Source organism: Halichoerus grypus, chromosome 9 (assembly GCF_964656455.1).
Source record: "Halichoerus grypus chromosome 9, mHalGry1.hap1.1, whole genome shotgun sequence".
Classification (NCBI taxonomy): domain Eukaryota; kingdom Metazoa; phylum Chordata; class Mammalia; order Carnivora; family Phocidae; genus Halichoerus; species Halichoerus grypus.
The window spans coordinates 76,241,332-76,385,510 of NC_135720.1; the positions used below are offsets into that span (position 1 = coordinate 76,241,332).

Sequence of the window (144,179 nt, forward strand, 5' to 3'; positions counted from 1 at the left end):
TTTTCACCTTACTCCCAAAGATCAGAGCACTTTGGCTTAGTCCTAGTTAAGTTTTGTCATTTCCAAGCTATATATTCTAGAGCGCAATAAAAATGCATCTTGATCATAGTGATAATGATCATCCACTTGAGTATTTTTATAACAACAAATAATTTTTATAAAGGTAGCTCATATTTTTATGGAATGCTAGGTATTTCACAGTTCCTCCATGTGATCATGTTATCCTATAAGAAGAGGTAAGACATTTGGCAGATAAGGAAACAAATTTGTTGAATTAGCCAAGGACAAGCAATTACTGAATGATAAAATTGGGTTGAAAACTGACATCTCTGGATTGCTAGTCCAAGCCAACTCACTGAACCATACCAGACCACCTCCTTTCTGGCACCTTTTCCCAATCTTTGAGTCAATTCAACAAGCTCAAATGTCATCCATACCCCCTTTACCAAAAAATCTAAAAACAATGAGCTTCATTAAGCTGTATTACCATGAAGCATTAGACAGTGAAATCTGGGGGATTAAATTCTTTTAAAGTAAAAGACGCTGTTTTCCTTTAAGTTTTCAAACTTTGCTTTATTAGTGTCTTTAATGAAATGAATGCCAACACTGGTTAGTTTGTTTCTCTCTTAGATGTTCTTACAAAACACTCAGTGGTGTGTTCTTCTCAAGCTGTAATGCTGTTCTTTCCATGAGTTGCACAACCCAACTACCCAGCCAGAAGACAGACAAGGTGTCCCCCATAGAGGTCCAGTTACCCTGCCAGTTTAGGCCTCCAGCACAAGGAATGACCACATTGTAATAAAAACTAATTCCCTACAGGATAGAAATAGACAACAAGGGAAAAAAAGACTTCCACAAGATAGTTAGATTGTTTGTTCCTCCCTTGAGGAGGCAAATATTAAGGTTATTTCTGTTGTTGATCAGTTATACAGACACACACATGCATACACACATACACATATCCAATCTACTCCTCATAAAAATAATCTCATTAACCTCAGTCAGGAGAATCTCTGTATGAATTTTTTTTCCCCAAGGTTTATGGAAGATATTACAGCACAGCAGAATGATTCAAACAACTCCATGTGGTGTTTTGAAATTCATCCCAATTGTAGTCTGAGTGACCTGCAGGTTGAACAGACTGCCAAAGTCTAAGAGTTTCAACAGGCCCTTAGTGTCAGGATCCACTTCAGTGATCTCGTGATCCAGGGCTGAGACCTCAGGAACATAATTATCTCTTCTCTCTCTGTCCTCCTGCAGTTTGATGCAGATACTTCCCACCAGACCTCTCTGATCCCACCCCATCAGATCTGTGACGTAGCCTGCTGTCTTGCTGCAGAGCTTCTTGCTGGGAATAATGGCAATCTCCCCACACACAGGGTTGTTGGTATGGAAGTCTTTGCTCAGGTGAGTGTAGTACTTCTCAGTGATGACCTACGCCACCTTCCTCACGGTTTTGGTACAAACATAGCCAAGGTTGGTGCGTCCCTGGTAAAAGAGCTCCATATGACTTGTTTTTAGAGATCAGCTCAAATAACTCAGGTGGATATAACTCTACCTAAAGTCAAGAATTACAAGAATGATAAAGATGTCCACCATGCCATGATATCTGGAAATTCCCAATGTTTGTGTTACATTTTGTTGGTGTAAGAGTTTATACATCCCCAACACAAAAGAAACTACATGAATGATATTATTTATAATTATATTCTCTTAAAAATGAAATGCCCTATAATGCTTCTTTTTCCTTTTGATATTCTTCAGCAGATGAATAAAGTGATTCATATTAAATTCATATTAGCTTTGCATTATCACAGATTTTTCTTTTTGCTTCTTCATCTTTGTGACTGTACTTTAATATAACCTCATTAAAGGGGCACCTGGGTGGCTCAGTTGGTTCAGCGTCAGACTCTTGATTTCAGCTCAGGTTATGATCTCAGGGTTGTGGGATCCAGCTATACTTCACACTTCAGACTCCCTGCTCAGCAGGGAGCCTGCTTCTCTACTTCTCCCTCTCCCCTTCCCCTTCCCCTCAGCTCATGCGTGCTCTCTAAAATAAAATAAATCTTTAAAAAAAATTTAAAAAAAATATATATATATATCTTCATTAAATTCAAGGGACAGTTTGGGTATAAGATCTTATACATCCAAAGAACTCATCCAAAGAATGCAAGTAATTGAACTCATCCAAAGAATGCAAGTAATGACATTCTTAAAGCTTTTGCAGTGGACACTGTAAACCACACACAGGTCTTTGGCCATCTTCATGATTATACTTAACAGAATTATCTAAACCAAAATATCCAGGATAATGAGAAACTCTTTTGATCTATAATGTTTTAAAAGATATTTTATATGGGAATATAGAAATATATATAGTATATATACACGATTCACACACACACACACACACACACATATAAAAGAATATAAATGATTCTTTTCAAAAGAACTTTCTCTTTGTTATTTCCTGGTCATATAAAAAATACAACTTTACTATGAATGTAGTATAACCTCCATTAGAATATGTGTGAAAATCTCTCAAAATATTTTAAATAATACAGAACACAGCAGAGATTCATTAATACCATTTATCCTAATAACTAGAAAGCTATTTTTTTATTCATTCAAAATCTCTTTGCCCTAATTCCTGAGCTACCTAGATAGAGTTTTGAAGGCCTAAAATTTTAGTCCTGGTTTTTCACCCAGTAGCTTTTGAGGTTTTCATGGGACTCAAGATTGAAGAAAGAAATTGTGCAAGTAGAATCTCTTAGAACTGACTTCACAGGCATGTGGTGATTATACAGCAGAATTTCTGCCTAGGGATTAGGGGGAATATATATTAAAAATATAGCCTAGCTCTAGACAGCAACCATAGTAGAAAGTCCCCAAGCAGAAACAGGAACACTTAAATATCTCTTTTGCTCCCTCTGCTGGTTGGTTTCATAAAATAAAGAATGGGTGCTTTGATCTCTTTCCAGAAATGCTGATGTATTTTCATTTTACCAGACTTTCAAAATTTGGGCATCAAGAATTGTCTAATTTGGTTTGCTATGACTGAGTTTGCTGAGTTTTTGCTTGTTCAATTATAAATGAGTGTGAAATATTAGGTGGAAAGAGATACCATGAAAATGGCAGTTCTATTAGATTAACAGACCAGAGGTTATTGAGCATGACACAAAAGGGAATATATGACATCCTCGTCTAAAAATAAAATGACCTCAAAGAGGGTAAAAACACATACGTAAAATTACTTAAGAATAAGGCAGACTACAATTAAAAACTAAATCTACATGTTGTAGACTTCAGAGAGTGGGAAAATTTCATAAACAAGGGACAGGAGTTGCATGAAGACTTAACAATGAGTGATATAGAACACAAGCTAGAAAGTGATAGGAGTGGTTGTTGAGAGAGCAAGAGAAACTAGCATCAAAATGCAATCTTTGACTTCTCCACCCAAGCACAACCTTCTTCCTATACATACTATTGTAAACAATAGCAATAACAACAACAGCATTCTCATACCTGGCATAAAGAAAATATCTATATTCCAAATTAAAACATGGGCATCCTCTACTCAAAAGTGAATACCCACAGTCATTCAGTCACCATAGCTGTTTCTGAGAAATAGTCAGTCCTTCTCTATCTAGTTCTGTCACAAGCCAGTTTTGATATGCGGCTACCTATGGATCAAACAATAAAGTTAGTCATCAGTAATACATTTTCTATAAAAATACTAGAGAAAGACTAGGAAGAAGATATACTTGAGACTATTACAGGGTCCTTCCTCACCAAGACAAATCTTTCCTTTCATTTAAGGAGCTCTGAGTCTATGATCTGATTCAGGTTAGGCAAGTGTGGGAGGGACCATAAATTTCCAATGTGGTGGGCCACCCATGACACTGCCAAACTTAGAGAGTTTTTAAGTAGGACCTTAGTGCGATAGCAACAATTTCAGTTCTGGAATCCCCAGGATCAATTAAGCACTTCCAAAGGTTTCTGTATGTTAAACTTTATTATCATCACTCTCACCCTGCTAATTACCTTGGGAACCACACCACCTTGCTTTCAAGTGAGTGCTGCTATTTGGCCTCAGTCAATATGGGATGCCAATGTATGTGGTGGTATCATCCCACCCTAGAAATGACAGTCACTGCAGTCTTTTTCAAGGACGTTGCACTCCCCTCACTAGTGAATTTCTTAATGTCTAATGAAGACTGTGTTTCCTTTATCCTCTTGAGGAACAAAGCTAGGAGATATGAAACCTCCCTAAATTCTTTGGATTTCTCATTCTAAGAGATACCATTTCTGGCATTTTAACTTCATTTGGCACAGTCCATTGATGAGTCCAGGTTTGAGGCAATCAGGCAAATAATCAGAACCATTTCTAGGTGCTTAAGCTAGGATGTTGGATCTATTTACTTCTATATTTACTAACGCATTCAACAAATAGTTATCCAGTTTTCACTAGGTATCTGACAATATTTTAGGTACTAGAAATACAGCGCGAGTAGAGCAAACAGAACTCCCTGGCTTCCTGGAGTCTACATTTGATGGAGTCTCCAATAAACAAATAGGTTAAGATAATATAGTACATTGGAAGATGACTAGCTTACCATGGTAGAAAGAAACAGAGCAGGTTAAAGGAAATTAGGGGCACTGTACTACGTAATTTTAAGTAGGAGGGATCAAATTAAACAACTCTGAGAAAATGGCATTGAGCAAAGTGAAGAAGTGAAGTAAATATCCAAGGGAAGAGTATGCCAGGGAGATGGCACAGCAAATGCAAACTTCAGGCTTGTGTAAGATCAGCGAGCAGGCCAGTGGTGCTAGAACAGAGCGAGCAAGTGGAAGAATGATTGTTAGCTCTATATTTTAGATAAACTCATAGTTCGGGAAATAAAAGAGAATATGAGTCCCATTTTCCTTTCTCTCAAAACTCAGTTTCAGATTTGTTAGTAAGATGTGCTAAAACTTATCATATTGTAGTAGTAAATACTTCATGGCAACCAGCTTATCGCTAGCTTTTTAAAATACATGGGTTAAATTAATGAGAATAATTCAAAGCTGTTATTTCCACCTTAGTCAACTCATAACAAACTTATCAATTGTCTATTATGATTCTCCCTAATCACCACAAGCTATGAGGGAATTATCACCATGAGATGAGTACGTATTACCGAGTAGGAATATAATGCTAAGACTTAAGGGCCATGATCAAGGGTAATTAAGGTTTCTTTTCAAATAAAGCAATATTTTCAAAGAGCTTGTTAAAAAGCCTGGCAACATCTTCTAACTTGTCAATAAACATATATTTTTTATAGTTTGGCTTTTCTATTTTTAACTGACATGCTTTAAGAGAAACATCCAAGTCATAGTTTTTGAATGGGGAAATTAATTATTGATTGGCCTCTAGGCAAATAACTTAATTAAAGCTATATGCTGAGTGCCTGGTTAGTTTAAGAAATTGAATATAGAAAGTCATTTCTTGTTAAAAAATTTGTGGTTCACCTCAGTTATTAAAATAGATTATATTTTGTGGAAACAATAAGTTATAATATGGAATAAGCATTCATTAATAGTCAATAATATCAATAGCTCCATTTTTATGTAGCAAAGCCTCATCGAATAAGCCAGAGCTGCAACCTTATGTTAATGGATGATGTGACAGAGAAATGACTTTTTCAATAAAGGTTTTCCAAAGGTAATCTGCTGATCTAGAACTAATCATTTATATAGAGAGATCAAGTAAATCAAGATGGAAATGACAGAACTTCTTAAATCCCATTTCAGTGGAAAGGTTAATTTTCACTTTATTAGTTGAACCTATTGTATGTTTGCTATGTACCTGTCCCTGGCATTGTATTAAATTATTTACAAACATAATCTGGTATCATCATCATAACAATACTATCAGGCAGGTATTATTATCCCCATTTTACAGATGAGGAAATCATACCTATAGAACTCTGATCCTACTACTTTACCAGCAGGAGCATTTCCTTCAATGCCTTTATCATTTTCCCTTATTACCTTCCTACAAAGTTTCTTACATTTTTTTTCAGGTTACTATTAAGAAATCCATTCAGAACAGGAAACTATTCTGTTATGTTGTAAGCATCAAATTGGCCTACACTATGTTAAGGAATAAAACAAATGAGCAACTGCACAGTCATACTCAAGATTTAAACAGTGAAATTTTCTTCATAATCATGTTTGCTTTTAACAGAGCATAAAGCATACAATGATTCATACAGGTATATGAGAAGCAATTTTTTTGCTTCAAATACTGAAGAAAACTCCCGTGTATATAGTGTATATGTTCATGTACAAAATATCATGAAACATAATATTAATGTTTTGAATACAATAAATACCTAGGAGATTCTGATGCAATTTTCTCATGGTTTTCTTTTCTTAAAGATTTTATTTTTTTGTTTGAGAGAGAGAGAGAGAGACCACGCAGTCAGGAGAGGGAGAAGCAGGCTCCCTTCTGAGCAGAGAGCCCCACATGAGGCTCGACCCCAGGGTCCTGGGATCATGATCTGAGCCCAAGGCAGATGCTTAAATGAATGAGCCACCCAGGTGTCCCACAATTTTCTCATGCTTATTGTAATAATTATATTACAACTAGTGCTATTCTTGAAGAGAAGATCTCTTAGTCTTCAAGTACTATTATTCTTATTAGAAATATTATTATTAAAATTTAGACATGATTTAGATATGTTGTTTATGTAAGTTTTACATAACTAACTTTCAAATAATATTTATATTGGTTAATTATTTTTAAAAGGTCTACCTTAATTAGCAAGCCCTTAATGTATAATATGGATACATTAATTAATTTCAAACTTCCCAAATCTTAAAACTATAATTTCACATAGTCCTATAATTTTCTCACATGCCAAGGAAACCTATTCTGGTAACCTCATCTCATTCCAGGAAAATTTATCACTAAAAAATACACTTCCATAAAAGACAATCCACACAAAAACAGTTCTATTCCTTTTACACCTGGAAATCAGTTTCTCTCCAAAAACAAAACCAAATGGAAAACCACTTTTTAGGTAAAAAATAATACATTTTTTAAAATTTAGTCAAAAATTTTAATCTTTACATTAAATGTTTTCCACTGTCTCTTTGTAAAATCTTTAACCAGATCTCAGAATAGGACTTGCCTCCTGGTTTAATTATCCTGTTTAGAATCTTCAAATTTGGGGCGCCTGTGTGGCTCAATCAGCTAAACGTCTGCCTTCAGTTCAGGTCATGACCTTAGGGTCCTGGGATCGAGCCCCACATCAAGGCTCAGCCGTCTGCCTCTCCCCCCTGCTCATGCTCTCTCTCTCCCTCTCTCTCAAATAAATAAATAAAAATATTTTTAAAAAGAATCTTCAAATTTCCCTCATGGGTGAATATAAAAGGTACAAATTAAGGGCAGAACCTCCTGAGCTTCCTCATAGAGTTTTATCAGTCTCCTTCGGTTCTGTCTGTAAAGGACTCAGGATAAAAATAGACTAAACTGATGAATAAGGAAAATGCACCTGGAGGCCAGCAGCTGCACATGAGCCAGGATTAGGCAGGTGTTAAAAAGCAAGCTCACTATTGTGTTCACAACAATGTCTTTTATGTATCCAGCACTGCATGTGTTTTCTCATTTAAGCTTCCTAAGAAGTCTAAAAATTAGGCAGAGCAAGTGTTTTCATCCCCATTCCCCATGAGGAAACTGAGGCTTAAAGTGATTTGAGTGACTTGTCTGATGTTACCAACAGTACCACAGCTTAATGCCAGGTCTCTAATTCCTGGTAGACTCTGTGCCAGTGTACTAGATGCCTTCTATGAGAGAATAAATAAAAAGATAAACAGGTATATATCAAATAATCCTTTTCCTGTCTGGGTAACAGTATTGTACTCCACAGAGGCATGAGCCCAGGTGATAGTGATGGTTAAATTAGCACTAATATTACAGAACTACTAGAAGAAGGAGCCTATGAAAGGAGGAACAGTAAGGACTTCTGTGAAATTTTGAAGGTGTGCTATTAGGTGCATACTCAAGATACAATTGTGATACCTTCATGATGAATTGATGGTTTTATGACTATAAAACATTCAGTTTCATCTATGATCTCTCATTGCCTTCATCTATTTACTTGGAAATATATATTGTTTGGTAGTAATATAGTCACACTAGTTTTCTATGATTTATGTTAACATGGTATATTTTTTCCACCCCTTTATTTTCAATTTAGCTGTGGCCTTATATTTAAGATGTGCCTCTTATAAATCACGTGTATTTGGATCTTATTTTGATACACTATCTCCTTTTCTCTGCCTTTTAATTGGATCATTTAGCCCATTTACATTTAATGTAATTACTAAGATAATTGAGTTTAAACCTACCATCTTTCCATTTGCTTCCTATTTGCCTTATCAGAGTTTTTTTCTTTATGCTTTCCTGACATCCTTTGAGTGAAATGTTTCCAATATTTCTGTTTTGCATTACACTTCATATTTTCTATTAACTTTTTTTTAGCTATGTCACTCTGCATTATTCTTTAGGTAATTTCTGTAGTGATTATAATATGCATCCTTAATTTATCACAGGACACCTTGAATTAATATTATATCACTTCATAAATAATGTAACAACTTTACAACAGTATGATTCCATTTACCTTAGTCCATCATTTGTGACATTATCCTCATACATTTTGCATCTAAATAAATTATTAACCTTACAGTTCTTTGTAATTACATTTGCTTCAGATAATCAATAGTCTTTTAAGGAAATATTTTAGGTAGTCTTCTTTATTTACCATATATTTATTTTTCCAGTATACTTTATTCCTTATTATAGATATCTGACTTCTACTTGAGACTTTTTTTTTCTGGCATAAAAAACTTCCTTTAGTATTACAGTTGACCCTTGAACAACACAGGTTTGAACTGCTTGGATCAACTTATATGCAAATTTTTTACAGTACTATAAATGTACTTTTCCTTGTGATTTTCTTAATAACATTTTCTTTTCTCTAGCTTACTTTATTGTAAGAATACAGTATATAATACATATAATATACACAAGATGGGTTAATCGACTGCTTATGCTATTGGTAAGGCTTCCAGTCAACAGTAGGCCATTAGTAGTTAAAGTTTTTGGGGAATCAAAAGTTTTACACTGATATTTTTGACTATGCAAGGGGTCAGTGCCCTAACCCCCATATTGTTCAAGGGCCAACTGTATGTACCGTTTGAACTGCTGGTGGTAGTTTCTCTCAGCTTTTGTATGTCTGGAAAGTCTTAAATTAACCCTCATTTTTGAAGACTATTTCTGCTGGGTATAGAATTCTAAGTTATAGTAGGTTTTTTTCTTTTTCACCATTTTAAAGATGTCCTTCCATTATTTTCTGGCTTCTGTTGTTTCTGACTATGAGTTTCTTTATTCTTATCTTGTTCATCTGAATGTATTGTGTCTTTTTCTTCTGGTTACTTTATAATTTTCCCCTTTATCTTTGGTTTTCAGCAAGGTCACTATGATATGTCTCTGTGTGGATCTTTGTATTTACCCTGCTTGTGGCTCACTGAGCTTTTTGGGTTTTGTTTTGTTTAGTTTTGTTTTTAAAGGTTTTATTTATTTACTTGACAGACAGAGAGAGAGCATGAGCACAAGCAGGGGGAGCCACAGGCGAAGGGAGAAGCAGGCTTCCCGCTGAGCAGGGAGCCCAGTTCAGGGCTCAATCCCAGGATCCTGGGATCATGACCTGAGCCAAAGGCAGATGCTTAACCAACTGAGCCAGGCACCCTCACTGGGCTTTTTGAATCTATGAAATAGTAGTTTTAATCAATTTGAAAACCCTTGGCCATTATTTCTCAAACATGTGTCTCACTTTCTCCTCTCATTCTGGAACTCTAATTTCATGAATGACCATTTGATTTTGTCCCAGTGATCTGATACTCTCTTCTGTTGTTTTTTAAATTCTTTTTTCTTTCTGTACTTCAGTTTGGATAATTTCTACTGACATATTGTCTAGTTCACTAATTCTTTGTTTTGTTCTGTCCGATCTGCTGTTAAACCCACTGAATATTTTTGATTTCAAATATTGTAGTTTTCAGTTCAAAACTTACATTTGGTTCTTTTTTTAAAGTTTCCTTTTCTCTGTTGACATCCTTCATCTTTTCATCCATTTTGGCCACCTTTTTTTCTAAATTTTAAACACATTTAAAATGTTATTTCTAAGTCCTTTTCTACTAATTCAACTTCTCTGTGAGTGCTCTTCTGTTTTTTATTTTTATTATGAACCATATTTTCCTACTTCTTTTCATGTTTCTTAGTTTTTATTTCTTCATCTGTTGTTGTGTAAGAAACAATAGTCAAGACTGAAATAGATGATATTTTCCACAGAAACAGCTCCCCTTTTCTTTGGCAGACATCTAAAGGGGCTGATCTTTTTGACCTAATAAGAAGTTGAACACCATTGGGGCTGGTTTTCTACTTGGACTGGTTTTAGTTCACTTCTAGTTTCAAGCGTCTTAAGGGTAGAATTAAGTGTATCTTTCCACAGGGATTTGGGATCTAAGTACCTCATGAAATCTCTTGTTCTCCAGCCTAGCTCCTAAGTTTCCATGCAGTTGTTTATTCAGCAGAAATCCTGTAGAAGAGTATTGGAAGGTGGGGTGGATAAGCTCTGTGTTTGTATCTCCATGGGATTCCAATCTGCCATGATACCACACTCATAATCATTGAAAATTCAATGGCATTCATAGCTCTTTTATGGCTTTAAAGAAAATACGTTTCTTTTTAGTTTACTCAATTTAGTTTTCTCCTCATTGTTATGTCATAAGCAGTAATCTTTTGTGAACCCCCCTGCATTTTAACTGAAAGCAGAACCAACTATAAGAAATGTAAAAGACATTCAGCCAGGCCTGAGTCAGTTGTAAAGGATTTACAACTTAAGCAGTAATTGTTACATAAATAGGAGTATACACTTTTTCTTTTAAGTGGATTGATTGGAGAGAAACCTAGACTACACATAAATAATATCTTACATGGCATTACCGAAAGAGGTCATAACTATTCTGTTCTTAAATTATGCAAAGAGAAATATTCCTTTTGGTCTTGAATCATCCATATATTCCATTGTTTCGAAACAGGGATGGATGAGGTGGCCAATTAAGGTCTTTTTGGGTCCCATGGTTCTAGAATTGATGAATCTCTTTCATCAAAAGCCCTAATAAATGGTACATGAATAAAAAGAGTGTCAAAAAAGCAGTCAGAAAAGTAAAGATTAAAAGAATTACTAATTATTTTTAAATAACAGAGGAGGAAAAATAGGATGATAATAGCCATCTTAATACATACATTTATGAATAGTTACTGTACAGAGGGAACTGTGTATGCTTTACAAATATATTTATTTTACAGAGTAGGAAATAGAGGTTCAAAGGAATTAAGTAATGTGCCCAAAGTTATACAGATAAAGAGTGACCAAGTCAGAATTTGAACTGAAGCCTGTCTAATGCCAGAATATATGCTTTTACCACTATAATGTACTGTCTTCCTAAAATGTTAATAAACACTTACAGATATCCTTAGCTCTGGCAGTTACAGTCAATGGTATAGATTTAGAGGATGACATCACTTCAGTAAAGCAAAGATCCTGATATCTGGTACATCTATTTATACCAGCTTTATAATATTAGATTATATTTTTGTATTTTGTAAAAACTACTGTCTTAAGACTTAGTAACAGTTTGTTTCATTATTTTTTTTCTTAATATCTAAACTTTTAAAGGAAATCTTGTTCCCAATGGTTCAGAGCTTTGTGAAGAAAACATAACCTAGAATATTAAATTTCACATGCAAATGGAGGAGAAAAAATAGAACAGAAAATATCTATATTTCAGAGTCTAAACATCCAGGGGGGAAAAATCCCTTAAAAAGTCAACCTACACTGTTAATGACACTAGCGACCAGTTTAGGTCAATGACATGCAACTTAGGCAAGAGAACCTCTTTTTTCTCTCCTTATCCTCCACCTCCACCTTCATGCATGATAATTCCTTGGCATCTCACCCTCCTTGCACTCTCTCTCTCTCTCTCTCTCTCTGCCTGGTAACAATATTTCTTAAGTCTGATACCTTTCCTTATCTATTTTTCACTTCAAGTTCATTATTCTTTGCATGACTTTCCAGTTTCCTAAGCCTCCTCCAAGTCATACTCACTCTTTGTTCAGGCCTTCCATCTTGTAGATGTTCATCTGGGCCTCACTGTGCTTGGCAATATTCAGCTTTTAGTCATTAAACATGACTTAGTAACCATACACAGTTTGAAACCTGCACAAGCAATCAGATGAATTGGGGAAAGAAAGAAACACATGTGTAGAAATATGGGAGGCGGTATAACCCTTGGGAAAATAAAATTTTCATACGCCAATCTGTTACTCATAGCAACTTCTCCACACAACCTATAAATTATTGTCAAAGGATTTTACTTTATTTTCCTTGGAGATAACAGTTTCTAAATTGTTCAGAGGTGATTTAGGTTACTCATAATTTTTATCTGAATATATTAGATGACAAACTAATGAGTCAAATCATCATTATTATTTTCTCTCCATCAAGTAAAAGCTGGTAGTTTCCTGGATAAGAGGGTGGAGAATAGGAACAAAATGCCAGGTGGTATTTATGTAGGATAAAACAAAATAGCTTTACTATAAATAATAATACTTAAAACAGTTTCCCTAAATCAATTATTAGCCAAAACTGGCTATACTGACATCACTGACTGTACATGGCAAAGAGACAGTAAAACAAGGTAACCAAGATAAACAGTAGTACTTATATAAATGATTGATTTACATCTGAGTAAGGAAGAATAAAAGGCATTCATACCCTCTTTTATAATGGCAATTATAAGTAAGCACAAAGATAGGAAAACACGTTAATCTAAGCCAAAGTAACATTTATCACAACTCAGATGCATCTTGTGGGGTGGGAGTGTTAAAAGGTAAGAACAGCTCTTCTATTAGATCTGGCAAGTGTGCTATTAATTTAAGAGTGCAACCCAGAATCTATAATTGCTTTTGCAAAGGACAGGTAGTAGAGTACATTAACTGTCAACAAACATCTGCTAAAAGAGGTAATTAACATCAGGCTCATGGAACTCAAAATAGACATAAGATCAGCCATGTAGCAACACAGTGTATGTTTTGCTGGGACATCAGACCATCTTAGCCTTGTCTGAGAATTTCCTTAAACTCTGCTGGTTTATAATCTAAATTATCTGCTTCATAAAAGGGTGAGGTGTCAAAAGTCCACACAAATGGGATGATTTTAAAAACCAAGGTCATTGGTGTATTTGCAATCAAATACCAGGTGTCATGTATCCAAAAATAACCTAGTAACAGAAAGGGAGAAATAACTAAACAGTCAAAACAGTCATCACAGAATCCATCTTCTAAAGCCCTAAAGTAATCTTATAAAGGAAACCACTTAGCAACTAATGGCTATTATTTTAAACACCTTTTCAACAGATTTTTAGAATAGAGCTTCAAGGCCCATATTTGAAAGTGAACAGTTACACTCAACAGAAAGAAAAGTCAGGTGACCATTGACAGCCAGTCAGGAATAGGAGAAAGAAAAACACTAAGAATACAAGCATGGGAGTTGGAGTCCACTTAGTTCAAGCAGCAAACTAGACTACTAATCCTGACTCCTTTGTTCTTGTTGCAATTGTAACACATTGGATGACATTCACTTTAACATGTAGATAAAAGCAGTAAGATTCTTTTAAGAGAGTGAATTTAGAAAGAAGAAAACTGGAGAAACCAGGGACACCAGATGTTTAAAAATCTCATGAGGAGGAGAAATGGGGCACTAGAGAGAAGAAAAAAACAGTTCATAATTGGGAGGTTAGAGATAATGAAAGCAATCAACCATTTTACTTTTTACACCTCGGACTCTTCTTGCATTTAACATTCAGATGGCTTCTAACAATTCCTGAAAGATTTTTTTCTCCTCAGAAACAGCTCAGGTGTGTGTCATAGTCAGCTGAGAATCCCAGATAGTAAGGCCCACTTCAGTCTTCTGTGAGACTATTTTCATATGTCCCTATACATACAAGTAATTGGAGATCTAAAGGAAATATACACATGAATGTTACAGATTTAAAATTGCAGCATGTTGACATGATGGTTTCATCATAATGTTAACTTATATATACTGTTTGAATTTTCTGTGCAATTGCGTCTGTTGTTTCATTTTGCATAAAGGTGTAGATTAAAAAATAGTATATACTCATCATCATTCCAGTTATTATGGAAGTACAAATCAAAACCACAATGAGATACTGTCCAGGATGGCTAGAATTTAAAGAAAAAGGGAAAGAACAAATGTTGGGGAGATTGTGGAGAAATTGGAATCCTCATACATTTCTGGTGGGAATGAAAAATGGTATTTGGTCACTGTGGAATTTGACAGTTCTTCAAAAAGTTAGTTACCATACGAACCAGCAATTCTACTCCTAGGTACATACCTAAGAAAGTTGAAAACGTGTTCACACCAAAACTTGTACATGAATATTCATGCTGACATTATTCATAATATAAAAAGTGTAAACAACTCGAGTGTCCATCAATCGGTGAATGAATAAACAAAATGTGGTACATATAGCAGAATATTATTCAGTTATAAGTAATGAAATACTGACACATGCTGCAACATGGATATTTGGTAATACTGTTAAGTGAAAGAAGCCAGACACAAAATGCTATATATTGTATGATTGCACTTATGGAATGCTCAAATTAGGCAAATCCATAGAAACAAAAAGTAAATTTGTGGTTGCTAGAGGATGAGAGAGAGAAGAATCGGGTATAGGGTTTATTTCTTTAGGGACAAAAATATTCTAGAGGGGCGCCTGGGTGGCTCAGTTGGTTAAGCATCCAACTCTTGATTTCAGCTCAGGTCATAATCTCAGGGTCATGAGATCAAGCCCCATGTCAGGCTCCAGGCTCAGCAGAGTCTGCTTCTCTCTCTCTCTCTCTTCCTCTCCCTCGGCCCCTCCTCCCTGTTCAAGCTCTCTCTCTCTTTAAAATAAATAAATAAATCTTAAAAAAAGAAATGTTCTAGAATTAGTGATGATAGTTGCACACTATTACGAATATATTAAAAGCCATGGAAATGTATACTTAAATGCAGTTAAAATGGCGAATGTTATGTGAATTTCATTTCAATAAAAAAGAAGAAATCACTATATGTACATTGTTTCCATGCTGTAGTTTACTAAGTCCACTGTGCTTAAATGTTCCCACAAATAAATACATTCAATAAGTGAATGAATTAATGTGCAACTCTCTGATCTGACCAGCAGGATTCCTCTGAACACTTCACAAGGTTTCAATTCCCAGATGAATACATTTTACTTTACTCCACCTGATACAAAATTTAAAGGAATGTAACACTTTAATGTAGAACATTTTACCCACATGATAATAATCTACCATCCACTTAGATTCCTTTTAGCAGAGGGCAAACTTTTTCTCTCATATTCCATGAAGTCTTAGAAACTGAGGAATAAAAGGTAAAACTCATAGCCTGATTTCATATAGGTCTAGTATAGTCGGTCAATATTTATTGCCCCATCTATGCAATATATTTCAAAAGAGAGCATCTCAGAGTAGTTGAGTATTTTCTAAGCAGGACCCTCCAGTTCCCCTTCTTTAAACAGGTACTTTATTTTCTTTAAATTTTAAATTGTCGTTGAATTTTTTTTAAAAAGGGGACTCTACTATTGGGTTTTCTATATCTTACTGAGACAAAGAATTAAACATTAAAATGTTATCTTAGGGTCAAATGGATATAGTATTTAATAAGAGTTTAACTTTTAGTAAAACAATAATGGTGATCAGTTAACAACTCATTAACAATAGCCAAAAAACATTACCCTAGTTTGTGAGGTTTTTTAAAGATTTTATTTATTTATTTGAGAGAGAAAGAGAGAGAGCACGAGCTGGGGGGGGGGGGGGCAGAGGGAGAGGGAGAAGCAGACTCCCTGCTGAGCAGGGAGCCCAATGCAATGCTGGACTTGATCCCAGGACCCTGGGATCATGACTCAAACCGACGGCAGATGCTTAACCGATTAAGCCACCCAGGTACCTCTTAGTGACTTTTGAAAGTCACAGATGGTTAGAGTTATTCATTTTGTCAAATGACTAGAAGTCCAGTGTTGCGATTTTGTCTGCATGCCCATAGCATTTTTTCAGCTTCTTGAGGATCGTCAGGCTAAGTCACAAAGCAAGATATCCCAATACTGGAGCATAACCTGCCTACATTACCCACTGGTAAACTGGGGATACACTGTGTCCCCATCTCCTAAGTAATGTCTGTATGCAGAACACTTCTCTGAAGCCCATATTTCACTCTACAAAATAAGGAGTTGAGCTTAGAGACATTTTTTTCCAACTCAAAAATTCAACAGCTTTATGAATGAAAGAGAATTGAGTGGGAAGATAGGAGTGTAGCGTTCGGCAGGGATCTGCTTTGCTGATACAACTTCAGAGGACTTGGAGGACATTTTTCAAAAGAATTGTGGGCTTTTTAGCACTGTAGCCCTCTCCTACTGAGAGGGCTCAGCTATCAACCGACCTGCTGAAAGCTGCTGCCAAAGAGAGCTTTGGCTAACAGGACCAGCTGCCACGGTCCAGGGCCATATCCATGCTGACTGAAGTAGGCCAGTAAGGGTCGCCGCCTCAGACCTGTGCTGGGGTCCTGCCAACAGCTGCCATCTGTAGACACGTGTGAGCCTGTGGTTACCTTATGGCTCTGAGGTGTCCAGCCCTTGCCATCTTAGTATGAATCACTCCTTAAAATCTGAGTGAGAAAAGAGAGTGCCAGGTTTTGCATGTATTTCTTGAGTAGAATGAACAGAGGTTTCCTACCAGTAAACATTGTGGGGTTTATACCCAGAAGATGTGTACAAGGGAAAGTAGAGGGATCTGTGAAAATCTCCCCAAGCCCTTGGACCCTAGTATGTTGCACCCAGGTGTTTCTTTTCAAGTGGCTCACAATGTGGAACCAGAAACAACTATGCCACAGTAGCACAGACAAAAACAAAGGTAGGAAGCTATCACACGTCCCAAAGAAGAGCCTATGGAAATGAAAGTTGAAGTTGTCCCAGAAATAATGAGCCAACTTGCTCCAACAAATAGTATTGGTCTCAAGGCACTCCTAATTCTAGAAAATGTGAAACAAAATAGAATGATGATTCAGGCCACCATCTTATGTTCTGCTGACCATGTGGTTGGAGAAACTGCAGAATGAAGAGATGTTTTTGAAACTAAGACTTCCCAAGCTAACTGGGACCTCTAAAAAAAAGTAGAAATCAAGAAAAGGATATAGTAAGTTTTGGAAATTTCTCCTGTATTTCCTCTCTCCTGGTTTTAAATTACACCAAAGCCCCAACAGGTAACACCAAGAAGCAGAAGGCTCATTTACAAGACAAAGATATAACAGTGTTTGTTCTCAAAGTATACTGTGAGGATACATTGAGACCAGAATAGCCCTACTTGAAGCTTGTCAGTGACTATCCAATCAGGTTGAGAAGAACTAAACTGCACACAGATAGACAAGAAATAGTTAAATAGCAAACAATAAAGAAGAACATGGATAGATCGTTATCTCATCTTTATTCCCAGCTACTAAAAATGAGTAAGAAGGAATAAAAGAGATGGATATTTGAAAGCATAACATATACATCAATGCTAAGGGATTTCTAAATTTTGAAGGGAAAGCTTCTAGATGTCAGTCATCCCGGATGTTACATTTTACTACCTAAATTCAAATTACAGGAGTTCGTTCAAATTGAAGCAGCGTAGGAAAAAAGGTATTTTGCTGTAAACAATAACCAGAGTGCTTTCTCATGGAAGCATAGTAAATCCCCTTCATCGGATGGACGTGGGTAGTCCATTCTGAAACTGAAAATAGCTAAAGCATCATTTTGAAAACTATGTTCTATATAAGTTAGGTCATTGAGATATTAATAGGTATTTCACAAACAGCCCTTCTGTGATCAAATAATTTGAAGATACTCATTTCATGGAGATGTTCAATGCATATTACCATTTCAAAAACTCTGGCAGGCTTGCTTTCAAACAGCTTATTCATCATTATATAAGCTAGTGTTTCTAAAAATTATTTGGCCATGGGACCACTTTTTCATATAAAAATTATTTAAATCTTTCGGAATAGTTTTCCAAAGAATATAAATTAGGAAACATATACCTACAGAAATTAATGAAGTTTATCTAAAGTCTAAATTTTTAACAACTATAGACATGGAAAGATCTTTTTCAATTTGTCCATGATACTAAATACAAGAAAATTACAAGTTCAGTCTGAGCTTCAGTGAATTAGTTTGGAGTATGGAGCCACTTAAGAAGCAAAGTTCTCATTCTGTTTCAGCCACTCATTGGCTTTGTTATTAGACAACTTAACCTCGATGAATCTTAGTCTTGAAGACTGAGAAAATCATTAAGTAAGATATGTGTGTAAATCATTTAGCACCAGATCCAGCATACAGTAAGTACTCAAAATGGTAACTATTACAATAAGAAAATCAGTGGGTAACAAAGAATTGGTTCTGTAAATAAAGACCTAGACAGAACTAGAACAGAATTTCTCTAAGAAAGCCCATTTCACCAGTGCCTGAATAAAGGATACCTATGTATTGTTGCTGTGTGCTACTTAAATAGGCCAAGTTTTATTTTGACTTAAAGTCTTCATAGTCTAGTGACAACATGGGTGGACCCCGAGGACATCACGTTAAGTGGGATAAATCAGAGAAAGACAAATACTTTATGATATTACCTATATGTGGTATCTAAAAAAGCCAAACTTGTAAAAACAAGGTGTAAAATCTGGTTACCAGGGTATAGGAGGTGAGGTACAGAACGGATGTTCTTGAAGGGTACAACTTGCAACGAGTAGCATGTAAATAAGTTCTAGAGATCTCATGCACAGTATCGTAAATATAGACAGCAATATTGCATTATAATCATCAAACTTGCCAAGAGACTAGAACTTAATTATTCCAAGCACCGAAAAGAAATGCTAATTATATAACACGATAGAGGTGCTAATTATTGCTACAGTGACAATCATATTACAATATATAAATGTATCAAAGTTTTTAAAAACTCTTCATCCTCACTTCCCTGTGTGTGGAATGTTTTCTCCCAGCTGTGCATTGAGTTTGTCTCCTCAGTTCTGCTAGAACTCTCATCTGCAAGGTGCCTAACCATGAGGTCCTCCATGATTCCCTTACATAAAATGGCAACAATCACCACCACCCACCCAGAAGAGGAATCTCTGCTGTTCTTCTCTATAAGCACCTAACGCCATCTGACCTACTACAAATGTACTTGCTATTTGTTTATTATCTGTTTCCCCTCCCAGAATATAAGGTCTATGAGACCTTGTCTGTTTTTTTCATTCCTATGGCTTCATCCCCTTGAATAGGATCTGACCCACAGTAGGTATTTATAAATATCTGAATAAGGTAAGCACTTCAAAGGTAAGTATCTTCTTTTCACTCCCTCTCATTAGTCTTCTAGGGACAAAGTAAACACTAGATGCCATTTTTAAAGTCGCCATTATGATTCTTATGTCGCCTTTTTTCTAAAAATATTCTAGAGAGTCAAGATGAAATTTAAAACCTTAACCAAAAAATTCAAACCTACAAACATTAATAAAGGTATTTATCCCTTATAAATCACAAATTTATCCTTCATGCTCTTTCTTCAAAAATTGCACAAAGCACACACTGTTGATTAACTCAAAAAGAGTTGCCAAGATTACATATAGTTAGCCTCACAAATCCCCCTAAATTCCTCAAATTTTAAACAGAATAGTAATATACGGCTTTGTCTTTAAAATCATTAAGCTCTTCTTCACCCCATATAAAGCCCTAACCATGTGGGCCAAGCAGATAAATGTCTGTAAAGAAACTGCCCAATGAACATATTTTATTATACACTCCCCCTAATCTATAGAACAGTTTTGTCTTTGCCCTGGCTAACATCTCCAACCCTTCTATCCAGCCATTTTTGGGCTACATCACCCTTGGAATTTCCCTTTTATTTTTTTTAAAGACTTATTTATTTACTTTAGAGAGAGACTGAGCAAGAGAGAGTGGGGGCGGGGGCAGAAGGAGAGAGTCTCCAAGCAGACTCCCCACTGAGCGTGGAGCCCAATGCAGGGCTCAAATCCATGACCCTGAGATCACGACCTGAGGCGAAACTAAGAGTCAGACGCTTAACCAACGGAGCCACCCAGGTGCCTTAAGCCCCCTTTATATTTTTATGTCCCTTACTCACAAAACCCAATAGTGCAAGTGTGGCGTGTGTGTGTGTGTGTATGTGTGTCTGTGTGTGTGACAAATGAATTCTTAAAATAGCTTTAGCCTTCTTGACATTTGTAACACCCACCTCTTCCGGTCCTGAGGATCAACCTCTGTGGTCTATACATCCATGTGATCAATGACTTCAATGGTTACTTTTATTAACAGAACATTTTTGTTTTCATATTAATCAAGAGTGGGTTTTAAGGTTTGCTTTAATTGCAGCAATAAAGAGTTATATCCAGCGGGACTCAGAGAAATGCAAATGCTGGATCAATTTCTGCTCATAATTTTGTTTAATATATATTTATTGAGCATACATTATTCACATGTAGAACACAGCAAAATACTCATTTCTGGTGCATGAAAATTTCTATATTCATCTACATAATCCTGCTATTAAATCATTTTATTGTTCTTTATGACCCATTAATAAAATGTGTGAAGGATAAAAGCTTGGGTATATGTGGCTCTTGTGATAGTAAGAGATATTAGAAATGCCCCTCTGCCATGGCTGAAAGGTGAATGTATAACACAGGAAATTCAAACACAATGATTGTAATTGGTATGAATCCTTAGTTATCTGTTCCATAGCCAATCCCTGCTCCTAAGTCAGAATGCATAAGAAATGACAGAAATTCTTCCCAGCCACTCTGCAGCTCAAAGTGTCCATGAGACAAAATTCTGAAAAATACTATGTAAAAAAAGAAATCTGAATCGGGAAATATTTTGGTCTTAAAAACAGAGACATGCCCATGAAGTAATCCCATCTGCCTGTCTGCTCTCTCTTTCTGTTCTAGATGCCATCACATTAGGACAGATGTCAGGAGCTATAGCAGCCCTTTGTGACATAAATGAGGCAAAGGACAAGGCCAACATCTGGAGCAAAAACTAAGGTGTCTGGGTCTTTGCGGGTATCACCTAGCTAGTGAACTACCCCTTTACTGTCTACCCCTGGGCTTCTTATCCATCAAATTAAACATCCTAATGGTTTAAGACACCTTGATTTTCTGTTACCTGTGGTCAAAAGCAGTCTCTCTGATTTATTGGGCATCCATTTTCAGCTTGCATCTCAGACATGAATCATTTTTACCACCAAAGAAAATGAATTATAAACCCTACCTTCACACAGTAACCTACAGGAAGCAGACAACAAAAAGTATATTGACATAGATACATAAATCAAGAATTTTTTGGAGAAGTACCAGGTCAAGTAAATACACAAAAATGATTCATCAGTTTAAGCACTCAGGTTTTCTGCAGAGTATATAGCAGTGAAACAAAGTGCCTATATAAAACAATTGACAAAGACTATAATTTAATGAAGGTTAAAGAACGACCAAAAAATAAAAACAGAATAAAGAAAACGGAAACTGAAAAGGAACAAGCCCAGAGTAGGTTCCCATGGGACTCTCAGGATAAAGTCAGTAGAACCAGGACAACACAAAGAAAATGACAGTCCTATCTGATTAGAACACTCTCCTGCTTGACCCCTGTAGCTAAAGGTTATCTCCAGTCGCTAGTAAATACCATTGGTCCATGGAGAAGAATTTATATGAAAAAATATTTTATGTTTAAGTTCATTTACAATAAAATTAATGTAGTTATTACTCAGTTTTAAGATTTAAGCATACTAAATAAATCCCTTAACTAATCCCAAATTCAAGAACCACTGGTTACTGTCTAATGTTGCATGGACAGAATTCTACCTAACAGAGACTGCTCAGGTTTTGCTGACTGTAGCAAAAATCTCACCTCTACCCAAATTAATATATAAATATTAAATTTATATTTATGTTATAAATATATTTAAAATATGTAAGTAAGGCGGGCGCCTGGGCGGCTCAGTTGCTTAAGAGTCCGCCTTCAGCTCAGGTCACGATCCCAGCGTCCTGGGATCAAGTCCCGATTTGGGCTCCGAGCTCAGCGGGGAGCCTGCTTCTCCCCGTCCCTCTGCCCTTCCCCCTGCTCATGCTCTCTCGCATGCACGTGCTCTCTCTCAAATAAATAAAACCTTTAAAATACATACATATGTATATATATATACACATATATATGTATATGTATGTAAGGCTATGTCTCTTACATATATCCATTCAGAATATCTCTACCTGGACCAAGGGGCAGGCTGCAGGTCTCATGATAACTAGCAGGTTACTTCATGAAATGTCTATGAAGTAAAGTATGAGGTACTTCTCTCAGCCCCTAAAAATGTAGTTCCAGTCCTCTACCACAGGATTCAGAAAAAATGAACAAGACATTTTAGAAACACTCCATGTGATGAAGGAAGAACTGCTAATATGTGATGATCTAGCCTGTAGTGAGTGTGTCTACCTTCTCAGTGCACTGAAACCTTAATAAAGATAGCTCCTGGGTTTTATAAAAGGAAGCTAGCTTAGCTTTTCTGTGGCATCATGCTGTACGCCAATGTCCCCAGTGTCCACTCACTCTCCTTCCCCCTGCATCTCGGAGCTTGAATTTTCACATGGCAAAGTCCAGTACACAGAATCACTGGGTGCACATTGAAGAATATTAGAGAACCAGAAAAGGTCTGACTTCTTCTAAGATATATTACTGACATTTTTCTAACTGAATAGAGACTATTCAATATCCTTCCCTGGGCATAATGAGCTGATTTATAACACACACCAGCCTGGCCCAGTAATAGAGAAAAAAGAGTAATGACAAATTTTCATCCTTTCAGAGACTGAGAATTTTTCCATGCCAAATGCAAAGTATCCCTTACGTTCAGGGCATTTGCATTTTATATATCCTCAATTTCAATATGTAATTTAGAAATCTAAAAATAAGGCTAGGGCCTTTTTTCCTGACTCTTTTGTGCTCAAAGTAATTCATGAATTGAAGTCATATTTGCCATTACTTGGTGGATTTTCTATTGATAAAGGCTGGTTATTTTTCCCTTCTCTAGGATCTCCTGGACTACAATTAATGTATTAAGGAAATAAAATATCAGTATTTTTACTAGAAAGCATGCTCAAAGCTGAGTTCTGAATATGTAAGTTTGGAAGTACTAGATTGAATGGCAAACAATTGTACATGGATACTAAGGACATCAGCAATAAACAGCATGTATTGTAAACCGACTATATGCCAGGCACTTGCCAGGCCACTTGACATAAGATGAAATTATGCTTTGGGGCGTCTGGATGGCTCAGTCAGTTAAGCAGCCAACTCTTGATTTTGGCACAAGTCATGATCTCAGTGTCCTGGGATTGAGCCCTGCCTTGGGCTCTCCACTCAGTGAGGAGTCTGCTTCAGGATTTCTCTCCCTCTCCCTTTGCCCCTCCCCCTGGCTCACATGCATGCTCTCTCCGCCCCCCTCTCTTTTTCTCTCTCTCTCTCTCCAAAATAAAAAATAAATCTTTAAAAAAAAAGATAAACTTATACTTTATACAGGGCCTTTCTCTCCAGACTTTTCTACCATTTCCATTTGTATTTCCACATGATAAATGAAAGGCAGTATTACCTCCATTTCATTTACATATAGAAAAATTGTGACAAAGTTTAGGTTTTCTTTATGCAAAAAAAAATAACAGTTTAATATTTCAAGAAAGTCAAGGGGCAGAATGAAGTTCAGTGTCTTTATTCTTCTAAATGCTTCTGTCTAAATACTTTATTCTATCTAAATGCTTCTAATTTTTCCTCATAAAATATTTTCTCTGGATTGACAATATATTTTTTGACCATTAGAGTTCTCAAGTGCTTTTTTACACAGTATTTCATTTGAACCTCACAATCACCCTATGATGTGTGTACATGCATGTTTTTCACATGGGACACTAATATTTTGGCTCATCTTCCAAAGTAAACATAGCTTCACCTTTAAGAGAAAAAGCAGATACTAAAAAATATTAAAATGACTGATCCAAGTTCACATAGCCTCAACTCGCCTTCCGGGAAGTATCATAACTCTTTATAGCACACTACAACAAAAACTTGACTCTTCCCTTTTCTATAAAAATGTAAATAGATGTTGCTCTCATATCTTAAAATCACCAATGGATTTTCACTATACACCAATATCCCTCTACTTCTCTCTCTGTGTAAGTTAAAACAATAAACACCATGAGACTGGCATTGTAGCCAACATACCCGGACTCATTCTCAAGTTATTCTTCAAAGCAGTCAGCTTGAGGATCTTTAGCCCTATTACAAGCATACCTCACTGACTGAAATATGTTTAAAATGCTCCAGGAACTATTTTGAAAACCAGATGATAAGCCACAAAAGAATATCACTTTCTTTACTTAATAGTAACACCTCATTTTTCTTTAATTAGTAACAGTTTAATCACTCACTTTCTTTACCAGATGAGACTGTGATTTCTCTGGACCTTTCCCAAATATAATATTTTGACTCAAAGGATGAAATTTTTCACTATTAAATATAATTTTTAAAGTCTGCCATGGTCTTGTGGGACAATTCCTCAAGAGAAATTCTAAGAATGATTTGTCCAAAGGCAGCATCCCTGAAATGAGTATGGAGTCTGCTAAGGTGATACCTTTGATGGGACTAACTTTCCCTTAGTTTTCAAATTGTATTAAAAAATAAGTTTTACATCTTATAGCCACACATCCTGTATATGTGAATTTGTATACACACTGCCTAAGAAGAGGTTTTTATACTGATGTTGCCTAAAAAGGGGAGGCTTTCACCATGGCTGCCAAAATGAAGTCCTCTAAAGACGGTGATTTTCTGAACTGGCAAAGGTTCAATTGCCAAATGACTTCTGTTTCTTACAATTTAGCAAATCTCAGTTCAATCTACCAATTTTCCCATTATGCCACTTTTAAGAGAAAGGATCATTTTAACCCCAGTAAAGCATTACAATAAATTGCCCACTATAGAAATGCTAAGGATGTGTTATAACACCTCTTTCCTTCCACAGAAATAATACCTTTCTGAAATTTTGACAAGTTAATGAAGCATCTCTTTCCCATCTGAGAAAATCAGTTGGCATTCCTTCATCGAGCGAGTAAGCTTCCAAGTGTTTCTTCATTTGACCTTCAAAACACCTTTTAACACTTTTCTTATGAGTGATGTCAACTGGTATGCAAGCCACTTGGTACATTCCCAGACCCTTTAAAAATAATTCCATCATCTGGCTAATCCTAGGGGGTCTCTCCAGAGCTAAGTGCACTTGTAAAACTATTCATAAAAAGGGTCTCCTATTTCTGTCTCTACTTCCTTTAACACCCTGGTTATATTTTACTTGGACTAAGAAACACATCAAATCTCAAAGCTTAGATTATTGGTCCATTTTTCAACTGCTTCAAGGAGTCTGTTCCTTGTACCCTCCTCTTTCTTACTAATAAATTTGACTAAGGCAAATTCCCCTTTGTGAAACCAGAAACCAAATTTTTCTGCTATGCTCCCAATGCTTGCATTTGGCTTCAGTCTCCATTAATTAACCACTTGGATCTTTAAAAGTCCTCACCTCTTCTTCCTAGCATGTATATCTTCTTCAAAATTCTCTCAGCAGTCAGTTGAAATGTTTAGTCTTGCTTGAAATTAATTTTCCACTTTTATTGTTGCAATTATTTGGCAGGTTTTATGGCTTTATAATAATTCCCCAGAACGCTTTGAATCTGTTATGCTTTCGATGTTTGTGCTTGATATGTTTCCTTAGCAACATATTGATTGTGCCAACACTGTTCCCTAAGATTTAGGGAGTGAACATGTCTGAGATATGAATATGAAAATGACTGTCATAGGTTTTAATGTTTTGATGATCCTCAATATGGTTTTTAAATTATGACAATCAGAAAATACATCTTTTACCTCAACCTTTTTTTTTTTCAACCAATGTGCTTCCTTTATTTCTTTGATTCATTTCTACTTACTTTACTAAAACAAGTTTTCAAGACTGGGTTAATTAATGAGATCATGGAAATATTACAATAGAAAGATATAATCAATTTCAGAAAAACCAACAGTTCCTACAAATCCCACTAATTTAGTCAACAAGCTTTTTACAAATGTGAATTAATCACACTAAAACCTCATAATATTATCATTTGACTCCAGAAATACTATGCATCCATTAATTTATTCAACAAATATTAATATAGCAGTGTTGAATATAGATTTTTGAAATTACAGAGTAGGCATTACTAAAAATTTGCCATGGCTTCTTGTACATCTTTAGACTATGCTAATATTTCTAGCTCCTTTAGAATGAGGTTCCCAACAGAAATAAATGGGGTTGGATTTCTGGGAAGATGGCAGAGTAGGAGGATCCTAAGCTCCCCTCATCCCATGCATACAACTAGATAATACCTACAGTGTAAATAACCCAGAAAATGACCAAAGACGGGTAGAACAGACTCTCCACAACTAAAGGTAAAGAAGCCACATAGAAGAGGGTAGGAGAGGCAGAGACACAGCCAGGAACCAAATGGTAAGGAGCCAGAGGGTAGGAGAAGCAGAGACACACTCAGGAGCAGGACTGTCCATGGGAGGGAGGGGTGCCTTTGGTGCGGAGAAGGGAGAGGGGCAGTTCCCCAAGCCAAGCACCCGAGGCATGCAGGACCCGCACAGGGAATTTAGTGCTTTTAGAAAGGGTTCAAACTTAAGTGACCATCAACTTAATATAGACTGCTCTATGCAGAAGATGTTATATATAAACCTAATGGTAACCACAAATCAAAAATTGGTAATAAATATGTAAAAAATAAAAAGAAAGAAATACAAGTATATCACTAAAGAAAGCCACCACACCATGGGAGAAAGCAGCAAGAGAAGAAAGGAAAAGAGAAGAACTAAAAAAACAACCATAAAACAAGTAACAAAATGGCAATAAGTGCATACCTATCATTAATTACTTTGAATGTAAATGGACTACATGCTCCAATCAAAAGACATAAAGTGATGGAATGGATAAAAAAGCAAGACCCATCTATATGCTGCCTAGAAGAGACTCATTTCAGATCCAAAGACACATGCAGATTGAAAGTGAAAGGATGGGAAAACATTTATCATGTAAATAGAAGTGAAAAGAAAGCCAGGGTGGCAATATTTACATGGGACAAAATAGTCTTTAAAAGAAAGACTAACAAGAGACAAAGAAGGACACTATATAATCATAAAGGGAACAATCCAAGAAGATATAACAATTGTAAATATTAATGCACTCAACATGGGAGCACCCAAATTCATAAAGAAGCTAATAACAAACATTAAGGAAGTAATTGATAATGATGCAATAATAGTAGGGGATTTTAACACCCCACTCACCTCAATGGGTAGATCATCCAAACAGAAAATCAACAAGGAAACATTGGCTTTAGAATGACATTGGGCCAGAAGGACCTAACAGATATATTCAAAACATTCCATCCTCGAACAGCAGAATACACATTCTTTTCAAGTGCACATGGACCATTCTCCAGAATAGATCACATATTAGGCCAAAAACAAGCATTACCAAATTAAAAAAGACTGAAGTGATACCATGCATCTTTTCTGACCACAACTCTAGGAAACTAGAAATCAAACACAAGAAAATATAGAAAAAACACAAATACATGGAAGTTAAACAACATGCTACTAAACAATGAATGAGTTAACCAAGAAATCAAAAAGAAAGTCAAAAAATACATGAAGACAAATGAAAATAAAAACACAACACTCCAAAATCGATGGGATGCAGCAAAAGCTCTTCTTTTAAGAGGGAAGAAGGATATTTACAGCAATATAGGCCTACCTGAAGAAGCAAAAAAAAAAAAAAAAAAAAAAACTCAAATAAACAACCTAACCTTACACTTAAAAAAGCTAAAAAAAAAAAAAAAAAAACAGAAACAGTAGAAAGAAGGAGATAATAAAGATTAAAGCAGAAATAAACAAAACAGAAATTAAAAAAACAATAGAACAATGAGATACCACCTCACACCAGTCAGAATGGCTAAAATTAACAAGTCAGGAAATGACAGATGTTGGTGAGGATGCAGAGAAAGGGGAACCATCCTACACTGTTGGTGGGAATGCAAGCTGGTGCAGTCACTCCGGAAAACAGTATGGAGGTTCCTCAAAAAGTTGAAAATAGAGCTACCCTATGACCCAGCAATTGCGCTACTGGGTATTTACCCCAAAGATACAAATGTAGTGATCTGAAGGGGTACGTGCACCCCAATGTTCATTGCAGCAATGTCCACAATAGCTAAACTATGGAAAGAGCCAAGATATCCATCAACAGATGAATGGATAAAGAAGATGTGCTATATATATATATATACACACACACACACACACACACACACACACACACACACACACACAACGGAATATTATGCAGCCATCAAAAAAACTGAAATCTTGCCATTTACAATGACGTGGATAGAACTAGAGGGTATTATGCTAAGCGAAATAAGTCAATCAGAGAAAGACGTGTATCATATGATCTCACTGATACGAGGAATTCTTAATCTCAGGAAACAAACTGAGGGTTGCTGGAGTGGTGGGGGGTGGGAGGGATGGGGTGGCTGGGTGACAGACATTGGGGAGGGTATGTGCTATGGTGAGTGCTATGAACTGTGTAAGACTGATGAATCACAGACCTGTACCTCTGAAACAAATAATACATTATATGTTTAAAAAAAAAAAAGAAGATAGTAGGAAGGGGAAAATGAAGGGGGGGAAATTGGAGAGGGAGACGAACCATGAGAGACTATCGAATCTGAGAAACAAACTGAGGGTTCTAGAGGGGAGGGGGCTGGGGGGATGGGTTAGCCTGGTGATGGGTATTAAAGAGGGCATGTATTGAATGGAGCACTGGGTGTTATATGCAAACAATAAATCATGGAACACTATATCAAAAAAAATTAATTAACTAAAAAAATTTTAAAAACAATAGAATGGATCAATGAAACCAGGAGCTGGTTCTTTCAAAAGACCAACAAAATTGATAAACCTTTAGTCAGACTCATTAAAAAAAGAGAGAGAGAGAGAAAAATAGGATTCAAATAAACAAAATCAGAAATGAAAGAGAAGAAATAACAACCAACACCACAGAAATACAAAGGATTGTAAGAGACTATCATGAAAAGTTATATGCCAATAGATGGGACAACCTAGGAAAAATGGAAAAATTCCTAGAAATTTATAATCTCCCAAAACTGAACCAAGATGAAATAGAAAATTTGAACAGACCTATTACCAGCAATGAAATTGAATCTGTAATCAAAAAACTCCCAATAAACAAAAGTCCAGGATGAGATGGCTTCACAGGTGAATTCTACCACACATTTAAAGAAGAGTTAATATATATTCTTTTCAAATTACTCACAAAAAATAGAAGAGGAAGGAAAACTTCCAAATTCATCCTATGAGGCCAGCATTGCCCTGATATCAAAGCTAGATAAAGACACAACAAAAAAAAGATGACTACAAGCCAATGTCTCTGATGAACAAAGATGCAAAAATCCTCATCAAAATATTAGCAAACCAAATCCAACAATACATAAAAAAAAAAAAAAAAATTCACCATGATCAAGTGGGATTTATTCAGGTGGGGTGCAAGGGTGGTTCAATATTCTGAAATCAATCATCATGATACATCACATCAATAGATGCAGAGAAAAAAAAAAAAACATTTGACAAAGAACAATATCCATTCATGATAAAAACCTTCAACAAAGTAGGTATAGAAGGAACATACCTCAAAGTAATAAAGACCATATATGAAAAAATCCACAGCTAACATCATACATAATGGTGAAAAAATTGAGAGCTTTTCCCCTAAGATAAGGAATAAGACAAGGATGTCTACTCTAACCACTTTTACTCAACATAGTATTGGAAGTCCTAGCCATAGCAATCAGACAAGAAAAAGGAATTAAAGGCATCCAAATTGGTAAGGAAGAAGTAAAACTTTCCCTATTTGCAGATGACATATATACAGAAAACTATCTAAAGACTCCACTGAAAAACTACTAGAACTGAAAAATGAATTTAGTAAGGTCACAGGATACAAAATCAATGTACAGAAATTCATTGCATTTCTATACACCAATAATGAAGCAGCAGAAAAAGAAATTAAGAGAATAATCCCGTTTATAATTACACCAAAAAGAATAAAATACCTAGAAATAAACTTAACCAAGGAGGTGAAAGACCTGTACTCTGAAAACTATAAAACTTTGATGAAAGAAATTGAAGACTACACAAACAAATGGAAAGATATTCCATGCTCATGGATTGGAAGAAGAAATATTGTTAAAATGTCTATAGTACTGAAAACAATCAACAAATTTAGAGCAGGGACACCTGGGTGGCTCAGTCGTTAAGCGTCTGCCTTCCGCTCAGGTCATGATCCCAGGATCCTGGGATCGAGTCCCACATCGGGCTCCTTGCTCAGCAGGGAGCCTCCTTCTCACTCTGCTTGCCACTACCCTTGCTTGTGCTCTCTCTCTCTCTGACAAATAAATAAAAAAAAAATTTAAAAAAAATAAAAATAAATAAAAAATAAAAAAAACAAATTTAGAGCAATCCCTATCAAAATACCAACAGCATTCTTCACAAAACTAGAACAAATAATCCTAAAATTTGCATGGAACCACAAAAGACTCTGAATAGCCAAAACAATCTTGAAAAAGAAAAACAAAACTGGAGGTATCACAATTCCAAATTTCAAGTTATACTACAAAGTGGTAGTAATCAAAACAATATGGTACTGGCACAAAAATAGACACAGAAATCAATGGAACAGGATAGAAAGCCCCAGAAACAAACCCATGATTATATGGTCAATTAATCTGTGACAAAAGAGGCAAGAATATGCAATGGGAAAATACAGTCTGTTCAACAAATGGTGTTGGGAAAACTATATCAACTAAAAAGAAGATATTATATATATATATATAGGAATATTACTCAACCATAAAAAAAGATTGAAATCTTGCCATTTGCAACAACATGGTTGGATCTAAAGGGTATAATGCTAAGTGAAATAGAGAAAGACAAATAACCATATGATTTCACTCACATATGGACTTTAAGAAACAAAATAACTGGACAAAGAAAAAAAGAAACAAACCAAGAAACAGAATCTTAACTATAGAGAACAAACTGATTGTCACCAGAGGGGAAGTGGATGGAGGGATGGGTGAAATAGGTGAAGGGGACCCAGAGTATAGACTTGTTGAATCACTATATTATATGCCTAAAACTAATATAACAGTGTATATTAACTATACTGGATTTAAAATTTTTAAACTACTTTTAGTAGTTCTCTAAAACAAAAACAGTTAATCAAAAAATGGCTTTCGCTTTCTTTGCAACCTCCTGCTAATTCAGAGGATGACTATCCACTTACATTGAGACTCAAACCAGAGTCAGTTTAAAAAAAAAAAAAAATTACTGTCATACCTCAGAGATCTTGTGAGTTTGGTTCCTGACCGCTGCAACAAAGCAAATATTGCAATCAAGTGAGTCAAATGAATTTTTTGGTTTCCCAGTGCATATAAAAGTTATATTTATACTATATTGTAGTCTACTAACTGTGCAATAGCATTCTGTCTAAAAAACAATGTATGTATCTTAATTTAAAAATCCTTTATTGCTAAAAATTGCTAACCATCACCTAAGCTTTCAGCAAGTTGGAATCTTTGCTGGTGGAGGGTTTTGCTTTGATGTTGATGGCTGCTGACTGATCAGGGTAGTCATTGCTAAAGGTGGGGGTGGCTATGGCAATTTCTTGAAGTAAGACAACAATGAAGTTTGCCACATCGATTGACTCTTCCCTTCATGAATGATTTCCTTGCAGCATCTGATGGTGTTTATCGTATTTTACCCACAGGAGAACTTCTTTCAAAATTGGAGTCAAGTGTCTCAAACCTTGTTGCTCTTTTATCAACTAAGTTCATGTGGTATTCTAAATCCATTGTTTTCATTTCAACAGCCTTCATGGCATCTTTACCAGGAGGAGATTCCTTCTCGCGAAACCATTTTCTTTGCTCAGCCATAAGAAGCAACTGCTCATCCCCTGATGCTCAGTCCCATCTTCAGGCTTTACTTCTAATTCTAATTCCTGTGCTACTTACACCACACCTGAGTTTCTTCTTCCACTGATGTCTTGAACCTCTCAAAGTCATCCATAAATGTTGGAATCAACTTTCCAAACTCCTGTTAAAGTTGATATTTTGCACTCTTCCCACCAGTCATGAATGGCATCTAAATGGCATCTAAAATGGCAAATCCTTTCCAGAAGGTTTTCAATTTTCAATCTACTTTGCCCAGATCCATCAGAGCAATCATTGCCTATGGCAGCTATAGCCTCACAAAATGTATTTCTTAAATAAGAAAACTTTAAAGTTGAAAATACTCCTTGATCCATGGGTTGCAGAAAGGGTATTGTGTCAGCAGGCATGAAAACAGCATGAAGATCATTATACATCTTCGTCAGAGCTCCTGGATGACCAGGTGCATTATCAACGAGCAGCAGTATTTTGAAAAAAATTTTTCTGAGCAGTAGACTTCAACAGTGGGCTTAAAATTCTCAGTAAACCATGTTGTAAACAGATGTCCTGTCATCCAGGCTTTGTTGTTCCATTTATGGGGCACAGACAAAGTAGAGTTAGCCTAATTCTTAAGGATCCCAGGATTTTCAGAGTGGTAAATGAGCACTGCTTCACCTTAAAGTCACCAGCTGCAATAGCCCCTAACAAGAGAGTCAGCTTTCCTTCAAGAACTTTTCCTTTGCATTTATGACTTGGCTGTTTGGCACAAGAGGCCTAGCTTTCAGCCTATCTCACCTTTCAGCATGCCTTCTCACTAAGCTTAATTCTAGCTTTTGATTTAAAGTGAGACTTGTGACTTTCTCTTTCTCATGAACGCTTAGAGGCCATTGTAGAGTAACATGAGGAGAGGAAGAGAGGCGGGGGAGCAGCTGGTCGGTGGAGAAGTCAGAACTCACACACATTTATCATTTAAGTTTGCCATCTTATATGAGCGTGGTTCATGAAGCCCGAAAACAATGACAATGGTAACATCAAAGATTACTGACCACAGATTATCATAACAAGTATAATAATGAAAAAGTTTGAAATATTCTGAGAATTGTCAAAATGTGACACAGAGACACAAAGTGAGCAAACGCTTTGGAAAAATGGTGTCAATAGACTTGCTTGACATAGGAGTGTCACCAACCTTCAATTTGTAACAAAAAAATGCAATATCTGCAAAGGATAATAAACTAAGTGCAATAAAATGAGGTATGTCTATATTTCAGGCCATTAGGTGGTAGAAAGATCATGGACTTAGTGGCAAACAGGCCACTTGACTGTGTTCCTTACAATGCAAATTGTGCAAGTATGTAATCTCATTGATTCCCAGTTTCTTTATGTGCAAAACAGTTTAATATGTTGATTAAATAACATACATAAAGTGCTCTGCATGGAGTTGGTATTTGAGTAAATATTTTAACTAATACTCTTTAATATATTATGTTAGAAACTGGAGTTTTATCTTCACAAAACAGTACATGTGTTAATAGTGTAAATACTATACAGTAAACCTTTTTCATCCATGGGTTTTAGATCCTTAAGAATTCCAATAGAAAACTGCTGTTGAGGAACTTAAAAGCTTACAACAAAAAAAGTATTCAGTTCTGTCAGTTTTTGCTGTATTTTGTTTTTTTAATTTAATTTAATTTTATTATTATTATGTTCAATTAACCAGCATATAGTTTTGCTGTATTTTGAAGCCAAGGTGTTCCATATTTTTTATGGAACTGTGATTATTATGTCCTTTTGATAAATCAATCCCATTATCAATATGCAATCTCTCTCTTTATTCCTGGTAATATTTCTTGTTCCGAAGTCTACTTTGTCTGATACTAAAATAAAGTCCCCTGATTTCTTGTGACTGCTGTTTGCATGATACATCATTTCCCATCCTTTTATTTTTAACTCATCTGCAACTTTAAAGTGGGCCTCTTACAAACAGAGTCTATAGTTGGGTCTTGCTTTTCAGTCAGTCTGACAATCTGCTTTTTACATGTGATATAATTAAGCGTACATTTATATATTAAAATATAAATATCAATATGATTTAGTTAAAAACTTACCATCTTTCTAATAGTATTCTAGGTCCCATCTGTTCTTTGCACCTTGTTCTTCCTTTCCTGACTAATTTTGGATTAGATATTTTTTTATATTCCATTTTATCTTTACTATTGGTTTATTAGACTTACCTCTTTGCTTTAACTTTTTTTAATGGTTACTCAGGATTTGCATTTCTTTTTAACTTATCACATGCTAACCTCGAGCAATTTATCGTAATGCATACTGTAAAAAAGCTTATGGCAGGACACTTGCAATTCTCTCTCCTACCCTTTATGCTATTATTGTCATGCATTTTACTTCTACATGCATTATAAAACCAATTCATTTTTTATTTTTACTCAAAAGAGTGAATTAGCTTTTAAAGATTTTTTTTTTTTTTGCATTTATCAACCTCTACCACTTCCAGAACTCTTAATTATTCTGTGAAGGTCTGAATTTTATCTGATATCATTTTTTCTTCTGCCTGAAGAACTGTCCTCTTTTAGTGCAGGTCTGATAGCAATGATTTCTCTTGGCTTTTATTTTGGCTGAAAAAACTTTTTCTTTCATTTTGGAAATATAATTTCTTTGGTTTACAAGTAAGTATAAGGAATAAGACTCTAGTCTACAAATCTAGCTTATTATAAATGATGATTAAAATAAGCTACCTTATTGAGAAAAATCCTTTTACTAGCAAAAAATGCAAATAAAATTTTCTGGTCAATTTCAAACTAAAAATTGACTTCAAATTTCTTCCCTACCTCCAAAATATTCTTTTGCTATTCAAACACTTTAGGAATCCATATGGATTTTTTTAATATTTAGACAAAGTGAAGGCAGAATCTTTTCCAAATGAAAGCTTGTTTTTAACCTCAAGAATCTAAATATTACTTATGAATGAATACAGGCTCCTGAAGAAATATGCTTTTTACTTTCCATGGGAGTATTGTGGTGGGAATAATAAAGAATCCCTGAAGGGCCCCTGGGTGGCTCAGTCGTTAAGCATCTGCCTTCGGCTCAGGTCATGATTGGTCCTGGGATCGAGCCCCGCATCGGGCTCCCTGCTCAGTGGGAGGCCCGCTTCTCCCTCTCCTGCTCCCCCTGCCTGTGTTCCCTCTCTCGCTGTGTCTCTGTCAAATAAATAAATAAAATCTTTAAAAAAAAAAAAAAAAAAAAGAATCCCTGAAGATGTTCAAATCCTGATCTTCCAGAATCTATGAATATGTTAGGCTACATGGCAAAGGGGAATTGAGTTTGCAGATGGAATTAATGTTGCTAATTCAATGATTTTGAGATAGAAAGATCATTTTGTATTATTATCTATGTGTGCCCAATGTAATCACAAGGATCCTTATAAGTTGAGGAAGAAGGCAAAAGAAAAAGAACCAGAGAGATGGCTCAATGTTGCTGGCTTTAAAGACTGAGAAATGGGAATACAAGCCAAAGAATGCAGGTGGCTTCTAGAGACTGAAAAAAGAAAGGAAACAGACTCTTTCATAGAGCCTCCAGAGAGGAATGCAGCCCGACAAATACCCTAACTTTAGACCCGTGAGCCTTGTTTCAGATTTTTAATCTCTAAAACTGTAAGATAATAAATTCATTTTGTTTTCAGCTATAGTAATTTGCTTCACCAGCAAAAGGAACTAACACAGATTCTGGTCCCTGGGAGCAGGATGCTGCTGTAACAAGCAACAGGGATATGGAAGTGACTTTGGAAACGGGCATTGAACAGGGGCTGGAGGAATGCTGAGGTCCATAATAAAAGACAGAGTGCCTCAAATATTCTTTTAATAGAATATGGATGTTAATGATTGTACTAGTTTAGACATAGAAGGATGTGAGGATCATGTTACTGGAAAATGGAATAAAAGGGAGCCTTATTATATAGTGGCAGAAAATTCAACAGAACTATGTGTGCTGTTATGGAAAAAGCAGAACTTGTGATGAACTTGGATATTTAGTTGAGGAGATTTCCAAGCAAAGTGCTGAAGGTACAGTCTGGCTTCTTCTTGCTGCTTATAATAAAATGTGAAAGACGTAAGTTGAGGAAAGAACTGTTAAACAAAATGGAACCAGAATATGATGATTTGGGGAATGTTCAGCCTATCCAGATTGCAAAAGGTACAAAAAGTAAGAGATTCAATGTCAGGAAACCATGCTCGGGGGGGGGGGGGGGGGGGGCGGGGACGGGAACTAAGGATGTGGCTAAACAATGTTTTGATAATACTTAAGAAAAATAAAAAATTCAGAGTAGTCAGTAACATAAAGGGCTCTTTGAAAGGATTGTGCATGTGACTCACAGATCCCCAAAGCCATCTCAGCTGAAGGCAAAAACAGACTGAATTATCTAGGAAAACCTTGTAAAGGAGCCTCTTATCTAAAGAAGTGAACCCACCCCTCCATGACACAGAGAGGTGACTCACAAAGTTCCTGAGAATAATATGCCAACAGAAGCACTACCAACTAGGACTGAAGGATACAAAAGAGGACAAAACAAAAGAAGACCATCAGAGTCCTAAAATTATACAGGCAACAAAGTTGCTAATAAAACTACTCAGCTGCAAACATATGCTAAGTGTCATTGAAAAGGCAGGATAACTCATAGGGCAGACCTGAGAAGACAGAGGTCAGAGCTTCAAGCCACGGAGGATTATTCCCAGGTCTTGAAACTAAATGAGGTTTGCCTAGATGGATTTCAAAATTACTTAGGACCAGTGATTTTTTTCCTGTTTACCTTCCATCTTCTCCTCTGTTGACCCAGAATATCTATTAACTGTTATACTCTTAGGATATCCCAAGGGAAAATGATATCAATTGGAAATTTCTCTCCATATCACAGTACAGCCAAAAGTATGCTATTCTAATTATGCTATTAAATAGAAGAAATACAGGCACCTTCAGTCATGGAATAAATAGTATTTTCATAAGGTAGGGTGCCTGGGTGGCTCAGTTGGTTGAGCATCTGACTCTTGGTTTCAGCTCAGATCATGATCTCAGGGTCCTGAGATCAAGCGTCAGGCTCCCCACTCAGTGGGGGGTCTCCTTGAGATTTCTCTCCCTCTCCCTTTGCCCCTTCCCCTGCTTGCATGTGCTCTCTCTCTCTCTCTAAAAATAAATAAATAAATCTTTTTAAAAAATAGTATCTTAATGAGGTACATGTAAAAATATCTAGCAGAATGCCTGTCCATGGCAATTCTTGATAAATGTTTTTTGAAAAATGCTAAATTGGAAAAGCATTAATTTACTATCTTTTAAGTTTCTGTTATTATTAGCTTAAAATATGAGATATACCTAAAATGAATGCACTATAAAAACCCTTAATTTTTTTTGGAAATGTTATTTATCTAAATTCTCCCTCATAAGTGAGAAAAAAGAAGATATTCTGTTATCAAACCAAGTGACACCTGATTTTGGAGTTCAGGGCATGATAAATGTGCATGTCATATTATTTGTTCTCTATTCTAATTAAATGTGACTTAGGAGCTATGCAAACTGCAAAGGCAAAAGCATGATATTTTGAGTTCAATAGACCAATACCCAAGAAAACTATCTGCTTAAATTCTTGTTTCTGTTTTTGTTTCTTTTTGCTCTGGCTTTCTTTTTGACAGCTATACTGAGTTATAGTTTCTATATGATAAAATTCTTCTCTTTGAATGCACAATTCAATAGTTTTCCATATAGCTACAGAATTGTGAGACCATCACCATAATCTAATTTTAGAATATTTTCATCACTCAAAAGGACACCTCTTACCCATAGCAGCAACTCCCCATTTCTCCTCTCTCCAAGCCCCAGGTAACCAGTAATCTACTGTCTGTCACTATGGATTTGCCTATTTTAAACATTTTATATCAAGGGAATTATGCAGTACATAGTCCTTTGTGACTGAATCTGAATTCTTCTCTTATATATCTTATATTATCAGCTCAAAGTTATTCCTTAAAATAGAAATCAACACCAACACTATATGAATATAAAGATGAAATTATAAAATTTTAAGCATTTCTCACAATGAGATAGACAAATAGCCAGTATGTACATGAAAAAAATGCCCAACATTCATTAGCTATCAGGAAAATGCAAATAAAAACCACTGTGAGATACCATCTTACACTCACTAGAATAGCTATAATAAAAAAGAGAATAACAAGTGTTGGCAAGAAAATGGAGAAATTGGAACCCACATACTTTGCTAGTGGAAATGTAAAATGATGCAGCCATTTGCCACAGTGTGGCAATTTCTCAAATGGTTAAACCTATGATCCAGCAATTCTATTCCAAAGTAAAAATGAAAACATACATAAAAGAGAAATGAAGCTAAGAGAAATGAAAACATACACAAAAACTTGTACGTGAATGTTCATAACAGCATTATTCATAATAGTCAAAAGCGGATACAACTTAAATGTCCATTAACTGATAAATGAATAAATAAAGTGTAGTATATCCACACATTGTAATATTATTTGGTAATAAAAAAAAAGAAGTACTGACACATGCAACAATTTGGATGAAACTTGGGACCAATGCTAAGAGAAAGGAATCAGTAACAAAGGATCACATATTATATGATTTCACTTATATGAAATATCCAGAACAGGTAAGTCTATGAAGATAGAACATAGATTGGTGGTTGCCTAGGGCCAGGTGGATGTGGGGTTCAGGGAGTGATAGCAAAGAGTGTGGGGGTATGAGGTTGCTTTTGGGTAATGAAAATGTTCTAAAATTCTTAAATTGTGGTGATAGAGAGATAACTCTGTAAATATACTAAAAGCCATTAAAGTGTATACTTTAGATAGATGAATTATATGCAATGTAAATTGTATCTCAATAAAGCTATTTTTAAAAAGAAAAAAGACTCAACAAAAGAAAAATGTTTCTTTTCTGGCAATTTTCCCTTCCTGCAGCATATATACATTCCTGATGAAAAAAAATAAAAATTATAAAATTTATACTCAGACTCAATATAGGTCAAAATCTCACTGAATAATCAGATATCCAAAATATAATAAGGTATAAATTAATAGCTGTTTCAAATTTTCAGGATATTTCCAACCTTTAAAATAAAATCAGACTGAAATAAGAAGTCTGCTCACTTCAAGTCTGAATTAGTTCAAAACAAGAAAACATCTATTAGGGAATATTTGGTCAAATCTAGCGTTATAGGATCACTGGTCTAGTTTATCTCTAAAAGAGCAGCTGGAAGCAGGGTCCCTTTTGTCCCCAAGGAAATCCAATTATTTTGCCAATTTCCAATTTCCTAATATTGTTTGGGACAGCAATATATCCCATACTTTCTGATTGTAAACTCACAGTCAGATGATTAAATTGTTTTTATAATCTTCATGGAGGGATAGGGATGGGTCTGACTGCCTCTGTTCATCCCCTTTTCTGAAGTTCAAGAAGTCAAAAATGAGAGAAAATCTTTTTTGTCCTTTGGTTACCAAACTATAAAATAGAAGCAGAGCTTTCTGGGAAATAATTCCCTATCTGCCAAATAAATTGACAAAATTAGCATCTGTCAATATGTTGACCAGAGATGCTATAAAACATACATTCTTTTATTCAAGTCCAGATATCATTTAAAGCAGTCAGTGTCAATATTAATTTTGTTTTCCACCAGAACTTATTGGGTATTAAAAACAGCTACATAGATTTTGCTAAGTAATCAATGAAATAATAGTGATTTAATTATATCCTGGTGAATTCTAATAATGTTATGGTAAAAAATATGTTGGAGGTTAGGATGAAAGGAATCAGTTGGTAAAGACAGAAAAAGGGCACAATATTTTTAATGCCTAATGCTACTGCAAAGATCAAGACAGATGGTGAGGCTGATGGTTTTCAGTCAACAATTACTGACTCAGAGCTCACAGTGCTGACATAGCCCAATAAACAAGACAGATAAAATCCCTGTCCTTAAGGAGATGTTAATTCTAATTTTTATAAAATACAAACACAAATCCTTTTCTCCCTACCTTCTCACTATGCATAATGGAATGTAACCAGGGTAACCACCTCCCAGTCTGAAATTTCATCCAGTGCCACTTAGGAATCATGACATCATGAAGAATAATAAATCTCTTTAGACCAGTACTTAGATACGTGAACAAACTAGATACACTGAACATGGTAACCACCTTTTTAAACCATTCACAAATCATAGACCTGATTAAAGTATTTCTTCTACTCTACTGTGAGGGAAAATAATAGAAAAGCTGTTTTCATTCCTGAAAGCTCAGACACATGGACTGGTTTTAGAGCCAATGGGAATGTGTAAATGTATATGGGTTTGCTGGGGGTTTCATAGGCAAACAGGTAGGCACCTAAGATTTTGATGAAGTGGAATGAAAATGTCATGATACCGGGAACCAGAAGACTTGCCATATCTTGGGAAAGTCTCAAATCTTTGGGTCTGCATTATCTTGTTCCTTTAGAAAAAGATCTGAACTACAGTCACACTTAGGTCTAAAACTATGAATCCATGATTCACAATGCAAAACCTAAAGCTACTGAACTTGTGATCCAGAAGATAGTCTTCTACACTAAGGAAGGAGTAAACAGTGAGGTAAAAAGTTCAATAGTCTCTAACATACCTTTTTTTCCTCCACTCAGTTCCTTCCCATAACTCGTCTATTTGCCTGATCACAAACAACTTGTGGGAAGTAGAGTACAAGATTTGTATGGGCAGGAGAAGATGAAATGGAGAGGTAAGGGAATTAATGAAGGGGAGAGGGAGTCAGGGAATCCCTAGAACTTTTCTCAGATAAGGGAAAAGACTGCGGGGTACAACAAGGGGACAGACAGGAATGAAACTATGATAAAGACAGACAAAAGCAATGATATCAAATAAAAAAGGACTGTTCTGATCATAGCTTGCTCACCTCATTCCTTTCTTATTCTCCACCAGAGGACTCTTGTTGAAGATCTATTTAACACCCTGTTGAGGATCTATAGCACCCACTTGAAGACCTACAGTGCCCTATTGCCACTTTTTCCCACACAGCAGGACTTCTAGTGACTATTCTCTACTCTGCTTGCCATCTTCTAAAACATGCCCTTCTCTAATATATTCACCTGGGTAAGAATCTAACTAATTAATTCTCAGTAGATATTACTGATTAATTTTATTATCAATCCTCAGAGGTTGTGCAATTTAACAGGCACTGCCTTCACCTAAAGGGTGGTTAGAGGTGGGAAAGACGTTTATTTACAAGGAACTGAAGCCAAGTCCATCGTCCTCCCTCTCCACCTCATTGGCACGCTATACCAAACCACACTGGCGCTAACGTTGCCTGTATTGGTCCTTCCTGTGCTACGTTGCCTCCAGTGGAGGAGTTCCCAGCACCAGAAGAGGTGTATTAGGGATACTTTTGAAGAAAGAGAGCCTTTTCAGCACCTTTAAACATTCTCTGTAGGCTATCGTCTTCTTGATTTACACATTAGGCTCCTTGAAAAGCAGACGGCAACATCATTAGCTCTTGGTATAAAACCAAACTGGTAAAACCAAGCAAGTCTGCCATTTCTCTCTCTCTCTCTCTCTTTCTCTCTCTCTCTCTCTCTCTGTATAAATAAAGGGTTTTAGTTAAACAATCCATCCTTATATTGTTTACTATAGTAAAGTTTTCAAAGTGCTTCCCACTTACCACACTTGTCTTTGAAGATAATCATTTAAGTTAGTTAGAGAGCTGAGAACATCAGATGTGTTGATTTTGCAAGTAAGAAGTAGTGGCTTAGAGGAAAGTATCTGGACTAAATTGCCTGGGCTTGAATCACACCTCTATCACTACTAATGTGTGACCTCAAATAAGTTATTAACTTCCCTGTTCTTCAATTTGTTTGTCTATAAAAATGGGGGTAAAAATAATACTTACTTGTTAGAGTTCTTCAAGGATCAAATGAATTAATGCAAGAATAGTGCTTAGAACAATGCCTGATACCTGGTAAGCACACAATAAATGGTCATTGTTGTTAATGTCATCATTGTCACCATCATCACCACCACCACCATATTCATCATCATCATTTGGGGTGGTCATTTACTCTAAGAAAATTAATCATATGATTACCAGATCCTCACCTCACTTTGTAGACACATAGATATGGTCCTAAGGTTGCTGCTCACTGCTAATGTCATCCCTTTGTCTTCTTTTGCCATAATTGATTTCATGAGTTGTTTCATGAAACTAAATGAACTCAATGAGTTATCTTTATCTCCATTAAAAAGAGGAAAGTAGTATCTTAAGCAGCAGCATGCTGAGGAGATGCATGACTTTCTCCCTTTCTGGAGTGTAATATTAAGATATTTCAGGACTATGATTTAGGGTTATAGAACAACCAAAATTTTCTAAATATCCTAATATTTGGGCTTCCATTTTTAGTGATAATGTCCTTTATATATGCTCTTATAGTCTTGCATACCATAATGTGCAACGTATTTGTTTTAAGGCTTCAAGCGACTAGGCCCAGAACCACAGAAAATTTGCTAAGTGTATGACCTTTGGATAGTAAAATAATATCAATAACTCACAATTAGCACCACAATGGTAATGGCACCAATAGAAATGGTCTTATTTAACAAAGTCAGGATTCCAAAAATAAAGCCATCTCAGCCAAATATTTGTATTAGGGATAAAATATCCCTAATTATTGTATGATTGATTGATTTTTAACACAGCTACAAAAGATACAGGTACAAAAACACATATCTCTCATAAAGGGCACATTAGAGAGTGCATATTTGGTAATATGACCTAGGAAAATTTAGCAGCTCAGTCAAACTATAGATAATGGCCCATAATCTAAACACCTATTACTTCATCAAAGATACTTTTCTGGTATTAGCCCCTTTTCCATTCTTAGCCAACTACCTTTATAAATTAAGTAGGGATTATAATTTCAGAGCCAGGTCTATTTTGTCTATATCTCACAATATTCTTTTGAAAATTGCCTTCTTACTTCCAGTGGACAAACTCATATCCTCTCAGCTAAGGAGAAGTATCCTTAACTTTGGGCATCTATTTTTCTTAACTGCCTTCATTCTCATGTGATTATATAAATCCAAAGCCAGTGCCTCTATATATTTAATGCCTCTGATACTAACTCTCCAGGTACTTTTTAGAAAGCCAAATCTTGAACACAGTGCCTTACAATACCTATCAAAAACCAAGAAAAGCAATATTTATTAATATTGCCTGAAGGATGTCAGGAGCCAGTTCCACCAGATACTCTAAAATCTGTCCTTGGATTAAGATAGACCAATTGTGCATTGCCCACTTAGACCGAATCATTAATTTGCACATATTCCCCATCCTCCTTCCTAACTCATTGGCTTATGTTGAGGGATATTCAAAGAAACAACTTTATAAGAATTTTTTTTAACATTAGAATGTTGAAATGGTCATTATTTATTACATGACAAGAAATCTTCATTGGAAGAGGGGCAGGGCAGGGCAGAGAATTTGAGGCAAGCTGCTTAATAAACCATAATCAAAGTAAATTCAAGATGGCAACACTGCTCAATATAGAGGGATTCATGCCCCCAAAGCGAGCCCCCTCTAGCCTTCTTGGGTGAAAAAAAGCATGTCCAATTCCGATTTGTTCCCTGGTCTTGAGAGGCTACCAAATTGGTAACCTCCTTCTATCGGATTCATTCTCTCCCTAGCCTCCAATTTGTCCCCTGGGCTCAGACCATCCTAAAAAATTATCCTGAAGATAGTTTTCCATAAACCCATCATCTTCCCAGCCTCATTTTCTCATCAGTTAAAGTAGGTTCTACTTTTAGATGAAACTGGATTTCTTACCATAATATTAACTTATGTCTGATTCAAATCCCACTGTTAATGGCTCTAAGGCAAATCCAGATTCCCAGAAGTTTTACCGCTCTGTATCTTATATTTGTAACTTTCTTCAATCCAATGCCTTTTTCTGGCTTACCATATCCTTACTTCTTCCTTGAGATCCCATAATAATCAGGGTGTTTGGTGAAAATAAAAGAATGAGTGTGTGTGTGTGTGTGTGTGTGTGTGTGTGTGTGTGTGTTTAGGAAAGAGTTAATATAGTATTTTTGAGGTTGTTATCTTTAGAATAGTCTGCTTGCAGGATTGGCCCTTGGCTGGCCTCTGGACACTTGGCTGTTTGGGATGTTCCCTATGTTAATAAGGCTGTTTTGCCCACCTTGGGTACTATAACCTGCTGTACCAGCTTGCCTAGACTGACTGTACAAAAAAAATGTGATTAATGGTGAATGCCTGCTTTCCTTTTGGAATTTGGTACTTATGGCTGGCCATGTCAGCACAGAGTACCTACAAGACAAGTCCCAAATAGAAACTCTGGACTGTGAGTCTCAAGCAAGCTTCCCTGGGCCAAAACACTGCAAACATACTGCTGCATTTACTGTTGGGGGAAGGAGCATGTTAGGTGTGATCTTAAGAGGGAAATTGTTGGAAGTCTGCACTGGGATTCCTCCAGCCTGCCTGATGTGTCCTTTTCCATTGCTGATCACAGCAATAAAGTACAATCCTGAGAACTGCTGACTCTGAGTCTTGTGAGTATTTCTAGTGAATCATCAAACATGTGCATAGTCTTGGGACCCCTGATTTATATATGTAAAAATTTTTAAATAGGCCAAAGAGTTTAATAAACACTTCATGAAAGAAGATATATATATGACAAATAAACACAGGAAAAGTTGTTCAATGTTATCATTCATTAAGGAAGTGCAAATTAAAACTACAATGAGATACCACTATCAGACTGGTTAAAATTAAAAAGACTGACCATATCAAACGTGGTCAAATACCAGCAATGAACAAGTGGAATTTTAAATTTAAAACACAATGTTTACATTTAAACACACATTTACATTAGCACCCCAAAAAAGAGAAATACTTAGGTATAAATCTAACAAGAATGTACAAGACCTCTATGTGGACAACTACAAAACTGATGAAAGAAATTAAAAATCTAAATAAATGGAGAGATATTCCAAGATGTTATTCCCAACTTGATCTATAGATTCAATGCAATCCCTGGAGATGAAGAGATGGGACAGAGAATTCCAGGAAGGAGGTATAACCAAAAGGCACAGGACACTTTTGGGCATGATGAATAATATGTTCACTATCTTCATTGTACTGATGGTTTCACAGGTATATACATATTACAGAACATATCAAATTTTATGAAATATGCATAGTTTGCTATATGTCAAGGATACATAAAGCTTTTTTAAAAAAAATTACATAACCAATCCTTCCAGGCTCCACTTATAGGCTATTAGCAACACCACCCATCCTAGGTTTCCTATGATAATATATGCAACTTTATTAATAATAATACAAAAGGAGTAGGAAGTAATCTTTGGAATTTTAGCAATAGGTATGATCTAATACCTACCAAGAATGAACATATCTGAAAATTGACTTACATAAAAAAGAGGCAAAGGTTAGAAAGATAAAGACTGGACATATTACAAATTCCTAGTCAAAATTCCACAACATAATCATTAGCTGCTATAGGTTATATAAATTCAAACCAGTACTCCAAATTCTGAGGTCTTAGAGCATACAGCTTGTCTAGACACAAACTTCTAAGATCGACAGTATGCATGGCAGTAATCATTGTAATCCTGTGCTTTGGGAAAACCACCCAAGTTTTAGACATATTCAGAACTTTGATGTCTCCAAAGCACTCTGGGAAATGGTTGATTGCCATTATGCATCCATAAATGAAAGTTTTACAAATTATACGGACACTGATTTTCGAGTTTAATTACTTTAAAAAGAAATGGAAAAAAAGTAAGCATTTAATTCAAAAATATAGCTGCTATTTCCTTCAATGATCTTACACCTATGAAGAAAATTAGGATATCATAAAATTCCAAACACTGTAAATACATCCACAGAATAGAATCTACTCTTTTAAGTGGTCATTTCTAGAAATCGACAAGCAAAGTCCTGAATATTTTTGTGACTGATATTTTTGACCTTGGTGATTTCTTACTCAAAACACTAATTATTTTAAATACTTCCAATCAAATGATAAATTATATAAACATTTCTGAACTACCAACATCTGGTCATCTCTCTTCATTAATCCATTAAGAGCACTTTATAAAATAGTTTATGTTCCTCTCTATGAAGCTGATCCTAGTGTCAAATAAACATTCCAAAACCATTTATATATACGCGTAGGAAATAAGGCACATTCATCGAAATCATAGCAGTCTTTGTAAGCACAATATTTTTAATTGACAAAATTCAGAGGTGTAAAATAACACATCTCTCTAGGATTGAGCTTAGTTGCTGGATGACTGAGACTTGACTAAGTCAATCCCAAGTTTTTTCCCCTCGGTCACTTCAAAGTCAATTGAGAGATAAACTCAGTCAATTCCAAATTGGTTTTCTCTTTTCCTCCAGGGTATCCAGCCATGGGAAGGGGATGAAGATGTTTGGAGTTAAGCTAGTGGCTAGCCTCCTGCATGATTATTCCTCCACTCCAGCATCTTCTGAGGGTCTGCTGTGGCCATCTGCTCTGTACCACCTAGCCCAACCCACTTCCTTCCCGGCATCCCCTCACCACAACCAAGAGAACTCTTCAGGAACCACTGGCTTCTAAATAAATCTTGTCCCCTTTTGAGGGCCAAATATTCCGCCATCTTGATTATATCGATGCTTGGCAGTGTCACCAGGCAGTGTTCATGGTCATTTTCCCAGACCCAAAGACAAAGGCAAGTGAAGTCCTCCAGGATCATACCCCCAAACATCTCTTTATCTGGTGAGTGGAAGGGGGCCTGGAGAATTCTATTGTCTCTCTGAGATTCCTAGCCTCCAAAAACTTCCAAGACTTACTCTCTCACTTACTTTGAAACTTCCTCCCACTTCCTTCCCCAGGCACTGAGAGCTCCCATCTAATCCATTAGACGTGATATATAATAAAAGTTATTTTCCTAATGTCATTTGTAGACAAGGGATTCAACAAACAATACTTGCAAACAAAGTGGACACAGTCTGAATGATTTATACCTTAATCAAAATACATTCAGAGCAAGCGCCTGATGCATTTTGCCATCAATCTTAAAAACCACTACAAAAAATGATAATTGCACATATATTTCTCTAAAAGGAAAAGTCATAACCTCTCAGTAACTTCCATCAAATTTAACTTTCCTAGATAAAAATGTAAACACTATTTTTCTTTCTTTCCACACAGTGTCTCATACATTGTAACTCCTCCATAAATGATTCCTAGATAAGTAACTTTCTCTTACAGAAATTTTTTCCAAATAATTTGTCATGGTGTTCTATTCAGAACCTGTACAAACAATAAATCAGTTTTTGATAGCGTCACCACCATATCTAACTATTTTTAGTTTGGGGTCGTATTAGATGCAAAACAGCTTGGTCCTTCCTGGTAAACAATGCCATTGGTGATTAGATGTATACTCATTTTGTTTAGAACTTGAATCAAAATGAAAGACTGAGCATTTCCAAAAAAAAGCATGTTTCCAAAAAGGTGTTTCCAAAAAAGGGAGAAATGGAGAAGGGAAGGTTCTGCTGTGATCCTAAAAATATAAGTGCTTTAGGAGGAACTTTTTTTTTTTTCATTTTACTGCAATAGAAGCTATTTTGCCACGTAACTTACATGGCCAAAATTATAGGCATCATGAATTGGAATCAACTGGGTGCCAAATGAGGTACTTATGCCCACTTTCTTATTCATGGTGGTCTTAGGGACTATAATCCTTTCATTAGCTGTTTAATTGTCCTGGGAACATCCCGAGTCAATATTTTTATTTCCTGTTTTCACCTGCCAGTGCTGAACATTTTTCTCCATTCTCTGAACATGGTAGTTATGACAAGACAGTCAGGAAGCTGCCCAGGCCAAATGAAATGGAAAACTCGAACAATGTAAAAAATGCCTTTCTGTTTTGAAAGAAGTCTTGCAGTTCTGAAGACCCTTCCTCACCATACCTGGAATTTCATTGTGATGCCACAAGTGACTTGAAAAATTGCCAAACTTCTACAGAGTTAAAATCTAAATCATTGTGATTCTGTATTATAAGAATAAGGTAAAACATTTTACACATTAATTTTGATTAAAAAATTATACAACATTTTTTACTTCAGCTTACTGCAAGCAATAGATACCAGCTAAACTTTAAATGAAGTTCTTTTAAGTTACAGATTCCTAAAACTTATTTTCACACAAAGAATCTTTGAAACTTTTTTACAGCTCATTTTAGCATCTTTTTAAGATCTAACACCCCAGTAGACTCAGGAAGAGATATTAAGCTATCATATATACATTATCTCTCAGTAAATTTTTTTTTTTACCAATTAAACAAGATGTGGCTCTTTCTATCTGAAAATGAAACTTTGCTATCATAACCTAGATATGAGATATATTGGTTTTCATAATCCATTTTGCAATTCTTCTTTCCTCTTTTCAAACAAATAGATTTCATAAAATACATGCACAGAAGTGAGCAATCTGCTCGTTTTATATAATCTATCAGAATATCAACCAAAAAGTGTGCCTACAGTGCATTGGGAATCCAAACTTGTCAGGATTAAGTGTAGCATAAGAGTAAATAGGTCTACCTTTTTAAAATATGCATGGTATAATCAGGCTTGATTTCCCAGGCAGAGTAGTTAGAAGAAAAGAGAAATGAGCAGCTGGTTCAAGGGGAGATGGAGGTTTGGGAGGGATGACACATGGGAGTTCCTCCTGGAGTAGACTGAGCACAATGGCAATGAAGGAGAAAATACAAGTATAACTTGCCAATTGTATAGCAGAGGATTTGGAATCATTGTGGCAAATGGACCTTCAATTCCCAGAGGCATCTAGAGCCAAAAATTTCTAACACTCGAACTGTGACAGGCTCTCTTCAATTGCCGGATTTCATTAGACCCAATTCTCATCTACAGCTGTCGCCTGTGTGTGTGCACGTGCATGTATGTACACTTTTCTTAAACTGTTACTCAATTTGAATACAAGGTACCTTGGTCTAGTGGCCATTTATGTATCTGAAATAACTTCACAGTACAGTAGAAAACTGAGAAATTACCCAAATATTGCAATATTTTAGGGCTTTCAACATTGTTTCTATGTAATATGGGCATACCTCATTTTATTATGTTTGGTTTTACTGTGCTTTGCTTTATTGTACTCCACAGATATTGTGTGTTTTATGAACTGAAGTTTCAAGACTTTAAGGGAGGAAGTAATTCAGATGTGATAGAAACAGCAAGAGAGCTAGAATTAGAAGTGGAACCTGCAGATGGGACTGAATTGCTGCAGTCTCATGCTCAAACTTGATGGGATGGGCAGTTGCTTCTCATGACTGAGCAAAGAAAGTGGTTTCTTGAAATAAAATCTATTCCTGGTGAAGATGCTGTGAATGTTGTTGAAATGACAACAAAGGATTCAAAGAGTGTTACATAAATGGAGATGATAAAGCAGAGCTAGGGTTTGAGAGGATTGACTCCACTTTTGAAAGAAGTTCTACTGCGGGTCAAATGTTGTCAAACAGCATCACATGCTTCACAGGAATCATCCACAAAGAAAAAGAGCCAATTGATGTGGCAAACTTCATTGTTGTCTTACTTTCAGAAATTGCCACAGCCACCCCCACCTTCAGCAAACACCACCCTGATCAGTCATCAGCCGTCAACATCGAGGCAAGACCCTCCACCAACAAAAAGATTATGACTCACTGAAGACTCAGGCGATGGTTAGCATTTTTAGCAACAAAGTATTTTTTTAATGAAGGTATGTACATTGTTGTTTTTAGACACAATGCTATTGCAGAATTACTAAACTACAATATCATATATGTATAACTTTTCATTTGACTCACTTTGTTGTGGTATCTGCTTTATTACAGTGGTCTGGAACCCAACCCACGATATCTTTGAGGTGTGCCTGGACATTTATAAATGCTCTGCACACAGGTAATGAATACATACTCATGAAAGGATTTCTCTGCTACTGAGAAAAGTTCACCCTCACAAGAATCATTTAGCTAATGGTTATTAAGTACCACAAGATGCCCAACATTGTTCTAAGTGTTCTACACATATAGTCTCTTAATCCTGACAACCACCCTCTAAACTGATCTTATTATTATCCCCACAGAGCACAGAAAGGTGAAGCATTGTGTTCAAGGTCAGCCTGCTAGTAAATGGCAAAGCCAGCATTCAATCCCACGCAGTCTGGCTCTGGGATACATACTCTTATCGCAGCACCATAGAACATCTCATTTGATCTACTTATAGAGACACTATTATATCAACTTCTAAGCGGAGAAATTTAGACTCAATGGGCTTAAGTAACAAGTTTTCTTTGCTAACATGTGATAGACACTGTGAGTCAAGCCTAATCTTTATGATTCCAAAATCCATGCTCATGACCACTCATGAGCTCATAAAACCACTATATCCTCCTAAATACAGGACCACTGGGTAAAATGTGAAAGTTACCAGGACCATCCAACACAACAGAAGCAAAAGTAAACAAGTTATAGAAGGGGCCTGATTCTACCATCTCACTCAGATGGTTTGCCCCTAGAAAGGACCAGTATTTCCACAACACTAACCACAGGACAATGGTCCCAGGCTAAACGTTCCATTTGGACCAGAGCTACTATTCTCAAGACTAGAGATGGCCTTTGTTTTCCTGATCTTTACAAACCTGTGTAGCAGTTTCTCTCCCTCTGGAAGTGGCCACATGGCTAGCCAGAAGAAAATTCAATCCAGAGCCAGAACTGGATTCAAAATGGAATTGCCCACAAGCCTGAGTCAGGAATTGTGTCCCCACATTGTTATCTAATCCTTAGCGAAAGAAGCCAGTACAAAGGAAGAGAGAAGCAGGCCATAGATGAGAAGGCCGTTGTCAGTGAAAGCCTGTTCCTCCTAGATGAGCATTCTGGATTTCAGAGTGCTGCTTCCTGCTGAGCTTAGATGAGCTCGGCCTCTGCCCCTGCACGAATGAGTAGGGGAATTTTGAACTCAAACATGAAAGCACAGCAGCAGGCCACAGAGTTCACAGCTCAGACCTGCTGGGAGCCCCAGCCAGTTCATACACCATATGTGCTCTGCTTATCCATCTGGTTTAATGGACAAGGCCAAACAAAATAGTGAAAACAAACGGCAAAGTCTTTTGCCCTGGCCTTGAAGTGCACACTGACCTCACCTTGCAGAGTTTTTATTTAAATCATTTGGATTACAAGTAGTTTGACATAAAGTATAAAAGCCCAAGTGATGCAAAGCTTTAAAACGGAAAGAAAAGTTCCAAAGTTACAGCTGATTAACATCTAATCACCTTATTTGGATTGTTCCCTTTACCAATATTACTCCATAAAGCAAAACCTGAAATTCAGTGAAACTATGGAAATGTGTAGCTTAATCACATGTGAATCCAAACGAAAAGCAATCACAATTTATATAACCACTACAAAAGGCTCTACACTATTAAATTAGTTCTTAGACTGAGGATCGGACTTACCTACTAAGTGAAAGTCAAAACCGTACATTTTAATGTAGTAAGAATCCACAGTCTCTGAAAGGTTATTATTCCGCATCTTAATTGTGCCTTACGTAATTTCTACTTTGATTAACTTTGGGTGACTTTCTGAAATGAATATACTCCTATGGCTGACACTTTCATGGAACTATATATATTTTTAAAGTTAATTTCAATAGACAAAATATTAGCCTTGGCCTATATCCAGTTTTTCAGTCTCAGCACTATTGACATTTTAGACCAGATTAAGTCTTTGTTGTGGGGAACTATCTTGTGCCTTGTAGGACATTAAGCAGTAACTCTGGCCTCTACCCACTAGATACCTCTAGCACTTCCCCCGTTTGTGAAAACCCAAAATGTCTCCAGGCACTGTTATATGTCCCTGAGGGGCAAGTCAAAATCATGCTTATTCGACAACTACTGATCTTATAATACTGAGGATAAGTTTTGAATAATGATCAACCCCTTCACATTTATACACAATTGTTCAGTAATTGCTATTGCTTGATACTAATGGTTCAAGGTAATTTCTAGTTCTATTATGGATTTTTCTTTAATCCAAGTTAATTATTTGTCTTCTAAGTTCATAAAAATTATGTTATCATGGCTTTGCCTATCTGAGTATCATGAAAACCCAATCATACACAAAATTCTGTGTGTTATACAATGGAATGGAATAAACAATATACATACAAACAGGTGCTATGCAACTAAATATTGAAGTTCTTAAAAATCTGAATTTTCTGATTTGTTCTTAAATCACTGGTAAGTCTTTGGATTTCACTCAAGAAGAATATGGGTTTTTCCATCAAGTCTAATAAAGTCTACAAAGATTCAAAATGTGTGTAAATTAATGTAATTTAAAAAGTATATGTAATGTCAAAACATTAGGTTAATAAATTAGGTCTTTTAAAACCTGTTGTTTTTGTCTCTCCCACTATATTGGGCTTGATGGAAGATATTAACATGAATGAGGCCAACATGAGCCTTTGCTTGAAAAGGCATGTCAATCATAAAGGTGGAAAAAAAGAGGAAAAATAAATTACTGCCAATATTTGGTATTAAGGTATGGTTTCTACATGATAGATAGATATGAAGGGGAAACTTTTGAGGGAAGCATCAAGCCAGTAAAGGGTGTATTAAGACAAAGAATAATTAGTCTGGATTATGGAATTGTAGGCTATATGCAAAGCAAGTAGGTGCTGGAGTTAGAGAAAGATTATATGATAATAAATGAGAAATAAGAATAAAAAATAGTTGAAACCAGATTAATAGAAGGCCTTGCATGTCAGATTAATGAGACTGGCTTATTCTATAATCAATAGGGAGCCATTGAAGAAAATGGATCAAAAAGATCAGAGTTAAATGTTAAAAAGATGTGCTTTTTCTATATCTCAAACATGGCCTCCATCTTCCTCCTACATCTAAACTACTTGGCCATCATCACCTATAGGTGGGACCTGGTCACCTAAGGAACTCGTGTCTGATTCTGAGACCTAAGATCAACTTACTTTTATGACTTATCTCCTTCTTAGTTTGTGCTCTAGGGCTAATAACTGGTTGTCTTATTTTTAATACTCTGTCCACCTTATTCTCAATTCTAGTAATTAGTCCCTGACTTTTGTCTTTCGTTGATAGCCCTACTGACACCTTAGAACACATTGGAGTAAAAACTGATCCCTGAAATAACCCTCATCCACCACAGGAAGTAAAATCCAACCTGCTATGGCTGGGGCCTGCTATGGCAGACATGACTTCTCTCCTAATGCCTGGGACATCTTCCAGTGCTGTTTTATATGGCTTCCATGTGGTCATGCTCTTCCTGCTTCTGGGCCATTTGAGTTACTCTGGGTTGGCTCTCTTTGATACTCAGTGGCTGCCATCAAATGGCCCCCTGTTACCTTGCTCTATAGACATTGAGTTTCATGAGACTCTTCTCCTACTCCCTGTACCACCCAAGTGGGTAGGTTTATTCCAGGTCCACTGCCAACTCTACTTTGCTTCACTGAGGTCAACCCTCCATGCACACCTGGGGTCTGTGATGACAGATAACTGGCAGGCAGGAAGGATAGATGGGAGAAGACAGCAAAGCAGCAAGAAGACTAGTAAGGAAGCTCTAAGCAGTACTGAGGGTGGCCTGAACAATTTTAGTAATGTTCCTTATGATAGCTAGAAAAATATGTTTTAATGCAAAACAAACTAGTTTTATAATGTGTTTTTCATGAAAACATCCTTGTCACAATTAAATATGATACATAAAATCATCCTTTTGCTATTCTTACTGTTCTTACTAAAACTTACTATTTTAACCTAGGACCATTTTTTATAAACCTCTTATAGTATCATTTTACTTAAATCATTAGTCTTTTTTTTTCCAGATGTTACATTTCTTTTAAGTAATGGCAAAGATGTTAAATCAAATTAGCTTCACCATTTCAAAAGTGAAAAGCTCCAGTGAGCAAAGACAAATTTTTATGGCAAATTGGTTAATAAAGTGTTGTCTTATGAGAACTGGACCTTAAACTGGAAAAGTGACTCTTAATGTTTAACTTCTGCAATCTGAATTCTTCCTGCCATCACTGAAAATGTTTCCTGGTCTAACCAAAACACACCACACTACACACATTGGAATTACTTCTTTACTCCTGTATTTAATTTAAAGCAAACACAAACAATTCTCACCAAAATACTAGCCAATAAGACCCAACAGTACATTAAAAGGATTATTCACCACGACCAAGTGGGACTTATTCCTGGGCTGCAAGGTTGGTTCAACATCCACAAATCAATCAATGTGATACAATACATTAATAAAAGAAAGAACAAGGGGCACCTGGGTGCCTCAGTCGTTAATCGTCTGCCTTCGGCTCAGGTCATGATCTCAGGGTCCTGGGATCGAGCCCCGCATTGGGCTCCCTGCTCCACGGGAAGCCTGCTTCTCCCTCTGCCACTCCCCTTGCTTGTGTTCCCTCTCTCGCTGTGTCTCTCTCTGTCAAATAAATAAATAAAATCTTTTTTTTAAAAAAAAAGAAAGAACAAGAACCATATGATCCTCTTAATAGATGCAGAAAAAGCATTTGACAAAGTATAGCATCTTTTCTTGATTAAAACGCTTCAGAGTGCAGGGATAGAGGGTACATACCTCAATATCATAAAAGCCATCTATGAAAAACCCACAGCGAATATCATTCTCAATGGGGAAAATCTGAGCTTTCCCCCTAAGGTCAGGAACATGTCAGGGATGTCCACGATCACCACTACTATTCAACATAGTACTAGAAGTCCTAGCCACAGCAATCAGACAACAAAAAGAAATAAAAGGCATCCGAATCAACAAAGAAGTCAAACTCTCACTCTTTACAGATGATATGATACTTTATGTGGAAAACCCAAAAGACTCCACCACAAAACTGCTAGAACTCATACAGGAATTCAGCAAAGTGGCAGGATATAAAATCAATGCACAGAAATCAGTGGCATTCCTATACACCAACAACAAGACAGAAGAAAGAAAACTTAAGGAGTCGATCCCATTTACAATTGCACCCAAAACCATAAGACACCTAGGAAGAAATCTAACCAAAGAGGCAAAGAATCTGTACTCAGAAAACTATAAAATACTCATGAAAGAAATTAAGGAAGACACAAAGAAATGGAAAAAGTTTCCATGCTCATGGATTGGAAGAACAAATATTGTGAAGATGTCAATGCTACCTAGAGCAATCTACACATTTAATGCAATCCTTATCAAAATACCATCCACTTTTTTCAAAGAAATGGAACAAATAATCCTAAAATTTGTATGGAACCAGAAAAGACCCCGAATAGCCAAAGGAATGTTGAAAAAGAAAAGCAAAGCTGATGGAATCACAATTCTGGACTTCAAGCTCTATTACAAAGCTGTAATCATAAAGACAGCATGGAACTGGCACAAAAACAGACACATAGATCAATGGAACAGAATAGAGAGCCCAGAAATGGACCCTCAACTCTATGGTCAACTAATCTTCGACAAAGCAGGAAAGAATGTCCAATGGAAAAAAGACAATCTCTTCAACAAATGGTATTGGGAAAATTGGACAGCCACATGCAGAAGAATGAAACTGGACTATTTCCTTACACCACACACAAAAATAGACTCAAAATGGATGAAAGACCTAAATGTGAGATAGGAGTCCATCAAAATCCTAGAGGAGAACAGAGGCAGCAACCTCTTCAACCTCAGCCACAGCAACTTCTTCCTAGAAACATTGCCAAAGGCAAGGGAAGCAAGGGCAGAAATGAACTAATAGGACTTCATCAAGTCCTATTGCACAGCAAAGGAAACAGTCAACAAAACCAAAAGACAACCGACGGAATGGGAAGATATTTGCAAATGACATGTCAGATAAAGGGCTAGTATCCAAAATCTATAAAGAGCTTATCAAACTCAACACCCAAAGAACAAATGATCCAATCAAGAAATGGGCAGAAGACATAAACAGACACTTTTCCAAAGAAGACATCCAAATGGCCAACAGACACATGAAAAAGTGCTCAACATTGCTCGGCATCAGGGAAATCCAAATCAAAACCTCAATGAGATACCACCTCACACCAGTCAGAATGGCTAAAATTAACAAGTCAGGAAATGACAGATGTTGGCGGGGATGCAGAGAAAGGGGAGCCCTCCTACACTGTTGGTGGGAATGCAAGCTGGTGCAGCCACTCTGGAAAACAGTATGGAGGTTCCTCAAAAAGTTGAAAATAGAGCTACCCTATGACCTAGCTATTGCACTATTGGGTAATTACCCCAAAGATACAAATATAGTGATCTGAAGGGGTATGTGCACCCCAATGTTTATAGCAGCAATGTCCACAATAGCCAAACTATGGAAAGAGCCCAGATGTCCATCGATAGATGAATGGATAAAGAAGATGTGGTATATATATACCATGGAATATTATGCAGCCATCAAAAAAATGAAATCTTGCCATTTGCAACGACGTGGATGAACTAGAGGGTATTATGCTGAGCGAAATAAGTCAATCAGAGAAAAATATGTATCATATGATCTCACTGATATGAGGAATTCTTAATCTCAGGAAACAAACTGAGGGTTGCTGGAGTGGTGGGGGGTAGGAGGGATGGGGTGGCTGGGTGATGGATATTGGGGAGGGTATGTGCTATGGTGAGCACTGTGAATTGTGTAAGACTGATGAATCATAGACCTGTACCTCTGAAACAAATAATACATTATATGTTTTTTGGGGTTTTTTAAATATTTTATTTATTTATTTGACAGAGAGAGATACAGCGAGAGGGGAAACACAAGCAGGGGGCGTGGGAGAGGGAGAAGCAGGCTTCCCACCGAGTAGGGAGCCTGATGTGGGGCTCGATCCCAGGACCCTGGGATCATGACCTGAGCCAAAGGCAGCTGCTTAACTGACTGAGCCACCCAGGTGCCCCAACACATTATATGTTAAAAAAAAAAAAAAGAAGAAGAAGAAGAAGATAGTAGGAAGGGAAAAATGAAGAGGGGGAAATCAGAGGGGGAAATGAACCATGAGAGACTATGGACTCTGAGAAACAAACTGAGGGTTCTAGGGGGGAGGGGCGTGGGGGGAGGGGTTAGCCTGGTGATGGGTATTAAAGAGGGCACGTATTGAATGGAGCACTGGGTGTTAATACACAAACAATGAATCATGGAACACTACATCAAAAACTAATGATGTAATGTATGGTGATTAACATAACATAATAAACTAAAATTTTTAAAAAAAGCAATATAGGGTCTGTAAGATCCAATAAATATGATGTATTTAATATTATGGCTTTCATTCAGTATCGATTTGTACATTAATAAATATTTCAAGTTTTCAGCATCTCAAAGAAAAAAACAAATAAACACAACAAATAAACAAAAAATATGGCTCTGCTAAAAGAATCCAGCTTAGTTCTATCATTAGGTATCATTATTTTATTTCAACCTCAGCAATTATATTTTCTTACCATTTAGCCAGACTGTAGTGGTTCCCAATGTTGACTTTCCACACAAACAAACCAAAAAAATGCTTATAAATTAATGTAAACAAAGTGCTTAAAACAGTGCCTGAAATAGTACCTTATACAGTAAGAGCGTAAGAGCTATATAAGTGCCTACTGTTATTATTAACAACCCCTGGACTCCACTGAAAACCAACTAATCTAATCCATGGAGTGTAAGTGATGCCATCAGAGTACCTAGGCTCACACAACTGGTACTTCTTCAAAACCCTCCCTGTGATTCCAGTGAGCAACCAATGCTGAGAACCAGTGAGGTTAACCAAGTACCAATGAAACAAATTCCATGGCTTAAATCTCAGAATAGGTGACCAGTCCCATTCTCTGTCCCATTGATAAGAAAAGAATCTATCATTTGCCAGCATTGTGCATGTCAAAGAAGACATAACAAATGAATAAGACAATCTCTAGTCTCAAGCCACTAGCAATCAGTTAGGTGAAACAGACCACAGCTAAATAAATATAGAGCAATTCTTTAAGGGTAAGAATAGTGATATTAACTAAGACTGTGAGTCAGACGAAGAAGGGATAAAGCCAGTTCTGATCGGATAAAGCCAGGAAGGCTCCCAGAAAAAGAGAAGCTTAAGCTGACCCTTAAAAGATGAATGGGATTGTGTGTTAAGTGGAAGGAAGGGAAAGTTATACCAGACAGAAAGCTACGTCTAAAATGTATGGAGAGCGGAATAGCCTACAGTGTTCAAGGACCTATGAAGAAGTCAAAGAATTGAAGCAGAAGAACTGAAGGTGAGGCTGGACAGATCGGAAGGGCCTACAAAACCAGGCCAAACTAGTATGACTTTTCACTATAGGTAAAAGAGATTTAAGGAGGAGGGGCTTTTAAAAAACAGTAACAGTAACATAATTATATCTACAACTTATATGTCTTCTGTCTTCATGTATCAAGGGCAGGAATAACCTACACATTAGACTTAGGCTCTCACATGGTCAGGCTGACATGTTCAGTTGAAACCAGCTTTTCTGGTGCTTTTTTTCTAGGTGCTTTCCACCTAGTTCTCTTGAGGAATAAAGAGAAGATATTTTAGAAATTAAAATTTTAATCATACACCAAACTAAGAGAAGAAAGTTGTTGTAAAGTTTCCTTTCCCTTTGCACTTTCCACAGGAGCAAACAAGGGAAATTTTGGTGGATTGTTTTTTTTGGTTTGTTTTGGCTTGGCTTGGTTTTTTGGAATGGAAGTTTCTACATTAAATTCATTCAAGATTTTATATAAAATTGTACTGCAAAAAAAAAATGAGAAGAGAAAGTGTGAAGCTTATAGATGAAAGAAAATGACTCTCAAAAGACCTACATTTAGGGAAGGATATCTTGAAATTATATGTTTCTTAGCAGAATCTTTTAACAGAGCTTTCTTTCAAAATAAGACTACACATAAGAATTGGTTTATTTAAGGTGGGGGAAGTATCACTTAAATAAATAACATTGGCAAATATTGATTGTGGGCCTACTATATGATTAGTACTGAGCTCATTGTCCTCACTACAAGTACGTCAGTACTATTTGTAAAGTCTGGTTTATAAGTGAGGATCCTGAGAAATAATACTGTTATTACAGTAAGTGTCAAAAACTGTCAAGGGTCTGATATTTTATCATACTTGGAAGCTAACAAGCTACCCTGCCATAGTTTCATGAATGCTTGTAAAAGGCATGAAACTCCTGAGTCAGAGACAAAGGACTTATTCATAGCCCTAGCCATAGCCAGAGTATCACCATTTTCTTTTGCCAAATTCCTGAACCCTAATTCCCACAGAGCAACACAAAGAGGTTCAGGTAACACCTGCACATGCAGAGATTGAGTTAGAGGAATTTTATAATGTGTTACGGGAATTTTTACAGTTTGTGTTATTGGAATTTTTATAAGGGACACTACACATGCTTGCCCTTTGCTCCAGAAGGAGACACTTTCTCTATCTTCAAAAGTTATTCACTATACAAACATGCTTAAAACAAATTCTGAAACAGAAGCTGTCAGTGCCTCTGCTTGAAAGATGGGAAGACACAGAAGAGAACAATGGAGAATTATCTCCCAGCAATAAGTTGCCCATGTTCACATAATTAGTGAAGGATAGAACCACAATTTGAACCTAAGTCCATCTCATTTGAGCAACAGAGCTCTATACTAAAGTATCAGGAAGCAAGGCATGAAGGATACCTCGGGTTTTGTGGCACTTGAGAATATAGATCTAGTCATTTTAGAAGAGGATGAACCAAAAAGACTCACAAAGAGCTTCAACTGTCAACATTGGTTAAGAATGTCTCTTTACTCCTGTGGCACCTGGGTGGCTCAGTTGGTTGAGCAACCAACTCTTGATATCAGCCCAGGTCTTGATCTCAGGGCCATGAGTTTAAGCCCTGCATTGGGTTCCATGCTGGGTGTGGAGCCTACATTAAAAAAAAAAAAGAAAAAAAAAGGAGGAGGAGGAGGAAAAAAAAAGAAATGTGGACCAAGAGTGTCTCTTTTCTAAAGGTAGGAAAATGAAAAAAAATATCATAGATCTCCTTATGCAGTGAGGAAAGTTTGAAAGACATAGTGAGCATAACAGTGCCAAGAAAAAAAAAACAACACCCTACAATATTCTTGGATGTTGTCTCTAGATGTTGAGTTTTAATGCTAGCCTGACTTAAACAGTAGATGAAAAATATTTAAATACTATGTCAATAGTGTACCATTTTCCCACCATACGTGTAACAGGCTCTTCTCTGTTCGGGAGATATTAAAGTATGGAAAACATGATCATAATTTATGTCTTCCTTCAGTCTAAGGACTCAGAGAATTTCTTATTTTATCTCCAGAGGTGAACAAAATTATTGTTTTAAACACAACAAAAGCCCACATCTGCTATTATGCAAGCTCCTTCTGGCTGCACCAGGGACTGTAAACGTGCATGCAAAGCCACACCCTCTCCTAGCTTAAACACATCTGGCATTCCTGTCAGTCTTGTCCTTGTCCTAAGTAGCCACTGAGGAGCTCACTGTGGAGACCACGTTGCTGCAGTTTGGGATCTAAGTCAACGAAAATTCCTACTTCCCTACCAATGACTATGTGTATGGAGACCCAGACTGTGAGATAATGATGAATGGGTCTCCACCTGTTTCATACCCATACCTAATGTTTTGATCATTGCAATGTCCCCTGCTAAAGGTAAATACTGTTTGCTGACCTCTTAGAACAGCAGTGCTGACTTGGAAAAGGCAAAAAGTTTCATCTGATCTTGACATGTAAACACTCAGGGTAAGCCTCAGCAGGAATGCTAGCTTTAAGAGTCTTAGACAAGGCTACACCATGGCCAAAGACTCATTTCTGCACACTGCAAAGGCCAATTTCCTGTTTTGTGCTCTGTATGTAGCCATCCTCAACAAATGAGACCTGCTGGAGATCCCTTTCTGTTTCTGAGAAACAAAGTGTTAAGTCTGACATGGGTCAGTAAAATCATTTTTTGCTTTAGAGCATGCCCAAGAAGAGGAGGAGATTAATTCTCTCTTCCAGGATTTGAAATTTGTCCTGAATCCATGGCCCATGCAGATGCTGGTATGCTTCTTGGTATTTGGGGATTTCTTGCTGATGAATATAATACAGCCAAAGCCTTGCTTGGCTGCAAAGAGAAACCAGAGAAAAATAAAGATTTGCTTTCGTTGGTAACATATCGTGGGGTCAGGATGTTGTTCTAGTGACTCACTTGAAAAAAAAAAAAAAACAACGTGGTAGGAAAACTAAATTCAACCCCATGACAAAGTGCTATGGCTTTTGTTTAACAATAATTTCAGCCAACTCATTAGCCAGGATACTTTTTATATAGGCTGGGTCTACATGATTTCAAAATATCCAGTACATTTAATTCTAAAATTTTCCTCAGTAAGCCATTTTGCTTATAAAAGGTTAAACCTGAACTGAACTAATTTGGACAAATAATATATGGAACATACACAGTGAGTGACCAATTATTTGATTGATTAAACGTGGCCTGAAATTTTGCAGTGCTTTGGTATTTTAGGGACAGATTCATAGACCTCACTGCTCCTAGAGCCTACTACCCTATTATCATCTCTGCTTCCTGGCTTCTAAGTTACAAAATATATTTCTCTGGAAGCCTGGGTGGTTCAGTCTGTTGAGCATCTGACTCTTGGCTTCCATTCAGGTCCTGATTTTGGGGTCATGGGATCAAGCCCCGCATAGGGCTCTGCACTCAGCAGGGAGTCTGCTGGAGATTTTCTCCCTCTGCCCCTCCCCCACTAATGCTCTTTCTCTCTCTCTCTCTCTAAAATAAATAAATAAATCTTTAAAAAAAAAGAAAGAAAGAAAGAAAAATAGGGCACCTGGGTGGCTCAATCGGTTAAGCATCTGCCTTCGGCTCAGGTCATGATCCTGGGGTCCTGGGATCGAGTCCTGCATTGGGCTCCCTGCTCAGCAGGGAGTCTGCTTCTCCCTCTACCCCTGCCCCCTGCTTGTGATCTCTCTCACTCTCTCAAATAAATAAATAAAATCTTTAAGAAAAAAAGAAAGAAAATATATTTCTCAACTAGAATAGGTCCATTGTCATTGCGGTGGAGGAGGAGAAGGGTGGGAGGATATAACAGACCATCTCAGGTCCCTGCCTTCCATATTTGAGGCCTTCTGTCAAGCACTTAGTATTTTTTACACCCTTTTATTTAAGTCTTTTCATAGTTGGAGTTTTTTTATTTATATTAATGATTCTTCCATAACCATAATTCATGCTGTATGCATCCCCATCTGTCATATTTCCCACCAGTTACCTTCATGTGGAATAGCATTTCCTTCCAGCTTCACTTCTCAAATATTATCCATACTTTGACCTCCAGCTCAAAACTATCTCTTCTATAAAAACAAGCATGAATTCCCTCTTCTATCATGCAATGAGGCCTCTGGTTACAAACTAAACTATGTTTATGGCTTTATATAGCATGCTCTGCTTTGTGTTATAGTTCTTGCATCCATGTCTGCATCACCACTAAATTGTTGGCTCCTTGAGCACTGCACTTCTGTTTACCCACAGGGGGCCCATTTTTCTTCCATTTCATATCTCTATACCAAGCTCAGTTATTCGCCTAGAGTAGGAAGTAAAAAATATTTTTTTTAATTTAATGATGCCCACATCCTCCAAATAAATATACCAAATGACAAAGTGGTGGGAGACTGGGTTGGTGGGGGGAGAATAACAGGGAGGGGAAGGAGGAAGAGGAGAGTGAAGACAACGTCAAATTGGAAATCCCACCTGATTTAACATCTAATACATAATTATTCATATTGGCAACTATCATGAGGACAAACCCAGACACAATTGCTCTGCATTTTAAAATGTCTGATTTTTCCTTTAGTATTTTAATACTTACACACAAACAACATTTACTTTCCTCCTGATTGAAACATGAACATTTCCACTTGGCTTTCTTTTGAACAAACAGCTTCAAGAACAAACCAATTCTGATAATAAAGTAATCTCACTTCCCCTGACCAACAACCCCATCCTTTGTTTCAAAACAATAATTTGATGCCTAAATACTGCCTTCCCGCAAGGCAATGGAAGAAGAAGACTAGAGCCAGTGAATGCTAATATGTAACAGCATCACCAGTGAAATACAACTCCCATCAGTATGGAAATGACTCTGAGTGGGCGGTTGCTGCCACAAAGGAAAAGTACATACTCAGGAATGAACTACCTGTAACATAGGAGTGAGAATTTCTTCATAATACGCTTAAAGAGGTAATCCTATCCTAAATGCATTTTTAAATAAGAGTCAGTATTCTTGGGGAATTCAGGAAGCAGATATTTTTCAGAGTTAGTGACTGACCCACAGAGAATTTTATTTTAAATTTTGGGAATGTTCAGGATTCATGCTTCCTCATCTATATTGATAATTGACACTCTTTCAAATGTATTGCCTGGGGGGTTTGATGGTTCTGTTTTTTTAATAGAGATTTAAACAACCCTACCATTTTTATTTGGTTTGATTATTAAAAACAGAATCTAGGGATTTTACACTATGTATCATGAATTGTGAACCTTTGCTCTCTGCTAATACTGTACTTGAGATTTCTAACACTTAGCAATTTTCTAACGTTGTGGTTGAGATCATCTTAGAAAGACCTACATTTATATTTTCCCCTTGTGATGCAAAATCAATACTTTACTGGCTGAGAAAGAGTGAGGCACTCCATTCATGTTAGACTGCTGAGTGAAAATGCAAACAAGTAGGCAGCAAATCTTTGCATGTTATGGAAACACAGAAGCTAAAAAAAAGTCTTGCTGATTGCTGACTCGCTTGCTGGAAATATTAAATTTGTCCAGTTTTCAGTTTTTAAAAATCTCAGCTGTCTGTGCTTGTTTTTATGAAGAGTTTCATCAAGAGCATGCATAATTACCAGAGGAAAATCTATAGTATTCACACCTAACACAAGACTTTCCATCTAACTTTCCACATGCTTTCTGCAAAGTCAAATCATTTTTCTTTTTATATTTCTCTTTTTTTTGGCCAATAATAATAATACGATCAAATAATCAAATAACCTGCAGCATGTGTCAGTGAAAATGTCCGTGATGCAATGGAAAATCAATTAACTAAGATAATGTGACAAGGAGGACTAAAAATAATAAAATCTCTAGCCCTTAGGATTCTACTAAAAGTTGCCCACAAGGTCAAAACATTTCACTTTGGTTTAAGTGTAGAGGAAATTAGCTGTAATTTATACAGGAGAGCTTGAAGATCCAATCATGTCCTTGAGCATGTATGTTTTTTCGTGAAAGCCAGCTACACGCTCACCCACAGGGACCCTTGCCCTTGCTGCCTGCCACAGGACAACACATTCTCTCTCTCTCTCTTTTTTTTTTTCTTTTTTGGAGGATTTTTTTTTTTTAATTTAAGTTCAACTAGCCAACATATAGTACATCATTAGCTTCAGATGTAGAGTTCAATAATTCATCAGTTGCATATAACAGTGCTCATCACATCACGTGCCCTCCTTAATGCCCATCACCCAGTTACCCCGTCCCCCCACCCACCTCCCCTCCAGCAGCCCTGTTTGCTTCCTAGAGTTAAGAGTCTCTCATGGTTTTTCTCCCTCTCTGATGACTTCCCATTCAGTTTTCCCTCCTTTTCCCTATGATCCTCTGCACTGTTTCTTATATTCCACATGTGAGAGAAACCATATGATAACTGTCTTTCTCTGATTGACTTATTTTGCTCAGCATAATACCCTCCAGTTCCATCCACGTCGATGTAAATGTTAGAGTGCTTTCTTGTCCAGCAGAGTTTCTCAAACTTAAGCAAGCACCCGAGTCCCCCAGAGGGCTTGTTAAAAGGCAGACTGCTGGGTCCCACCCACAGCTTTCTGATTCACTGGGCCTGGGGTCCGGCCTGAGAATATGTATTTCGAAGAAGTCTCCAGGGGCAGCTGATACTGCTGGTTGATGATCACACTTCGGACACCTCCATCTCAACAGGAGCAGCTTAGAGCAGCTCAGAGGACAGGTGGGCTAGTGAGTGGAGGGGCTGGGAAAGACAGCCATCAACTGGAGCTGAGCCTGTGAGGCCTGAGAAACAAGGGACTTCCTGACAGCCATTCTGTGAAAGAGAATTACAGTCTTAGAAATACTCCATGTGGTCAAACTGAACCAAGGGATATGAGAATGAAGAAGACAACAGAAAAAAGAAAAACCCACAATACAAACTTACAAGGGAAAAAAGAGAGCGCATACACCGAGCCCTTCATAAATGACAGCAACTAAGACAGATTACAAGGAAAAACTATTCGGCACCAGGAATATGATCATCCTCCAGTCATCCCCTCCTCCCTCTAATGGGAAGGGATGGAAGCTCCCTTCTATAAGGAAGCAAAACGCGTGTGAATCTCAGTCCACTAGCTGCAGTGTATGGAAAATGCCATGTTCCCGATTATCCAGTATTCGACTTCATTGCCAAATCCAAGTGCTACAGCAGCTGGGGAAATGTAACCTCAGTTATGTGTGAGGTGTCCCCCTGGCCCCAGGGCTGTGATACTGAAAGTTCAAGGATGACAGCTAGGCCCAGGCATGACGTAGTAGAGTTTAGGCCTCTGTGGTCTTCAAACACTAGTCATCAATGCACAGATACCATAGTTGGGATGTCATGGACCTTGTTCCATAGCCAGGATCTGCTGCTTCCTTGCAACACCATTACTGTGAGAATCTCCTGTGACTTTCCTACAAAGCAGTCTGACCAAAGGCCCCACAGAGCAATTCTCCTTTGCCTTCTTGCTACCCTCTCCCAGAGGGCAAAATTACCCACTGCCCTGGCACCCACAGACCGTCTACTTCTCTCCATCCCTTGGGCTGGAGGGTGATCTCTTTCCAGTGTGTGGTTGACAACAAATCCCTGAGCTCCTCACTTCTACACCTACATTTCTCTGGGGCCCAAGAACCCTTTTCTCTCTTTTACTTCCTTCACAACTTCCTAAGTTTTCAGGATTTAAGTCTAAATGTCTGAGATTCCAGCACCCTCAGGAGCCACAAGTCTAAAGTAAATAAAAGAAACAGGTCAGGTATATACAATAAAGAGGGATGGAGAGTGTGGTACACTGGGGTGAACCTTGAAGACATTGATATTACACTTTTTATAACTGTAGAGGCCAAAACACACACATTTGGGCCAATGTACCTCAGGCTTCTTAGTTGTGATTATGGTTCAAGTTTATGGAACAAAAGATGTGATGTCTGTTTCTTCGTTCCTCTTGGCTATTCCTGAGGCACTATTTTCCTGAAAGCAGAGTTTGTGGCTGTGCTGTTCGTTGCTGTACCCGCAGCAGGTAGCACGGTGCCTGGCACACTCTGAGTGACCTCAGTGACTATCTTTTGAATGACTGAGTGAATGAATAAATAAATAAATGCATAACAGAAACAAGTACACCATTATTTTTAAAATTACACAACTCTATTATGTATACAAATCACACTAGTGATCAAATGCCACATTGTGCAGAAGAGCAGACGGCACAGGGATCAAATACGAGGCACCCTTACGAGGTTATATACTTCCACGAGAGACAAGACCTCTTCTTTGCAACCGTCCACCCTACCACTGGTGGTTCATGGTAGCAAAATCATAAATTCCTGATGAAATGCTGAATGCATTGGACTGAAGCTAAATTAGGCAAATAGGTTTATGTCTGACGATGGCCTGTGTGGTGGCTAAAGTAAAAAAGAAATCTGAATCATCGGGAGTGTTCTAGATTTCAGAGATTTAAAAAAAAAAAAAATCAAGAAATAACCTGAGGAACCCAAACTTAGAAGCTAAAAACTTGATCTGAACTAATGTGTGCTGTGCTTCTCAAATTCACTGAAAAGCAGTCTAATTTGACTTTCTCTTGGGAAAAATTATCATTACATTGCTACCACCTATTTGCCTTTCTGCTTCAGCCAGCCCCTGGAGGTCACGGCTTTCTGCCTGCAGCTTCCTCTTTTATCTGAGGCCATTTGGTGAGACCCTGATCCACTGGAAAGAAACTTAATCATCTGATCTGCATGGATGCTTCCACCCGTGGGTTGCTTCCCTTGGTGAAGCATTTAGCACTAAGCCAGGAGCACACAAGCTCTGATAAAACACTCTAGAGGAAGAGAGGATTTGCTATTGCAGCTGTTCATTATTTGTGAACCTCTGCAATGTTTGTCCTGTTAGTATTGTCCAGTTTGAGGAATACTTTGGTAAGAGAAAAGAATATTTTTTGGAGCCTATATGTCCTTAAGCATGGATATCTGGGAACCATGCATTGTTCATTCTCACTTGTAGCAAAGATGTTCTCCACCTATTTGGACCCCAGCGTCTCTATTTCAATTAGGTGCACCTTATAGGCTACCTTCGCAGGTACCTGTGATCCAGGACTTTTTATCACTTGAGCTGCCACTGCTGAGAGCAATGAATAAGAGCGGCAACCCGCAGCACCGTGTGGTAGAAAGATCATGAAACATGGGGTTAGGAGGCCTGGGTTGAGTTACGGCTCCATGAGTTGCGTGGATTTGTTTAATAAGTAACCTCTAAAACATATGTCTTAGTGAAGATTTAAGAAAAGAGATTGCAGGAAGGTTTTGAAGAGCAAATGGAAGAAAAGTATGAGGAAGCATTTTGTAGGGAGCAAAGAACAATAAAACGGTTAGTCATTGCCTTGATGGTACCGATACAGTTAGGAGAAAGAGAGTGGGAGGCAAGAGGAAGCTGTGAATGGGAGATTAATCGTGGCAGCAGCAGGAAAGACAAAGGCGGAGCTCCAGGACTCTGTGATAAGTGGCAGTTGTGGGGCAGGGGGCACATGAGATCAGGGACCCAAGCCTGACTAATCGCTGTATGAATAATCTGCTCGTCATTACCCCAAAAAGAAGAGCATAAACACCCTGGCCTGCAAAAGGGAGGGGGCGGAAAGATGAGACATACACTGTGGGACCTTAACAGTTTGTGTCATCTTTCTCACAAAGCAGGCTCCATGAAATCATGGAAGATGGAGGAAGAAATGAGAAATGCTTTATAAGCACAGATCGAAAAATTACAAACATTTGAGATGCCAAACATGAAAAATCTGGATAAAATGTGTAATTTTCTAGGAAATTACCAAAATTAAGAAGCCAAACTAGATTGATAACCATGATAAATAATGTAACAGTTATCAAAACATACCCCTGAAATGGCCACTGGGACCAGACAGATACATGAGTAAGTTGAACTAAATCTTTAAAAACTTAAGAATTCCCATGCCGTTTAAACTTTTTCAGAATGCATAAAAATATTTCAACTTCCCGTGTCCTTATATAAAACGGGCACGACTCTGATGGCAAAACTGACGTAAGCAGCTCAAAAAAGAAACTGTGGTCTGATGTGTTACAAACATAGCTATAACAACTTTAAATAAATTGTATAAAACCCGCTTCAACATAATATTTTTTAATTTTTAAAACAGCCAGAGAAATATACGTCCCTGGGAGAAAAAATTTTTTAAATGCACATATATTGGGCCACCTTATTAAAAAGGAGAAAAAAGAAAGAATGGCAAACGAGTTTGGACCTCCCAGTGAGGATAGTAGACAATGAGAGGCTCTGCCTACTCTAGCACTTGATGAAAGGAACAAAAACACATGACATAAACTTTGAAAAGAGATGGCCAAGCCAATAAATAAAAGATGCTTATTTGGCTCAGGAAGTCCTTTAACCTTATCTGTATCTCTCAGAAGAAATTGTAGGGAAAGTAGATGAGTCAAATAAGTCCTCAAGACGTTATTAATATTTCTAAAAACAGAAAGAAGCTGGGAGAGCAGGCTGCTGGTGAGAAAGTCAAGGGAGCACCTTTGCAAACATCTCCACCAAAGGAACTCACAGAAGAAGAGAAAACTTGCAGCGAGTGCCATTCTGCCCTCTTCCAGCTGGAGAGGAAAAAACAGGACACTAAAGATCTCCAGCAGGACACTGCAAAGATGAAGACAAAAGAGCAGATAAGTAAGAAAAAAATTAACACTGTCTACAAGAGCCAAAATTGGAGAGATTAAGCAAGAGGTAGAACTCCCCCATAGCCCCCAGTTGACATGTTAATGGGGCTCTACCCCACAGGTAACTCTACCTTTTCCTATTCTGCCTGGGGAGGAAGGGTGAATAGACTCATGACTGCTGGGAGAAATATGTAAGTAAAACAAGAAAATGAATCATCTAAACAATCTCTCGTTACTGGGAGCATAAGCTTCACGGCATCACACACAAGCCAAAAGACGTCTGAAGGACTCAGGAAGAGAACACATTCCCAGGTAGATGGAGTAGGTTGTGAAACAGGAAGTTTGCCCAAATCAGAGAAGAAAAAGCAGAGCGTGAGTTTCCACCTTCCCTACTGTCATGACCTGAGGCTAGAGAAAAATTAAATGATAGCAACACCGAGGCCTCAGATTGCAGCTCTGAGAGAAAGACAAGGTAGAGAGAGCTCCTGGAGAGGGTATCCCAAAGTAATTCACAGACACACTTCCAGAGCAATCGAAGGTTGGGACCACTGTCCACAGTAGGCACGAGCGAGATGAAAAGAAACGGCATTGCACTTATATATAAGTACAACAAAAATACAAGGAAGAAAAGTGACACGGCCTACAAGAGGGACAGAAAAATTGTACTCGGAAAGAAAACATTCTAAGCGCTAAAGAGGTTCTCTTAAATTGATTCATTGCATGCAAGGACTTAGTGGCAATATGAAGGGGGGAAAAAAAACAAAGCCCCTAAAACAACAGGAGTAGGCATAAAAGAAGTCTGCAAAGATAACCTGGGACTGCAACACCACCATTAGAAACATTACACCTGGGCACCTGGGGGGCTCAGTCAGTCAAGACTTGATTTCGGCTGGGGTGATTATCTCAGGGTCCTGAGATAGAGCCCCGCAAGGGGCTCCCCACTCAGCTCAGAGTCTGCTTGAGATTCTCACTCTCTCTCCCTCTGCCCCCTGCCCCTCCCACTTGCACTCAAAATAAACAAATAAATGAAACCTTTTTAAAAAAAATTACACCTCTATTTGATAGATTAGAAAGAGCAAGAAAGAAGCAGTAAAAGTCATATTAACAGGATAGAGGAAAGGCTTAAGATAATATCAATATCAGAAAACAAGTTAGAAAGAAGCTGGTAGAAGGCAAAGGCAGTATAACAGAAGGATAGTTTATACCTTTGTAATTGTGACCCAAACAGAAGAAATATTCAGAAATACTAGAAAGAAAAGTCCCTGAAATGAGAGAGAAGCTCAAATTAAAGGGCAAAGCTTCTCTACTGAGAAAAAGATACAGAAAGATCAACATCACAACATATCCTGATTAAGGTATTACGATTCAAGGACAAATAGGTTTCCAGCCATCCAGACAGAAAAAGCAAGTCAGCTAAAAGGAGGGAAATCAGGTTGGTTGCAGACTTCTCCACATCAACATACTAAGCCAGAAAAGAGTAGAGCAATAGCTACAATATCTTGAAGGAAAAAAAGTATACTATATCAAAATATATTACCAACCTGACATGTTGGTTTTGAAATAAGGACAACAGGCAGACATGCCAAAATGTGAAAGAACTTAGGGAATATAATACATAGGGCCTTCCTGAGAAAAAATATTGCAAATAAATTAAGCCCACCAAGAAACGAATGGGGAAATCATCGTGAAATGACTAGTTCAATATATCATGCCATAAAGTAATAGAGTGATGTCAAAAAAAAAAAAAAAAAAAATTCTAAGGCCAGAGTTGCAAACTCGAATGCCCACAAGGATGAGGCAGAACATATAAGTGATTAAAATAGATTGGATTCAGTGAACTGAAGAGCACACGCATTACCAAAAACATATAGCTACAGCCAATTTTGTCTAAAAGGAATAAGTTAAATGTTGTATTACCAGACCTTTGATATTTTCAAGAAAATCCAGAAACCCAAACTTCCGTTTTAATTCTCCAAATAAGAAAAATAAAATTTGTCTGTTAATGTTGGTTCGTAGGGCAGAGAAAGAGCGAAGAAAGGGGCAGACCGCTCCAGATTGGTAAGTGGCAGTTTTAAAAAGCAGGCGGACTTACTTCTGAGACTTGTCTTGGGCGCCTGCAAGACAAGCTGAGTAGATCTCTGCCTTTGCCGGCCAGAATCTGAACAGTTGATAAAGAGGCCTTGACGGGGTGCAATCACGTATGCAGACCAGATAGCCTCAACAGCACCTTACTCTCTCAAGGCTATGTCATTGAAACAGTGCCTAAGTGTGGGCATGGTGGGCAGAAGGTACATTCCAAAGCCAGGGGAGGAGCCTCTGATTAACCGCGACCAGCTCAAGGGTGAACCCGCAGTCATGTCCTCCCGATGACCTCCACCAAGTGAGCTGGACTAGCCAGTAAGTAACCAGTCTGTCACCTCTATAAGCAAAATAAAATAAGATCTAAGAATGGTGCCCACTCAGTCTAATCTTGGAGAAGGGCAATAAACTGATAGCTTTCCATATGAAAGAATTCATGAAATAGGAGTACTTATGGACCCTCCTCAAAAACTGTACCTAATGATAGAAAGTGGGCAATAAAGGAGATATGGAAACTGTGATAACGCTGGGGGCAAGCAGCAAATCAATTTAAACACAGAACTAAAACTATGACTCTAGTAATTATATTTACTGAGTAACAACACAAAGAATATAAATCTTGACAATGTAGAAGCAAAATATATAGTATATGTATATTACATATATACGTAACTAACAGGTGGAATAAAGGTGGGGATAAGTATAAGCATACTAAAAACATAATGTAGAATTTTTAGAAAGATATTCCAATATTCTAATGTTTGCACACATTTTCTTAACCTTTCAGTGATTGTTTAGGAATTAAAATATGTTTCAGTAAAGAACCTCTTTGGTTGGGCTGAAATGTGTTCCCCCCCTTACCCCAATATTCAAATGTTGAAATCCTAACACCCAGAACTTCAGATTCTGACTATATTTGGAGATAGGACCTTTAAAGATGTAACTGAGTTTAAATGGGGTTGTTAGGGTGGCCACTAATCCAATATAACTGGTGAGCTTATATAAAGAGGAGGTTAGGACACAGAAACACAGACAGGGACCACCATGTGAGGACACAGTGAGAAGGTGGCACCACTCTCACCAAATAATGTAAACACATTAGAAAATACAGTTTTATAATATCTTTTTAATGTCTGCTTAGTCTCACTTGAGGATATATGCATTAATTTATTTAACCAATATCCTAGTTTTGAACAGTTAGGTTGTTTTTAAACCTTTGCTTTCCTATATACTGCTGCAATAAACATTCTTGCAGCTGCATTTCTGTCCACATTATTTTTAAAGAGAAAATTCAGCAGAATATTAAAAGAATAAAACACCAGGACCAAAAGGGATTTATTCAGAAATATAATTGTGACTTAACATAAAGAAATATGCTAATCAAATTTATCATACAGGTAAATTTAAAGAATAATTGTATGATAATTTTTATATAAGCTCAGAAAGCACTGGCTTAACCTCAATATCCAAAGCCCTTAGTTAACAAAAGAATACTTCCTCAAAGAATATCTATCCCAACTGAACAATGATTACAATTAACAAGTCAAAATAACAAATAACTACTAAATAAATACACAAAAATCAATGCTTTTTCTAGATACCAGCAATGAATATATAAACAATCAAGAGAAAAAAAAAAAAGATGCTCTTCATATAGCAACAAAATATGAACTAGCCAGAAAAATTTTAATGTGTAAAACATATAGAGAAGAAGCTATAAAATCTTGCTTAGAGACATACAGATTACTTGAGTAATGAAAAAAACATATTCCATGATCCCAAATGTCAAAACTCAATATAGTAAAAATTAAAACTATCCCAAATGAATGTATACAATGGGGCTGTTTTGGAACTTGAATCATGACAATCATTTTTGGAAAAGTGTGATAAAACAAGGATTTTCATACGTCTCTGGTAGTACACAAGGATAAACTTTTTGGAAGATAACTGCGAAATATGTATAAAAAGGCCTTTCAAAATGCCCTTGTCTTTGCCCAACAATGACAGATAGATTTATATATGTGGAAAGATTTATCCACAAGCCTTAATACCACAAAGGAAGCAAAGATAACCGTTTCACAGTTTAAAGAGCTCTGAGATCAGTATTAGGGGTACATATACAAAGCTCATGAATATATCTGAATGTATGTGTGTGTATATCTATATATATATTCACACACTTAAATATTATAAGCAGGACAGTGTAAGACAGGTAAGACAGGTGTGAATGATAAAGGTCTTTATGACCACATCATTTGGAGAAAAGGGTAGAATCTAATAATAGGGAAATGAATCCACCGTGAAGCTAATGAAACTTAAGCCTCAGGGCTCCTCGCTTCCACAGGACACTGCCAAGTCTCTGGTAGGGGGCTTACCAGTGTGTTCACATGGTCATATAATTTTTTTGCAAAATTTGCAAGAGTAGGATATTTTAACCTCAGTTAGTAGGGCTTCTGTCTCTTTCTACTCATTTTCCCCACTGGCCCACTTTCCCTCCCACAGAGTGGCCATGAGTATTTGTGGTTCAGCTAAGGAGAAATTAAGCTGGGGGTACATTTGTTGGGTTTTAGCGGCATATACTGATGTGATTCACAGTCATCTCTATATATCGTTAAGTAACTGCTCTCCTTTGCAGCATAGGACTGGCTTCCCAAAATACTCTGCAGTGTAATGTACCAACTCAGTTTTTATCCTGACTCAAAGGTGCAGGCCTATAGGATGGAAGCATGCCCACAATTCACAACCCAGGAAACATGTAGATTATACAAGGAGAAACAAGACTTGAAATGTACAGACCCAGGAGCCAGTCTGCAGAAAACTCTTTTGATCATCAGACCTGTAACATTGTAAACAGATGAACTGGCACCTTAGTATGCCTCAGTTAGAAGTTTTTTCTGGGCAGAAGTTAGACTTGATGAAGCAGAGAAAACAATTCTGACCAGGGGTGCCTGGGTAGTTCAGTCGTTAAGCCTCTGCCTTAGGCTCAGGTCATGATCCCAGGGTCCTGGGGTCAAGCTCCGTCTGCATTGGGCGGGCTCCCTGCTCAGTGGGAAGCCTGCTTCTCCCACTCCCACTCCCCCTGCTTGTGTTCCCTCTCTCACCACTATGTCTCTCTCTGTCAAATAAATAAATAAAAATCTTTAAAAAAAAAAAATTCTGACCACACTGAACTTTTTTTTTCCTTTTTTGATGGCAACATGAGAAATAGAATTTATCAGACTTTCTGTGTTTGTAGCACATAAACCTAAAACAGAAAAACAGGAAGCACATCTGCATGAGAAATTAAGCATCCCCCCTCCTTCTGTGATAAAAAACCAATTTCATTCAGCCATGGTAGAGGTAAGATTAAATTATCTGTCTACCCTATCCACAGAAAACGATCTCAGAAAATTGCTGTCATGTAAAGAGGCAATCAGATCTTACAAAACCAAACATACTCTCACCATATGATCCAGTAACTGTATCCTTCAGTATTTTCCCGAAGGAGTTGAAAATTTATATACACATAAAAAACCTGCACACAAATGTTTAGAGCAACTTTACACATAGTTGCCAAATACTGGAAGCAACCAAGACGCTCTTCAGTAAGTGAATGGATGAATAAACTGTGGTTACATTCTGACAATGGAATAGTATTCAACACTAAAAAGAAATGAGCTATTAAGCTGTGAAAAACCAGAGAGGAACTTAAAATGCATATTATTAAATGAAAGAAGCCGCTCTGAGAAGGCTACATATTGCAGGATTCCAATTATATGACTTTCTGTAAAAGGCAAAACTATGGAGACACTGAAAAGATCAGTGGTTGCCAGGGATTGGGGGAAGAGATGAATAGGCAGAGCATAGAGGATTTTTAGCTCAGTGAAAATAATTTGCATATTATAATGTTGGATATATGTTATGATACTTTTGTCTAAACCTACAAAATGTACAACACCAAGAATGAACCCTAAAGTAAACTACGGACTGTGGGTGACAACAATGTGTTAGTGTAGGTTCCTCCTTGGCAAAAAATGTCCCGCTCTGGTGAGTGATGTTGGTAATGGAGGAGGCTACGCATGTGTGGGGGCAGGAGGTACATAAGAAATCTCTGTACCTTTCTCTCAATTTTGTTGTAAATCTAAAAGTGCTCAAAAAAAAAAAATAAAGCTTTAAAAAAGAAGCAGAGATTATGCCGCCAAAAAATAGTAAAGGAGAAAAAAGGCATTGCAGAAATATATCAGGCAGTTTATTAACATGGATATTGTGTTATTTTTCTGAATTTTATTATGTCTGTGATAATTGTCAGCTTTTTTAGTTTTCTGATTCAATGTGGTTTCTTTTCTCATTCTAAACAATTAGCCTAACACTTACTTTCTAAACACTCCTGTAGTTAATTTTGTATTTGTAACTTTGTATCCTTTTTTTAAAGAGGGCTCCAAAAATTGTAAATAGTAGGCTCCATAAAACCTACATCTGTCTCCGGGGCACCTGGGTGGCTCTGTCATTAAGCGTCTGCCTCCGGCTCAGGTCATGATCCCAGGGTCCCGGGATCGAGCCCTACATCGGGCTCCCTGCTCTGCAGGAAGCCTGCTTCTCCCTCTCCCACTCCCCCTGCTTGTGTTCCCTCTCTCGCTGTCTCTTTCTCTGTCAAATAAATAAATAAAATCTTTAAAAAAAAAAAACAACCTACATCTGTTCTGGGGAGGTAATTTCGAGCAAAAATGATTTTAAAATGACAATGAATAATACTATTGAGGACCATTATCGCATCACCAAGGTCCCCAAATGCCCTAGAAAGTGCTTAAAAGGTTACAGCTGAAGTAACTGAGGGTTACTGGAGACCCAGAGGTCAGCAGGTGTTCACACAGCCTGCAGAGCCTAGAGAGAGACTGAATTTCATGTTTGGCGTTTTCCCCCAGAGTTCATTCACTCTTCTTATAGCCTTCTCAACATAAACAGATCACACCTTATGAGCCACCTTTCCTTACAGTGTCTGTGCAGGCTTTTCTCAAGCACAGTACAACAGAGCACCTCTGGACACAAGACAGCTTATTTATTAAGTCCCATGTATAATATGTGGGAAGGTCTACTTAATCATCCTGTCCTCGTATCTTCATCCCTCTGTCCCCAAAACAGAGCGGAGCAACAGAGCACGTTTCTTCCATATGTTACTCCTGTGGCTGCCCCATCTTCCCTGTTTCCCCCAGTTTCACAAACCTTCACAGCAGCATTTGAGAGAAGCCTGGAATGTCTGGAGAGGCTTTCCATCATGGGAGTTGTATTTAGAGAAAATAAGAGCCGGAGCAAGCAAAGTAAGCCATAAACATCTGAAGTGCCCTGTAGTCTGAAGCAAATGTAGATGGATTCCTGGCTTTCAAGCTTTTTTCACAACCTTAGAGTCAATGATAGGATATAGGTACAAACTTAAGGCAGATCTAACTCTGGTTTCTGGTTTAGAAACCAATAAGCTCAATTTGTGATACCCATTCCCTAACTCTACCTCTTAAAATGACCAACCAGGGGGTAAATGATGATACAGAGAACACTACTATGAATCATAAACACATTTCCATAGACAGATATTTTGTTCTCAATTAAATTTTTTATCATTATTTCTTTCATCATTCAGGCAAGGATTTTGCCCAATTCATAAATTAAGGAGCAGGACTCGAAACAAAGAAACATAGCTAAACAGGGCGTCTGGGTGGCTCAGTTGGTTAAGTGACTGCCTTCGGCTCAGGTCATGGCCCCAGGGTCCTGGGATCGAGCCCCACATCGGGCTCCCCTTGCTCAGTGGGGAGCCTGCTTCTCCCTCTGCCTCTGCCTGCCACTCCCCCTGCTTGTGCTCTCTCTCCCTCTGTCAAATAAATAAATAAAATCTTAATAAAAAAAAAAAACATAGCTAAATAGCAATAGGATTATAAAGTCTCTCACTTGTGAAAGGGGAAGCCTCCTATACTGTTGGTGGGAATGCAAGCTGGTTCAGCCACTCTGGAAAACAGTATGGAGGTCCCTCAAAAAGTTGAAAATAGAGCTACCATACGACCCAGCAATTGCACTACTGGGCATTTACCCCAAAGATACAAATGTAGGGATCCGAAGGGGTACGTGCACTCTGATGTTTATAGCAGCAATGTCCACAATAGCCAAACTATGGAAAGAGCCAAAATGTCCATCAACAGATGAATGGATAAAGAAGATGTGGTATATATACACAATGGAATATTATGCAGCCATCAAAAAAACTGAAATCTTGCCATTTGCAACAACATGGATGGAACTGGAGGGTATTATGCTGAGTGAAATAAGTCAATCAGAGAAAGACATGTATCATATGATCTCACTGATATGAGGAATTCTTAATCTCAGGAAACAAACTGAGGGTTGCTGGAGTGGTGGGGGGTGGGAGGGATGGGGTGGCTGGGTGATAGACATTGGGGAGGATGTGTGCTATGGTGAGTGCTGCGAATTGTGTAAGACTGATGAATCACAGACCTTGTACCTCTGAAACAAATAATACATTATATGTTAAAAAAAAAAAGAAGATAGTAGAAAGGGAAAAATGAAGGGGGGTGGAATCAGAGGGGGAGACGAACCATGAGAGACTATGGACTCTGAGAAACAAACTGAGGGTTCTAGAGGGGAGGGGGGTGGGGGGATGGGTTAGCCTGGTGATGGGTATTAAAGAGGGCATGTACTGAATGGAGCACTGGGTGTTACATGCAAACAATGAATCATGGAACACTACATCAAAAACTAATGATGTATGGTGATTAACATAACATAATAAAATAAATAAATAAATAAAAAGTCTCTCACTTGTAGTTTTTGGTTTGTTTTGCTCTTTGAATCCAGGCAAATAACCAACAACCAAGGCAAGAAAAATGTGATAAAGGATTTGATATATTTGAGAACCCCAAGCCCTGGTAACCTCCTCAATATATGCCATTATTTATATAAACATTGAAAAATTCAGGAGATTTAAGGTCTGAACTAATAGTAGAAATGACCAATGATAAAAAGTTTATTGAAGAAAAAAATAATCACAGCATTATTGAAAAATTTTTGCCTTCAAAACATAACAGAAGGTCATTCTAGAACTTTCTAACAATAGATACTATTATAAAGCTTAACTAAGTATCAGACATAAGAATGTTGCTTTGAATTTTCTCTGATACATTAAAGCTGGTTGCAATTATTTTAATGTTTTCCAGGATTAAAACATCATTATTAGTGAGAGAAAAAAAAGTCAGTATATTTATAAAATGTCAACATTAATATTTCCTAATTCTTCAAGATATTTCTAACAAATATTCTTTGGATTAGGTAACACAAGGATAAAAATGGCTCAGCTACTCTTTGGTGTATTTGTACACTTATCTTCTATTATTTGACTAAAATACATGTTGTTATCTAAAAGGCTTATGTGGATGTCTTAATTCATTGTATCTTCAACTTCAAAGAATGTTTATTAAGGAGGAAGTCATTCAATTTCATAGGTTCCAGGACATGAAGTTTTCAGACGGGGTTTTCTGGCCTTCCACTCTGCTTCAAAGAGCACAGAAGCTCAATATCTAGTCCAGGGTAGAGGGTGAGAAATGACCGTATGTGTGGCTGGATGCCACATGAGGAAGCCAGTGAAGTTTTGAAGTTAGTCATATTCTTCAAACAACCTTCACTATTAATTGATCATCTACTGTATCCCTAAACAGTTCCTGAAGTTGAAGTCCAAGATATATAAAGGGAATGTAGATGAGCAGCTAGTTGGACCTGGCTCAGGCACTTACAACCTTAGCCACCTGGAACAATTTACTCAGCCACTTGTGGTCCTGATTTTTACTTCGTAAAACACTATTAATAGTATCTACTGGAGATTGTTGTCATAATGGTGCAATGAATGATATAAGCATTAGCAAAATAAAAATAAAGCCTTACAATTAGTTTCATTTCTTTAAAAGCTCTGCTCAGCTCTGACTCTAATAAGAATGAGATTCAGCATTATTTCAGGGTGTCCCCAAGAATTCTCCAGAACAACACATGGAGTAAGGCCCACACTGAAATTGCCTTCCGAATTTGAGAAGAGAAAGTGACCACAGAGAAAGGGAGAGGAAAGAAAAGGTGGGTGGGGAAGAGAGAGGGGAGAGAAGCCAAACATTTTTTTTTGTTCTCTCCCGTGCTATTTCAGAGCCGAATATACCTCTAAATATAGTAGATTATTATTATTATTCAAAAAATCTGGAAGGAGGAAAAAAAAATCTGAAGGAGAAATTGTAGCCACCCTCTGAAGTCTATTCACACGCTGTGGTAAACACATCTATCAGTGTGGAAATGCCTGAAATTTTTTTAATGTGATCAGATTTCTCCTTGGAGTAAATGCTTATTAACACATAAAAACCTTTTGAAAGCTCATAATTATCCATATATATCGCATACACTTTGTTGACCACCCACCACATATTTTAAATTCGAGCTGGCTCTGTCCCAGCCATTTGCCACAAACATGGCTAATCGACAACCGGTGTCTCAAGAAGCACAGATTTCCACGTTAGCTCAAAGCAAAAGAAGCTAAAAGAAGTGTTACAAGATCAAAGGAAAATGATTTGAGGATTATCTACCACTTTTGTTTTATCTATGCCACTACGCTCTTCCCTTATTTGGATGGTTAAGAGTTGTCACTCTCTGCTTCTAACACTGCAGTGCAGATGACAAAAATTAATGCCAAGTCGGAAATTTAGAGACCGTATACTGGGCCTCTGAAAACCCTCTAGGGGAAGTAATTATTTTGCCTTTTAAACCTCTTGAGATTGTACATAAATGTATGTGCATGCAAATGCCTGATGGTGTGCGAACTTGGGAGAGGGTTTCCGAAGCTTTCCTCAGAGTCTCTAAGGTCTATGATTTTGGCTCTTGATTATCGTAGCCAACTTAACAAAGCTTCCTAATTTTGTTTTACTGGTTGTCCTATAAGCCTATTGTATTTTCAGAACTAGAAGTTTAGAAATGTAGAACAAGAACAAAAATATCACTTAACTCAGAATTACACAGAAAGCATTTATTGCCTACAAAAAAATTAATGTAATTTTTTTCCTGGAAAACCTTAAGAGGTCAACCGAGTGTGTAGCATGCAAATTTTAGTTCATGCATCTTGTTCTTGGTACCTGCAGCCCTCAGACTTCTGGTGAAGGAGTAGAAGTTTATTTGTGTGATAGCACGGATTTGTAAAAACTACAACGCATCCAGAAATGTAGTACCATTTCTAACCAAATCCGATTAGAAAGCAGAGGACAAGCCTGAGGTGAAGCTGAAAATATCTCTGTTTTGCTTGGGGTGAATCTTTGAGCCGGCAGGTTGGAAAGTATCTAATTAGACATCACGATTTGGTAAACTGAGGCTCTTTCAATTTTGGTAAACTGAAGCCCTTACAATTTAAATGAATTTTATCAAAATTACATTACTTGTTAGCGACAAAATCAGCACTACAACTCAATTTTCTCTCTTCTAGCCCAGTACTTATAATTTAAAAATCTGAAACAAAATACAGTCAAATATAGTGCATCATTATTCATGATGGTGATTAATAATTGTTAAATTCACTTCTAATCAAGTCTGCCAAAATCTACTTTCTGAATTTATAGTCATAAGTACATACCCTACTCCAAACCACCCAACTTCTTAGAAAATGTAATATCTGAACACCCATCTTAAGTTTTTCTAAACCAAGAAACTTAAGCCTACCCGCTACTGATTCTATTCTTGTGACCTACTGCAAGGATTTTCTTTGGCAGCCCAATAAAAACCTCACATGTTGAAATAATTTATTTCTGAACCTAATATCCTTCCACAAATTCTTCCATTTGATTAACTTTTTTTCTCTTTATCATCTCACAGACATTCTAACAGAATTGGAAAATAGCTCATTTCTCCAATTCTGAGAAGAAATTAAATGAGGGAATTTGAGAAGGGAAAGGTGGGAGAGAGAGAAATGGAGAATTCACTTGTGTACATTTCTTGGAGATTATATATGGTTCAAGTAATTTAAAGATAGCTTCTTGGGGATTTTACTTATAATCTTGTTACAATCTTTTTAAGAACAGTGTAGGTTCCAAAAAGCTGTTTCTCAATCCAGTTGTTTGAACTTGTCAAGTATCCCTCTGCAAGCAGCCCCTGAAACCTTTGGGTGGTGGGTGCTGCTAGAGGTGAGCCCTTAGTGCTGGACTCTGTTGTGTTTTTCAAACCTGTAAAGTTTGCAGATTGAACATTTGTAAGGAAGAAGCTTTTTTCTGAGTGCAAACAAGGGAGAGAGTACCGAGGCTGCTCAGGTCAAAATTAAGGGACGTTTAACCAGGAGCAGATGTAGGCATACAATTCCTCTCTGTCCCCGACTTTCAGAAGCACCTTTCCACCATGAGAGAAGCTAGGGATGCCTTGCACGAACGTTACTGGTTAATCTCCTCTTCATTGTAGCCACTTCAGAAAAAGGGAAAAGAAATTGCCTGCGAACCCTGTCTCCCATTTTGCATCTCTCCCCACCTAATACTTGGGTCGGAATGGCCTACCAGGAGAGGCATGGCTGAGACCAAAATCAGAGCCTTTTTTCTCTCTCAGAACACGAACGGAAGAACCAGGTACTAAGCACCAAATGACTAAGTACTGACTGGAATGAATTGACAGTTCTGAAAAGAAAGGGGGTGAGCTATAAATATTTGATGGAGTTAATGGAAAACTCACTAGAGAGAAGCAAACAGTGTCGCAGTTCGCGCTGGTATAATCACACAATGTGCCTCCTGAGGCATTTTCCACTTAGCTTTGCCGTTTTGTGCCTTGGCTGCTAGGCATCAGGTGAGTCCTTTTTTTTCTGATTATCACTGGTAGGAGTTCCGCTTCACCGTTTACATTCCTATCATCACCCACAAGCTTACCAGTGCCTTTCTGTGAGAAACCAACACCACAAATTTTTGACCTGTCTGACCCAGAGTATATCTGTGGAGGTTTTAAAACCTGTGTTTACACACGAAAGTGCATACTCTGTGTAGAACATCACCTTAGCAACTATCATGTAATCTAATCCTGGAGGAGAACAAATAATGACTGTTTATTCTTCCTCAACCCACTCGCAGTTTGCGAAGTCCAAATGGAAAGCGCTCACAAAGCCGCGCCAACCCCGAGTAGGTAGCCTGGCAGGGGTGACGACTTATTCAAATATTGCTCAAATTTAAGGAGAACCTTGGAGCATTGTAACACATTTCCTTTACACAAGAGAACTTTACACTGTATAAAGTCCACAACAATTATTTTATATAATTCATCTGGAATTCGAATGGTTATGGGAAATATGGCGTCGATGTGGGCTTTAGTGTTAGTGTTAATTCATATCTAAAAACCTAGCGTCTATTCTGTAGAGCACATTGAAAGGGTAAAGCCAGGAGAACATACTACATGGGAGGCCTGTTCAGACATCCAAGTTCTGGACAATACTGACAGGGCTCAGAGATTTGGAGGGGAAACCCAGAATATTCCCTGAATACTAAATAAATTATTTCCAAAGCCCTCTTCAGAAATAATTGAACACAATATTAGGACAAACCATGGTCTGATATCAAGAATTAATCAACAAGAGAAAGAACAAATTCAGCCAGAGTAAGCAAACTGACGTGATTTGAAATTCAGACAACTCCATTTGAGAAGGAAAATAAAGAAAACAGACCTTAATTCAGGTCCAATCGCCCTGTCCAACTTTCACTTTTGATTTACACATTGAGAGCCCTTCAGTTGGAAAAGAACAAGGGCTCAGCAAAAAGATGGAAATGCCGCAAGGACGCTGGGAGGAATGGTCAGCTAGGGGTCTTCTGTACCAGCCATGGGCACTTTGAAGTCCTAGAGAACCTACAAACGTACAAGTTCTGACCAGAGCTCAGCCTCGGAATCCTTACGGCGCCTTGCTGACACTTCTTGAGGAACCAATCCAATTGTGCTGCACGGGGTTTTGCCAGATGAACAACGGCTTCCACAGTAAGATCACATATGCTGTGCAGAGTTTGCCGAGGTTCCTGGAGCTTTTATTAAGTATTTCAGATAGCCCAGAAATAACTTTCAGTTGCCCACCGTCACTAGTAGCACGGCGCTCCTTCTAAGCTACAAGAGGTGAAAAGGCCCACGGGCATACAGCCTTCTCTGGAGAAAGTTCTCCGGGGTAACAATAAAGGCAATGCGTCAGCTAAGGAGTTTCAAGGTGAGAATGGGAAAACCTTTCGCTTCCATTGTTAAGTTTATTTTGAGTGGTTTCAGAGCAAACAATTCATTGCTGAAATAATTACAAATATCACTATCTTCTTTTCCCGTGAAGAGATATTGAAGCCATGAACACATGAGCAAATGCCCTTCTCCTTAAGACAGGATCGTCCATGCTTCTCACAGGGGACGAGCAACTGTCCTCCAAAAGCCCCCCTGCCCTGGCCTCCAGCCTATCACAAACCATGCTAAGGGAACTCCAAAAAGAAGACATCTGGAGAAGAGCCTCATGAGCCTGCGGACAGTTTTGAGAGATTTTCTCACCTCTCAGTTCCAGTCACAAAATGCGTAGTATTACCTACGACAGTAAAACATTTTCAAATACGGGAACATCCACGAGTAGAAAAACTATTGTACCTGCTGTCCCTCGCTCCATAATACTCTTTAGCCCTTTATTCTGCTTTATATGCTTACGGAACTTTTTATCGCTTAATGTATTAGATGTTTTTTATGTCTGTTTATTGTCACAGCAAAGACTTTGTTTTATTCACATTGAGCTCAACCTTTAAAACCTAGATGATGCAAGATACATACCAGTTACTCAATACACTGCCTCCAAATAAATGAATATATGAAATGTATATTCTCATTCCAATTTAATAAGAAGAAAAAAATGAAAACCTGAGGCTCGGGGAGGTTAAATAGCCTACTCGGGGATGTACAGTGAGGTGGCAAAGCCACCTGCTTTTCCCTAAGTGTGACAACTTTAGCTACTGGTAGGAAAAAACGCTTTCAGCAGAATTCGTGCTGTATCTGGGAGAACACATCGTTTAGATATCCAATATTCACTACATATTTTATCCCCATGGAGTATTTCCTAGCCCACGTAATCTGTGTTATACGGAAGGGATGCCTCAGCAGGGATAAACTGCAGGAAAATTCTAGAACTGATTTTCAAACCTTGATTTTCTGTGCACTGGGAAGTGAACAGTGATGGTTGGCTGTCAACACAGGTTCAATACCAAAAGCAAACAAGCTCACCCTTTGTCTGGGGAGGGTGGCCCAGTGGTGCTGCTGATGACAGCCAAGGCAAGCACTTGGTCGGCACTGACTATGGGCTCAGCGCTGTTCTGGGTATACCACTTGTCACTAACTCACTTCATTCTCACAGGAACCCACACATTGTTATTATCCCATTTTACTGATAAGGAAACTTACAGGCACAGAGAAGTTAACTTGCTCAGAGACAAACAGCTAATAGTATATAGTTGAGCCAAGACTCAAACCCAGGCGGGCTAGCTAGTCTGTGCTTAAACACTGTATTCTCCTTTCCTCAGGAAAAAAAAAAAAAAATAGCAAAGTGTGTCTGTATTTAGCAAGTCACTTGGCAAGTCTCGGTCTCACAGACAACATAAGAAATGTGAGTTGAATTAAAGCAATTAGCAGGATTTAGATATTGTTTACTACGTCAAGGAATACTGATTAATGAAACAGTGTCACCCTAGTGGAAGATTCCTAGACCAATAGGCCCCCTTCTGATCAGTATTTACATCAATTGAAATGATGCACAGAAGGCGTGCTCATCTGGTTTGCTGATGACACCAAGGTGAGGGACTCTGCAAAAGTGTGGTTTGACACAATTTTTAAGTAATCTGTGTAGCACCCCCATTGGAAGGAGAGTGGCAGAGCATTTGGACAGGGGCAGCTACTCTCTAGTTCTCCACCAGCATCCCTGATGTTCCCCTCCTCTGCCCTCCTCAAGTCCTGCTTCCTTTCCCTTATTTTAGACTACAGCCTGCATCATGGCCTATGGACAAATTGCCACTTGGAATGGGTTTGCTGTAATTCCGCATTACTGATGATGGTGACCTTTGGTGTTCTTGCTTCCTTCTGAATACTGAACAGCCCGCCCCCCTCACCCCATTACCCAGGTGGATAAAAACCAAACAGCTAAAGCAAAATATCGAATTCTCCACCTTCTCGTGAGCTTTTTGAAATCACTCTATTACAGTTCTTTGGTAAGTAGCATTGTGTTCCCACATCATCCTCTGAACATATTAATATTTAATGTTTGGTCGATTTAAATGCATAGAGTGGCAGCAACGTGCCCATATAAATTTCTAGTAGTTACCATTTAAAAATAGAGGGATGACTCACCAGGCTTTCCTTTTCTTGTAAACACCGCGTGGTGCAAAACACTTGAACCCTGTGTGTTTTCAAAGTCTCTGACTTCCAAATGTACCTGCCTGATAGGGGCAGTTTATCGGCTAAAGCCGCCTAACGTCGGAGGGAGATTAAGCCTTGCAACCCGACGCGCAGCAGTGCATTTCCTGCGGCCAGGTGGAAGGAAGCCTCCTTGGCTTCGGGCTGGGGATGCGCCCTCTGCTGGCACCAGGCCTGCTCCGCCGGCCTTCGGGGCTTCTGCATCCACAGCTGGAGTTGGAGGGAGCCCAAGTGGAATATAAATGAACGAGAGAGGCCGCAGTTAATGAGTTCCGGAAATTCTGCCATTTCTCTAGCGGAGGTCAGCATCTATAATAGGGTTCTTTCCGCCTGCCCTCTCCGCCTGACCCGAATCCCGCGCCATTAGGAGAATCACGTGGAGTCCCCATGTGGACTGCAGAGAAATTTGTGCTCGAATTGGCTTTTCGCTGGGTTTGACTTTGACTTGAGGGGGCAGAGCATCGAAGCTACCTTTAACGAACAGCATCATTTATTAATGCTTCTCCGTGCCTAAAGCCATCCGTTTGTTATAGTGCCTGGGAACACGGCCGTTGAGCTCATTTCTAAAGAAAAAAAGAGGAGGCCACTGGAAAATGTTTCTTCCCGGACAGACGTGCTGATGAAAAGTTGCTTGGTACACGTCCAGATTTCTGTCTTTTGCAGAATTTTTAATCTTGTTTCTCTTGGATGAGCCCCCACTTCTCTGGGTTTGACCACTGATACATGCACCGGGGTTACTCTATGCCGAAACTATAGATTTTGTTTGAGAGGGGCAGACACTGCACCTGGAAACACTGGCTAGGGAAACAACGGTATTGTTTTATTAACTCCCTAAGCACAGTTCCTATTCTTTACAGCTTTCTTGAGAAATTGTACTAATAATAAAACACGTTTTCAGTGAGCAATTATAGTTCACAGAGTTTTCCTTGCTTTGCTGAAAAGCTATTACCTTCGAAAGGATGCCAAAAAGCAAAGCTGTGCATTCAAATAGGGAAGGGGAGTTGTGTGTTTTAGAACTACCTAAATCACTCTTGTAATTTGCAATGCCAAAGAGGGAGTAAATGTCCTCATGTAAAATTCAAAAGAAATACTGGGACAATATCTCCCATAGCAACAGCTGTTTCTGAAGTTCCAGCATGATTAACAAGCGTCTGTTTCATCTTTTCCTTTGTTTAAAATCAGACCACAGCCTGCTCAATCTGCAGGTCAAAATAGTACTAAGACTTGACAAAAGAAAAATGTGATTACTATGGATTTTTTTGTTTTTATTTTCCTGGTGCGTTCAGTTATTCGCCATATTGTTCACCTGCTTTTAATTAATTACTAGCTAACCATGATTAAGAAGCTGGCCGTTTTAAAGCATCAGAAACTATTAGTAAAATCAAGATACTCTATGTTCATTAACATTTATATCTTTTAAGTGATCAGGATACATTTCAGTGTAGTAATAGCTGCTAGAACTTACTGTCAATTGGCAATGTCATCAAGACGTTTGACTCCTGAGTATTCAATGGGGCGTATTTCACACCTTGGGTCTCCCAGATAGCATACTCGGAGATGGAGGTTTGCGTGGGAAAGCCCTTGGAATCAACACCTGTGGAAGAAAGAGTAGGTAGCAGAGAAGTTGAGCTGCACTGCAATCCCAGTGCCCCTAGCAGCCTCAGGTGGCCCTACAGGGAGCTGTGGAGTTGGAAAGCCCCTCAGAGACCACTGGGCCTTCATACTGTATGTTGATCAGCCATTGGATGTGGGCTGCTCAGGGCAGGGAATCCAACCTGATCCCAAAGAGGGCTGATAGCTGATGACCTTCTTCTAACGGCACTCCCACCACTAAGAGAATAATTTCTGTAATCCAGAAGAGGGATCGGGGGGGGAAGGCGGTTGCATCACATAGCCTACCATAGTATATATGCATAAAATGCGACACTCAGGGCCCCTGGGTGGCTCAGTTGGTTAAGCAACTGCCTTCGGCTCGGGTCATGTTCCCAGGGTCCTGGGATCGAGCCCCACATCAGGCTCCTTGCTCTGCGGGAGCCTGCTTCTCCCTCTCCCTCTACCTGCTGCTCTCCCTGCTTGTGCTCTCTCTCTTTCTGTCAAATAAATAAATAAAAATTCTTTAAAAAAAATAAAAATAAAAAAATAAAATGCAACACTCATCATCTTTTCAATAAGAGACATGGAAATGAGAGACTATAACATCTAACCTAAGCCAAGTCAATCAGTATTATACAAAAATGACTAAACATTTTTGGGCTGGGAATAAAGCATCAGCTCAGAGTCACAGTATCTACTAGTTCTTTAATATATCTGGAAAAAAGACAAATTTAAATGTATTGAATTCTCATTAAAAATAAATGAAATAACCACTTCTGAGAAGAAAAAGATATTAAAACATAATTACTCAAAGCATATGGAAATTAAAATATTTCCCTATGTCAGTTTCTAAAGTAAACTCCCATGTGGAGGTATTTTAATTATACAGCATCCACATGTGTTATAAATGTGCTTAACTAGATAAATGTACCTTCTATAAATGTCCTGTATAAATGCAAATGCCAGCTTTGATTATAGCGTGTGGGCTTAAAATACAATTTGTATGCACAAACATTCTGTCTCATTATGAATATTTATAGACAGCATTATTTAATAATTAGTTGTGCCTTTATTTGATAGCAATAAAATGTAAATGATCAATAACACTGGGAGTTAATATACAGATTTTCTTCCTATAAAGAAGCATTTCATAAAATCTAGGCATAAAAACAATCCAATTAAAAATGGGCAGAGGAAGATGCCTGGATGGCTCAGTCAGTTAAGCGTCTGCCTTTGGGTCAGGTCATGATCCTAGGGTCCTGGGATCGAGTCCCACATCAGGCTCCTTGCTCAGCGGGGAGCCTGCTTCTCCCTCTGCCTACAACTTCCCCTGCTTGTGCTCTCTCTCTCTCCTGCAAATAAATTTTTAAAAAAAAAGCTTTTAAAAATTAAAAAAATAAAAACTGGACAGAGGATCTGAACAGACATTTTTCCAAAGGAGACATACAAATGGCCAACAGGTATATGAAGAGGTACTCAACATCACTATTCATCAGGGAAATTCAGATCAAAACCACAATAAGATATCATCTACTCCTGTTAGAATGGTTATCATCAAAAAGACAAGAAACAACAAGAATTATCAAGGATACAGAGAAAAGGGAACTCGTGTGCCCTGTTGGTGGGAACATAAGTTGGTGCAGCCACTGTGGAAAACAGTATGGAGATTCCTCAAAAAATTAAAAATAAAATTATCATCTGATCTAGCAATTCCACTTCTGGGTATTTATCTGAACAAAATGAAAATGCTAACTTGAAAAGATATATGTATTCCCATGTTCACTGCAGCATTATTTGCAATAGCCAAGATATGGAAAAACATAAATGTCCATTGATAAGTGAATGGATAATGAAGATGTGAGATACCTAGTAGTGTAATTGCTGGGTCATAGGGTAGCTCTATTTTTAATTTTTTGAGGACCCTCCATACTGTTCTCCGGTTGGCTGCACTGGCTTGCATTCCCACCCACAGTGTAAGAGGGTTCCCCTTTCTTCTACATCCTCACCAACATCTGTTTTTTCTGACTTGTTAATTTTAGCCATTCTGACTGGGGTGAGGGGAAATATATATGTGAGATATATAAAATGGAATATTATTCAGCTATAAAAAGGAGATAATCTTGCCATTTGCAAAAACATGGATGGATCTTGAGGGCATTATGCTGAGTGACATAAGTCAGCCAGAGAAAGGAAAGACAAATACTGTATGATCTCACTTATATGTGGAAACAAATAAAAAACAAACCAGCTCATAGATACAGAGAACAGAGTGGTTGGCAGAAGTGGGAGGGGAGGAGCAAAATGGATGATGGTGGTCAAAAGGTATAAAGTTCCAGTTATAGGGATGCCTAGGTGCCTCAGTAGGTTAAGCCTCTGCCTTCATCTCGGGTCATGATCCCGGAGTTCTGGGATCAAGCCCTGCATCCTGCTCACGGGAGAGAGCCTGCTTCTCCCTCTCCCTTTGCCCCTCCCTCTGCTCATGCTCTCTGTCTTAACTCGCTCTCTATCTCAAACGAATACATAAAATCTTTTTTTAAAAATTAAAAAATAAAAAATAAAGTTCCAGTTATAAAATAAATAAGTCATGGGAATGTAATGTACAGCATGGTGACTATAGTTAATAACACTGTATTGCATATTTGAAAGTTGCTAAGATAGTAAATCTTAAAAGTTCTCATAACAAGAGAAAAACTTTTTGTAACTATGGATGGTGATGGATGTTAACTAGACTTATTGTGGTGATCATTTTGCAATATACACAAATATTAAATCATTATGTTGTATACCTGAAGCTAATATAACATTGTATGTCAATTTACCTCAATTAAAAAAAAGCTAAGCATAATATATTGAGTCACTACATACTCAAATGAATCAGTCATCATTTATGTGATATAATTAAGAATGTATATATATGTTCTTGAAATTGAAAAGCTGGTCATATGTAAGTAGAATATAAATTGCACTGCAAGATAAAGAAGACATGAAGAAAATGTGTAACTGTCTTTTGTAAGCTCTAGGAGGCCAAAGCAGGATCTGCATCTGTTCTACTCACCACTGAATCCCTGGGCCTTAACAAAGATCGGGCACCTAGCAGGTCCCCTCAGTAAAGATTTGGTGAATGTTGAAAGGATTATAAATCTCAGTTCAAAAAAAAAAAAAGGTGAATTTATTTCCCTTTCCAAGAATGAAGGAAGCTGGGCATTGATTGTTCTCAAGTTTAGATAAAAAATAAGCAATTGAATATAAATAATTTTAAATGACAAATTTGAACTTACATATTCAGGTTGGTGTAGTCTTTTTTTTCTGTATAGTTTCACATACTGGGATGGATTCTCCTTTCCCTTAAAAATTAAAGATTTATTTCCATTTCAAGAATATCAAAATGAAGTCCAATTGCAATTTTTATAGCATGTTATCTAGTGAACATACTAGACAGCAAGCACTAAATGTCTTGGAGAAAGAGGTGTTAAAATTTTGTCAGCAGGTTTAACAAAAACAACATCTAGAAGTTTTACATATTTTCTCTACACCTGTTCACTCCTAAATTTCCCAGAATGTTCCTAGAACCCAAATGAATCTCTCCAAAAATAAGTAGGAAAAATTTGAAGGAAAAAATATAGAATGTATATACAAACAGAATTGCCAAAGGCCAGCCATGTTATTACAAAGCACCAAGATAAACACAGAATGAACATGACCCTAAAAAGTTGCAAATGAGTATGTTTTGTCGATTTGGAAGTACCAAAATCCAACCACCCCCTGGTCTTCGGTACTTATAGTTACTACTCTTTTCTCTAGAAATAGAAACATAGCCACTCTATATTTATGTTCTATTAGTGGTTGAGTTTTGGAAGTCATGCCAAGAGGATTCCAGAAATGAAAAAAAAAAAAAAAGATTTTTGTATGAATCATCTGTTATAATCCTCCATAAATCTACATCATTACCAAAATATGACCAAAATTGCTATATAAATACCAAAGACTTGGAACAGAGGAGAGGAAGGGAGTATTATTTCAGAATTCAGTTAGTTCTAATATGGAAGGAAAGCCACATTCATCTGGGAGTCCATGAAAAGTTCTTTTGTTGTTTTTGATGTTTTACTTGTTGTTATTGTTCTTTTTAATGATACGCTCACCTGAGCATGAGGCTGATTCAGGAAAAGATCCACGGCACAGATTTGCACCCCGTATTGTGACCACATCATTGTGTCATGATGTGCTCTGTCTTTCCCCTAACCCCTGCATTTCAAGGCTTAATTTAAAATGGTCTTGGGGCACCTGGGTGGTTCAGTCGGTTAAGCATCTGCCTTCAGCTCAGGGCACGATTGCAGGGTCCTGGGATCGAGTCCTGCATCGGGCTCCCTGCTCAGTGGGGGGTGTGCTTCTCTCTCTCCCTCTGCTGCTCCCCCTGCTTATACTCTCTGTCTCTGTCAAATAAATAAATCTTTTTAAAAAATGAAATAAAATAAAATGAAATTATCTTAATACTTTTAGAATATATTCATTTCAATCAAAATCCTCAAAAGAATAGCTTTCCATTAATTTGTAATATACTTTGGCCTAATTTTCCTCCAGAAACTTTTCAGCTGAATTATATACTCATCACTAAAGTTTTGGATACAAATAAACATCTCATGTCTTTGAGTTTAAACATAGCTGAAAGTCACTTGGAAAAAGATATAATTTGACATTTTTTCTAACATTTTACTTCTAGTTTTATTAGTTTCAAAGGTTTTACTGAAAAACACTTTTAGAAAAAAAGAACTCTAAATATTCAGATAGTGATATTTTATATCATCCCCATTAACTTGTTACTCAGTACTTAGGTCATCTCCTAAAAACCTAACACTGCACCCACACCCCCCACACACACACCCCATCATAGCACTGGTACCTGTCAGGAGCCTGGCAAATGCTACATCAGAATGTAGTGGCAATTCCTTCTAGTAGCATGGATTAAAACCAACCGATGGGGCCTAAGTGGGAAAGAAAGTTATTTTTTTAACTGATCATCTCAATGGGTCACTCTGAAATTACTTTCTGAGGAACAAGCATTCAAACACATTTCACTAGCTCAATTCTAAGACTAGAACAATGTTAGTGAAACGGGATCAAACCACATATGAAGAATGGTTTTGCAATAGAGTATAATAAGATTGAAAATCATAGGCAAAATAAAAAGTTCTGAGCACCTTTGCATGCATAAATTCTGCCATGACCTCTATTTTAGAGATGGTAAAATTAAAGCTTAAATGAGTTAGTTAATAAATTGTCCACGAGCCCACTGCTTATAAATAGTAGCCTCAATTCAAATCAGGCTGTCTGACTCTAGAGCCCACATTCTTGTATGGTGATTATATAACAGAGAGAATAACACACATATGTGTACTGTCAACCACTTTTATTCAATGGTATTTACATTATTCTGGGATTTAAAAAAATAATAATAAATGAAACTGTCTTTTCATTGGCACATGCAATTTTTTAGAAAGCAGACATTACAAATATGTGGAAGAGTTAAATAATATGAAGCACTGTATGATTAATGTCTATGTTAAGTATTATGGACAAAGAACTACACAGCGGTCAAAAAACAGAGCAGTAATGTGGACTGGAATAGTTATAAAAAAGCTTCACAAAGACAGTGGACTTGAACTGGATCCTGAAATTGAATGAGAATTGGACAGTTATAGTTGAGATAGGAGGATATTCCTACCTGGAAGAAAATTACCCGAATGGCTTTGGCACATTAAATAAAATTACATGAACCACCTTAGTTGCATAAAGCACAGAGAGCACATAAAGTTGTATAGCACCATACGGAGGTGATTAACATCCATTAGAGTTAAGGTTATTTATTTTGAATAACACAAATAGCTAAGTAAAATAATTTTAAATATTGTACAATTTGGGGTGCCTGGGTGGCTCAGTCACATTCCACTCTTGATTTCAGCTCAGTTCATGATCTCAGGGTCACGAGATGGAGCCCCATGTAGGGCTTTATGCTCAGCAGGGAGTCTGCTTGAGATTCTCTTTCTCCCTCTCCCCCTGCCCCTCCCCCCACTTGCATGCTCTCTCTCTCTCTCTAAAATAAATAAATAAATCTTTTTAAAAAATAAAAAATAAATCAATACTGTATGATTCTGTGTATATGAAGTTCAAAAACCGGCAAAATTAATCTACTGAAGTAGGTATCAGATTAGGCAAAAGGATATTGACTGGGAAAGGACCCAAGGGAACTTTCTCAGGTGCTGGAAATAGTCTGTCTTGATTTGGATGGTGATTACCGATGCATATAAAAAGTCACTGAGCTCTACATGTAAGAACTGTACACATACAAACTGACTACTTGTGAGTTACACCTCATTCAATAAACGAATAAGGGTTAGTGTCTGTGATAGGATCAAGGCTTTTTAGAGTAATGTGTATTTAGCATTAAAAAAAAAAATCTTTCAAGGTAAACTACCTCTACTCTGTTCTTCACAGATGAGGGAACTGGCATCAAACAGATACAGAGATTTGCCCTAGGGCACACAGATGTTCAGGGGCTGAGATGCGTAACTGTTACATGTTTTCCATGCTTTGGTCATACCTCCAAAATATATTTCATGTGCCACATATTCCTAAAAAGAAGATCCAAATGTACCATTGAATTCTTAGTGATATTTACCAGTTTCCTAATTTTTTCTCACATTGATCACATTTATTTTTCCTCTTTATTCTTGGCATCTCTAGACTAAACATTCCAATCTTTTCTTTCATACCTATAATCAGGAAAACATATTTTCCCTAGAGGTGTACTTTCACATGTACTAATTTAATCTCAACCATTTCATAAAAATTCAAGAACTGTACCTATTCAAACTTCAAAGAGATTCCTTCCATTCCCCTGAAAGACCTTTTACCTGAGTCATTTTATATTTATCATATCACCATATTTTAATTCTTATAATCTTTGCTCTTTTGCTCTATAAAGAAGGAGATAATGTAGATATTAACATGGACGGCTTTGCTTTAGGTAGATGTGTCCTCTCTGATTTTTTTTCACCTAATTTACCTGCCACTGGTCTTTCCCTGAAAAGCAGTTCAGAGGTATTTCCCATCCTGCTCCCTACCAACACCTTCTCTCTATTCTCAAGTACTTCTGAGACCTTGACAGCAAAACCGGCCCGTGAGAAAACTGCTAAGTGTTTTTTATTCAATTGTTTTTCCATCCAAATAGGATAGATTGTTTCTCAGTTCAAAACTGCATTCTCTGAATTCTCTACATAATGCCCAAGTGTCTTTCTTTGCTTTTTATAGGGGTCTTAATTCTACCCAGATACATTAAGTTTTATAGAAAAACTTTAAACAAGTCTACATGTCATGATACAAGTGAATTACCTGCAGAACAATCCTCTGGCAGATTCATAAACTACTGTAAAATGATCCAAGTACAAATATTTCAGAGATAACTTGATGGAAGGTATCTTCACAGATGACTGCAATCCAAGTTTCTGTTTTTTACAAGGTCTATTATTTTACCTGTAATTGGAAACATTGCAATCTGGTAAAAACCATTCCAGTAATCTTCAGAAGAATAATTTATGGTCAAATGCAGCAGGTTCCAGAACATTGCTATCCACTGCAAACCTTCCCCTGAGTTAATTTGGTTCATATTCTTCTGTGTTGACATAATATGACAATTCACATGACAGCAAATTCAGAGACTTCTCGATGAGCTGTGCCAGACTCCTTCCATCTGCCCCTTCAGATTCACTTTCCACCCTAATCCACCCTATTCTGTGTCCCAGGAGGCTGATTTTAATGGACTGTATCAAAGAGCTCCCTGTTTGCTGCCTTCCCGCTGTGTCAGTCAGTGGAACACCAGTAGGATAGTGGAGAATGAAGTCTAGGCACTTATCTCCTGGATCCTTCAGAGGAGGATCTACCCACCTTAGAGAATCCCTTGAATGAAGGTCACTTTCTTATTAGGTTGCCCTTTCTACTCAGTCTGCTGTGTCCTAGATTACCTATGTGGTTTCCCTGTACCCTCCCCACATCTTTTTAAATGACCCCTTTATTACACTCTCTTGAAATTACCCAATTTGACTGCGCCATCTGTTTTGTGCAGGGACCTTGACTGATCATTGAGTTTCTTTTATTTTTTCTTTATGGTACTTTTTAAATTTTATTTTATTATGTTATGTTGGTCACCATAGAGCACATCATTAGTTTCCGATGTAGTGTTCCATGATTCATTGTTTGTGTATAACACCCAGTGCTCCATGCAGTACGTGCCCTCTTTAATACCCATCGCTGGGCTAACCCATCCCCCCACCCCCCTCCCCTCTAGAACCCTCAGTTTGTTTCTCAGAGTCCATAGTCTCTCATGGTTCGTCTGCCCCTCTGATTCCACCCCCCTTTATTTTTCCCTTCCTACTATTTTTTTTAACATATAATGTATTATTTGTTTCAGAGGTACAGGTCGGTGATTCATCAGTCTTACACAGTTCACAGCGTTCACCATAGCACATACCCTCCCCAATGTCCATCACCCAGCCACCCCATCCCTCCCACCCCCACCACTCCAGCAACCCTCAGTTTGTTTCCTGAGTTAAGAATTCCTCATATCAGTGAAATCATATGATACTTGTCTTTCTCTGATTGACTTATTTCACTTAGCATAATACCCTCTAGTTCCATCCATGTCGTTGCAAATGGCAAGATTTCGGGGTTTTTGATGGCTGCATAATATTCCATTGTATATATATACCACATCTTCTTTATCCATTCATCTGTTGATGGACATCTTGGCTCTTTCCATAGTTTGGCTATTGTGAACATTGCTGCTATAAATATTGGGGTGCACGTACCGCTTCGGATAGCTACATTTGTATCTTTGGGGTAAATACCCAGTAGTGCGATTGCTGGGTGGTAGGGTAGCTCCATTGAGTTTCACTTAGAAAGTAAGAGTCACTTTGGAAATCTGGCCCATCTTAAAAGAAGAAACATTTGGTTTGCACCACCACCGCCACCCTCCTCAAGCTCCAAGAAAGCACAGTTGCGCATTAAGTGAGTACCAGGCTGTTGCATCAACAAGATTGTCAATCCCAACCCTCTGTCCAAAATCTCTTGATGGTACCTCTAATACAAACTGGAGCGTTGTAGCTACATCAACAAAGTAACTGTGATATATTGTAAGCTTGTCTGTATCTCTGTTTTAGGGGAAATTATTTTAAACCATAAACCCCTGAAAGTAAGTAATATGTTATTTGATCAATCTTCCCTATATGGTAGGATTTATGGACTAACTCATGATGGTGATAATTAGTGAGAAAGTGAAAGTCAGCCCCACTAGTAACTGAACTATGATGTTTCCTAATGGAATATCAATAGTATTTCCAATTAGACATGAACAAGGCCAACAGAGAACAATATTTCTACAGTGACATCTCCAAGGCCACATGGTAGCTGCACAATGACTAACACCTTCTTCTGAGTCAACTGTTGCTTCCCCCAGTGACATCCACAGCCCCGCTTCACTCTTCTTGCCTCCTGCACAAAGATCACGGAGATACCCAGCTGCTACACTGCCCCACCCTTTGACATCATCAATAGAAAGCTGATGGCCACTTCCCTGATCCCTCAGGAGAATCCTACAGCACAAGCCTGACCCTGTGAAAAGCCCTCCCTACCCTGTCTTATTGAGATGCCCTGAAGTTCCTCTGCAGTGGATTCCCCTTGCTGCAGCAAGCTAAATAAACCTCACTGTTTGGGTAGGATGATCTTGTGGGACCATCAGAATCGAATCCAAGAGCAGATGCTCCATCTCTACTCCTCAATCCCTTTTCTGTTTTTATGCAGTCTCTTGGAATGTGCTTTTACTCAAAATAGGCAACCCTGGCTTGGTTATTTACACATAGTGCTTAAAATACCTGAGATTTTACATTCTCCTGGAGGAGAACCTTAACAATGGCTGAAAAATGCATAACTATGTCTACTCCTTCTCCCTCACACCAATCAAGACAACTCTGAGGTGTGACCTATGCTCTTTTCAGAGCACCCCTGTGAGCCTGAGCCAAAGGTTCCCTTAGGTAAGACTTTGGGTGGTAACACAGCTTTTTCTGTCTGCTTCCTTTCCCTTCCTGGTCTCACTTCCCCACTACCCCGTTGGTAATTCCTGGGAAGTTTTCTTAACATTTCCACATGAATTCTCCTCTCAGGGTCTGCTTCTGGAGAACCCAAATGACAACAAATGGCAATCCAACCTAAATGGGAAATCAATTCAATGAGGCCTTTGGGAAGAAATGATCTTCTCACCTAATAGTTGGAGAATATATAGGAGCTCAGCAGGTAGAAAAGTAAGGAACAGCTTAAAAGACTAAGTAGACAATTCAAAAACAAAACAGAAAAGGACACAAAGAAAGAGGTCATCTGCGGTCTGCAGGGATTCATCCGCCTCTCCATATGGCGGGAGCATCAAGTGTGAACAGTGAGTGTCCAGTCACTGCCAGGTCATGAAAGGCTTTTTATGTTGCCTTGAAGGTTTGAACTCTATCTCATGGCTGGGAGAAACATGGTCAGATTTACATTTCAGACCCACCACTCTGGTAGCTGTATGGAAGATAGATCCAGCCAGAAGTCTACTGCCAAAATTGCAAAAATAAATTAATTAATAACAATAATAATAACAACAACAACATGCACTGAACTAGGATACAGGTTGGAAGAGATAGATTCAAGAAATGAATCAGAAGTAAAACTGTCAGATTCTAGTGGGTATAGGTGCTGAAGGGAAGGAAGGACCCACAGATTTCTAAGCTGGGTATGAGGTGGACAGTAAGAGATTCTGACAAAGACAGGGAGAAGAGCTGGTTGAGTTGGTCCCACAAAGGTTTTACTTTGACATGCACTGAAATTGAGCAGCCCACAAAATTCATAGAAGAAAATACCCAGCCAGCAGCCAGAACTAAGAATATGAGTGTCAGGTAATGTCTGTGAGGGAGATACAAGTGGTCATCGAGACCCCCAGAGTCGATGAGATCAGTCAAGAGTGTGTGTAGTGAGAAGAGCACTAGTGTAAGGAAGGAACCCTGGAAATCTCAGCATTGAATGTGCAAAGAGACGAAAGGGGCCCTAAGAATCAGAGATGTTTGAGGAGAACCAGAAAAACATCTCTCCACTTTCCCAATCACCAGTCTGCCCACTTTTCCGCCTCATGCAGTGTCCAGAAATTTATGGGACCCTGGCTCAGGATAATAGCAAAGTTCCTTTAATATGTTGTGCCCTGAAATTTTCCTCTGGCCTGCAAACTAAGTATCCCCTAAATTGAGCAAAGTGCAGGCCTCTGCCCAAAAAATAGCTAGGTCAACAAATTGGGAGGACTGCTCAATGATTTCTATATAAATGGAGCTTACGCGGTGAGAGAAGAAGCAGTATCATTTACATATTAATATGCATGCACTGAAGCTAATCTGTCTCCTAAACTTTTCATACTTGGTTGTCAAAACCCAGCTTTCTCTTTAGCGTCCCTTGAAAACAAAGTAGGAACAAATTCTGCAGAAGAGCCATGCATTCTGGGAGGACTTAGAAACTGCCTTTTTCCCTAGCCATCATCAAATTAGTTACTTGTCAAATTGAGTCATGGAAGAAATACATCAGAAGCCTGGAGAAATAAATATAGAAAGGAAGAAGTAGGGTAGTGCTGGAATTGTTCTGACCACAACAGATGTTAATAATATAAATTAAAACAATATTGCCACTGAATCAGGTAACTTAAACATGACCGAGAACTATTCTATATCAAGTGCTCGCTCAATGCCAGTTATTATGCCTGATGTTTTACCCATATTTACTTGTTTAATATTCAAAAGAATACTTCGAATAGGAAATTATATAATCCCATTTTTTAAAGATTTTATTTTTTATTTATTTGAGAGAGAGAGAGACAGAGATAGTGAGAAAGAGCATGAGTGGTAGGGAAAGGGAAAAGCAGGCTCCCCGCTGAGCAGGGAGCCCGATGCAAGGCTCGACCCCAAGACCCTGAAATCATGACCTGAGCTGAAAGCAGATGCTTAACCGACTGAGCCACCCAGGAGCCCCAGTATAATCCCATTTTTAAAAATAAAGCAACTGATAGGGCACCTGTGCATCTGACTCGGTTTCAGTTCAGGTCATGATCTCACAGTCCTGAAATCAAGTCCCACATCAGGCTCCCACCCAGTGTTGAGTCTACTTGAAATTCTCTTTCTTCCTCTCCCTCTGCCCCTGTGCCCACTCATGCTCGCTTGCTCTCTCTAAGCAATAAATAAAATCTTTGGAGAAAAAATAAAGCAACCGAGGGTAAATAAGAATTCAAGGGTCACTTAACTAAGGAGCAAAAGAACATGGATTTGAACCAATGTTCTATCGGGCACTGTAACCCATGCCCTTAACCACCAAGCCACATTGCTTGTTCCACTTTTCTACCCTGGAGCCCTCAATGCCAGAAGTTTGGAGATTGGGACAAAGAGTATAGGTCCCAACTCAAGATGGACCTTTGCTTTTTCCTTGCAGAAGTCCAGGTAATAATAACAAAGCACCAGAAGAGCATGTAGGAAAGCCTTGAGTCCAGTTTAGTTTTTCATACTGCAAGGACAAAATATTCACCTCTACATCTCTACCATAGTTCTGTGGTAGAACTTAGGAAAATGCAGACTTTTTTTTAAATGGATATAACATTTTTTAATATACGATGGCATACCAAGTCAAAACAACCAATGACTATTGCATCAAGAAGACATGGTGAATTTATTTTAAAGTTAATGGAGACAAAGAAATTTCAACTTTGAGCTTCAGTGGTATGACGAAAAATTGTAACAAAGTGAAATGTACACAAAGGAGGGGCTTCATAAAATGTTATTGGAATAATAAAGAGGAAAAGTGGTTAAAGACATTTAAAAAGTGATTGATTATTTTTTTAAGCAATTGGTCTTGAACTTTGGACATGCCAACGATGAAAAAAAAAAAGGAGGCCAACGTACTCAGTGCCCCATCAGACCAAAAGGAGGGCAAGTTAAGTTGTTTGGAAACTAACATTCAGCTTTAATGGTGAGCACTGTGCTCTCAGCATTTATGTTCAAACTACAAACCTTTGCAAGGCAAGCAGAGACCTTGCATATAAAGAGCAATCATACATTTACAGTCCACGAAGATCCTCTTGTGAGAACACATTCTACACCATCACTACTCTAGAAACCCTTTGTTCTCATAAAATTTGAGGATGCATTTTTACAGCCTCAAATTCGAGCCCTCATGTGAAGAGAGGTGCTTTTTAAAGAACACATCAGCAGGCTGTTGTTTGCCTCCTGCATGCTGACCCTTCTTGGGTTTAGGATGACCATTTTCCGAGAATAGAAAATTTGGTCTAAATGAGAAATACTCTTTAAAATTGCTTTATTGCTATGTTGGTTTTTCTTTGTAATTATGGTTGAGTTATTCCATAAAATTTACTGCTATGATAGTCTTGTAATGGCCATACAGTCCAACCAATTTGTTACTCACTGGGGAAGATGGTAAATGGGCCATGGAATCTAAAACTTCTTTTGCTGAAGACACTGGTTAAGTTTTTCCAGAAGCTTTTGGTTGGGTTTTCCATAGAAATTGGCCTACAGGCAAAGCTGAGTTTGAGGTGTCCTAGAAATAGCATGAGAAAATGCCTTTCTAGCCTTATTTCCATCTTAAATTATGAGCAGAACTGTGTGTTGAAAGGGAACCGTTTGTGTTGGACTTGAGCAATGAAGGAGGGAAAAAGAAAAAAAAATGGAAAGACCAGAACAAAAGTAGGCAGAGTGCCTGGAAATAAATCTGGATACATATATATATATATATACATATATATATGTATATATATGTGAATATGTATATATATATGTATATGTATATATATGTGTGTGTGTATATATATATATATATATATATAATTTTTTTTAAAACTTTAAAACTATAGAACTTGAAAAATGTAGAGCTCCCGAACTCTGAAAATGGGAGTCATCAACTGGCACAATTTTGTCTCACAAGGTGGTATTACAAAAGGCATGGATCCATTGCTACCTAATTTGAATCTGAAGTATAATACACTACCATATTAAAAATCCTAAAATTCTCCTTCGTTCATTAAGGCATTCATTCTTCATGAAGAATGCTTTAATTTGCCTGCATATCCACACCCTACAATAGTCTTAATTTCCCTCTGTCCTCCGTATAGAAAACAAATGAAATAATGAGCTTAATAAGTGTCCAGCTTATTTCATTAACATTAGATAAAAGTCAATTCACTTCCAATCTCCAAATTTCTTTTGCTTCAACCTCTGAAATCCAAGTCCATAGCTAGTAATAAAGAGAGTGTAGTACTAATTGAACATGTGACACAAGGCCAAATGCCACTGTGTCTAAAATAAGTAATAAAAATATCATCCACACCCTGTCTGAAACTTGGATTCTGTGTATTATTATATATTCAAGATTTGTATGCAATTCATAGACAATGTCTCATTCATGAATGAAGAAATAATGAAACCGCCTAGATCAAACACAAATATAGCACCTACTGTAAATAGTGGAGGAAATAATACACAGAGCAAAACTCCTCCTTCCAAAATAAAGCATGATCAAATAGAGTGCTAGAATAACCCCATCTATCAAAGAAGGGATACCAGAAAACTGGTATCAGATGAGAATTCTCTTTTGTTGTTGCTTGTCACATCATTCAGGTGAGCTTGGGTAACCTACTTAATCCTCTGAGCCTCAGTGTCCACTGTATAAAATGAGAATAATAATACATGTTGGCCAGGGTTGTGGTAAGATAACATCACAGAGGGGGAATCGCTAAATTTACCAACCACCGGTTTGCAAAGTGGGGTCTTGCACCAGCTGTTTCAGCAACATCTTGTTTGGAGTGTGAATTCTCAGGTCCCACCCCAGACCTACTGAATCAGAAAATCTGGGGGTGGGGCCCAGCAATCTGTGTCTGAAAAAGCCCTCCTGCTGTAAAAATCACTGCTTTCTTTTATAATTATGATCTGTATTATTTTCATCACGGTGAATCCATGTGTGGAACAAATCTGCATATGTATCCATACAATCCACTTATAAAAATGTTCAAATATGTCAGGATTTATATTTTATAAATGTAAGAACTGAAACATTCAAATGATTTACACTTTTTTTTAAGATTTTATTTATTTGTGAGAGAGAGAACACAAGCAGGGGGAGCAAGTGGTAGGCAGAGCGAGAAGCAGGCTCCCCACTGAGCAAGGAGCCTGATGCAGGGATGCGGAACTCGAGTACTCGGTTACTGGATCCCAGGACACTGGAAGCCAAAGGCAGATGCATAATCAACTGAACCACCCAGGCACCCCTGATTTATACTTTTTATACAAGTTTATATAGCTTTTCAAAATAGCCCATATTATAAAATTATACACACACATACAAACACACACACATAATTTTTTCATTGCCCTGGCTTTGTAAATTTGGAGATGCAGGACTATCAGAAACAAAAAATTCTTCAGTGTTCTGGATTGAAAAACTTTCAGTGTTACAGCTGGGCACTATGATCCCTAGGCTCACAGGTGTCATCTGGAAGATGCAGACACATACAGTTGATGTTTTGTTTTGCTGAAGTTTCCAAACTCTGGAGTCCCTTCTCTTTCAAGAGTCCCACTTTTCCTCTATTGATATGATTTTTTTCTTCTTATTATTGATCTCTGGGTTTTACTTTTTAACCTCTTTTTGAATGTCCTATAGAAAGAGACTAGGGAACAACACTAATGATGCCACCTTTTAATCCAGCCTGAATGTTACTGAAAAGAAAGCTTCAGGTAAAATAAATAACATCCACACTTCTTGATGCTATGAGTTTATCAGACTAAGTTCTCACTCAGCAAAGATTCATTCATTGAGTGTTGAAGGTTAGTATTTCCAAATAATGACCTCTTCCATCCACTTTTTCTCATTCTTTTTCAACAGGTATATAAACAAATTTAAAGGTTTTTTTCTAAGTAATCTAGCAGTTATAACACAGACTTGACAAATAGTAATCTGAGTTCTAGATAAAGGAAATGAAGTTACATAGGGTTGATTTCTGTCTCTAAAATCAGGCAAGGGGCAGGAAGGATGTGAATAGCAAGGGAAAAATCAGAATCAGGATTCATTTCTCAAGTTTATGCTATATTCTCTATTGATATAACAGAAAGAGCTTCCAAGTCTCTGTCTATGCAAGTTGAGAAGGTGAGAAAATAGAATGTGAATTCAGAATCACTATATTATAACAGGGTTTCTCAGCCTCAGCACTATTGACATTTTGAGTAAGATAATTATTTGTTGTTGGGGTTATTCTGTGCATTGTAGGATGTTTAGCAGTACCCTTGGTCTCCACGCACTAGATGCCACTAGTATTCCTCTCAGCTGTGAAAACCAGAAATGTGTCCTGATACTGCCACATGTCACCTTGGGGAACAGAACTGCCCCCAATTGAGAACAGTTTTGTTATATTAAAATGTCTATATCTATATTAGATAGATAGATAGATAGATAGATAGATAGATAGATAGATGATAGAAAGATAGATGATAGATAAATAGATAGATGATAGATAGATATAGATAGATAGATAGATGATAGATAGATAGATAGATGATAGATATAGATAGGTAGATATCTTCTCCTAGAAGATAAAGATCAAGAAGTTAAGAAAGTTTACAAAAAGACAACATAGAAAATATACCACATACATTTGCCTTGATTCTATATAATGCAAATTATATGAAATGGTTAAGAGGCAATTGGTTGAATATAAATCTGTCATTTGTTTCAAGGTAACAGGCAAACCCAGGTGAATGAGAAATGTGATTTCAGCGGTTTTTCTATAATCAGTATCTCAGAAGCTCAGTTGAGGATTGTATTAACCCTATCTATTCCCTGTATTCTGATACTTTGACATCTGGGGCCTTGCTGACTCTAGAGGGACTGTCCCTCCCAGGGTTAGCTAATTCCTAGAGATAGTAAACTACTTGCCCAGGAATGTGCTTTTCAAATGCAAATCAGTCAGAAGCACATACCTAAACCATCTTGCTCTCACACTCTGGGCCACTATACATCTTCCCTAATCACCAGGGCCATGTACCAGACAACTAGGGACAGGCCCTGTAGTCTAAAGTGTGTTGAAATTATTCAAATTATCCAGTCCTAAACCTGTTTACTCTGCCTTGCCATTCTTCCCACAGAAACCACAATAAAGATTCTTGCCCACATCTCTCCCCTTCCCTGTGCCCCGTAACCAACCCCAACACTTCCTCATGCAGCCCTCACTGGAATGGCATGCCTCTTGGAAACTGTGAGTAAACAACTGTCTTTTCAATAGGAATCGTTTTCTAATCTGTTAGTCTTACTACACCTCAAATTTTCTATTCCTACACTCTATTTTAAAACAAGGAGCATAAATCACAAGATGGCATCGATTACTGGTTTTGACACATCCCAAGGAACAAGACTGATCTGACACCCAAACAGAAATGACACTTTTTAAAGAGTATCCATTCCTTTCTGCTCTTTCAATGTCTTAACTAATTCTTAAACTTGTGGTTTTATCTTCCTTATTTGCTGGTATTGTATTCAAAGGTGTTCTGGGGAGAGCCTATTAGTGTGGGTATAAGAAAGTGCATGGGCTTTGGGTAAAAATAAAACCACTTTGAATCCAAAGTTTATTCTAGGTCTTTGGGTCTTCTTCTGTTTTCACCCACTGTTTCTATTTCCCTATTTGTAAAAAGAAGATAATATTAAAATAATTATTGTTTATGGGATTATTTTAAGGATTATATGGAGTTGTATTAAACATGTATTCATTTAATAAAAATCAGCTTATTAGGTACCAGGCATTGTACTGCTTTTTTGTGATATACAACAGAGTGTTAGGGATATAAAAGCAAATAAGCAAATGAATAAATAAATGAAAATTTCAACTGAAGGGTATAGAGCAGGACAAAGTGTTATGGAGGGATGGGCCTGATTGGGATGTGCTTTAGATATGATGGTCATGTAAGACCTCTCTGAGGCCACTGACAGACCAAGTGACCCCAGACAAGCTCCTTCTCCTTTCTGAGTTTCTATTTAAATACCTGTAAATGAACAAAATGCATGCAATTGTTGTTAGCAAGCAATAATTAATAAGTATTTAGTTATTATGATAAAGTATTAGCTATTATGATGGCATTAAAGTTTATGTCATTTTTAATGTTGACTTTGGGTTTCATCACTCTCAACAACTTCTGTTGGAGATTTCATAAAGTCCCAGTCTGAAGAACTTCTCTGAACTAAACCAGAATTCCAGCTCTAATTCTGTCTTTAGCAAGACTTATTTTGAAAGAGTGTGCTAGATATCACAGCAACATTTACCACAAGGAGTTTTTATTCAGCAAAAGACAACTTGAGGACAGGAAGTAGTGTTTATAATTCATTTCCTAAACCGTGTTTTAAAAAGTATTGGTTGAGGGGCGCCTGGGTGACTCAGATGGTTAAGCATCTGCCTTCGGCTCAGGTCATGATCCCAGGGTCCTGGGATCGAGTCCCGCATCGGGCTCCCTGCTCCTTGGGAGGCTGCTTCTCCCTCTGCTTCTCTCTCTCTCTCTCTCTCTGTCTCTCATGAATAAATAAAATCTTAAAATAAATAAATATATAAATAAAATAAAAAGTATTGGTTGAGGGGCGCCTGGGTGGCTCAGTCGTTAAGCATCTGCCTTCCGCTCAGGTCATAATCCCAGGGTCCTGGGATCGAGCCCCGCATCGAGGCCCTGCTTGGCGGGAAGCCTGCTTCCCCCTCGGCCTCTGCCTGCCGCTCCCCCTGCCTGTGCTCTCTCTCTCTCTCTCTCCAACAAATAAGTAAATAAAATATTTATAAATAAATAAATAAATAAAAATAAAAAGTATTGGTTGAATGAACAAAGAAGGAACCACTGATGGAGAAATTTTCAGATCTGTTTTCTTTAAGACCTGCCTCCATTTTTTTCCAAATTTCTCTTTCTATTTCCTCTCTTTTTCTTTTCCACTTTGCTAGATCTTGCAGGTGAAAATAGTCTCTATCCTTAAGTAAATAATTGTTATTACCTTAACTTTAAAAAAGACTTTAGTAAGAAAACACATATTTGCTAAGTTTCCAGATACTTCCAAATGAAGTATAGTGTGATCAGAAAAGGAAAAAGAAAAGCAGTGCAGAAATTATTAAAAAGATACATGTTCCGCATAGAAAATTTAATTTTTTACCTCATTCTTATGAAAGAAACATCCACTAGGTATACCATTCTATACATCTGTATGTAGGCTAAGGGGTCTTCTAGGGAAATCCAAATTCTAAAAATAATAACTTAGAGATTAATAATATTGAACACATATAACATGTGCCAAGAATACTTCTAAATGTGTTACCTTAATTGACCATAAAATAGATACTATTATTATCTTCATTTTACAGCTGAGAAAAGTCACGCAGATAGTAAATTAATGCTTACACAGGCAGAAAGCAGAAGAGAAAGGATTGACTCAAACCCAGGCAGTTGGGCTCCCAAGTTTATGAATTTAGCTCCTATCCTATTCTTCTCTTAAAAGCAAATAACCTCAATAGCAATTTCAAGTCCCAGGGCTATACAAATCATAGGATTTCTACAACTAATAATAATATTTAGGTTTTGGTCTAAAAAAAAAAACCCAGAATCAACTGGCAAATCAACCCAATTTATTACTTGCATGGACAATAAAGCAAGTGTTTAAAAATAAACATTTCCAGTTTCTCAAAAAGGCCTTCATATGTTACTTCAGTTTTGCCTTTTGGCATATGTGTAAAAGATTGCATAGCATCATAAATTAATTGCCTTGGGATTGTTTGATGATGGCCTTATTAAAAGCATCAAATAACTATTGTAATGCTTCTGTTAGCTGCTTGTACTTGGGATCGTACTTGTGGAGAGAAGGAAAGAAGATGTGAGGTCAAGAGAAATACCACAGAGGAGAAATTTAACATTTAACAGTGAAGTACAAAACCAGACACTTCCTTCAGGACACATAAGAAGGAGGGAAAAGCTATTCATGGCAAAGATAGTATAAGGAAAGAAACATAGAGAAAGAGTTCATGGAAATAATAGAAACTGAGATATTATTGAAAAATATGCAGAAAATGTGGTTGCTTTTTATTCCAGAATTTGCTACGTTTAATCCTATAGAGCTTCAAGGCACTCCAGATCTACATAAAGGTCTAAGAAATGTTTGGCTTTCTCTGCTGCTACCCTCCACCCAGTCATTATGCTTTACAAACTCTGGGGATATAAAGTAGGATTGAAATGACAATCCATCGTTTTTAACAAATCCTTCTTGGCATTTCTGGGAAAAACAAATACACTGGCACACTTGGTTAAAATGATAAATTCTTTATATAAGTATTTTAGGGAAAGGAATAAAAACTAGCCCACTTGAAAAATATTTCTGCGTAAAACAGCAAATTTTTATGTTATGTAAATATCACCGAAAGGAAAGATTTCTGCTGAAAGTGGAGCAATTCCATTGACTTTGGATAAATTACCTTTGAGAAAGTTACTATGAAGTTAACTATTGGGAATCTCACTGTTATTTGAGATGTCAGCATCCAAATGGTTTGAAGAAATTGCAAGGTTGAAGGAAACTCCGGTGAAAGCTCCAATTCAGTTAGAAGAAGAAGAAAAAAATACAAAGCACAGAAGGGGGAATAGCAAATATTTCAAAAGAAGAATATTTTCTTCCAAGCTTAGTGGCCAAAGCTAACTTGGCTCCAGACATCCGTCAAGCATGTGACCTGTGGCCCGTGGAACACCCACCCATTCTTCAGGGTTATTAGACACGTTTCAGTGCTGCGTTCACTGGGGACAACCTACAGATGTCTGTTTCCTGACGTATGTCTTCAAGGAGTTTTTCAAGAGGGTACAGCTATTATATTTTTTGAGCCTATGAGTATCTGAGAGTGTTTCTCTATTGCCTTCGCACACGACTGACTCTGTAGAGATTGTTCCCATGGCTCTCTGATATTCACCGCTGGGAGTGGTAAATTTTGTTGTCAGCCTGAGTTTTATATCAAGGTGCTTGTAGGAGCTTTTTATTTATTTATTTTTTAAATCTGTGCCACCTCACAATGTTGCAAATGTGGGACACGGTCTGTCTTCAGTGACTGTTTTTCCTGGAATTCAGTGGTCCTTTTGATTTGCGTCTCTAGGTATTTTTACACTTAAACAAAAAAGTCTGCTTCAAGCATATCTTTCATTATATTCTGCCACATTCGTGATTTCTTCTTCAGAAGTACATCAAACTGTCAGGCTGGATGTCCACCGTCTGCCCTCTGCATCGATCCTCAAGTCCCCTTCACATTGCATCTTTTTGTTTTGTGGTAATAGTTTCAAGGGGCCTTCCAATCACTGATTTAAAGGTTTAACATTATCAATTCCTTCTTTATTGCCTCCAGTGCAAGTGTTAATTCATAAAAATGAATTCCACTCTTGCTTTTTTTTTTCTTTTTAGTTTTCCAGAGCTTTTCCTTATGTCATAAGTTTCACCGCACTGGATGTGCATGTAGGTTCTGGAATCACACTACATGTATTCTTCTCCCAACTCTACCACTTCTTTGCTATGTAACCGTGGGGAAAGTTTTTTATATTTTTCAACTTGATTGAAAAGACGGAAACAGACATATATCTAGGCTTATCCTTCCTTCTCTTCTCCCACTCCCTGATTCTCTGCTCTCACCAGGCTATGATAGCAGACATCACCCCCTCAGACAAATCCCTTTCCCACAAATAAAAGGAAGAAAGAGAGGATAATGATGGTAACTTCCTAATAAATTCATTGTGAGGATTAAACGAAATAATCTATGGGAACTGCTTAAATTAGTGCTTGGTATATAATAAGTAGTTAGCAAATACCAGTTCTTCTTTTTGTCCTCACTATCATCATCTTACGGTGCCTTCGTGTCTCAGAATATTCTCTCCTTATGGTTTGCTCCTATTTCTGCTCACAACACAGTGATTCTGCAGTGTTCCCATTCTTGTTCTTATTCTTCTTGTTTCAGGTCTGTTTGGGTCGCAAAATCCAAACAAAGAGATTGATTTATAGCCTTAGAGCTGAAGTGTCTCCACCTCTCTGTCTCAGTTTGCCAGGTTTTGAGAGTTCACCTGATTTGCTCCACGTCTCAGGAGTTCATTCTGGAGGAAACAGGTTCCGGTAGCCACCACCACAAGTGCTATATGAACACAAAGAATAAATTATAATCACACCCTTCTACCAAATACAGTCACAAGCTATATACATAATTTCTTGCAAGTTTTCCTTGGCACTTTTTATCAGAGAGTGGACTAAAAAAAATATATATATGTGTGTGTGTGTGTGTGTGTGTGTGTGTGTGTGTGTGTGTTATTTATTTCAATCAACTAGTACTCACTGAGCACTCACTATGTGCCAACCTGTTAAATGAGCTTCCTGCTTTCATTAATGTTTTAAGAGACATTTCGTTTTTGTTCTCAACCCTTCCTGGAATAAAAACTTCCTGAGTGGCTTTAAATCATGTGGCTGGCTACTGTAATACTAACTGAGTTGGTTATGTTTTCCTAAACTTTGCTTCTCCTGATTCAATTGGTGATGGGTGCTACTTTTTAGAGAGGGAAGCATCTCATTGTTCAGTGGATTTATTAATGACACCACTTCAAAGAAAAGCAATAACCAGAAACCAATAAAACCAACGACACTTTTGAAGCAAAGCAAGTGTACAGATCCTTACTTTTGAATGACAGAAGAGTCAACTTGAAAAGTGATGAGGCATCAGAGAAATAGACAAAGCAGAGAGATGACAGTCTTGTAAGGAGTTGGCAGCGTGATGGCTGCTTCAATGATGAGAAAGACTAGAATGAGCCAGAAGATAACACTTCTTTTCAAGACATCAAAAGCCTAAAATCTCTCTAAATTTAATGATTGTCTAGGATCCAAAAATAGGTTAGATTTGTATTAATTCTGCTTTAAGTGTCATGGAGAACAAAACAGAAAATCCCATAAGCACCTTATGAAATATTCGAAGGTTATCTCATACGGCATTCCTTTTTCCCTCAGTCCAGAGTCAAATTTGTAAATAACTTTTCTCAGTGAGAGAAGACCTGTGAGTAAAGCACACGATTACTAACAAGACCAAAGAAAATTCTGTATGGAAAATCTGCCGAATTAGGCAATATGTTCGCAATTTAAAATGTGCTGAAGTAGGCAAATGTTCCACATAGGAATCAAGGTAAATATCATATAATCATGGAATGTGAGAACAAAAGTGTCTTTTTAAAAGCCATTTAGTCTAATCCTTTTATTTTTGTATATGGAGATTCAGAAGTAGCAGGTTAATCACGTGCCCTGCTTAAGGTTCCTGCCATTTGAGGGGGACCAGAGCAAAACACAGTGTTTCTAAGACTGCAAAATGTAGACTACACCTCAAGCCACCACACAATCATACACTTAATACCTGTGGGCACACTTACCGCCATGTGTCTGAATGGCCTGTGATCAAAGCCCTTGGCTAAATTACTGGAACTGCTTGTAGAACAAATAGAGACTGGCAGAGAAAGAGCTTCAGAATAAACTGAAAATTTTGTATTGCTGGTCTAGAGTTCCAGTATCCTCTGTAAATAAATATGAAATTCTTAAAAACAGAGTATACTCTAATAAGTTTCTCCAAACCTATTTCTGTGAGCTATCACCAGCCCAGACCTCTTCCCTGTAATTCAGATTTACAAATCTTAATCCCTCCTCAACAACTTCACTTAAATATGTCTTCGTCTTCTTTAGATGTTCACTCAGTTGGCACCTTCATGCCTTCCCTGGCAATCCCTTTAAAAATTACAACATATTCCTTGACTTTCTATCTTCCTCCTCACATTTATTTTCCTCCAAATTAATCAACACCATCTAACAAGCAGTTTTTACTATTTTACTTACTTAATTTGTACATTATCTCCTCCCCTACCTATATTCTGTACTTAGTACGGGTCCGTTGTCAGCATGAAATATTTTTGAATAAGTATATGGATGGATGGATGAGTGAATGAATGAATGAGTGAATTTCCAAGAGTCTTAGCAGATTCTTTTATTCCATTATCTTTTAAAATGTTCTTCATGAATATTAGTTGATCTGATTCTTTAAAGTGTAACTGAATCATTTCTTTCTTTGATTAACCTCATTACATAAAGTGATATCTCTATATAAATTGAATTATTGTACATAACTATACTATATGATCACATCATGAATTGAGCCCTTAAAGAAAAGGGGGGGGAATCTCTTCTTAATATAGAATATATAACTAAAAAGACAGTTCTAGCTCTTTCCCAATTTGATGTCAGTCTAGATAGAGTTAAACAATCTATCTTGGAATTAAGATACTATCATCCAACCCAGGACTTTATTCTTTATTCATATACCACATCTAGGATTATTCTCAGAGCATCAAAACATATTAGAAGAAGTGGGACATGTAGAAGTGATTATATCCCATGACAACATACAAGGTTTCTGTCATTGCTTTACCCACTGAAATCCACAAGGAAACAACAGAAAGAAAAAGCCACTTTCTAAAAATAACACCATTCAGTCCAATGTTCATTCATTCTCTTTGTTCATGTTGGAATTTATTTCAAAGCACACTTTAATTCTGATCCACAGGAACATGAAGATGTTGGAACTCCAGAGATTAAATTTAACTTTTCTCATAGTACTCCACCCCTTGCTTCAAGATTTTGGCTCAACTGGCCAAGCTAAACTACTGGTTAAACTCCAGACACGAAACGAGATTGCTGCTTTCAGGCTGGTCCTAAGTGGGCAGCACCACAATGCAAACCACTGGCACCCTCATTACTTTTTTTTTTTATTCTGAAAAAAAGATTTGTACAAGATTTTTCTCAGTAATGAAAAAGACCCAGGAGAGCACTAACTATTGATGAAATTTTTTTCCTCTAGCACGACTCACTATTTCTGGATCTTTATTATGAAGAGAGTGTTCCTTCAAATAAGAGAAGGGTCCACCTTACTCCAGTTTGACCTCATCTAAGTAATTACTTATGCAAAGACCCTATTTCCAAATAAGATCGTACCCTGAGGTTCCAGGAAGCACATTTTTAAGGCGGGGGGAGGGGGGACACAATTCAGCCTACTACAAGGTTACAGAGACCTGCAAAGACCTCAGGTACTAAAATTATCAATTAAAAATATAACAAATATGCTTAATATGTTTAAAGAAATAAAATGTGGGGTTTAATATATGACTAGAGCACAGAGATATTAAAAATGGTGGAGCCTATCTTGAAAAATAAAAACATAAAACTTCTTTAGAAATAAAACTATTATAATTTATATAAAATATTTAATTTTATATATTAGGCATTAGACATAGCCAAAACTGAAATGAATTAACAGGAATATTTATCTGAAATTTTCTAGAATATAACACATGCAAATAAATGGAAAATATGACAAAATTGTTAAGAGACATGGAGAATAAGAAGATCCAACCAACATCCATTTAAATATAAATGGAAAAAGACATAGAAAATTAAACAGAAGAAGCATTTGAAAGGATAAGGAAATTAATACAACTAATAATTAGTTAATAGCTATAGGAAGGCCAATGAATCTCAAGTAAGATAAATAAAATGAAAGCCACATCTCAGCACACCATAGCAAAACTATGTGACACCAAAGACAAAAATCTTAAAATCAGCCAGAGAAGGGGCACCTGGATGGCACAGTGCCTGACTGTTGATTTTGGCTCAGGTCATGACCTCAGGGTCATGAGATTGATTCCCCAAGTCAGGCTCTACACTCAGCACAGAGTCTGCTTGGGATTCCCTCTCCCCCTCCCCCTCTACTTCTGCCCCTCCCCCTCACTCTCTCACTCTACAATAAATAAATAAATCTTTAAAAAAAAAATCAGCCAGAGAATACAGATTATCTTCAAATGAATGACAAGTACATTAACAACTGATTTCTCAAAAGCAATAGTGGAAGTTGGAAAAGAATAAAAGAGTAACTTCATAGTGTTGACAGAAACTAAATGTCAATTTAGAATCATTGGCGTTTGCATGTTATATTTTTTCCATTCTTTTTTTCCATTCTTTCATCTTCAACCTTTTTGTTTTCACATTTAAGGCATATCTTTTTAAAACAGTAAAGAGTTGAATTCTGTTTTTTTTTCTCCAGTATAATATTATTCATCTAATCACTGGAGTATTTTTTTTTAAGTTTATTTATTTGAGAGAGAATGAGTGCTGTGAGCAGGGGGAAGGGGCAGAGGAAGAGGGAGAGAAACAATCTCCAGCAGACTCCCTGCTGAGCACAGAGCCCAAAGTGGGACTCGATCTCTCGACTCTGAGATCATGACCCGAGCGGAAATCAAGAGTCAACAGCTCAGCCGACTTGAACCACCCAGGTGCCCCCACTGCAGTATTGATATGCAAACATTGATATATTCTATTTTAAACCTATCATGTTACTATTTGTTTTCATTTGTTCCACCTGTTTTGTATTCCTCTTTTACTTCTTTCTTGCCTTCTTTGGATTAGTAAAATATTTTCCACTTTCCTTCTTCTATTAGCTTCTTAGTGACACATTTATTTACTATCCTTTAATGAATATGCTACATATGTAATTTTTGTATCCCCAGAGATTATCAAAATCTCCCCTCAACATTTCGCCCATGCAGCATTAAGAATCAGCAAATGCTTTGGGAAGAAAAGCAGTGAGTGGTGCCTGGCTTACCCTTTTTCAATTCCTTTCTCTTCAGGATCTTGACCGTGTACATTACAGCTGCCTCAGTACCTTGCAGGGCCTTCAAACAGTATTCCCCATTTATCCAGATTTTTTAGTTATTCTTAGAAAATCGGTCTGTTACAATCTAGTCCATAAATTCCTGCAAGCAGAAGCTTCAGTCTAGAATTGTGTTCCCAATAAAAAGTGTACTTTTAAAACAATGATAAGATTAAGAGAATTATAAACAAACAAGCAAAACCTGAGAGGATTTACTTCTAAGAGACCTTCCTTAAAGAAAATTCTAAAGGATGTATTATTGGTAGAAGAAGACTAATATGCTTTCCAAACTCATAGAAATTTAAAAAATTGAGTGAGAAGAGACATTTAATCTATTTTTAAAGACAATAAAGAGTTTTTAAAAACTCAGGAAAAGAGAAATACTCACAAAGAAAAATTAAGGTATTATAAATAAATAAAAATTTACCTGAAACCACAGTAAATATAAATAAATGTACCATTTAGACAAAAATAGCTGACTAGATTTTTTAAATGCATCTACATGCTACGAGACATACCTAAAAGATGTCAAATATGGAGTGAATAGAAGTTCAAGCAGAGAAAAAGATATCATAGTCAAATACTAGCCAAATAAAGTGGGAATAATTATATCTAAATCAAACAAAATGGAGTCTAAGGCAAAGACCATTAATAGAAATAAAAAGTCACTCTATAATGATAGAAGACTAAATTTATCAGGAAAATAAAACCATTCTAAATTTATATGGACCTAATAATATAAAAAGACAATAGAAATATAATATCTAAAAAGGAAAATCACAGAAATACAAGTAGAAATTTACAAAATCCACAATCAGAGTGGAATATTTTAATATATTTTGTCAGTAATTCCCAGATCAACCACACAAAATGTCATTGTGAACACAGAGCACTTGAACAACACTATGCATCAGGCCATGCTAGCTCACGGTGCCAAATTAGGGAAACCTTGAAACCTCAGTGACTTAACATAGTGGAAGTCTGTTTCTCCTTATATCACAGTCACCAAGGATTCAGGGATTATGACACCATCTGTTTTGTGGCATTTTTCATCTTTAGATGCCCTTGAAATCCTACTGAGTCCACAGGGTCCTCTGCATTTAACGGTTGAAAAGAAATGAGAGAGAAGGAAGAACTTTCATGACATTGTAAGGGCCAAGACAAAAGTCCCTTATATTACTTCTGCCCATTTTTTCTCATGCTTACTCAGCTAGGCACTCAGCTTAAGATGTAGAAAGCAAACAGAGCCCCCTCCCAAATATAATGAAGAAAAACATAAAGATATGTGCACAAATTAATGAATTAACAAACATGTACAATATAAAGATTCAACAAAGTCAAAATTTGGTTCTCCAAAAGTGAAAACAAGGAAAAACACAAAAAATGTATGGCCCTTTCGATCTATCCAGAGAGGGGTCCATACCACATTGTCCTGGGTTCCTGTCATAACTGAAAGGCAAAGTTTCACAATGTCTAAGTACTTGATGTCCTATAGATGAAGGAGAATGTCCTCACAATCCTTGCAGCAGGAACCCACTAGGGTGGCATCAATCTTGACTTCCCAGTGAAACCATATACATCTACAGAAGGAAAAGAGATGGCATCTGCGTCATAATTCTGAAGAGAGTGTGGGAGGAGCTTATGCTGCCTTCTCCTACCGTTGTTGCTGATGGAAGTATCTCTGCTTCGTGAAAAGCAGGCTTCTAATCTAGTACATTTGGAAAACATGTCTCCACTTCTACAGTGTCTGAAACCACTTAAATTTTAAGACACTTTCAGGGCTGGAAATGTATGTTTTAAAATTATAAAGAAAAGCTGATGAATGATGTACAGAAAATTTTCAGAGCATGATAACCATTGGGAGCTGGGAAGAAGAATGCAGTTGGGGAGGACAAGAAGGTGGTTTCTAAACTACCAGTCATGTGCTACTTCTGAAGTGGCTGATTGGGTCCACAGGTTTCCGTAGTATTGTTATTTGTATACCCTGTATATAGTTTAGACATATATTTTTCTGCTTAATTATATCCATTCAAATATTAAGCATTTATATTTTTATAGAATAAGTTTTGTTAATGATACAGATATAAATATATATAAGTTGCCAAACCATGGGGCACCTGGGGGTTCAGTTGGTTAAGCATCTGCCTTCGGCTCAGGTCATGATCTCAGGGTCCTGGGATCAAGTCCTATGTCTGGCTCCCTGCTCTGTGGGGAGTCTGCTTCTCTCTCTGCCCCACCACCCTCCTTGTGCATGCTCGCTCTCTCTCTCAAATAAGTAAATAAAATCTTTTTTAAAAAAATGTCAAACCAGTGAACTTCAGAACATGGAGAATGATTAACTCTATAAAGGAGAGTGAGAGTTAGGGTAGTAGGTGAAGCAAGCCAAATATATTGATTTGTATATTACAAGCATTTTTTTATGATTATAATACATTCACATCAAGGGTAAAATGTATAACATAATCATATAATGGAATATTCATAGTTACTCAAATTGTGCTATAGGAGGTTATTTAATGATATAGAAAAATGCTCAAGATGTATTTTCAGAGAATATAAAGATTGCAACTGTATTACAATGTTATGTCATTTAGATTTTTTAATAATAAGAAACAATAAAGCAATAAAATTCCAAAACTCAACAAGATGGTGGTAGTTTCCTATGGGGGCTAAGGATAAGAAGGGAAAAGATATCCATTCATTGCAGGATTTATGTATCCTTGACTTCCATGAAGTCTCAGGTAAACAAACTCATCCTGATCCTCAAAAGAGACATTGAAGAAGATGAAACAGGGTTTGTCAATTCCCCTTGATAGATTCCTATAGGCCTAAATGGGAAATAAGGGACGGGGACATTTATATGTGTATATATATCACCCCTTTTGCCTGAGCCCTGGGGGGAACATTTACTTTCTGCACCTACTGTATGAAATTTGAGCCCTTAGAGAAAAATCTTCAGATCTGTGCTATTCCTGCTCAATACCAGCAAATATTTGTAGTCTCCCTATCTACATAGGGACAGTATGGTTTTACTAAGAAAAAAAAATAGATAGATAGATGATGGGTAGATAGATAGATAGACAGATAGGTAGATAGAGGACATCATTTGGTATCAAGGAGTTCCAGAGGAAATGTTAATGCAAATTTAACTCTGCACAAGTGATGCATCTAAATTAGGGCAATTGCAGGTCACTTTGAATCCTAGTTGGTTAAAGTACCTAGATAGTAAATTAAGACAACTGAAACAGAATTGAAGGCACATGGAAAATGTAAGCAAAAACATCATTATCTTCTGCTGAGCAAGGGGTCACATTTCATATTGTCTCAGAACTTTCTGATAATGGAGACTAACTTGCTTCCTAAACAATGTATATGCAGTAAAAGGTAGCTTTTATTTTACCCAGTTCTCTGTGAAAGGCTTCCAGAGTTTTTCTCAAGCCTGTGAACCTAGAATATAAGTCCATGAGTATTTAGTGAGTGGGTGGAAATTTTGTTAAGAAAACACGGCCTAACATGACACACCCATATGATAGCCTAGACTCTCCTGGGGGTTGATCTTTTCTTTTTTTTTTTTGATTTTATTTTATTATGTTATGTTAATCACCATACATTAGATCATTAGTTTTTGATGTAGTGTTCCATGATTCATTGTTTGAGTATAACACCCAGGGCTGCATTCAATACATGCCCTCTTTAATACCCATCACCAGGCTGACCCATCCTCTCACCCCCTCCCCTCTAGAACCCTCAGTTTGTTTCTCAGAGTCCATAGTCTCTCATGGTTCATCTGCCCCTCTGATTCCAGCCCCCTTCATTTTTCCCTTTCTACTTTCTTCTTTTTTTTTTTTTTTAACATATAATGTATTATTTGTTTCAGAGGTACAAGGTCTGTGATTCATCAGTCTTACACAATTCACAGCACTCACCATAGCACACACCCTCCCCAATGTCTATCACCCAGCCACCCCATCCCTCCCACCCCCCACCACTCCAGAAACCCTCAATTTGTTTCCTGAGATTAAGAATTTCCTGATATCAGTGAGATCATATGATACATGTCTTTCTCTGATTGACTTATTTCGCTTACCATAATACCCTCTAGTTCTATCCACGTCATTGCAAATGGCAAGATTTCAGGTTTTTTGATGGCTGCATAATATTCCATTGTGTATATATACCACATCTTCTTTATCCATTCATTTGTTGGTGGACATCTTGGTTCTTTCCATAGTTTGGCTATTGTGGACATTGCTGCTATAAACATTGGGGTGCACGTACTCCTTTGGGCTGATCTTTTCTAAGGTCCTTCTGACTCCTCAGTGGAGAGAATCTATACCAGTGAGTTCAGTTTGCCACAATTCTGAGGAGCCATTCTGAGTTACCTGAGCTTGGAATCATATAAATAGAGAGCATTAGTGTTGGAGGGGTCCTCAGTTATGAGGTGTCCTCTATGGAGGAAAATATTCCTTAGCATCCCCACATTTCTAATCCTGCCCATCCTTCAAGACCCAGAGAAAATACTGCCTCATTCATGAAGCCCTAAATCCAATCCACAGGCATGTAGCTACCATAGCCTGTGAATATCCATTATGCATTATTTTCTTCTCATTCACAGCCTGTTACTTTATATTAGTTCCATATTCAGTACTTAAAAAGGATTTGTACCATGTACCACTGTATCTCCAGAGCCTACCTCAGTAGACAAAACATGCTCAGAAAGTGTTTGTTGAATAAATAGACAAACCATAGATAGTCTTAGCATCCTTGAGAACGAAACCCATTGGCACAGTTATCTTCGCAACTCTAGAGTTCGTGGCCTTGGCCCAAGTACTGAATAAATGAATTGAGTCCAATGACCCTCATTTTGATTTTGAAGAAACAACTTGGCTTGCCATAAAATCTTAACACCTGATGCTACAGTAACAGTTGTGCTTAGTTCTAACGCTTGTAATTGTGGTACATTTTTTATTCCCTTAACTCCCCCTAATTTCCCTAACAAGTTCCGCATAAGTAACCAGTTAGGCATCTTGCTACAAAAGGAAAAAATTAAGGCATCAAGTCCACTTGATGACAGGTTCACTGAGAACATACATTTGGATGAGGTAATGCTCATGCGAAATACAATTTCCATGAGAGATCAGAAGCCTAACACCTTCCTGGTAGAGAAAATTAGGTTTTAATGGGAAGTGAATATGTTACATAGAAAAACTGTGGTGCAAACCTAACCCTAAAATGCCCTGATCATTAAAATCCAAGCAAGACATATCTAAAGACAGCCCTCCCCACAAAAATCATTTCTTGGTTCATTGGTTGATAAGTCCATTTGAAGCACATAAATAAGCACATTTCTGAAGCTGACCCAAGATAGGAAATTAGAATTTCCATGGCTAGAGTGAGTTCATCAGGGAAACGAAAAGGCCATTAGAGATGTTGCTGGCAAAATATCACTTCTGGAGTCTAATTTTTTTTTCACTAAAGGCAGTTTTTCTATACAGGGGAAATTCAATAATGATGTGAAGGAACTCCCTCAGACTGGGTCCCCTAGTAGTAGGTTGTGACAGTTGGAATGGAGAACCCTACGTTCAAGGTGACAGCTTTCGCTCACCATTTTCGACCTGTCTAAAACTTCCAAACTTCCAAACTCCCAAATCTGACATGATCTTTCTCATAAAATTTCAAATGTCTACATGTCTTATTCCCATAATCCTCCAAAATGCCCTCGTTAATCCTCTATGTGAAGAGGAGAAACAGAAGGTGAGCTTTATGAGAAACATGCTTGGCTTCCTCCTAGAACTTGTCTCCTGCTTTATCAGAGAAGACAGAAATTACCTAGCAAAAACTTAGCAAGCTTTTGTAAGAGCTCAGCGCTAAACCGAAGGTCCCAAGATCATCAATATAAGTACCTCTAAGATTCTTCCATCAAAAGCAGGTAATCATGACAAATTAATACATGTATCTTTTTTTAAAAACTCTCTTTTGAAGGCCACCTGGTTCATGTCCCTGTATGCCTACAGTTCCAACCACAGTGGCTAGTGATGGCATGAGAGCATCAGGAAGCAATGGAGACCCGCAGGACCTGAGCGTCCCAACCTCCCAGCAAAAGCTTATAACTGTGTTGGATGGTACGGCTTTGTTGTAAAACTGTACCTGGTTTATTGAGTTCCCTATTTCCTCTCCTCCTTCCTCACCGGTGAGTAGCATTTCCTGCACAATGACAGCAGCGAACCGAAAACCAAAGACACCCAGTCATTTGAGTCATGCCTTACTGAGTGTGTAATTTGTGCCAGCGAGTGTCCTTGTCACTGCTGGGGAGTTGCGATAGGTTTACATTATAGACCCTGCCTATACGAGGAAGGAGGGATGGAATCGGAGATAACTCAGAGGTTTCAACTTGAATGACTATAAGTATTAGTGTTGCCATGAAGAGAAATGGGGAAGAGCTGGGAAGGGAACTGTTTTGACAGAAAAGTATGACATGAATTTGGTTTTGGACATGTTGTGCTGTGCTTGAGTGGTGAGCATATTGTCCATATAGAAGACATTTGGACCAGATACACCATAATTTGGGAAGGCAGTGGGATTCATGACAAAAACTGTGTAAATTGAGAAATGAATTGGATAGACAAGGTGAAAATGCACCTGCCTGAGACTTATGAGTTTCTTCTGAGTCTCTCAGCTGTACCTGTTCTGGAACCTTCAGCTGTTTACCCACTTTGTTACCAATGCAGCATATGTGTGCACACAGGCTCAGGCAGTCAGTCTTTTAAAAGCAACCACATCATGCTTGCAGCCTCTGGCTTCTCCTATCTCATCTAGATTTGGGGAAATGCCACCCTAGAGTGTACACCTGGCTTCCCCAGAGGCTGCCAAAGGACATATATGACACAGTTTGGCATGCCAGGAAGCTGACTCACAGCACCCCATCTCAGCCAAAGGGAGGCAGGAGAAAACTGGACAGATCAATTTCTTCTCTCTTCCTTCCCGCAACCAGCCTGGCTGAACATGTCCTGTGTGACGAAGTGTAGGCTCCTGCCAAACAACAGGAAGTGCCTCTTTGCAGCTCACCATAAAAAGGCAACTGGAGTGGTGAGGCTACCCATTCTCCCCTGCTTGGCTTCCCTTTCCTCTCACTCTCACTGCCCTGGGATTTAACTTCCAAAAAAGTACTAGCACTAAACCTTTATCTGAGGCTCTCTCTTCTCTGTCCCAGACGACAGAACCCAGACACAATGCAAGTGTGGAGGAACAGCATGATAAATAGTGTAGCCTTTCCTCTGAAGTGCGATTTAACTGATTATTTTGGACGAGTAGGAAAGCGGTGTGGGGAACAAGGAACAAACGGCCTTTTCCCACTCTTTCAGTGAATGGCCTCTACTGGGCAGGGCTGGGAGAAGAATTTTTATTAGATCCTGGGGTTTTTTTAAAGATAAGACAATGGGATGATTATTTATGGAAATCCTAAGGGAGTTGCTAATTTACTTATTTATTTTTGCATTCCGCAGATACAAGTTGTTGACTAGGGCTAAGTGACTCACCGAAGTATACAGGTGGCACAGTGTTCTGAGGCTGACGGTCCACACGATGAGCCTGACAGGAGAGAGACTCAGTATACTTGTGATAAGTGTTTCTGGAGGCAGCCTCACAAACTGGCAGACCCCAGAAGGGCGTCTATCCGACGGCTGGGGTGCAGGGTAGCAAATCAGAGAAGGCTCCTGAAAGAGTTGAGCTCTGAAAGACATAGGAGTCGTCCAGCTAAAGTAGGGAAGGTAGGACATTCCCAGAGGAGGAAGAGAGATGGGGTAGAGCATTCCAGGCACGGAGAACATTGGCTGGAAAGGGCTGGAGGCTTACGATCCATGTATGTGAGTGGGCACATCTCTCTACCTGTCTGAGCCTCATTGTTCCCAACTGCCAAGTGGGAGAAATAGTACCGTTGTGTAGGGAAGAGGTCAGCATTAAATTGAGACGCTCCATGCTCAATTTTGTGACATTATAATAGGTGCTTATAGATAGTAGTATTTCTCTTAAGCCTTGAAAATAGCCAAACCACTTTCTACTATTTATGGAGAGGAACCTGAAACAAACAGCAAAGGCTGAGAAAATCCAGTACATTTCAGAATTTTAAAAAATATTGAAAAACAAAATAGAAGGGGCTCAACATCTCAAAGCTTTCAATTCAAAACAATTCCTTTCTCTCTTTTAAAATCCTCATTTGTGTATTTCATTTTGAGGCAAATTTGGCTCCCATCTGTCGGTTTCCCCATCTACATCGTAGGGACTGCAGCTTGTGTGTGAGCCTGTTTGAGGTCTACCAAGTCATAAGAATCAAACATACTTTTCATTGCCAAAGAAAAATACGTTGCCAAACCCAAACACAGCTTGAATTCAGATGGAGTATCCTTTAAATTCTGAGCAATTTTTCTATTTGGCTAAAAAGACTAGTATCCCCTCAAAATTCAATACTTACCAAAGAGAAAAATCCAGCAAAGCCAGTCTCTTTTTACTTTACACATAAGGACAAAGCAAAATGGGGTTGTTTAATAACAAAACCATAATTCATACCAGATCATTCAAAGTATGTTCGCATGTATTTAAAGCTTACAGATAAATCTAATTTAGAAAAATATGTGATTCTCAGTTCCTCACTTACTCATCCTTCTTTTTTGTCTTAATTGTGGGTGTGTATCATTCCAAGCCCTCTGAACAGTCCTGTAGAATTCTGAAAATCCGGCTCTGTTACATGTTTGCTAAGTTCCCTTTCTCATGCAATGGCAGCAAGATGGAGACCTGAGAACATGTTCATGGTGGTTTGTTCCCAACGAATCAGTGTCTGAAGAGGCCCCTGGCAGCACTATAGACAAATAATCCCAAGGTTCATTTGGAAGAAGAAAACTTTATGGAAATATCAAGCTCTCTTGGCAGTCTGTAGCCACTGACAACCTTGATTTGATTCCCACAGCCTTGTGGAGCATCAGGTCCAACATTCTGGATTCCACATGAGTTCCCAAAAGCCATGAATGTGGAGTTCAATATTTTCCTGGTTTCAGAAACCATAGGGCACATAATGCCTTCAAGAACAATGAAAGATCTCTCTTTTGCTTCCTCAGAAGAACACAGAGAAGGCTCCTGGAATTCTGGTTATGGACTCTCAAAACCCAATTCGTGGCTACTAAAGCCTCAGTTCAGTTGTCAACTCTCTCTATTGCTCTCATGTCTAGAATGTGAGTAAAGGGTACACCAGCTATGGAAAGCTGCCCAGAGAGCCTCATTTGATGCCTGGTGATTTCAAAATAAGGCAAGATTTTTGAATCATGTCCTTCTTCTTGGGTGGTAATTCAACAAATGAGTAGTTAATTTAAAGCCTATCTATTGAGTGTCTACTGTGTACCAAGTACTGAACAAGGCATTAGGGATGCAGTGTTGAAAAGATATATAGCTCCTGACCTCAAATAGCTCTTGGAAGAGATAGATAAATAAATAGGCATTGGCAGGATCTTTTGTAAGTGCCATGAAAAATGAATGTATCAGGTATTATAGCAGTAACAAGGAAGAGCATCTAACTCAGATCCAGAATTAGAAAGAAATCAAGGAAAGTTTCCCAGATGAAATGCCCTCTAGACTTGAAGGGAGAGGTGGGGGGTGTAAGCCAAGCAAACAAAGAGAGATTATTCCAGGCAGAGGACAAAACATATGCAAAAGCCTAGAGGAAACAGAAAATGACCCATTTGAGTACTTGGATATGGCTATAGGGAATGGTAGGAGAGGAGAAATACCTAGAGCTGAAACCAAAAAGGTTTAAAGAAAAGGGAGTCAGGGCAAACATGATATTTTATGCCAATGTTTACAAATTTGAACTTTATCATAAGGATGATGGCAAATTTTTGTAGGATTTTAATCAGATGAGAGAAATGATCAAATGTCTATAACACTTGATGAATGTCTGGATCATGGAGGAAGGAGTCAGGGAACACCAGTTAGGAGTCTGAGGCAGTGATCAAGGAACCAATGCTAGGAAACTGAACTGAGACTCTGGCAGTAAAGAGGGACAGAAGCAAATAAACCTGAGAGGCGAGTAGAATGGAGACATAGCAGGTCTTGGATGTTGATTGTGGGGAATAATGGAGGCATACAAGTAAAAGACGACATCTAGGTTTTCGAATTAGGCAACTAGGTGATAGTGTTCACCGAGAAAGGAAGAACAGAAACATCAGGGCAGGGCAAAAGATAATGATTTCAGGGGCACCTGGGTGGCTCAGTCAGTTAAGCATCTGCCTTTGGCTCAGGTCATGATCCTGGGGTCCTGGGATCAGCCCAGCATTGGGCTCTGCTCTCAGTAGGGAGCCTGCTTTTCCCTCTCCCTCTGCCCCTCCCCCGCTTGCACATGCACTCTGCCTCTCTCTCTCAAATAAATAAATAAAATCTTTTTTAAAAAATAATGCTTTTGGTTTGGAGATGTTAAATTTGGGGTACCAGAAGAACATTCAAATGAAAAAAAATTCTAGTAAGGAGGTGGGAATATAGATTTCAATCTTAGGAAATAATAGATTTTTTTATTCTCTATCTCTATATGTGGTAGGTGATGTCGTAAATGAATGACATCACCAGACACTGTGTGTGCGGTATAAGATGTAACAAGATCACAACAAATATCACAAGAAGACCAAGTATTAAGGGATCAGCTGAGAAAAAAGTGCCATTGCCAGGTAGAGTGTGGAGAAATCTCCCTCAGAGAGGAGAATCACAGAAGCCAAGGAACAGTGTTTCATGGAGGAGAGTCCAAAGAACAAACAAATATTACAGAGCTGTCAAGTAAGATAGAGCCTGAAAAGCATCCATGTGACTCTATAATTTCAAGGCAAGAAGATGAGTTTGGTCCAAAAATAGTATCTCAGCAGAGTTTTGATTTATCCTGGCCTAGAGCTCTCCGGCTTTTTACAATGGCAACCAAGTCTTCATATTTCTTATTATTCACAGCTGAAATATACCACTAAGCCATAGACTCCAAGTCCCTTCAGTTTCAATATATTGAAGATAAACCTGAAAACCAAACTTTCCCTAAACAACAAGGGCTTGAGAGTATTTTTGTTTTTATTCTTCTATCAAGTAGTGAGCCAATACTTGTGCAGTCTTTACTCTGGGATGTAATAAATTCATCCTCTGTTTAGGGTGGGGTATTCCAGATAGCTTTCCTGCTGCGTGTCCTTGAAGTGGAGGTTAAACAGAGTTCATGGGAAATATAAATTAAGCAAGTACTTCTACATTAGCATTTGTTTTGTTCCAGAAATATCCATTTTTAATGAAGAAAACACCTCTCTATGTTTACTTTAAAAGGATATGGTGGGCAATTTTATTATTCTTTAAAATACGTCATCTTTTTATTTACAGTTGCATAAAACCTACTTGGTGACATTTGGATATCTCAGTTGGAAAAATAAAATGTGATTTTCCCAGAAAATTCAAAGCTTCTTGCTATAAATATCTCCCCGTCATTTCACTAATTTTAAGGACTGAAAATGCATAAGTGGTGAGTGTGTTTCTTACATCTATTCTAATACAGAAGCCATTGGGGTAAAATCAATACTTTCTGATAGTTCGGTATAGAACGGCCCTGAAGAACTGTGGGAGCACATGGAAAACATATCTTCTGCCACCAATTTTTTTTTTAACTTAAATCCCTGTTCCATTGACAGTAGATGATCTTTATCTATTTGGGATGGCTTGGGAAATGGCTTATGGGTCCAAGTTGTCACAAGGAATTGGAATCACTCAAATCACCGAGTAATTCCATGCAGTTACATAAGCTTGAAATTCAATCTTTGAAGGAGTCAGTAAGAACACTAGTTACATATTTGGGAGTAAAAATGATGGAACAATTCTGTCTTCCACAAAGTCCCTCATGCAGCCAGCTTTCCACAAGATAAAGCATTAATGAAAGCCAGTGAGAGCGCACCGAACGCTTCTATTTCATTTACTTTAGTTTGGTTTTGTTTTTCGTGACAGTTCAGTAAGGCTTCCCTTTTCTCTCAAAGTGAACTACTTAGGGATTCCAGGTAATATTAAGAACAAACCAAAACATGGCTATCAGCCTTAACTGTTGCATCCCCCAAGGCCTGCATTTAATCTGATGCCATTAATAATAATAGTTATTGTTTATTGGGTGTTTATTGATCATATCGGTTACCCGGCTAGGCATTTGAAGTCAATAGTCTGATTTAATTCGAACCACAGCTCTGAGGGGACTTCTATTACATGCGTTTGATAAATGAAGCACTCAATGGTTTAAAGAGGTAAACTGATGTCACCCATGTTCACTCAGCTGGTATGTGGCTTAGCCAGGATTCAATTTCTGACTCCAGCGCTCAGTGTCTTCACCACTGTACACACCTGCGGTATTCACAGGGTCCTGCCCCCTCTTCCACACACTGAACAATAACTGGAAAAGTCAGATATTCATACACACGTACATAAAATACCCAGCCTCTGTTGTGTGCCCAGATGCCCACACTTTTCTTTTTCAAAACTTCATTCTAGCTATTTGCTTGACCCATGAGGTGAAATTAGGTTACTGCAGACTGATTTATTATGCATTTTTTCCTATCCAAGAATAAGAGAAGCTTTCCTTTGATGGTGTAGAAAGTGTGTGGAAAAATTAATATGACTGGCGAAACAGCCCTTCCTTCAACATACTTGGCTTTTCCATGGGAGTTTGCCCCATTCATTCTTTCAGCAAGCCTAGTTTCTAAGGCTGCATTGAACTAGAAGACGCTAGGTTCTCGGGCAGTCACAAAAGAAGTTGGAGACCAAACCCTTGTTCTTAACAAAGACAGTAGCTTAGCTGGGAAGATAATTAACTTCCATGAGATCTATGTCCCATATACAAGTTCCAGAGAATGCACTCCAAACTACACCTAAATGCCAAGGATAGCAGAGAAGGAAGGAAAATCGCCCATATTTCCAGATTTACAAGCCCTTCATTTTTCATCTTAAAACACAGATGAAAGGGGATACATTTGCCTTTGATTTCCTGACCACTGGCACTTCCGTGCCTCTGCAGTTTGCGAAATCTCTGCAGGCTGGGAAGCCAGAAGAGGGCCCCGGATAGGATTAGGGAGTAGCAACAGGTAGAAAGTGGTAGGGATCCAGGTCTAATATTCCAAGAGATGGGACAGATCCCAGCCTTCAGCCTCGTGGTGAAGAGTTTCAGGCTTTCCTGCAGGACTCTCCACAATTGCCCATCAGTTCAAGCGACTGCATTAGCACAGGAGTGCTGAGTCTTTCCAAAAAGAGAGGGAGTGAGCCAATAGCTACAGCTGGCAGCCAGGGAAAGGAAAATGTGCTCTGAACACTCAGTGAGTCACTCGAGCAGACAGGAGGGGGGGTGTGCCAATTTCACCTGGGTGCTGCGCCAGAGCTCACACACTCATCAGGGGCCACATTTGCATGGGGCGGGGGTGGGGGGTGGGGAGGGGAGTGCTCAAAAGTTAGGCAGTAGCTGCCATAGGTGACTGTGTGGGGAGGTATTTCCCACTGGTGCCAGCAATAATTTCCCATGGTTCTGAGGGTCCAGAGGCTTGCTTCCAAAGAAGGCATGAGGCTGAAGTCCAGCAGTGGAAGGCCCTACCTACATGTCCCAAGCTCACACCAGGTATACCATATTTGAAACGTCTGTTTGCAAGCCACACTCCAGCTAAGGTTACTTCTTCCTGGCTCACTTCCGCCTGTGGTTTCAAATGCCACCGAATTCATCCATATGCTTCATGTTTGCTCTCTAGCTACTTATTTGAAATATGAGTGGGTTGGAGAAGTTTACAACACAAGAGGTTGTGTCCAGTAATCTGTTTATGATGAATAAGTCTAATTGAATTATTCTCAAGGAAAAAAAACAGGTTATGGTGACCAACATGGAAACAAAATAGGAAAGTGTATGGCTGTCCACCCAACATAATGGATGTATCCTTTCCCTCCACCAGAAGGCAGGTAGGTCATGACAGAAGATGCACTTGCCCTCAGAAGGGAAGAATTCTTTTCTCTTCAACATGTGGATGAAAAAAAAGCATGAGAATCCCCCAGGGAAAGAAGAAGGCAGTAAGAACCTTCATTAAAAAAAAACAAAAAACAAAAAACAAAAAACAAAAAAAACAGAAAGAACCTTCATAGATTAGATTTAATAAGATTCTGTATTTTTAACAGGCACCCAGAGTGATTTGGATACATGTCTGAGAATCCACTTGGAGAAGCTGTCTTATAATATACAGGGCCATAAAGGAAGTCACACTTAAGGGATATTTGGCAGGAGCTTATGCACTCAGGTGATTTACTTTAGATCTTGAAGACTTTTCTGTTTTATGGTAGCTGACTGAGAAATGGAAGGGAGTGGTAGACATGCCTTATGCCACTACAAGATAATTTTGTAAGATTAAGTAGGCTCCACGCCCAGCATGGAGCCCAACACAGGGCTCAAACTCACAACCCTGAGATCAAGACCTGAGCTGAGATCAAGAGTCGGACACTCAACCGATTGAGCCACCCAGGGGTCACAAGAGATTAAGCCTTTTAACCTTTTAAGCTAAAAAATAAAAGTGACAAGCAGATAGCAGGCTGCAGACAGGAATCTAGAGGCTGGGAGAGGAAGTGGGGATGGATGAGGCAGGTGAGGGAGACCAGAAACTCTGTCAGAGCTACAGCCTTTTCCCTGAGCTGGGAAGTATCTTGGGTTTCATTTTTTCAGTTGCTCATTCAGTCAACATATAGATGTGAATTTCAGCTTTGTGGAAAGCACTATGCATGGTGCTCCAAAAGGATGCTAAAACAAAACAAGACAAAAGTTTGATATAAATATACCAGAATGAATAGAACACTTGTTATTTAAAATAACAACTTGAGCTGCTCCTGCCCCTGAAGGAGTAAATAGCATGCCTCCTCTCCAGGGTAGATGGCCTTCCTTTTAGCTTGCCACCTTGACCAGCCACTTTGCTCTGGGTGTGACAGATGAGGTACCGAACACGTGGTTGGAAATGTGCTAGTAAGAAAGTTTGATAAGAAATTAAGGAGAATTTCAGGGGTGGGGATTTCTGTGCTATTGGAGGTATGCAGAAAAAAAAAAAAAAAAGGGATGTAGGTGTATAGGGCTCATCCCACTGCATAGGGCAGGGCTTATAGAGAAATGTTAGCTAGTGAGAAATTCTCATCAAAGTGTGCTGAAATGACACTGAAGAAAAGCAATTTTAAATATCCTATTTTTACTATGTGGTACCAAAAGGAGTCCAAGGACTACTATGACTTCAATATAGTCTTCTACTACAAATGTCTCACATGAGCGAGCTTATCAGGGAAAGTGAGGAAAAGGAGCAGTTTCCAAGACCAGGTTAGTGCAGAGCTGGTAAGGTAAAGTCTTTAGGAGATGAGACATGTGTGAGATTCAGACAAATAGGAAATGGGGAAGATGGTAATTAATTATGGGAATGAGGCTAAAACCCCCCAGAATTTATAGAAGTCTTTTTTTCAAAAGATTTATTTATTTATTTATTTTAGAGAGAGGGAGAGAGACAGACAGGGAGAGAGAGCTGGGGTGGAGGGACAGAAGGAGAGGGAGAGGGAGAATCACAAGCAGACTCCTTGAGGATGGTGGAGCCCGAGGCGGGGCTCAGTCCTACGACCCTGAGATCACAACCTGAGCCAAAATCAAGAGTCAGATGCTCTACTGACTGAGCCCCTCAGGCGCCCTGAATTTATAGAAATCTTAGGAGAAGCCCTGAATTTCCCAGAGGATGGGAGACAATTTTATTTAGGTTGCAACCAAGATGCATAAAAGAATGTAAGATGCCTTTGCATCTCTTCATTTTCCCTCCTACTTCCCACACTTAGAGCCCTGGTCTTTAAGGACATTACTCCTGGGAGTATGAGATACATTTACAATCTTAAATGCAAGATGGTTTTATGTGCATGAGATAAATGAGGAGTAAGGGGAATGAGAGTTCTGGTCTATGTGAAAAATGAGAAAAAAGAGGCAAGACACCTTCCAGCAGGAGGCATTAGGGAGGACTCATAGATAAAGTGAGTTTTGAACTCAAACCTCAAAAACAATTAGAACCAGGATGGTCTATTGAAATGTAGGGGACAATGTCTGAGCAAGGCAAGAAAACTCAAACTCCAGTCAAGGGTCATGAAGGAGGACAATTTAGATGTAAATGAGAAAGGACAACCCAGAGCCAGACCAAAGAATGGACTGCAAATGCCTTTGAAAAGCATGGAAATGTCTGAGTCAACCTTGGAGGACCTGGCTAAACAGGACTGGAGACGTGCAGAGTGAGGCTGTTGACGCTGTGTGTGGTCTTGCAGACAAATCCATACACACACTCCAAGGGTCTTCTGGGCCTTAGTCTCCTGAGGACCCAGCTGGAAACAGAGTTACGCATCCAGTGCCTTGCAAACAATACTCAGCTCCATCCAGGTCTCTGTGGAAGATCGGAGGCCATGAGGTCTGCGGTCCTGACTTCTATTATTTAAGAGAGTTACCAACACTCAAGTCCATTATTCTACAAATGTTCCATGCCTGAGATTCCCACAAACTCATTGCTTCATTAAACAGAAAGTGTAGATCCTCAAGAGTGGAGTGGATCATGTCTGTGAGCAGCAGTGCCTCCCAGCTCTGTAAGTTCACATACCACAGTAGTGTGTGGCCAATGCTTCTCTCCGTCAGGCCACCAATGAAAAAAAGTGTGACTAATTGCAGTTGGAAAGAATGATCCAGAAACACCCTGTTCAGAAGGACCAGAGCTGATTGTGAGGTTTTACTCTCAAAAGACAGAGCATATTTCCAGTCTCCTCATTGTGCTGTGTTTCCAGAAAGTCATGGTCTTATTACCAGGGACTCTGCTTCTTGAATTCTCATCTGTGCTTGCAGAACTGTTCCTTCCCCTTCCCATGATTACAGTATTGGCCTCTAGGACACGCCAGCACCTAATTCTGATTTCAAAGCCACCCTTCCCAAAGTTAAAGGGACATTGATGAGGTACATTGTGGGAAGCAGATTCCTTTAGTGGTCCGTGCCATGTAAACTCATATCCATCTAACAGGACCCCAAATCCTCATATCACAGAGCTCAACAGAAAGAAAAGATGAAATGTTAAGGAGAACCTTTCTCAGACTTCTGCTTGTGGGAAAACCCGGCAGTGGTATGGAGCAAAGGGTGGGGAGTCAGTTGATCCAGACAGTATTGAAAGAGGAAAATGAAAATGGCAGGGATGGAGAATATGAGGAGCTTGCAGAGTGTCTAACTCTCTAAGCAGGAAGAACAGAAAGAGATTTAGAAAAGATTTTAATACGCTAAAATCTTCAACACTTTGGGGGATTTGCTCCCTCCCCAAGGCTGAGGATGTCCTCAGCCTCCCCCAATTGCACCACTCCATGCTAACTCCTTTTTTTCTGTCATATCCCATCAGACCTCACCAACTCAGTGTCCCATTTCCTCGGAGCCTTGCATCTTTCTCGGAGTCAGGCAGGCTGTCCAACTAAGTTGTTCTGGATTTCCAGGAGACCCACACACATGGGAATACATTGTGTTGGTCATTAACACCATTCACAAAATATTTCTAATTCTTCCCTTTGGGTTTATGGTAGAATTGCATTTTCCTGCCCTTGAAGGGTCCTGTGTTTCTTTCTTATCTTTTCCCCACCCCTGAAAGGGCTCCTGTGATTTACTTTGGTCATAGGATGCGGAGAAGTGACATGTAGCTTTTGCACACAGAAGCTTCAAGAGCCTGCACATGATTCACCACTTTCCATTTTGCTCCTCCAGTCATAGTAAAGCATGTGTTCAGACAGAGCCTTCATTAGCCGAAGCCCTGAGTAACGGTGAAGAGCAAATCACCCTCCTTACTTACCCATGTTGGAGATGAAGCATGAAAAAGAAATAAACCTTTGATGGGACGCCTGGGTGGCTCAGTTGGTTAAGCGGCTGCCTTCGGCCCAGGTCATGATCCCAGGGTCCTGGGATCGAGTCCCACATCGGGCTCCTTGCTCAGCAGGGAGCCTGCTTCTCCCTCTCTCTCCCTCTGCTTGTGCTCTCTCTGTCAAATAAATAAAATCTTTAAAAAAATAAAAAATAAAAAAAGAAATAAACCTTTGATATTTTCATCCACCAAAATTTGGGAGTTGTTTGTTACTGTGTCATAACTTAGTCTGTCCAAACTGATATACATGTGCCCTGTAACAGTGATTTTCCTGAAAACAGGAGCTAAATGCATGTGATTTTCACGTATCAGAGATTATAGGTGCATGTTTGTGTGTATGTGTGCGTATGCACCTTGTGGGGGAGAGAATGTACTTAGAGACAAAATAAGAGCCCTGACAGTAAAAGAAATATCTTGTTAAAATAATTAATTAATTAATTAATTAATTAAAACAGAAAAGAAATAGCTTGTTGTAGAAAATTGTGTCTAAGTCATCCCAAATAGTTCCAGTTCCTGAGATTTTATTTGTACTTGATTTAGTTATTCTTATGACTTCCTTTGCTGTCAACCATTCCTCTTTCCTTTTGTCACTGTTTCCCTTCAGAAGACTCTGTGCCCACCACAATCTACAACTCTCTACTTCTAACCTGCTTCTTAGAATTGTGAGTAAATTAAGAGCGATTAGATTTTGAGTGAGGGCCTAAAGGATACCTCTGTGAGTAAAGAAGTTCAGATGTCACACGTAGACATTCTGAAATAACAAAATTAACACCTCATAATCCTTTATGGCATATTAATCACTTTTACATTTATGACCTCTTTCGACTTTTATATCCCCTGCATCTCTTTTGATTGTTTAGAAAATATGTCTGCACAATCCCATACTCATGTCTATTCCTATTATGAAGGCTACCAGATAATGACAATCTGTGATAGATTGCATTCTTTTTCTGAATTATTTGTCCCCCATTCCCCATGTGAGAAAACGTTAGTTTTCTGCCTTTGCTGTATGATTTATAGGGCCTTGTATTGGGGAAATATACATCCCTACTCTGTTGAAACCAGGCTTGTCTATAGGACACGCTTTCATCAATGGAATGTGAGCAGATGTGCAATAAACCACATCTGGAAGATGTAGGAGAGATCAGCATTTTCCTCCAGCTCTCTCCCTCTTTCAGCTCTACCACCAGACCATACCAAATTTAGAGACTATTCCTGCAGCCTGGGCTCCAGAGGGAGAAGACACATGGAGTGGCACTGGGCGCTGTCCAGCAGCCACAGCCAAGTCACAGGCAAAGACCATATCATGAGTAAGATATAAATGTTTGTTGTTTCAGTCCATGGAGATTTGGGGATTGTTTGTAACCGCAGCAAAAGCTGATTAATATACATTCTAAGCAGGATATTCCTAAAGACATATATGCTTAACTTTAACGTACTTTCACATTTCCCTCTAGAAAGGGTTGGGGGTAATGGCAGGCGCAATGGCTTTGGACCTGCCACCTGACCAACTACTTCACCTTGACAAACATGAAACACCCTCCCAATAACATTTTTTCCTCTGATGCTCCTTCTGTCAGAGGTGATTTTTCCCTCACACCCTCCTCAGAATCCTGTTAACTAGCTTGGACTCAAAAGTGACCAACTGTAATAGGTTGAAATATATTATTATATTAAAATTCATAAGTTCATTATGATATTTTAAAGAAGGAAAGCCAAAAATAAACTCATTAGTCACCATTCAGATAGCATTGGCACCAACTGGCAAGCTTACTGGAAACGAATGGGAAAAGTTAAATGCTTAAATATTTCAACATGAACTATATGAGCAGTCTTCAATAAAACAAATATACCGGTTGATGAGGGAAAGTTCTCTTTACAGAAAAATTCCAGGGAATAAATATCAAACAAATGATAACATAATACAATCACAATTTTATAACCCTTAATAAATAAATGGTGTCAGGGATTGATTATCAATAGATTTTAAAACCATTTGGTGAAAGGTTGATGGGGAGCTGGATATTTACAGGATGCCAAATGATTACTGCATGGATTGATGCCTAGTTATAAAGGGGGACTACAACTTTACACTGGAGGGGTCAGGCTGTCCCTGTCATCATCTCTAAAGTTGGGACAACTAGACATGATGAGCCCCTGATGTGCCCTGATATGAAGTCCACACAACCCCTTGGTCGATTTTTGTCAGAAAAGATGAGCCCGAGTCTAATCGAGCTTTATATCTAACTTGAAGTTTATAGAAAATTTGGAGAATAGAGAACAGGGAGATTCCATTTGACATAACCTTGTCTAGTTTTTCTGTGTTAATTAATTGACTAATTAATTAGTTTTTACTGTCCATCTGTCCTGCGGAATATAAGCTCCAATAGCTCAGGGACCTTATCCAGCTGATTCACAACTTTAGCCCCAGAGTCTATGACCGTATTTGGCACATGTGACATGCCCAATATAAGTGTGTTAAACACAAGCAACTTTAATCTCGTCAAACTTGTTTCCACACCTGTAACATGGAGAGGCGCTGCCTTTGAGGGTTCTCCTAAGAGTTACATGAGGTAATTAACAGAGGGCTGGTCCAGTTCCTGGTGCGCTATAGATGGTCAATAAATGGCATCTATTTCTTTCACATACATTATACATCTGATCCTTACACTGACAGTACGTTATAGGACAGAGACCATTGCCCCCATTTGGCAGATGAGAACACTGAAGCACAGGGGGACAGGGCAGGGAGATGACTCTCACCTGGACCGCACAGCCAACCACACCCAGAAAAACCTGGCTTTTATTCTCGAACACCTGCAAAGATCCTCTCCTAAGTTCTCACAATCCACCCCCACCCTGCTCCTCACCCCTCCTTCCCACGGGGGGCCTGTCTATCCCGGGGACAGGAGGTGCTGGGCCTACTGACACCTCAGACTGCCTCTGAGTAAGGAATCAGCGCTCCTGGTTCCGAGTACCAGCTGAGTCCTGACTACCACGCTGCAGTTCCAAATGGGGCAGGTCTGTTGTCCCTTTGCCAATAAGCTGCTTTGCAAACACAGGAAACCACGTCATTGTGTTCTCTACCTTCTCAGGAAGGGCTGTGGTGGAGCAGCCCAATTATCCCACCACATCAGACAATACCCAGTGGCCAGGCTGGGGAGCTGAGCACACACACACACACACACACACACACACACACACACACACGTTGAAAGTCTATGTAATCCATCTTTCCAAACAAATCTCATTCTTTGGCTCTCTAGGCATGTTATACACCAGTCTTGCTGAACCACTCACTGTTTCCTGAACATTCTCCTGAGCATTCTCTCTTCCAAACAATTGTTCCCATGAATAATAAAGCAGAGAGATGGCCCATGGTATTTATTTATTCACTTATATGCCCCACCTTGGGCCTAAAGTTTTGAGGCAGCTGGTTTGCCGAAGGCAATAAAATAAATGCATGTAGAATTTTAAAGAGCGTATTTTTGTCAAAGAGAAGTGAAAAGCTGAAGTGTTTCATTTTGTGGACTTCATCTTCAAGAAAAGGTTGCAGGGGGTGGGGAGGGGAGGGACTCAAAGACCCAGATTCTATGGTCTCTGCTATCAAGATGCATCTGCTACAAGTCCCTGTGGTCTTACTATATTTCAGATGTGGGTTCTCTACAATCAGCCACAGCAGCTCATGCATCCATTCTCTGGAGTGTTGAAAAACCCTTAGAATAACTAGAGATGTACATGTGTTTACAGATGTGCTTGCTTCCTCTGCCCCTGCCTTATAAGCCATTCTCCCCTGCTTCATCCACAGGAGCCCCACTCTACAGTGGGAACCTGCACTCACCCACAGTCTCACCAGCTTCGTAAAGGAATCCTCAGAGGTCTTTTCCTTTAGAAAAAAACAACAGGAACAACAAACACGGATCTAGTTTAGGCAATGGTTTGCTATACTTCTGATGAACTACAGATAGTTAAAAGTTTAATCTTGGCAACTAGAGAGATCTCAACAAGAGGCAAGGCAGTGCTTGTCTCACACTGAAGGTGGTTACTGATTAAAAAAAAAAAAAACCTTCCAGTTTAAAAGGTCTCTGAAGATTGTATTAATCTGTTCTTTTCTATATATAACCACAACATTGAGAATTTGAGGTCATCTTGTATTAAGAAATTCTATAGCAATAAGGAAAGGAAAATGTAAGCAATATGATAACTTGTCATATTTCTTCATGTATTATAATATAAGAACACAAGGAGCCCCTGGCTGGCTCAGTCAGTTGAGGGACTGACTCTTGATTTAGGCTCAGGTTATGTTCTCAGGGTCCTGAGATTGAACCCCGCATCGGGCTCCATGCCGGGCATGAAGCCTGCTTAAGATTCTCTCTCTCCCTCTCTCTCTGCCCCTTCCTCCCCACCCCCAGATAAATAAATAAATCTTTTAAAAAATATATGAGAACACAGACTAACATTTCTGAAACAAAAATTGAGACATGTGATTTGACAAGGATAAGTATGCTTATGAGAGACAGCAATAGAACACAAAATTAGAAATTAGTACTTGTCTCAGAAAATCTGGGTGCTAAGATGGCCATATCTTCAGGCAAGATGTAGGAAAAGTCATTCACAAATGCAATGTATATAGTAGGGACTTAGTAAAAAGTTGCTGAATTCAATTTAGCCTGTCCTTCATTAAGCAGTTACTGTGCACCTCCCAGGATGAAGACAATAAAGGCAATTTCACATAAATTGCAATTTTAAAATCTAACAGTTATGTGGTTGTATTTAGTTATGAAAAAGAAATGTTATTAACAAATACTTTGACTATATTATAATGATTTTAAACAAAGTCTTAAATCTTCCGTTTTTGTTACCTGTATTGGATACTTACTATGTTGACAATTTTAGGCAAATCTAGAACAAAGGTTGAATTCTTTTAACAAGTGTCAATAATCATATCCTGGGCACAGAGTAACATAACTGCATTAGCTTCTTTATCATTTTCCTTGTCCCTGTTCTCCTCCCCCTCCATTCTTCCTTCTACATTGTTACCAAAAGAACCTTCCAAAAATGCTAACTTGATATTAATATCCTATTTTAAACTCTTCCATGGTTCCAACAACCTACAAGTCAAAATCCATTTTTAAATCATGACATACAAGTTCCTTTACAATCTGGCTGCCACTTAACCTTCTTGTCTCATTTTCCTCTATCCCAATCTCTCCCACCAAAACACCTATTTTTTCAGCTCCCTAAAACTTGTAGTTCCTAAACATTTTGTGATGGGGTTATCAATTTACTCAAATCACAATCTGGAGGATAGTAAAAAATGTTATTTCTTTAGGTACAAGGGAAAAATTTTAAACCTACAGTTGGGTTCAATCATTCTTAGATCATTGAACTTGGCTTAGATGACTCCAGTAGACACATCCATCTTTCAGCGATCTAAATATATGGGATTCAGTAGGATCTTACACAATTATCCGTTAGATTCTCAATAAACCTACATGACTATCAGATAGATAGACAGTAAAAATTTTGATGAATGAATAAAAGGCTGAAAATTACAGAAAACATGATTAACTGTGGCCTAAATAAATTGGAGCTTGTTTTTATATAACAACAAAAAAAAAATCCAAAGATAAGCAGGTGTTATTATTAGTTTACCTGCTAGGTAATAATATGAATAAGAAGCTCTTTCTGGTTTTCACTCCACATTGTTAGCATAGGCTTTTGGTCTTCATATTTCTAGCTTCATGGACAAAGGAAGGATGTCTCAGGCATATGTTCACATTTAAAGAAAGAAGAGAGGGTAAAGATGGTCCCAGCCATATCTCTATTTTATGAAGATAGGAAATCACTATACAAAAGCTCCACAAGAAAAGTTCTCTTATATCTCATTGATCAATACTTGATCTGTAAGAGAGGTATAGCCAAGTTCAATGATCTAAGAATGATTGAACCCAACTGTAGGTTTAAAATTCTACACAGAAAAAGCTATAATATCCACCAGGCCCAGCCCTCGATGTTAATGAGAATTAGAAGAATTTAAAAAGTCCATATTCTCTCAAACCTACTGCCTGTTAGCAAAATCCTCTTTTGAATGTCCAAAGCTGAATATGAACATATTTGATTCTTTCTGAAACAATCTCATTTTTCAAAATGCTACCCTGTTAGAATGTCATGGTCTTACCTACAGCTGTGTATTTAACACAGACTGTTGCCTTTACTTCACTTGTTCCTTTCCATATTTGGAGATAATGCTAGGCATCCTGAAAGATTCTTTTAAGTGTCACCTCCTCTTTGAAACCATTAACAACTTAAAGGGGGTTTTTCTGCCCTTATTTGGGATCCAAAGAGTTTTGATAGTATAATTTATAATGCATTCACATTATATGTATTTGATTAACACTCCTTTTCCCTTTGAGGGAAATCTATAGCTTATTTAACTTTCTTTTCCTAAATCCATATATGGATCCACGAATATGTGTTGAATGCATGCCTAATAGCATGATTGCTTTTTCTAGGAATATATTTTACTTTTAAGTACTGAGACAATCTAAAGTGCAGTTTGATTGTCACTATTCTACTGAATGCTTTGGCAGAACAGTTCAGAACCACTCATGCCAAGCAATGGTATTTTCCAGAGTAGTCTGTGGAATAACCTTTGGATGTAAGCTTCATTTTAGTTGATCTAAATTATTTTAACATACCTACCCATAATACTACTAGATGAGAAAAGGAAGATTTGTGTATAGTTTTATTTTACTTAGTGGTCAAGAGCATTTAAAATAATATTTGATTTGATATAACCAAGTTTGAATTTCTAAACTTCTGAATCCGACTGTCTTGGAGGTTGAGACCTATCCAAGTGTTTATTCATATTATAGCTGGCCCTGGATAAAATGTTTAAAACCACCACAAAGTTCAGGGGGGAAAAAACCCCTAAGCAGTTAAAGCAATGGTCCAAGGTGTTGTTACACTTCAATTTTGTTTCTGGTAAGGAAGCTTCAGAACATTATCATTCATCCTAAAGAATACTCATTTATCTATTCTTTAAAAGAATACTCTATCTATTCTTTCAGCACTCATTTATCTACTCATTATCTAGCCTAACAGTTGGATATGTATCCAGCTTCCTTTTTGCAAATGGCCTTACTTTTTAAAACCACATGTAGAGGTTTTGCTGGCTTGTTAATCTGGTGTTGTCTTCAACATTGGAACAACAATCTCCCAGCTGCAGTAATACGTCCAGCCTAGAAGGCCACAGCCTGAAAGGCTTTCTCCATTATTCCTGAGTTTACCAACAGGGAAGCTTCAGTGCTCTCACAGAAAAGGCCAAAAGTTGCTTGAAGTGTTCCAGTATAAGTCATATTTTCCATTTTTATTTTAATTTCTTTCTGACCCAGAGCCCTCCTTTTAGATCAAGGCTAATTTCTTCAAAGCCCTTGGTTCTGAGATATTAAATCCCACAACAGCATTAGCATCTGACACTCTTGAAAAGCTCTTATGGTGCATAAATTTTCACCAAACACTTTAAATACTTTGTGGTTCTTAATGTTATGCTATATTTGAGTTGAGGAGTCATGGGACATACTTGAAAAATCAAGGAATAGAGAAGTATACAGAATGCTGCAAATCCCCTCTGCCTTGCCAGAAGTAACCTTGATGCATTGTCTTCCTATGCTTTTCCTGTGCAATTCACAAATGTATTTATTCATGTGGATGCAGCTTTTTACACTTTGGATGATAGGAAGGATGAAGCACATGATATCTGGGTCAACATCTGGCTTCCATTATATGTTGGATACTGGAGAAAATGAGGGCGCTCAAAGGCAAAGGGCACTCTTATCTCAGCCTCAATTTCTTCCTCTGATCACATACACTCCATATCAGAAACACACACATGCACACACACGTCACACATACAAGCAGTTTTACTTAAGTGGTATCATAACATGCACACCGTTCTGTGATATATTTTCTTGTTACTACTTCCTGGTTTTGTTTTGATAGACACCACCAAATAGCTACAAGAAGATCATTAACAATTACATTCCACACTGTATTCCAATACTCCTCACACCCTCATCAACACTGGATAATAAAGGAGAAATCTTTATATTAGACATGTATGAAAAATATACATTATTTTTTGTATCTCCAATTAGAGAAGAATCATATTCAAAGTCTATTTGTTTCTTAAATATTAAAACCACACATAAACTTTAACATAGCTAGCCCACCACACATCATTTTCCAAATAAATGGAATTATAATTGGGTTACAAGTTGTATTAAGGGATGAGCTCCTCCAACAGAGAGGTCCTGGAACACAAAAGGAGCTAATCCCTCCATATCCAGAAAGAGTCTGGAGGAGTTTTGCCCAATGTTTTAATTTCGAGACCCAAACACATCACTCCTGATCACTTCTATTAATAAGAACTTAGCCATCTAACTGCAAGGGAGGCTGGGAAATGTGGTCTAGTTAAGAAATTGGACTCAACCACAACTCTATTTTCATGGAAGAAGGGGAGAATGAATTTGGTGAAATTATCTGTCTTGCCACACTTACCAAACCCACAAATATCATAGTAATGACTTAGTAAATGAACCAAATTAAGGAGATAGCATTTCTTAAAGTCGAATCCAGGAGAACATAGAATTGCTATGTTCAAAAGGATGTCTTTATGTATATGTGTTTTAAATTACATCGAGATTTTCTTTCAATAATCTTTTTTAAAAAGTGTTTATTATTTTCACTTCCTTGGTTAAGTTTATTCCCAGAGGTTTTATTATTTTTGATGCAGTTGTAAATGGGATTGTTTTCTTAATTTTCCTTTCTGCTACTTCATTATTAGTGTACAGAAATGCAACAGATTTCTGCATATTAATTTTGTATCATGTGACTTTACTGAATTCATTTATAGTTCTAATCATACTTTAGTGGATTCTTCAGGGTTTTCTATATATAGTATATATCATCTGCAAATAGTGAAAGTTTTACTTCTTCCTTACCAATTAAAATGTATTTCTTTTTCTTGTCTGATTGCTATGGTTAGGACTTCCAGTACTATGTTAAATAAAAGTGGTAAGAGTGTTTTGTTCCTTGCCTTGTTCCTGATCTTACAGGAAAAGCTTTCAGTTTTTCACCATAGAGGATCATCTACTGAATGAGAGAAGATATTTGCAAATGATATACCCAATAAGGGGGTTAATATTAAAAATATATAAAGAACTCATACAACTCAACACCAAAAAAACAAATAATGTGATTAAAGATGGGCTGAGGACCTGAATAGACATTTTTCCAAAGAAGATATACAGATGACCAACAGATAAAAAGATATTCAACATCACTAATCATCAGGAAAAAGCAAATCAAAACCACAATGAGATATCACCTTATACCTGTCAGAATGGCTAACATAAAAAAAATACAAGAAAGAGAAAGTATTGGCAAGGATATAAAGAAAAAGGAACCCTTATGCACTGTTGGTGGGAATGCAAGTTGGTGCACCACTCTGAAAAACCATATGGAGGTCTCTCAAAAAATTAAAAATAGAGGGTGCCTGGATGGCTCAGTTGGTTAAGTGACTGCCTTTAGCTTAGGTCATGATCCCGGAGTCCCAGGATCAAGTCCCGCACTGGGATCCCTGCTCAGCAGGAAGTCTGCTTCTCCATCTGACCCTCCCCGCCTCTTGTGCTCTCTCTGTCTCTCTGTCTCTCTCAAATAAATAAATAAAATCTTTTTAAAAATTAAAATAGAAATATATGATCTAGTAATTCCACTACTGGATACTTACCCAAAGAAAACAAAAACACCAGTTTAAAAAGATATGTGCGCCCCTATGTTTGTTACAGCATTATTTACAATAGCCAAGATATGGAAGCAGCCCAAGTGTCTATAGAGAGATGAATGGATAAAGAAGGTGTGGTATGGGGCACTTGGGTGGCTTAGTTGGTTAAGTGTCCGACTCTTGATCTCGGCTCAGATCTTGATCTCATTGTCATGAGTTTGAACCCTGCATTGGGCTCCACACTGGGCATGGAGCCTACTTAAAAATTAAAAAAAAAAATCAAAAATTTTTTAAAAAGATGTGGTATACCTATACAATGTAATATTACTCAGCCACAAATAAGAATGAGATCTTGCTGTTTGCAACAATATGGATGGATCTAGTGGATATAATGCTAAGTGAAATAAGTCAGAGAAAGACAAATGCCATATGATTTCACTTATACGAGGAATTTAAGAAACAAAAGAAACAAAGAAAAAAGAGACAAACAAAAAACAGACTCTTAATATAGAGAACAAACTGGTTAGCAGAGGGAAGGGGGAGTACACTTATCTTGATGAGCACTGAGAAATTCATAGAATTGTTGAATCATTGTATTGTACACTTGAAACTAATATAACACTGTATGTTAATTATAGTTCAATTTTTAAAAAGGGCTTAGTACTATTTGGTCCATCCTGGACCATCTAAAGTAACCCATCATTTCTCCTCATCTGCAGAATTTCCTATAAATATTGCAATGGCTTAGAACAAAGTCCCCAGGATACCCCACCTGTCACACTTTTTTCTTCAATTTGTGGCAGTTTCATCTCATAACTGTTCGATTCTAGACCACTTTTCAAAAATCTAAACAAATACAAATTTGTAACTACTTAACATTTTGCAAGCACACACAAATAAGCCTGAAAAGAATTTAGTGGCTAGGAATAAAATTCACCAAATGCATGCTCCCCGGCAAGAAGTCAATTCCAAAGCTGGGCCAGGGAGAGAGAAGAGAGGAGGCCATAATCCCCTCTAGCTGGACTTAAGCCTGCACTGGAAGACATGCCTAACTCCTGTCTTGCTGGCACAATGAACACATTTAACTACAGGCACACAAAAGGGCCTTTATTGTTTACTGGAAGATGATAAGACCAGCTGAATAGTTTAATGCCTTTTTTGGCAGTGAGAGATGGAGTCAGAGAACTTGGCAACTCTAAGAGAGCAATAAAATGGCCATGTGAAAAGGGCACTTTGGAAATATAGTAATGACAGCAATATAAGATGCATAAATGTGATCAAGATTTACTGCTGGAAATGTTACCATCGCTTCTGATGTGCTGTCACTCTCCTGAGCCCGGCAGCCGGTGGTGGAGAAGCGAGTCTGCAGCAAGAACCAATAAAGGTAAATTCAGGACTTGAGCCTGCAACCTGCTTCATTCTGATCTCATAAACAAGGTATTCTGCGTAATGTATGCATGAGCCAAGGACTGTAGAAAAGGTGATACAATCACTAAGTACTCAACATAAAACAGAGGAGAAGGTAGTTTACCATTAACTTTACCAGATGGCTTCTTTAAGCACAGTCATAAATAATAAGTGAAAGCCATATAAAAAGAATCAAAGGAAGAGGATGAATGGACAGCTTCTTTAGCATGTTCATTTTATCAGACCCTGATGTTTTAAAGAAACGTTGCTCAGTTTCTGGAGGTTACACCCCAATCCTGTGGCCTCTTTGATTACATGAAGTAATCTCTTCCAATGCTCATAAACATCCTACATGCCCATGTTGTTACCTAAAGATATATTTTACTCCTGTTTTTAGCCTGGTACATTTCCCTTTCTGAAAATGTAAATATAGGACTTCCCTTCATTAGTGGGTACTGGTTCTCCTTTCTGTTGAATGTCACTCACCCATGCCCACGCGCCTAAAGGGAAAGCCTGTATAGAAAGAAGACTGTGTGCAGGCCAACTGCCTGCTCAAGGGTCTG

General features: G+C 38.0%; 1 pseudogene; it reads right to left on the minus strand.

Moving 5' to 3' along the window:
- Nucleotides 1–1,052: 1,052 nt before the first annotated feature.
- LOC118549956 (small ribosomal subunit protein eS17 pseudogene) lies at nt 1,053–1,506 on the minus strand (annotated as a pseudogene).
- Nucleotides 1,507–144,179: the final 142,673 nt, after the last annotated feature.